The sequence below is a fragment of the Eubalaena glacialis genome, chromosome 3 (assembly GCF_028564815.1).
Source record: "Eubalaena glacialis isolate mEubGla1 chromosome 3, mEubGla1.1.hap2.+ XY, whole genome shotgun sequence".
Classification (NCBI taxonomy): Eukaryota; Metazoa; Chordata; class Mammalia; order Artiodactyla; family Balaenidae; genus Eubalaena; species Eubalaena glacialis.
In genome coordinates, this window is record NC_083718.1 from 34021242 (window position 1) to 34144681 (window position 123440).

General features: G+C 46.0%; 4 protein-coding genes across 7 annotated transcripts; 2 read left to right on the forward strand and 2 right to left on the reverse strand.

Moving 5' to 3' along the window:
- Positions 1 to 2154: 2154 nt before the first annotated feature.
- Positions 2155 to 33963, reverse strand: LOC133087831 (protein kinase C zeta type-like). 3 transcript variants are annotated; one of them, XR_009700450.1, is made up of 4 exons: positions 33885 to 33963; positions 31346 to 31469; positions 9416 to 9634; positions 2390 to 2429 (listed from the first exon to the last, which is right to left on the reverse strand). XR_009700450.1 is itself a non-coding variant. In XM_061185494.1 (2 exons), the coding sequence occupies exons 1-2, from the start codon at positions 7836 to 7838 to the stop codon at positions 2317 to 2319; spliced, it is 447 nt and encodes a 148-aa protein (XP_061041477.1). In that variant the 3' UTR covers positions 2155 to 2316. The 3 variants fall into 3 exon arrangements, 1 of the variants encoding a protein (XP_061041477.1); XR_009700451.1 differs by lacking the exons at positions 31346 to 31469; positions 33885 to 33963 and adding an exon at positions 11774 to 11850; XM_061185494.1 differs by lacking the exons at positions 9416 to 9634; positions 31346 to 31469; positions 33885 to 33963 and adding an exon at positions 7505 to 7838 and having other exon boundaries at positions 2155 to 2429.
- Positions 33964 to 34302: 339 nt separating this feature from the next.
- RBBP5 (RB binding protein 5, histone lysine methyltransferase complex subunit) lies at positions 34303 to 69202 on the forward strand. 2 transcript variants are annotated; one of them, XM_061185497.1, is made up of 14 exons: positions 34303 to 34437; positions 45044 to 45069; positions 45912 to 46084; positions 53674 to 53814; positions 54618 to 54780; positions 55970 to 56079; positions 57146 to 57265; positions 57354 to 57507; positions 57605 to 57676; positions 58314 to 58431; positions 59732 to 59801; positions 60528 to 60757; positions 61497 to 61574; positions 67166 to 69202. In XM_061185497.1, the coding sequence occupies exons 1-14, from the start codon at positions 34419 to 34421 to the stop codon at positions 67192 to 67194; spliced, it is 1503 nt and encodes a 500-aa protein (XP_061041480.1). In that variant the 5' UTR covers positions 34303 to 34418; the 3' UTR covers positions 67195 to 69202. The 2 variants fall into 2 exon arrangements, with proteins under 2 accessions (XP_061041480.1, XP_061041478.1); XM_061185495.1 differs by having other exon boundaries at positions 61497 to 61688; positions 67166 to 69201.
- A 1557-nt stretch (positions 69203 to 70759) lies between these two features.
- TMEM81 (transmembrane protein 81) lies at positions 70760 to 71585 on the forward strand. Its single transcript, XM_061185498.1, has one exon. The coding sequence runs from the start codon at positions 70760 to 70762 to the stop codon at positions 71576 to 71578; it is 819 nt and encodes a 272-aa protein (XP_061041481.1). The 3' UTR covers positions 71579 to 71585.
- An 8146-nt stretch (positions 71586 to 79731) lies between these two features.
- Positions 79732 to 98570, reverse strand: CNTN2 (contactin 2). The gene is made up of 22 exons (XM_061185499.1): positions 98457 to 98570; positions 94067 to 94211; positions 93808 to 93983; positions 93553 to 93648; positions 92963 to 93172; positions 92582 to 92681; positions 91261 to 91436; positions 90704 to 90840; positions 90133 to 90262; positions 88607 to 88757; positions 88358 to 88485; positions 87850 to 88025; positions 87206 to 87326; positions 86547 to 86705; positions 85917 to 86066; positions 83757 to 83827; positions 83206 to 83440; positions 82748 to 82860; positions 81456 to 81642; positions 81002 to 81114; positions 80346 to 80514; positions 79732 to 79938 (listed from the first exon to the last, which is right to left on the reverse strand). Exons 1-22 carry the CDS (start codon positions 98524 to 98526, stop codon positions 79829 to 79831), a joined length of 3123 nt encoding a protein of 1040 aa, XP_061041482.1. The 5' UTR covers positions 98527 to 98570; the 3' UTR covers positions 79732 to 79828.
- Positions 98571 to 123440: the final 24870 nt, after the last annotated feature.

Here is a 123440-nt window from a genome sequence, read left to right on the forward strand (position 1 = left end):
ATGAAGAACAGTATGGAGGTTCCTTAAAAAACTAAAAATAGAACTACCATACGACCCAGCAATCCCACTACTGGGCATATACCCTGAGAAAACCATAATTCAAAAAGAGTCATGTACCAAAATGTTCATTGCAGCTCTATTTACAATAGCCAGGACATGGAAGCAACCTAAGTATCCATCAACAGATGAATGGATAAAGAAGATGTGGCACATATATACAGTGGAATATTAGCCATAAAAAGAAACGAATTTGAGTTATTTGTAGTGAGGTGGATGGACCTAGAGTCTGTCATACAGAGTGAAGTAAGTCAGAAAGAGAAAAACAAATACCGTATGCTAACACATACATATGGAATCTAAGAAAAAAAAAAAGGTCATGAAGAATCTAGGGTAAGACGGGAATAAAGACACAGACCTACTAGAGAATGGACTTGAGGATATGGGGAGGGGGAAGGGTAAGCTGTGACAAAGTGAGAGAGTGGCATGGACATATATACACTACCAAACGTAAAATAGATAGCTAGTGGGAAGCAGCCGCATAGCACAGGGAGATCAGCTCGGTAGTTTGTGACCACCTAGAGGGGTGGGATAGGGAGGGTGGGAGGGAGATGCAAGAGGGAGGAGATATGGGGATATATGTATACGTATAGCTGATTCACTTTGTTATAAAGCAGAAACTAACACACCATTGTAAAGCAATTATACTCCAATAAAGATGTTAAAAATAAATAAATAAAGGTAGCATTTCAAATCAGTGGGAAAATAGACTATTTAACAAAACTGGCTATCCATCTGAGAAAAAAATAGACTCAAATCATCATGCAAAAAAAGTATACCAAAGATCTAAATGTGAAAAAAAGGCTGTAAAGGAACTAGATAATAGCACACATATTATTTACCATGTGCTCGGCACTGTTCTAAATGCTTTACCTATACTCACTAACTTAATCCTCACCACAACCCCATTTTACTGATGAGAAAACTAAGGCACAGAGCGATTAAGGGTCATGCAACTGATACGTGCCAAAACTGGGATGTGAAACTAAGGAGTCCGGCACCAGAACCTCTGCTTCTACAGAGGACCACTGCACTGTGCTGCCTCTAGGAGAAAATGTATGTAACTATGTTCACTTACAGTTGGGGGGGTCAGGAAGAACTTTCTTGAATATGATCAGGAACCCAGAAGCCATAAGGAAAAAAAGTGATAGAAATTATATAAAGAACATATATAAGAGCCAAAGACACCCAAACCAAAATTAAGACTAATCACTAGTTTAGAGAGAATAATTGCAATATGTAACTGATAAAAAGTTCATATTCCTAATAATATGAAGAAATCAGTCAAAAAAATCTAAAGGCAAATTGGTTAATAAATATTTGAAAAAAGATGTTCATCCACACTAACAGGGAAAACCAAGAAGATATTTCATCTATCAAATTACTAAAAATAAATATTAAAACCCTATTCATAAGTGTGGAGGATGAGCATACCTATGTTGTCGGGAAGTGGATACAGCCGCAAAAGGGCAATTTGGCAGTAAATATTACAAAAAATGTTAATGTATATATCCTTTGCCCCAGAAATGACTTCCAGGGAGTCCCTACCTACAGAAATATTTGCACATGTGTGCAAAGCTATGTAAGTACGAGGGTGTTTATTGCATCATTATTTGTAATACTAAAAAGTTGGAGGCAGTGTTAATGTCTGACAACAGGGGAAGATTAAATTCTGGTGCTCATACCATGGAATGCTATACAGCCACTGAAAGGAATGGTGTAGATTTTTCTGTACTGACAAGGAAAGATGTTTATACTATATCATCAGGTAAAAAAATAATTTATATAAGACTATATTTAGTATGACCCCTTTTTTGGTAAAAATCCCTTCCATTCTTCCATAACCCCAAATTATCTGGAGATCTAGTCCATCTCTCTCTATATATGCATAGAAAAAAGTTTGTAAGGATATATATCAAAATGTTAACAGTGGTTTTCCTAGGGAGAGAACTTCCAACTTTTAGTGTATTGAATTTCTGTTATTGTATTGTTCATCTGCTATGAACATCTATTTTTTTTTTGTAATTTAAGAAAACGAATGAAATGGCTAATTTAGGAGAAAGGAAATATGTATTGGAAAGACATTAGGGGCTCACAAAATCAACAGGAAACTATAAGTTCAGGCTCATAGATAGAATCAGCGGGTTGGAACCAGAGCAACTCTTCATCGTGGCTGCGAAGAACCATCTTCACTCCTGATGCGTCCACAGCCAGGGAGGATTTTCTCAACTGGCCCAGCACAGGCCCCAGGCCTATCTCCTACCTGTACTGGTTCTGAACTGGAAGGCTCTCTCCCCTCCAGATTCCATGGTGGGAGGCAAGCGCCTGGATTTGCCTGCTCACTAAAACCGCATTCAATGGAGAAGTAATTCCTGAAAGGTAATCAAAGAACAGTTAGCAAAGGGACCTAGATTCAGGACAGGCTCCAGGTTGACAGATGTCCACTATAGTTCACCTCTTGGGCTGCTCGACATCCATACCCACTCTTCTGGCACTACTGGGAGGCAAGGTCGTGGAAGGAGATTTATAGATTGGAGCCTGTGCATGGAGGGGAAACAACTGGGTCTCTGGTAAGTTCATTTTTAAATCTCTGGACTTTTTTTCATTGTAAGAAGACCCCCTTAGCTTCTGTTTCCTTTCTTCCGCCTTCCTTGTTTTCTTAGCATGGCTTCACAATGAGATTAATCACAAAGACGCTCAAGCACCTAGCAATGTGCTAAATCAGAGGCCATTTTTTTTTTTTTTAAATCAAAGTGTAGTTGATTTACCATGTTGTGTTAGTTTCTGGTGTACAGCAAAGTGATTCAGTTATACATACATATATATATATATATATATATTCTTTTTCATGTTCTTTTCCATTATAGTTTATTACAAGATATTGAATATAGTTCCCTGTGTTATACACTAGGACCTTGTTGTTTATCTATTTTATATATAGTAGTTTGTATCTGCTCACAGGCTTTCTATGTATGGAATCCAGGAGCTGAGAAGGTAAAAGGATGAGGCGATTGCCAGGCTCAATGTGAAGCCACAGGCTCCGAAAATTAAGGGACCTGCTCCTGGTTCCAAGCTGGCAACGTAGAGAAACAATGCAGAATTAGTCTGAGACATTCTACTGAGCAGGATTTGCTTACAATTTTTAAAAATTATTACTTACTATTTGCTACCTGCAAAAAAGCATATGTAACATCCTTGTAAATTTGTGGACCAGGACATTACCATGGTCTTGAAGGCCCTCTGTGCTCTTCCCCGATGCCAGTCCCCTGCCTCTCTCCCCTACTCAAGGTTACTATTGTGCTTATCATTCTCTTGCTTAAAAAAAATTTTTTTTCCCCAAAAACACATGTACCCTAAACAATACATAATTTGGTTTTGCATGTTCTTGAGCTTTACAAAAATGCTATTGCCTGTATTTAACCTTCTGTAACTTTATTTTCACTCACGTCTCTGATTTTTATCCAAGCTAATTTGTTGTCACTGTAGTATAATACACTTCACTGCAGTGTATTATTCCAATGTGCACATGTACTGCAGTTGAGCCATTTGCTTTTTCGCAGAGAATCAACTTTTGGTTTGGTTGTTTTCCCATTGTATCTCTTGTTTTCTATTTCATTAATTTCTGCTCTTGTCTTAGTTATCTTCTTTGTTCTCCTTTTTAGGATTATTCCATTGTCCATTTTCCCAGCACCTTCTTTTTTTTTTTTTTTTTTAATAAATTTATTTATTTATTTATTTTGGCTCCCTTGGGTCTTTGTTGATATGTGCGGGCTTTCTCTAGTTGCCGCGAGTGGGGGCTACTCTTCATCATGGTGTGCAGGCTTCTCATTGTGGTGGCTTCTCTTGTTGCGGAGCACGGGCTCTAGGCGTGCAGGCTTCAGTAGTTGTGGCACGTGGGCTCAGGCTCAGTAGTTGTGGCTCGCAGGCTTAGTTGCTCCGCGGCATGTGGGATCTTCCCGGACCAGGGCTCAAACCGTGTGCCCTGCACTGGCAGGCGGATTCTTAACCACTGCGCCACCAGGGAAGCCCCTCCCCCCATTTCTTGAGTTGGATGCTTAGCTTATGGATTTTATCTTTCTAATGTAAACATTTTACAATCTTTCAATCTTTCTAATCTTTCAATCTTTCTAATGTAAACATTTACGTTCAGAATTTCCCTTTAAATACAACTACTGCTGCATCCCATAAATTTTAATATGTAACATTTTTTGTTATTATTCAGTTTTAAGTGTTTTCTCGTTGCCATTGTGATTTCTTCTTTGCCCTGAGTTATACATAGGCATGTTTTTAAATTTCTAAGTGTGAGGATAAATTCCTTTACGTTTTTGTGGGCAGACAGCATGGTCTGTATGATGCCAGTTTTTAAAAATTTGTGGGAACTTGCTTTATGACCTAGCTCATGGGGAATTTTTTTTTTTAATGGTTAAGATGATAAATTTATTTTATGTGTATTTCACCGTGATAAAAAAACTGGGGGGAAAAAAAAAGGATTGAAGTTCTGATACACGTTACAACATGCATGAAGTTCAAAAACATCACGCTAAGAAGCCAGTTACAGAAGACCACACATCATATATTCCATTTACATGAAATGTCTACACCAGGTAACTCCGCAGAGATGGCGCAGTTTGGTGGCTGTCGGGCGCTGAGCGGAGGAGCCGTGACGGCTCATGGGCACGAGGTTTTCTTCCTGAACGTGTTTCAGAAACGGCAGAGGTAGTGAACCTACTAAATGCCACTGAATTGTTCAGTTTAAAGTGGTTAAAATAGCACATTTTATGTTAGGTGTACTTTACACCATTTTTTAAAAACCCTATAGAACCGATTAAATTCAGGCTGACAACCTGCACAGAAGGTGCTGGAAGGGACTTTGCTGCCACGAACACAGGCCCGGCCAGACATGCCCAGGCATGACCTCGAGGCTGCATCTCTGCCGTGTGTCCCTGTCTGGCTACCGCCCGTCAGACCCGCCAGCATCTGCATGCGGTCCTGACCCGGGTCAAGGGTGCCATTTGTCCCACCAGCCTGTCCCTTCTCACTCGCCCGGCCTTGGCAGTGAACACCAACGCCCACGCAGGTGCCAGGATCACGCCTGCACCCGGGCCATCGGGGGACCAGCGCAGGGCCGTCCTAACTGCCCAAGGTCATCGTCACGATCGAGCCGGATAAGCAGAGCCCAGGAGAGGACGCCACCCCCACCCTCCGTCCACCCCACACCCCACTGGCCACCGAAAGGCTGCTGGAATGTTCCAACAAAAGCGAGTGGCCCGGAGCTCGGAGCCGCCCCTGGTGAGCATCTCAAGGACCTGCTTGCGAGTGGGGATGGCCCCACATTCTCCGCATTCCGCCGCGGTGATGCAGCCCCTGCCCACGCGTCACCCCACGTCACCCTCCGGCAGAGACCCCGTGACCCCCACGACCCCAGGAGGGCACCCCATCGGCTGTGCCGACCCCCATCACCATCCCCTACATGAGGCCCCAGACAGGGCGGCGTCCACGCGGGGATGAAGCCAGGAGGGCACCGAGTCGGGGACAGAACGGGCAGGCCCGAGCCCCTCGGGGCGGCACTGCCGGGGCCCTGGCCTGAGCTGATGGTCGGGCAGCCGGAGGCCGAGATGCAGAGATGCTTGGGCGACCCCTGCGCCGCGGGCCAGCACGGGCTGCTGGCGACGGCTCTGGGCAGACAGACAGACAGCCTGTCACTGTGGTTGAGAGCCATCAAGGGGGCAAAGAAACGAGCTGGGGGACCCCTCGTACAGAGCACAGTGGAGGGGACCCTCCTTCCAGCAGGAAGGTCTACCTTATTTTATCCTTTTATGTGTCTGAAAAGACAACATGAACTATCAAAAGTGTGCCCCTTCCGTGAGACGTGGGTACCCCGGGGCGGGGGGTCACGGGGAGGGGCACCCCGCGGGGGATGAGGACCCCTGGGAGGCCCACCCGCCTCCGAGTCCCCCACCGACGAGCTCCTCTCTGGCCACCTGGGGCTCCTGTGGGTGGGCTTCTGCTCATGGGGTCTGCTCCCAGCTGGCCGCACTCCCAACCCCCTCAATGTCCTGCCTTGACCCACGTCCTGGCAGGTCCAAGGGCCGCTTGCAGCGAAACCGCACATGCGCACAGGAGCCTGCTGTCCTGGACGGGGCAGGCGGCGGCCAGAAAGTCTTACCCGTGGGACTGACTCCCCCCGCCCCCCCCCCCCCCGCCCACCTTCTCAGGACGGCTTCCAGGCCTCAGAAGCTCCAGGTTCGCCCCCAACCTCTAGCTTTATCTACCACCGTCGGACATCTGCCTCCCAGCCAGGACCCACTGGGACTCCTCACTCTCCCCCCAGCCTTCCCAAACCTGCCCCTCACGTCCACCCCCACAACCACCTGCTGGGGCAGCACCTCCCGCCGGCCCCTGGGCTGCTCCGGCCTCTTCAGACTGCCTGCTCCACTCCCGCCAGGACTCCACGATAGGGATGTCTCCATGGCCTTGCTGACTGCTCCTCCAGGGTCCCCTGTTCTCTTTGGGAGACCCCAGGGCCTGGCCCTCATCACTGGCCACACCCTCCGTGGCCTCAACAACCTCCTCTATGCTAAGGGCTCCCAAATCTTTCTTCAGCCCCGACTGCTCCCGGAAATGCAAGACTCACGCACCCAAGTGCCCACTGAACAGCTTCACTGGGTCTGACAGACCACAGACTGAGTCCGGCCTCTGCTCAAATCTGCTCCCACCCCACACAGGACGCTGCTGGCACCCAGAGGCCGGGCCCAGGGACCTGATCCGGAGCCCACCCTGGGACCCCTGCTGGCAGGAGGCTGAGCCAAGTCCCCCTAACTGAACAAGCGGCCACCATGGTCCAGAGCCCCTCAGCACCAGGCCAGGGCCCGAGGAGGGTCTGGTGATTGGTGTAAAGTTTCTCTATGCCCCATCCAGTGGGGGCCCTGCCCTGAAAGACGAGGCAGGGCACACTGTTCAGGGTCGGGGGCCTCCGGGGCGTGGTCAGAAGCGCTCCTCTGACCCACAGCCCCTGGGACTCTATCTTCAACCAACAGACCTGCTGTGGAGCAGGAACGGATGCCTCCCTGAGGGGCCCACTATGGACTGGGAGGGGCCGATGACCAGGTTGGGGGTGGCTGCAGCTGGGACAGACACACGGGAGCAGTGTCCAGCCATCCCGGCCAGGGCCCTTCCCGCCGGGGGACATCAGGGCTTCTCCTGGGCTTTACCTCATGGCACCACTGACCAAGCCGGTGCCCTGTCTGATGGTGGATACACCCCTAGCCAAGGGCGAGGACACCAGTGAAAACCCCACATGAGGCCACACCAGCTGCCCACTCTGCTTTCAGACTCTTCGCGAGGAGCACCTAAGCCTCGGGCCACCAAGCTCCATCCTCCCCCGCCTTGCAGAGCAGACACGTCAACCCATCACCGTGACACACGTCATGGGAGAGGCGGTACTCACTGTCTTCTCCCGGACAGGGCATGCCTGGCTCCTCGGGGATGCTGGGGAAAACGTGAAGGATGAGCCCTTCGTCCTTGCGCTGACAGGACAGGCGGAAGGCCTCCTCCAGCTCCATCTGGGAGGACACAGTGCAGGGGTCACCTTCACTGTCCACCCACTTGAGGGTGAGCGGGTGGCCCTGGTGGAAGTGGCACATCTCCCGCACCTCCTCACAGAGCTTGTCAAAGGTGGTGGCGGAGTCCAGGCTGGTGATCAGGATGTCCCCGCTGTAGTGCGCCTTCAGGCGGCCGCGGCCTCCGCTCCCGTCCATCTTGCGGCCGGTCCTGCTGGGCATGGTGCGCTCCGCCGGTCGCCGTCAGCGCCGCGCCCCGGACGCTCGGGCCATGGCTTAGGGCCCCAGCGGCCGGGCCGGGGCGCAGGTGGGGCAGACGGCGGAACGCGGAAGGGAGCGCGCGGCTCGGGGACCAAGGAGCACGGGTCCGGCCAACTCCGCGGAACTTGGCAGCAGGCGGGGCGGGGCCTCATGGTGAATTTTTAATAAGAGTTTTATGTGAACATGAAAATAATATTTTCATTACTTTTTTAAAAAAGATATTTAATTTACTTTTTTTTTAAAGGAATTCCTTTATTTTTATTTATTTATTTATTTATTTTTGGCTGTATTGAGTCTTCGTTTCTGTGCGAGGGCTTTCTCTAGTTGCGGCAAGCGGGAGCCACGCTTCATCGCCGTGCGCCGGCCTCTCATTATCGCGGCCTCTCTTGTTGCGGAGCACAGGCTCCAGACGCGCAGGCTCAGTAGTTGTGGCTCACGGGCCTAGTTGCTCCGCGGCATGTGGGATCTTCCCAGACCAGGGCTCGAACCCGTGTCCCCTGCATTGGCAGGCAGATTCTCAACCACTGCGCCACCAGGGAAGCCCTCATTACTTTTTAATGATTCATTGATGGAAGTCCATTTTCCCCTTTGAGACTGTAAACAAGACGAGGGCACTGCTATTCTGTGTTGTTCCGTGTCTGGCACACAACAGGGATTATGCTGAATGATTTCTCCTTGCCCCTCCAAATCTCCTCTTTTACCTCTCCACCCAGCTCTGCGGACCACATCTTTTTTTCTGGGGTTTCCAGTTGGGTTCAGCTATACCAGTGGGAGTTTGGAGGTGGCAGGAGAGAGAGATTGGGGTATTTTTCACCAGAGCTCGCTTCCAGCTGGGCTGGATTGGCAATGGCTGCCTGCTTCCTGAAGGTCACAGCTCCTGTCGGATGGCTCTTGCCTGTAGCTACAGCTCTGGCAGTGTAGCTTCCACTAACCACTCTTCCCTTTACCCCATCAAGCCTAGGAGCTTCCCACTGCTATTAATTAGTCTTAGGACGCTTTGCTGATTTCCCATAACCCTGCTTACATCTTTTAAATAGTCCCTTCATTAAACTTCCTTCAGTTCCTCCTTTTGAGTATGCCATCTCTTTTCTGATAGCATCATGATTGATACAGTAGCATAATGAATATTTGTTGAATGAATTATGTGAAACCATCACACACAAATCTGCACAGAGCAAGAGAGAACTTGGTGTTTGCGTGATGCTCAAGTTGAGTGATGCTGAAGAGTAGAGGGCAAGGGGGCACTGGAGAGAAATAAGACTAGAAAGATTGGCAGGGACCAGATCATGAAGGACCCTGTAGGCCATGAGTTATGTTCCTATAGGTCTAGTTCCCTGAGAAACAGACTCTGAGATCGATATTTATATGCAGGAAGTTATTGGGGAGATCTCTAGACCACTTAGGATCAACACCTTAGGGACGCAAAGGAAGCGAGAACAAGCAGAGGAGAAATCTGAAGTGCAATGAAGCTGCAAAGGAAGTCCGAGCCATTCCATGGGGAGCTGTGGACCTGAAAGAATACTACAAAACTGTCCTACCTTGAGGCTGCAGGGAAGAAGTCCATGGTCTCTGCCACTTTAAATGTCACACAGTACTCAGGAGAGGGCACAGCCCGTGTCCTTGGCCCCAAGGCTGGAGCTGGAGCTGGCAGACCTTGGAGCCTGCGTTCTTCAGCAGAGAGTTATACTTTTTTCTCCTTCACCTTCTGGTGCCAGAACCAATTCTGGATATGCTTCATCATTTAGCATCATGAAGACCTAAAAAGTGGAATGAGAAGCTGGGCAAAAGATCTCTCCTGTTTCCTCTTTTCTTTCCTAAGAGAGGTGATCCCTGGGCAGCAGCTCAGGCTTTTAGAGACAGACTTGGAGTTGGAAAGGCTTTTTAAAGCACCCCGTTTAAGCCCCTCTCTTTCAGCAGAGGACACTGTGATCCAGAGAGGAAAGGTGGGCACACAGCTAGTTAGAGGCCAGGACAAGACTAACACCCATGTCCCTGATCCCCAGGCCAGTTTTCCTTTTTTAATTATTCCCTTTGGCCCTCTGAGCTGAAAGGAGGCTGGCAGATGGGCTCCTTCATCTCTTCCAGCAATGGGGTCTGGCATAGCCTCATGTATGGAACCCCCATCCAATGTCAGGCACTAGAAAGGAGTCTGTGGCAGCTGATGTTATCAATCCCATGAGCCTGGGATGCTAGGATGTGAGAATAGCTTAAGAAGAACAGCTTGCTGAACCAGAAGCTAAGGTGAGGGATGCCGGCCAGGGCAGGTAAGGGGAGAGGCAGCCTGAGGATGTTACCAAGTGCTCACAAAGTGAGGGTTGGGGGATGGGGCACCAGCTGGGCTAGGGTTTCCCTGAGGGGTAACTTTTCCCTCCCCAGACACAGGGGAGGAGGACCTTTGGCTGGACAACACTGCAAGCTGGATCCAGAAGAGCCAACTGCAGCAGGAAGAGAAGGGCCTGGAAGAGCAGAGAATGAGGGCTTTGGGCAGCTAGAGAAGGTATCTGTCTTTGGTGGGCCTGGCGAGCTGAGTGAGGTTGAAGACAATCTCAGAAGGTCAGGCTGGCCCAAGGAGGTGGAAGATTTGTGCCATTTGTGGCTTTCAGTTGTCAGCTGTTGGCTGCAGGTCCTGGACTTCTTGAGCTTGTATTCAGGAGAGCTTGTGTTCAGGAGAGCTCTGTGTGCTGTCTCTGGTGTGTGTGGCCCTAACAGATGTTTCTGAGTAATGCAGAAGAATCTGTAAGTCATAGGCCTGTTCCATGGGCCAAGCCACCGGACGAGAGGGACAAAGGTTTTCATGTCAGCATTTGGATAGAGGAAAAATGTGGCAGAGGTTAGGTGGATGCTTTCCCTGATGCTGGAACCCTGGGGGGAAAGAGATTGGGGTAGACGTGAACCTACAGGTCAAGCCCGTGACTGCCTTTCCTTCTCTCCCTCTTGAACCTGTACTATGTCCAGACTTGCAGGGCCTGACCGTGGGACCTACCATTGTGTCCTTTGAAAACAGGAGCCCTTGATCCTCATGCTCAAGGACAAGGTGGGGGGAGGGAGAGTGACTGGTGTACTGCTGTGATTAAGTGGTGAGTCTGAGTGGTCATTACCTCTCTCCCTTCCCTAGACTGTGAACCTGGTAGGCAGAAAGGGCAGACTGCCAACACGGTGGGAGGACGAGAGCATGGGTGACAGAGCACTGACACTGCAGGGCAGGAGTAGGCAGATGGGCAGGGAAGGTGTGGTGTCTAGCAGGGAGCTCAAGCCGCTCATTCTCAGCAGGCTCAGTGGGACAGTAAGGTGGAGGCTTTCTGAGAGATGCTCATCCCTGTGTCTTATCCCTCCCTGGCCACACACAACAAGGAGCTCGAGCAAGAGGGCTGCACTCAGGCCTAGTGGCCCACGTGCCCCAGCTTGTCCTTAAGTATCTTACTGTCCAGGAAATGTGCAGTTCCTGGTGAGGAGCCCCCGGCTGCCCACCCACATTCTAGAATTGGGAGAATACACCCATCTCCTTGGGGTGAAGTGCTGATTCAGGTGAAAGAGGTCTAGTGTTCGCCACAGTGCTTGGGGCACAGTGGAGTAAACTGCAGCCCTTATTAGTCTCTAATTTATAGGAAGAGCATGGCCTTGGGGCCAGACACAGCTGAATTCAAATTCAGACTCTGCCCCTTAGCCAGGGCAGGTCATTTTTCTTCTTAAAACCTCAGCACCTCATGTGAAAATAGTGATGTCAGTGGCTATGTTTTGCAGAGTTATTGTGAGGTTGTGAGGACTGGTGATATAATATGTGAAGAGTTGTTTGTGTGTGTGTGTGTGTGTGTGTGTGTGTGTGTGTAATATATTTATATATAGAGAAAGATAAAGCGGGAGAGAGATCAAGCGAGCCTGTTGCCGGTCCTGCTCACCTTTTTTACGCTCCTCATCTTTTCTTTCTGCACTCTTTTCCCTCTGTTCTCTTCTCTCACTCCTTCTGCTTCAAGTGATCCTTAAGAAGCCAAAGTAGAAGGAGAAGAAAAATGACAAGGAGAAGGAAGGGTGGTATAGATTGAAAATCTGCACATTTCGATGACTACAGCCAAGGCGGGATTGGCTCCAAGGAGCAGAAGCCACTGTGATGATGGTGGGCCTATTAAAGAAAAAACTATTCAATGACATTTGTTCAAGACTTTATCTTGGACCATCGTGATAGGCATAGGGACCACTGCAGTGGGATTCTTACAGCAGGGGAGAGAGATTAGGCTCAACTCCAAATACAGCATGGGCAAGTGGGAATTTACAGCCAAGGAGCTAAGTGGGGGTCAGTGGATGGAAAATTACTAACAGGAAACAAGGTGGTAATAGGAATTCTGGCTAAGCTTACCTAACAGGATTCCTGCTGAAGACAAGGCCAGGCTGATCAGACATCACCTGGGGGATGGGGGAGGATGAGGAAACTGATCAGATATCGAGGGTGATCAGACATCGAGGGCGGGGATTCTAGTTAAACTAACTTAGCAGGGTTCTTGCTAAAACTAGATTTTACAAGGAAGTGCACAGATGGCCCTAGGAGAAGGTTCAGGAGGCTGACTAATGTTTGGTCAAGCAAAGAATCTTTGTCAGGCCCCATTCAGGTAGATTTGAGGACTATACCTGTTGAGGGATGGCAGGCTTCCTGGGGAAGCCTCTGTCCCTCATTCTGCAGGCTTGGGGCTATCAGTGAGTTCTTCGGGCTAAAGAGAAGTCCCCGTGATGGAGAAAAGGAGCCTCCTCCTCAGCTCTCCCCTTCCCCCCCATCTGATGTCTGCTTCACAGAGAACACGAACACCTGAAAAAGGTGAGCAGGGCTGGAGGAAGCCATTGAGGGCAGCAGAAGAGAAGGGAGGAGGGAGCCGAGGGCAGAATGGAGGGGGAGGTGTGTAAACAGACATCCCTGCTGCCCCATCAATCCTGAGTGGACACCCTGGTGCAAATCTTCTCACTTCGAGGTAACCGAAGGGGAGCTGGAGCTGTAGAAACAGCTGGAAAAGGCCTGCAGGCTAAAGCAGCTACAGCAGCTCAAAGACAATGGTGAGAAGGTGAAGAGGCATCTCGAGGCTGGATACTGAGCTGGACATTGGTTGGGACACTGAAGGCTAGAAGCTTTGTTCAAAAGTGTATCTGTGGTACCTTTCAGTACTTGTGCCCACATTGGGCTCATCTGTAATTTGGATTCTTTTCCATTTATTTTATTTATGTCTTGTGGCTTTTGTTTTCTTAACATCATCTTATTAACAGATTTCCAGGTTTCTATAGCATCTTCACAGTTGAAGTCTTAATGTGACCTCTCCTCCCTTCCCCCTCCCTTTCCCTCTCTTTCCCTCTCTCCATCCCACCCCCATCCCCCTGAACCATCCCTCCCTTCTTTCCTTCCTTCCTTCTTTCTTCTTTTCTCCCATATTAGTGAGTTACTACTACATTCCAGGCCCTGTTCTTGATGCTGGGGATACAATGGAGAACAAGAAAGTCCCTCTTGGGCAGCAGTCCCCAAACTTTTTGGCACCAGGGACGGGTTTCGTGGAGGACAATTTTTGAACGGACGGGGCTGGGGGATGGTTCAGGCGGTAATGCGAGCGATGGCGAGCGATAGGGAGTGGCAGGTGAAGCTTCGCTCGCTTGCCCGCCACTGACCTCCTGCTGTGCGGCCCAGTTCCTAACAGGCCACCGACCAGTCCTGGTCCGTGGCCCGGGGTTTGGGGACCCTTGCTCTTGGGGACTTCCCTGGTGGTCCGGTGGCTAAGACTCCACGCTCCCAGTGCAGGGGGCCTGGGTTCGATCCCTGGTCAGGGAACTAGATCCCACATGCCCCAACTAAGAGTTCGCAGCTCACAACTAAAGACCCCACATGCCACAACTAAAGATCCCACATGCCACAGCTAAAGATCCCGCATGCCGCAACTAAAAGATTCGGCATGCCGCAATGAAGATCCCGCAAGCGGCAACGAAGATCCTGTGTGCCGCAACTAAGACCTGGCACAGCCAAGTAAATAAATAAATAAATATTTTAAAAAAGAAAGTCCGTCTTAGAACTTATTTTCCAATGGCAGTTGATATAAAATAACATATAAAAACACAAGAGAATAAGTTAATACCAGAAAGAAGTAAGTGCATGGAAAACAAGATGGAAGACAATAAAATGAAAGGTGTCATTTTAAATTAGGTGGTAAGGAAATAACTCTATGAGGAATAACTCTGTGACATTTGAGCAGAAAAATGAATAATAAAATTTAATGAACTATACAAAGTTGGAGGGCTACAAAGAGGGCAAGGGAGATTGGATGTTCTAGGCAGTAGGAGCAGCAAAAGCTCTAAATGGGAACAAACTTGGCATGTTTATGAAACAAGAGAGTAAAGGTGGCTGAAGCCCAGAAAGCAAAGGAGAGAGTTTGAGGGTGAGGTAGGAAAAGAAGTTAGGATCAGCTTATGGGCTGTGAAGGCCAGGGTAAGGATTTTAGATTTTATTATTAGTGCAGTGAGAAAACACTGGAGCAGAGGAATAATATATTTAACTTATGTTATGAAAAGGTCACTGCCTGCTGGGTAGACAATGGGTCACAGAGGAGCCATAGAAGAAGCAGAGAGATGAACTGAAGAATTGTAGTGATACAGCAGAGATGGAGCAGAATAGATGGATTCAGGTTAGATTTTGGAGATTGAGTTAATACAATTTGCTTGTAATTTGGATATGGGTGTGCTGAGGAAGGGAGCATTGAGAATGATTCCTAGGTTTTGGCTTGGGCAGCTGAGTCCCTGATGGTGCCATTTACTGAGATGAGGGAGATGGGAAAGGAACAAGTTTGACAAAGAACTCAAGACTTCTGGTTTCCAGTCTGGTTTGTAAGACTTCTGGTTTGTAAGAAGCTTGGAAATTGCCACTCCATCCTAACAACAAGTAAAACACTGAACAGACTGAAAAATAAACAGATCCATCAGAGAAGTGAGGTCACAGAGCAAACCACTGCCCCTAAAATTGGAGAGAGAGATAGGCCAATACAGAGCAGAAACCTGCAGGAGCCAGTGCCAGGGTATGAAAACCTGAACTGTAACTGATGAATTGCTGGAGGCTCAGTGTGGACAAGTCTGAGAGCTAGAAACTCCAGGGGGACCCAGTCGTAGGGGACCCCCACACTTTTATGAGTTTTACCTCCAGTAGTTTGGCCATCCTCTCACAGTAAATATTGAAGAAAAATCCCCTCTTGCTTCCAGCAGGGGTGGGGGAAAAGGAACCATTTTGAACTATGCCAGAACATTCTGTTCTTCTTAACAAGGCTTGCCCTAAAGAAAAGTTATTTTACTGGAGTTTAAACTATTGGGGTTTGTTTTTTAGAGCCCAACCAACCTGGGGGAAGGGAAATACCCAACTCCAGCCCACTCTAGCCATCCTGTGCCACCTAAGGGGTGGCTAGGGGAGGGCTGAGAAGCACTTGCCAATTTCACAGTCCAGCGGCACAGGCTCATTAAAAGACTGACACCTAATCACAGGACTACAGAACAGTTCCTCTCCCCACACCACATCATCACACTACTAAAGGCCTACTTACCATAGTTCCTTTTACCCAGTATATCATGTCTTCATCAGACAAAAATTGAGGGAATTTGTTGCCAGTAGACCTGCCTTTCAAGAAATGTTAAAAAAAAAGTTCTTCAGAGAGAAGGAAAATGATATAGGTCAGACATTCAGACTTATAGTATGAAAAAAAAAGAGCACCAGAGAAGGAATAGTGAAGTTAAATAAAAAGTTTTATTTATCTTATTTTTAATTGATCTCACAAAAACAGTTTCTTCAAAATAATAATAGCAATCATTTATTCAACTATATATTCTTATGTATGTATAAATATATGTATATATAATTTATATGTTTACGTATAATTGAAATAAATGACAGCAATGATATAAGGAATGAGAGGAAGGAATAAGGATTATTTTGCTATTATAAGGTACTTGTATTACCCATGAAGCAGTACAGCTGACCCAAGGGTTAGGGGTGCTGATCCTCCATGCAGTTGAAAATCTGCATATAACTTTACAGTCCGCCCTCCATATGTATGCAGATCTGCATCCATGGATTCAACTACTGTGGATCATGTAGTACTGTAGTATGTATTTATTGAAAAAAATCCACATATAAATGGACCCGTGCAGTCCAAACCCATGTTGTTCAAAGGTCAACTGTATAGTGTTACTTGAAGGTAGACTTAGATTATTTATAAACATATATTGCAAACTCTAGGAAAACCACTAAAAAAACCTTTTTTTAAAGAAATATAACTGATATGATAAAAAAGGAAAGAAAATGGAATCGCTTCTCAGCCTTTTGGCTAAGATCATGTGTAGGAAAGAAAATGGAATAATATAAAATGTTCATTTAAAACCACAAAAGGCAGAAAAAGAGTGGAAGACAAAAATAGGAACAAAGAACAGGGCAACCAATAGAAAACTGTAACAAATTAGGTAGATACTAATCCAACTATACCCATAATCACTTAAATATCAATGATCTAAATATACCAATTAAAAGACAGATATTGTCAAAATGGATCAAAAAAAAAAAAAACCCAACTATATGTTGTCTACAAGAAACCCACTTTAAGTACAAAGACACATATAGTTTAAAGTAAGTGGATAGACAAAGATATACCATGCTAATACTAATCAAAGAGAGCAAGAGTAGCTATTTTAATTTCAGATGAGCAGATTTCAGAGCAAAGGAAGTTATCAAATATAAAGAGGGGCATTCCATAATGACAATAGGGTCAATTCTCCAAGAAGACATAATAAACTTTAATGTGTATCTGCCCAAGAACAGAGTGTAAAAATACACAAGGCAAAACCAGATAGAACTGCAAGGAGAAATAGATGAATCTGCTATTATAGTTGGAGACTTCAACACCCCTCTATCAGAAATGGACAGATCCAACAGGCAGAAAATCAGTAAGAACACAGTTGAACTCAACAGCATATCAATCAACTAGATATAATTGACATCTGTAGACTACTTCATCCAACAACAGCAGAATACATATTCTTCTCAGGCTCACAGGGAACATTCGCCAAGATAGACCACTTTCTGGGCCATAAAACACACCTTAACATATTGAAAAGAATAGAAATCATATGCTTGTTCTTAGACTATGATAGACTTAAACTAGGAATCAATAACAGAAAAGTAGCAGGAAAATCCTCAAATACTTAGAGATTAAACAACACACTTCTAAATAACATATGGGTCAAAGAAGAAACCTCAAGGGAAATTTTAAAATATTTTGAACTGAAAAAATATGATTTTTCAAAATTTGTGGGATACAGCAAAGCAACTGTCATGGTTAATTTTATAATATGTCAGCTTGACTGGGTTAAGGGATGCCCAGAGAGCTGGTGAAACACTATTTCTGGCTGTGTCTGTGAGGGTGTTTCTGGAATAGATTAGCATTTGAATTGGTGAACTGAGTAAAGCAGATGGACCTCCCCAAAGTGGGTGAGCATCATCCAATCTACTGAGGGCCTGAATAGAATAAAAAGGCAGAAGAAGAGTGAATTCATTCTCTGTGTAAGCTGGGATATCCATCTTCTCCTGCCCTCAGACATTGGAGCTCCTGGTTCTTAGGCCTTCAGGCTCAGACCAGGGCTTATGCCATGGCCCCTACCTGGTCCTCAGTCCTTTGGACTCTGGCTGAATTATACCACCAGCTTTCCTGGTTCTCTAGCTTGCAGATGGAAGACTGTGGGACTTCTTGGTCTCCATAATCACGTGAGCCGATTCCTATAATAAACCTCTCTAAAAATATATGTTCTGTTTTTCTGGAGAACCCTGACTAGTACAGCAGTGCTTAGAGGAAAATTCATAGCATTGAATGTATATATCAGAAAAGAAAAAGGATCTAAAACCAGTCATCTAAGCCACCTCAAGAAGCTAGAAAAAGAAGAGCAAATTAAATCCAAAGTAAGCAGAAGGAAAGAAATAATAAAAATATAAAATCAGAAATAAATTACATTTAAAACAGGAAATCAACAAAACCAAAAGCTGGTTCTTTGAAAAAAATCAGTAAAAGTGATAAGCTTCTAGCTAGGCTAACTAAAAAAAGAAGAGAGAAGACACAAATTACTAATATCAGAAATGAAAGAGGGGACATAACTACAGATCACATAGACATTAAAAGGATAATAAAGGAATATTATGAACAACTCTATGCCCACAAATCTGATAACCTTGATGAAATGGACCAATTCCTTGAAATACACACTTTGCCAAAACTCACACAAGAAGAAACAGATAATCTGAAAAGGTCTGTGTCTATTAAAGAAATTGAATCAATAATTAATAACCTTTCAAAATAGCAAGCACCATGCTCATACTGGTTCACTGGTGAATTCTGCTAAACATTTAAGGAAGAAATTATATCATTTTTCTACAATCTTTTCCAGGAGACAGAAGCAGAGGGACTGCTTCCCAACTTATTCTACAGGGCGTTTCCCTAATACCAAAACCAGACAAAGACATTACAAGAAAAGAAGACAACGGATCAATATTTCTCATGAACACAGATGCAAAAATTGTCAACAAAATATTAGCACCAACAATGTCTATAAAGAATTAATTAATTATAGAATTATACCATGATTTAGTGGGATTTATCCCACATATTCAAGGCTCGTTCAACATTTGAAAATCAATTAATGTGCAGTCATCCCTCAGTATCCATGGGGTATTGGTCCTAGGACTTGCCACGGGCACAAAAACCCTCGGTTGCACAAGTCCCATAATCGATCCTCTGTATCCACGGGTTCTGTATCTGTGGATTAAATCAACTGCAAGTTATTTCGTGGATATGGACAAATTGATTCTAAAGTTTATATGGAGAGGCAAAAGACCCAGAACAGCCAACACAATACTGAAGGAAAAGAACCAAGTCAGAGGATTAACACTACCTGACTTCAAGACTTACTATAAATGTACACTAATCAGGACAGTACGATATTAGTGAAAGAACAGATAAATAGACCCACATGAATATTGTCAACTGATCTCCGAAAAGGAGCAAAGGCAATACAATGGAGAAAAGATAGTCTTTTCAACAAATGGTACTGGAACAGCTGGACATCCACATGCAAAAAAATGAATTTAGACTCAGACCTTATACCTTCACAAAAGTTAACTCAAAATGGATCACAGAACTAAATGTAAAATGCAAAATTATAAAACTCCTGGAATATAACATTTTCCTAGGAGAAAATTTAGATGACCCTGGGTATGGTGATGACTTTTAGATACAACACCAAAGCCATGATCCATGAAAAAAAGAAAAGAACTCTTAAAACTCAACCTGAGTAAAAAACGGGCAAGGGATTTCCCTGGTGGTCCAGTGGGTAAGACTCTGTGCTCCCAATGAAGGGGCCCACGTTCGATCCCTCGTCAGGGAACTAGATCCCACACTCATGCCACTACTAAGAAGCCCGCATGCCGCAACTAAAAAAAGATCCTGCATGCCACAACTAAGAAGTCCGCGTGCCGCAACTAAAAGAAGATCCCGCGTGCCGCGACTACGCATGGTGCAGCCAAAATAAATAATAAAATAAAATAATAAATAAAAAATAAATATTTTAAAAAATGGGCAAAAGATCTGAACAGACACCTCACCAAAGAAGATATACATATGGCAGATAAGCATATGAAAAGATGCACCACATCATATGTCATCAGGGAAATGCAAATTAAAACAATAAGAGATACCACTACACACCAGAAAATTGACAACACCAAATGTTGATGAGGATATGAAGCAACAGGAACTCTTATCCATTGCTGGTGGGAATGCAAAATGGTACAGTCATTTGTTTTTTGTGTTTTTTAAAATATTTATTATTTATTTATTTAGGCTGTGCCAGATCTTCGTTGCGGCATGTGGGATCTTTAGTTGCGGCATGTGGACTTCTTAGTTGCAGCATGCATGTGGAATCTAGTTCCCCGACCAGGGATTGAACCCAGGCCCCGTACATTGGGAGCGTGAGGTCTTACCCACTGGACAACCAGGGAAGTCCCAGTGCAGTCCCAGTCACTTTGGAAGACAGTTTGGTGGTTTCTTACAAAACTAAACATATTCTTAGGGTACAGACCAGTAATCATGCTCCTCCGTATTTATCCAAAGGAACTGAGAACTTATGTTCACACAAAAACCTCCACACAGATGTTTATAGAAGATTCATTGACAATTGCCAAAACTTGGAAGCAACCAAGACGTCCTTTAGTAGGTGAGTGGATAAATAAACACTGTCTTGTACATCCAAACAATGGAATACTATTTAGCGCTAAAATGAAATGAGCTATCAAGCCATGAAAAGACATGGAGGGAACCTAAACACATATTACTAGGTAAAAGAAGCCAACGTGAAGAGACTACTCACTGTATGATTCCAACTTTATGACATTCTGGAAAAGGCAAAACAGTGGAGACAGTGCAAAGATCAGTGTTTGCCAGGGGTTGGGGGAAGGGCAGGATGAATGGAGCAAAGAGGATTTTTAAAGCAATGAAGCTATTCTGATACTATAATGATGGATACATGACATTATATATTTGTCAAAATCCATAGAATATACAACACAGGAGTGAACCCTAAGGTAAACTATGGACTTTGAGTGATAATGATGTGTCATTGTGTGTTTACCAATTGTAACAAAAGTACCACTCTGGTGGGGATGTTGATAACAGAGGAGGCTATGCTTGTGTGGGGGCAGGGGGGTATGTGGGAAATTCCTGTACCTTTTGTTCAATATTGCTGTGAACCTAAGAAAACCTAAAAAATTTTTAATACACTTTTTAAAAAGTGTTATTAAAAATTAATAAGATATTCACTTCTGACGTAAAAAGAAAATGGGTTCTGGCCTGGCATGAGGTGGACTTCAGATTCCATTTACAGAGCACTGAGGGTGGAGATATTGGGGAATAAACTTTTCTTCTTCCTCCTATAAAGATTTATTGCCAAACAGAACAGTTGTTCTCTTTTTGGAAGCACCCATAGCTTGAACTCTGACTTCTATAACAAGTTATCTAACTTTCCTTAAAAAAAAAAAAAAAGGCCCTGTTGGACTAGGGGGTAGAGAGGGTAAATGGGGAAAAAACTGCATTGAAAATCCCATCAGGTTTTTGCCTAATGTTCTTAAAGGGCTTTAATTTGAACTTCATCAAGAATATTAGCATCCAGTCCACAAAAGATGATCAAGATAATTAGAATTGGAAAGTCAGAGAATTGAGAAGAAACCAACCTGTTCTTTTCATATGGTTTTTCTTTGTTGCTTTTTCCTTCATGCAATGTTTTCCTGTTTTTGAAGAGGAGTAACTGTGGATTTTCTTAATCAAAGTGATTTTGAATGGCTGGGTTTGGGTTTAGAAATAGTTTTGTAAGTCTTTTCAGTTTGAAATGATACTTCCTTCCCTAACCCCTTCCAACACAAATGGGGTTTGAACATTCTCTGTTGTTAAGGAGTGGAATTAGTTAGGACCCTTGTAATCAACAAAAATGTTTTGGGATAGCACAAGCAAAAGGGTTGTCTTTAGGACTTTTCTGGTGGCCCAGTGGTTAAGACTCCGTGCTTCCAATGCAGGGGACGCGGGTTTGATCCCTGGTCGGGGAACTAAGATCCCACATGCCACGTGGCCAAAAAAAAAAAGGTTGTCTTTTATAAAGGTCCAAGGTCCAGAATGAGAGGAATTTAATGCAACATGTTCTGGAAACAAGTTGGATGCAGAGAGCATTATCTTTGACTTGTTTCTGAACCTCTTCTTTATTATTCAATCTGCAGCCAACTACCATGGTTTAGGAGCCAACGGCCCTGTAATACAAATCTATTCTCGTCAATAGATGTATCAGACTATGGAGGCCAATTAGTTCCTACTTCAAATTCTTAGGAAAGGAGTCTAATTGCGTTCAGTTTGGATCAGGGTCTTACCCATAGAGCAATCAACTGTGGCGGGGAGACAGGGTGCACCACGTGCATGGGGTTCTCTTTCTGCAAACTTGTGGTTGATGAGTAGAGGCAAACTGGACTAGCTGTGTCATTTGTGGGGCCCTGTGCAAAATGAAAATGCAGGGCTCCTTTGTTCAAAGATTAACACTTGCAAGATGGCAACAGCAGGACATTAAACCAAGTGTGGGGCCCTTCTAAGTGTGGGGTCCTATGTGACTGCACAAGTCTCATGCCCTGAAGCTGCTCCACGCTCTGGTCCTGGAGGAAGAGCCTCCAAAAGGAGTTTCTAGACTCCATATGTTGGAACTAGAACCAGTGTTTCCTGTTTTTTGGAAATCGTAACTTTAGATTGACTTATGTTTTCCACCATTTTTCTAGTTCCTTATCGCCTCTTCAGATCCAGTAACTTTATGTGGAATTGCTTGAATGTAAGTTAGTTGTATTTTTAAAAGTCTTTCGTCCTTTCCTTTTATTGTTAGGCAATGATCTTCTGGAAGGTTGTGTAAAATGTGATTCGGGTTAACCACCTTCATGAGAAGAGTTGAAGGAGAAGATAATGTCCTTTTTCTTTCTTTTTTTTTCTTTTCGGCTGTGCTGCCCAGCATGCGGGATCTTAGTTCCCCGACCAGGGATCAAACCCGTGCCCCTGCAGTGGAAGCGCGAGTCTTAACCACTGGACGGCCAGGGAAGTCCCTGTCCTTTTTCTTTTTAACTTTTTATCTTGAATTAATTTTAGACTTACAGAAAAGTTGCAAAGATAGGCTTAAGAGTTTCCATATATCTCTCCTCCATCTTCCCCTAATGTTACCATCTTACATAACTACAGTACAATTATCAGAACCCAAAAAATTACCATTGGTGCAATACTACTAACTAAAGGTCTTTTTTGAATTTTACCAGTTTTTCTACTAATGGCTTTTTCTTTTTCTAGGATCCTCTCCAGGATCCCACATTGCATTTAGTTATTTCTCCTTAGTCTTGTGCAGTCTGTAAAAGCTCCTTAGTCTTTCCCTTTCTTTCATGACTGACTTTTTTGAAGAGTACTGGTCAGTTATTCTGTCAAATGTCCCTCAATTTGAGTTTGTCTGATGTTTTAGAATAGCTAGACTGAATATTACAGGTATGATGTGTGTCCTCAGTGAATTATATCACAGGTTCATGATGTTATGCATCTTATTACTGGTGATATTGACATTTATCACTTAAGGTGGTTTATACTGGGTTTCTCACTGTAAAATTACTATCTTTTCCTTTATAGTTAATAAATATCTGTGGGAGATATTTTGAGACTATGCAAACTCTGTTTCTTCTCAAACTTCTGCCCACTAATTTTAGCACTCATTAAAGGAACTTGTCTGCAACAATTACTAGTGTTTACCTAATGGTGATATTTTCTATAGTTCTTTTTGTCTTTAGGCTTATAGTATCCCATCAAGATGCTGTTTCCCAGAATTCATCTTAGTTCTTTTCCTCCCATCCTTTGTAGTGTAGTTATGTTATTGCTTTACAATAGGTTCATTTGTTAGTATTTTTATTCCATTTGGGTTCTCTCCACATCCTAGTTGGTTTTAGTTGTTTGTTTATTTTTGGGGTATGTGATACACCACTATGGTTCTAAGGGTCAAAGCAATACAAAAATATACACTATCCAAGATGGCGTACTAGGAGGATGCAGAATTCGCGTCTCTTCACAACTAGGGCACCTACCAGGCACTGGTGGGGGACCACGGACACCTAAGGGGACAGGAGGAACCCCCAGCCACCAGGTAAGACGTGGGGCGTGAGGGGAGTGAAGGGGGAGGAGAAGTGGAGGCAGGACAGGACTGGCACCCCTGAGGGGCAGCTGTGGGAGGGGAAGGGATCCCACGCCCGAAGGGGAAAACTGGGGAACAACTGGGAGGGCAGAGGATCAACAGGGAGCATGGCCAGGTTTCCCCTGCCCACTTGGGCCCCCAGGAACCTCTGCTGAGATCCCAGGCCTGATCCTCTGCCCACCAAGGACCCCTCCAGATGCACGGGTCTTGAGGGAGTGGGAGGGGGGGAAGGGGGAGCAAAAGTAAAGGCCGAGCCTCCAGGACCAGCACCCTTGAGGGGTGGCTGGGGGATGGGGAGGTGTTCTGACACCAAGTGGGACCCCCCCACGGTTAGGGGTCCAGCGGCGACGGGGGAGACCCTCGGGGAGATGGCGGGGGAGAGGCACGAAGGAATGGAAGGGAACGCGGCCAGCGCTTTCCCTGTCCACTTAGGCACTGGGGAGCCTGTTGGGCTGCCAGGCCTATTCCCCTGCCCTCAGAGCCTCCCTCTTGCCGCTCAGAACCCAAGCCCCGCCCGTACACCCACACCCAGGGCCCTACCTCTACACTTGGAGACCCCCAACGCGCTGGGCCTAAACCCCACCAACACACCCTCACTCAAGGCCCTACCTCCAAACTCCAGAACTCCTCACTCCAGACGCCCTCCTTTTGACGTGCGGCCTCTCCCCTTCCGCCGCAGGTCCTAAGCAGAAGCACCGCCCCACGCTTGAAGGTCGCCCGGCCTAGGCCCCGCCCCATGCTCAAACGTCACCCCACACACACCTAGGTCCTGCCCCACCATAAACCCCACCCCTGCCTAAATTCCACCCCCGCCTAAACTCCGCCCCCATAGCCAAGGCTTTTATTTTTTTTTTTCTTTTTTCCTCTTTTAGATTGGGGTTCTGTTTTACCTTGTTGATTCATTGTTGTTGATTCTTTTATATTTTTATTTTTCCTAATAAATATTTTTCTAATTTTATTTTATTCTTTATACTTTGTTATTGTTCTCTGCTTTTGGCTTGTTCCACCACCCCCCTTTTTTTCTTTTTTCTGTTGTGGTTTTATTTTACCTTGTTGCAGTTGTTTCAATTATAGTTTTATTTTTCCTAATATATACTTTTTATCTTTCTAATTTAATTTTGTTTTTTATTCTTTGATATTGTACCGCTCCTTTTTTTCTTTCTTTCTTTCTTTTTCTTTTTTCTTTTTTTTTTTTACTGCGCTACAAAGCTTGCAGGATCTTGGTTCCCAGGCTGGAAGGTCAGCCCCGAGCTCCTGTGGTGGGAGCTCCGAGTCCTCCCAGAGGTCCTCATCTCAGCACCAAGACCTAGCTCTATCCAACTGCCTGCAAACTCCAGTGCTGGACGCCTCAGGCCAAACAACCAGTAAGATAGGAATACAGCACCACCCATCAAAAAAAACAAAGAAACGACAAAAAAATATGTTACAGATGAAGGAGCAAGGTAAAAACCCACAAGACTAAATAAATGAAGAGGAAATAGGCAACCTACCTGAAAAAGAATTCAGAGTAATCATAGTAAAGATGATCCAAGATCTCGGAAACAGAATGGAGAAAATACAAGAAACATTTAACAAGGATCTAGAAGAACTAAAGAGCAAACAAACAGTGATGAACAACACAATTACTGAAATTAAAAATACTCTAGAAAGAATCAATAGCAGAATAACTGAGGCAGAAGAATGGATAAGTGACCTGGAAGATAAAATGGTGGAAATAACTGCCAGGGAGCAGAATAAACAAAAAAGGAATGAAAAGAATTGAGGACAGTCTCAGAGATCTCTGGGACAACATTAAATGCCCCAACATTCGAATTATAGCGGTCCAGAAGAAGAAGAGAAAAAGAAAGGGTCTGAGAAAATATTTGAAGACATTATAGTCAAAAACTTCCCTAACATGGGAAAGGAAATAGTCAATCAAGTCCAGGAAGCACAGAGAGTACCATACAGGATAAACCCAAAGAGAAACATGCCGAGACACATATTAATCAAACTATCAAAAATTAAATACAAAAAAAAATATTAAAGGCAGCAAGGGAAAAGCAACAAATAACATACAAGGGAATCCCCATAAGGTTAACAGCTGATTTTTCAGCAGAAACTCTGCAAGCCAGAAGGGAGTGGCAGGACATATTTAAAGTGATGAAAGGGAAAAAAGTACAACCAAGATTACTCTACCCAGCAAGGATCTCATTCAGATTTGACGGAGAAATTAAAACCTTTACAGATAAGCAAAAGTTAAGAGAATTCAGCACCACCAAACCACCTTTACAACAAATGCTAAAGGAACTTCTCTGGGCAGGAAACGTGAGAGAAGGAAAAGACCTACAAAAACAAACTGAAAGCAATTAAGAAAATGGTAATAGGAACATACATATTGATAATTACCTTAAATGTAAATGGATTAAATGCTCCAACCAAAAGACATAGACAGGTTGAATGGATACAAAAACAAGACCCGTACATATGCTGTCTACAAGAGACCCACTTCAGACCTAGGGACACATACAGTCTGAAAGTGAGGGGATGGAAAAAGATATTCCATGCAAATGGAAATCAAAAGAAAGCTGGAGTAGCAATTCTCATATCAGACAAAATAGACTTTAAAATAAAGACTATTACAAGAGACAAAGAAGGACACTACATAACGATCAAGGGATCAATCCAAGAAGAAGATATAACAATTGTAAATATTTATGCACCCAACATAGAAGCACCTCAACACATAAGGCAAATGCTAACAGCCATAAAAGGGGAAATCGACAGTAACACAATCATAGTAGGGGACTTTAACACCCCACTTTCACCAATGGACAGATCATCCAAAATGAAAATAAATAAGAAAACACAAGCTTTAAATGACACATTAGACAAGATGGACTTAATTGATATTTATAGGACATTCCATCCAAAAACAACAGAATACACTTTCTTCTCAAGTGCTCATGGAACATTCTCCAGGATAGACCATATCTTGGGTCACAAATCAAGCCTTGGTAAATTTAAGAAAATCGAAATCATATCACTTATCTTTTCCGACCACAACACTATGAGACTAGATATCAATTACAGTAAAAAAAATGTAAAAAATACAAACACATGGAGGCTAAACAATACACTACTAAATAACCTATAGATCACTGAAGAAATCAAAGAGGAAATGAAAAAATACCTAGAAACAAATGACAATGAAAACACAACGACCCAAAACCTATGGGATGCAGCAAAAGCAGGTCTAAGAGGGAAGTTTATAGCAATACAATCCTACTTCAAGAAACAAGAAAAATCTCAAATAAACAACCTAACCTTACACCTAAAGCAATTAGAGAAAGAAGAACCAAAAAAGCCCAAAGTTAGCAGAAGGAAAGAAATCATAAAGATCAGATCAGAAATAAATGAAAAAGAAATGAAGGAAACAATAGCAAAAATCAATAAAACTAAAAGCTGGTTCTTTGAGAAGATAATTAAAATTGATAAACCATTAGCCAGATGCATCAAGAAAAAAGGGAGAAGACTCAAATGAACAGAATTAGAAATGAAAAAAGAGAAGTAACAACTGACACTGCAGAAATACAAAGGATCATGAGAGATTACTACAAGCAACTATATGCCAATAAAATGGACAACCTGGAAGAAATGGACAAATTCTTAGAAAAGCACAACCTTCTGAGAGTGAACCAGGAAGAAATAGAAAATATAAACAGACCAATCACAAGCACTGACATTGAGACTGTGATTAAAAATCTTCCAGCAAGCAAAGGTCCAGGACCAGATGTCTTCACAGGCGAATTCTATCAAACATTTAGAGAAGAGCTAACACCTATCCTTCTCAAACTCTTCCAAAATATAGCAGAGGAAGGAACACTCCCAAACTCATTCTACGAGGCCACCATCACCCTGATACCAAAACAAGACAAAGATGTCACCGAAAAAGAAAACTACAGGCCAATATCTCTGATGAACATAGATGCAAAAATCCTCAACAAAATACGAGCAAACAGAATCCAACAGCACATTAAAAGGATCATACACCATGATCAAGTGGGGTTTATCCCAGGAATGCAAAGATTTTTCAATATATGCAAATCAATCAATGTGATACACCATATTAACAAATTGAAGGAGAAAAACCATATGGTCATCTCAGTAGATGCAGAAAAAGCTTTTGACAAAATTCAACACCCATTTATGATACAACCTCTCCAGAAAGCAGGCATAGAGGGAACCTACCTCAACATAATAAAGGCCATACATGACAAACCTACAGCAAACATCATTCTCAGTGGTGAAAAACTGAAAGCATTTCCTCTAAGATCAGGAACAAGACAAGGATGTCCACTTTCACCACTATTATTCAGCATAGTTTTGGAAGTTTTAGCCACAGCAATCAGAGAAGAAAAAGAAATAAAAGGAATCCAAATCAGAAAAGAAGAAGTAAAACTGCCACTGTTTGCAGATAACATGATACTATACATAGAGAATCCTAAAGATGCTACCAGAAAACTACTAGAGCTAATCAATAAATTTGGTAGAGTAGCAGGATACAAAATTAATGCACAGAAATCTCTTACATTCCTATACACTAATAATGAAAAATCTGAAAGAGAAATTAAGGAAACACTCCCATTTACCACTGCAACAAAAAGAATAAAATACCTAGGAATAAACCTACCTAAGGAGACAAAAGACCTGTATGCAGAAAACTGTAAGACACTGATGAAAGAAATTAAAGATGATACAAACAGATGGAGAGATATACCATATTCTTGGATTGGAAGAATCAACATTGTGAGAATGACTATACTACCCAAAGCAATCTACAGATTCAATGCAAACCCTATCAAACTACCAATGGCATTTTTCACAGAACTAGAACAAAAAATTTCAAAATTTGTATGGAAACACAAAAGACCCCGAATAGCCAAAGCAATCTTGAGAAAGAAAAATGGAGCTGGAGGAATCAGGCTCCCTGACTTCAGACTATACTACAAAGCTACAGTAATCAAGACAGTATGGTACTGGCACAAAAACAGAAATATAGATCAATGGAACAGGATAGAAAGCCCAGAGATAAATCCACGCACAAATGGTCACCTTATCTTTGATAAAGGAGGCAAGAATACACAGTGGAGAAAAGACAGCCTCTTCAATAAGTGGTGCTGGGAAAACTGGACAGCTACATGTAAAAGAATGAAATTAGAACACTTCCTAACACCATACACAAAAATAAACTCAACATGAATTAAAGACCTAAATGTAAGGCCAGACACTATAAAACTCTTAGAGGAAAACGTAGGCAGAACACTCTATGACATAAATCACAGCAAGATCCTTTTTTGACCCACCTCCTAGAGAAATGGAAAGAAAAACAAAAATGAACAAATGGGACCTAATGAAACTTAAAAGCCTTTGCACAGCAAAGGAAACCATACAAAAGACAAAAAGAGAACCCTCAGAATGGGAGAAAATATTTGCAAACGAGGCAACTGACACAGGATTAATCTCCAAAATATACAAGCAGCTCATGCAGCTCGATATCAAAAAAACAAAAAACCCAATCCCAAAATGGGCAGAAGACCTAAATAGACATTTCTCCAAAGAAGATATACAGATTGCCAACAAACACATGACAAGATGCTCAACATCACTAATCATTACAGAAATGCAAATCAAAACTACAATGAGGTATCACCTCACACCAGTCAGAATGGCCATCATCAAAAAATCTACAAACAATAAATGTTAGAGAGGGTGTGGAGAAAAGGGAACCCTCTTGCACTGTTGGTGGGAATGTAAATTAATACAGCCACTATGGAGAACAGTATGGAGGTTCCTTAAAAAACTAAAAATAGAACTACCATATGACCCAGCAATCCCACTACTGGGCATATACCCTGAGAAAACCATAATTCAAAAAGAGTCATGCACCCCAATGTTCAACGCAGCACTATTTACAGTAGCCAGGACATGGAAGCAACCTAAGTGTCCATTGACAGATGAATGGATAAAGAAGATGTGGCACATTTATACAATGGAATATTACTCAACCATAAAAAGAAATGAAACTGAGTTATTTGTAGTGAGGTGGACGGACCTACAGTCTGTCACACAGAGTGAAGTAAGTCAGACAGAGAAAAACAAATACCATATGCTAAACATATTTATGGAATCTAAAAAAAAAAAAAGGTTCTGATGAACCTAGGGGCAGGACAGGAATAAAGACACAGACATATAGAATGGACTTGTGGACACGTGGTGGGGGAAGGGTAAACTGGGACGAAGTGAGAGAGTGGCATGGACATATATACACTACCAAATGTAAAATAGATAGCTAGTGGGAAGCAGCTGTGTAGCATAGGGAAATCAGCTTGGTGCTTTGCGAGCACCTAGAGGGGTGGAAGGGGTACGCAAGAAGAAGGGGATATGGGGATATACGTATGCATATAGCTGATTCACTTTGTTATACAGCTGAAACTAACACAACATTGTAAAGCAATTATACTCCAATAAAGATGTTAAAAAATATATACAGTATCACTACCTCCTCATCCCTGTTACCCCATTCTCGTTTACCCCCCCCCTTTTTCCATTCTTTTCACACCTGTTCCCTATAGGTAACCAGTCTCCTTAGTTTCTGATTTATCTTTTCTGTATTTCTTTTGCACATATGGGCAAATGCAGTATGTTTTCTTATATTCCTTTCTTTCTTAGGCCAGCATTGTATAGATAAATCTTTTGTGCTTTGCATTTTTCTTTTAGCAGTATGTCTTGGCAACCACTTTATATCAATTCACAGAGTTCTTCCTTGTTTTTTAAAATAGCTGCTGAGTATGCCATTGTATTATATACCATAAATGTATGAACACTTAGGTTGTTTCAAATATTTTGCAATTACAAACAGTACTGCAATGAATAACCTGTGTATGTGTATTTTTCCATTGTTGGAGGTGTACATTCAAGTGAATAGCACAGATCTTTCTTCCCCTCCAATCCTTCTTTTCTCCAGGGAACCAAGAGCTATGCTGATGTTACTGCCCATATAATGTTTTCTTTCTTAGCTCTACCTTTGAAGTCTGTAATCTCTGGCAATAAGCACAGATTGTGGTCAAATGTACACTTTCTGAGAAAGCCTTCACCCCCTGTCTCAGCCAATAATTTGGGTGGCACCCCCAGCCTTGTACTACAGTAGTGGTTTTCAACCTTGTCTGAACATTAGAATCACCTAGGAGCTTTTAAAATACCATGCCTAGGAATGCTCTAGGTAGATTCTGCAATTAATGCAGGATTTCTGGGTGTGGGACCCAGGCACCTATATTATTTTGAAGCGCCCCAGAAAGTCCAACGTGTGGTTAAAGTTGAGAACCACTGGTTATATCTTTGAAATGCTACAATAATCTCCTGGCCCTCACCATACTGCCTGTGATTTGAGCCAGCTGCGGGAGTGTATCCTAGCTGATTGGGAGGTGCTCCACTCAGAGAATTCCTGATTTTTACCTGGAGAAGAGGTAAACACCTGCTGGCCTAATTTCAGGAGGATCTGTAAAAGTCTTTAATGAAACAGAAGTTCAGCCTAGCTAAAAAAAGTTCTTTCTCACATAGAATCTGAATGACAGGTACAAGTTGCTTCAGGGCGAGAAGGAAGAATATTAAATTTCCCTTTCTCCCCTTCAACACACAAATATGGGTACCTTTCTTTGTAGTTGGTAGTATTAATAAGACTTTGTAGGGAATTCCCTGGTGGTCCAGTGGTTGGGACTTCGCACTTCCACTGCAGGGTGCATGGGTTCGATCCCTGGATGGGGAACTAGGATCCTGCATGTCGCATGGCGCAGCCAAAAAAAAAAAAAAAAAAGACTTTGTAAAGCAAAAGTCGACCAATAACACTGTTTATCATCAAATCAGATGCCACAAGTTATAAGACACATGATTATCTTATCTTAGTGATTCTTAGCACTAAGAAACAAACCCACTGCTAAATATGAGATATAATCAAATGTAAGATATATCCCTATTTCATAGATTTTTTAATGTGGAAAAGTGTACATATTAGAATTGATGAAATACAGTAGATCTTTAGACTAGACTTCTTCTTTGAACTCCATGCTTGTAGGATCACTTGAATTTCTCACAGGCTCCTTAAACCCAACTTGTCCCAGTGGGGTACTCTTCATCTACATTGCCAAAGCTATTCCTTTTACTGCATTCTCTACTTTGGCAAATGGAACCACCAAACTAGAAACATGGGAGTCACACCAGCCTCCTGATCTTCTAATACTTTCCACATGCAAAAGATCTTTCCCATTCAGTCAGTTCTGTCTGGTACCTCTCTCTTGAATGCATTGCCTCGGTCTTCCTCATCTCTACAAGATTACTATAGTAATCTCCTAACTGCTTTCCACCCCTCTAATCAAGCCCTGCTCCACACTGTCCTTGTTTTCTTTCTTTAAGCATCAATCTGATCATATTATTCCTTGCTTAAAAATCAAACAAGATGAATACGCCATCCAAAAAATAGACAGAGGATATGAACCGGTCACCTCACAGAAGAGAAAAATACACACTTATACGTGTGAAAAGCTGATCATCCTTATTAGGAAATAAATGTAACAATGACATTTTTTCACCCACCCAGTTGGCAGTGTTTGAGAGAACTGATAATAACGAATGATTACAAAGGTGTGCAGAAATACTCCTACATACCATCGTTGGTAGTACAATATCTTAGATGCATTTTGGCCATGTTTTGGGTATGTGAAGGAATGCAAACTGCCTGTTAAAAACCAAAATTCAACCGAGTAAGTTTGAAGATCTAATTGGCATTATTAAACTAGATGGGCAGCATCCCATCTTGTAAACAGAAGGGCACTCTGAGGGATGTACAAAATGGAAGCTTTTCATAGGAAGAAGTGTGGGGTAAGGGAGCTATTAGCAAAAGAAAAGAAAGGATTATTTTTAGGTCAACAGACCTTCTTTCTGGGAGGAAGGGAATGGCAAGGGTTTTATCATGCAGATTGCCCCTTCTGGGGGGTGTTGGGTGGTAAGCAGAGGTGGAGAGGGCCCAGGAGACATATTATCTCGTTGGTGCTGAAAATTCCAGACTAGCCAATAAAGATTACATTTCTGGTGAAGGTTGAAACTGCATTTAGATCAGGTATTAGATCTAGATCTGGTATCACGGGCTTTAGCACAAGTGACGCCATTTTGGGCCTGTGGTTTTCTCTTTAACATGTCTAATTTCTCTTAGCCTCAATTACTGCACTTGGTCAAATGGGGCCAGTAGCTACCCTAATGTTCTCAAGGAAGTGAGATGATAATTTTTTTCATAAATTTATTCATTTATCTTTGGCTGCATTGGGTCTTTGTTGCTGCGCATGGGCTTTCTCTAGTTGCAGCGAGCGGGGGCTACTCTTCCTTGCGGTGCGCGGGCTTCTCATTGCAGTGGCTTCTCTTGTTGCGGAGCACGGGCTCTACGTGCGTGGGCTTCAGTAGTTGTGGCACGCAGGCTCAGTAGTTGTGGCACACGGGCTTAGTTGCTCTGCGGCACGTGGGATCTTCCCGGACCAGGGCTTGAACCCGTGTCCCCTGCATTGGCAGGCGGATTCTTAACCACTGTACCACCGGGGAAGTCTGGAAGTGAGATAATTTAGGGGAAAGTAGTAATAGCTAACATTTACTGGGCACTTGCTGTTCTAAGCATTTCATATGTGTTCACTCATTTAACCTTCACAATAACCCTGTAAGCACTACCCCCATTTTACATATAAGAAAACTGAGACACAGAGGATAAAATACTGCCCAAGGGGTGAAGTTAGTACTAAGAGAAGAGCTGGGATTACTGGCTACATAAGAGGCCACGTAGTCTACATAAGAGGCTCTAGCTCCAGGCCTATCTTTTTTGCAGCCAACCTACGCCCATCTTTCCTTTTTGTCATAGCCCACAGCATCCATAGTCAAAACCTGTTTATACAGAATTTGCCCATTCGCTAGTTACATCAACTGGCCTCTAGTTGCTTTGGGTATCTCATCACAGTTCTGTCTGATTGAGTTCCAGGGAACTCAGTCACCTCCCATTCCAATTCACTTCCAGGGTCCTGGTCAACGCTGGGTACACGGTAAATCCTTAGATAAATTCTATCGGACGTTTCTGTGGGATCGATGGCATACCTTTACAAATGTGAAATAATTTTCAGAAGACTGAGACAGATACACGATAACTAGCCTACATACAGGGCGAGTGCCGCCTTGTCGAATACAGCTGCGCTCCACACCCGAGCTCTGGGGCCGACTGTTCCTGCTGTGCTACTTCAGACACTCGGCCGGAACCCTTCCGGCGGCATCTGAGGCAGCCCGCCGGGACAACGCCGCTGAACACACAACACGGGAAGGATTAGTAGTCTAACTATGTGCCTAAACTCTCTAGCTCACTTACATGATCCGAGAGAAAACAGCCCCAAATTCTTGGACTTTTAAAAAAACCTGAGTGACGATAGCATTTTTATCCATCAAAAAATATCATAGTCAAGTGATTCCGAGAGAGTTTTTCCTTCTTTGTGGTTAGGCATATATATGGACAGCCCACTTGAAACGAACAAGGAAGGCGAGGGAAGAAAGCGGAAGCCGTGGGGTCTTCTAAACCAGAAAGTCTCCGGAGCTTGCGCCAGGCTCTTTGCGGCGCCCCCCAGTCAGACGCAGGTTTTGGAAGCGGGCGGGAGAGAAGGTGTCGTTGCTGGAGCTGAGACCGGACGGCCAGAGTCCTCAGGGATGAACCTCGAGTTACTGGGTGAGGAGGACTATGGCTGCTTCTTAGAGAACCTTTTGGTCCTGGAAAGGAGGGAACCCAGGCGGAGGGGACTCAGGCTGCAACATTAGGGACACAGTTCTAGATGCATCTTTGGGCGCCTTGATATGGAGCAGCAACAGGGAGAGGAAGCCTAGCTTCTGCCTGAGCGGAATGCATTGCTTTTCCCGAGGCCACTTTGCAGTTCAATTGTGAAGCGTTAGGGACAGATAGTTTGTGACTTAGTTTCGATTATAAGGATCACAGGTGCTGAAGTAGCCCAGAGCAGGCAGGACCAGAGTTACTGGGGAAGGAATCTGAGGAAGTGAGGCTTGAGGTAAAGCTTTGAACACTTGTTAGGGTTTTGGGTGAAACATGGGGTTTTGAAGAAACATGGGGTGCCTAAGGAGGGGAACGTGTTTATCTTCTAGTACAAGTCCCTCATTGAATAAATTAAAAAAGGCTCAGAGGGTACTGACTTGAAAGCACTAAGCAAGTAAATGGTATAGTTGGCATATAGTTGGCACTGGAATCCAGTTACCTTGACTTTCTATTTAAGGTCTTTATCAGGGACGGTGTGTAAAACACTGAGAGGTGAACTACAAGGCAGTTTCCTTTTGTCACCCACTCTGATTCATTTCCTCCTTACCCTTTACCCAAGTTGTTTATAAACTGTAGGTTCTTCTGGGTTTTCATTATGTAATGTTTAACATCGTAGCCTAAGGATGTCTGAGGTTTTCAAGAACTAAGCGACTTGCTATTTTCAGTGGTTGTGTTTCTCTTTAAAAAAGTTAAATTCAGAAGATATAGTGGCAGTCCTAAAGACTGTACAGCTATTTAAGAAATGGTCTTTGCTTTTAAGGAGCTTTTTGTTAAGTGTGGAGAATATGGTGTTTATGTAAATAGCCATACTATATTGCAGAACGTAGGTCACCCTTTTTTTAAAAATTTACTTTTTATACAGTAGGTTCTTATTAGTTATCTGTTTTATACATATTAGTGTATATATGGCCAGCCTTAAAGAGTCTTTACTAAGGGCTAAGAACATTTGGAAGAGGGAGTGAATATCTTTGGGGCAGGGGAAGAAAGGTAATCAAGAAAGAACAAAAACAAACAAACAAAAAAACCAAACCTGTGGAGGATTTGGAGTTTTGAGTGGATATTTAAGCTTGGTAAAATATTGACAGACTGAAGTATGAAGATATTGGGAGGAGTGTTTATTAGGAATACGTTTGAGCTAAGACATCAGTGAGATGAGTCCTAAAGATATTTTCCAGCTTGGCCAGGTTGTGGGTACTGTGAATAAGGAGAAGGCCAAGAGATGGGGTTGGTACCATCTACTCCTTGGAGGCTTTTGAATACCCAGCTGAAAAGCTGTGCTTTTTAAGGAAAGTAGGGCAGATCCATTGAAGGGTTTTGACCTGGTAAGTAACTCAATCAGAGCTGTGATTTTTTTAAAAAAGATTTATCTGACAACAGTGTGTAGTTGAGTCTGCCAGTTTGGAGGGCTAGAGTAGATGAGGGATAAAGAAGGTCTGAACTAGAAAATGGAAAGAAAAGACGTTGAGAAGGTAGAGTTGACAATTTGAAAATTGACTACATATCATGGTGGTAGTGGTGCTGGTGGTGGTGCTGGTGGTGAGGAAGAGAGTGAAGTGAAAAATGGGAACTATGGTGGTGCTATTCATAAACATTTAAGGACATTTGGAAAAGACAGTTAGCATTGGGTATGTTGAGTGTGGGCCTGTGGTTCAGGAGATGGGTTTGGATTTATGAGAGAGGAGGATTTATTTATCATCTCCTCACAAGGTTTTGACTAGCCCTCCTACAGGTGGGCTAGTCAAAACCTTGTGAGGAGACGATAAGACCCAGGGAGAAAGTGGGAGGGGAAGAAAAGAAAACTGCTGAGGACAGAATCTTGGACAATCATCTATATTTAGGGAATAAGAGGAGGAATAAATGATAATGTATCAACTAACAGTTACATAGTACTTACTATGAGCTAGGCCTATTTTCAAGTGCTTTTCATATATTTATTCATGTAGAGGTAGAAGAGAATGCAGGTTGGTGTGGTGTCTTCCATAGAAGCAGTTGTAGAGCAGTTGAGGCTAAGAGCTGAGAAAGGGCTACTCTACTCAGTTCGTGGACAACTTAGTTCTTGGGCAACTTGGGGCTCCTTAGCAACTTGAACAGAAGCTGGGTTACAGTGATTTTAGGAAGATGTGTGAGATGGACTGGAGGCAAAGGGTTGATCCTTATTTTTAAAAACTTAACTATGGAGAAAAGGTGATAGATAGGCTCATACCTTGAAAGAGAGAGCAGATGGGAAAGATTTTTCTTGTATGATACCGAAGATTCATGTGGGTAAAACTTAGGAAGGAATATTTAGCATTGGAAGGTTAGACAATTTAAAAGAAGGCTGGCTGGATTCAAAAGATATAAATCTCTATGGGAATGACTTGAGTTTTACAGCGAGAAAGTTAATTATTGCAGATATAAAGGAGAAAGGAACAGAAGTGATGTGATTGTGGGAGCATACTAAACCATATCTGGCCAGATAAAGGAAAGGAATGATAATGTGTTCTTAATGTGGACACTCAAATACTTTTACCTCTGCAACCACTTTCTGAGCCCTTGCTGTGTATTAGGCAGTAGGCACTGGAGGTAAAAGTTAAATAAGAGTTTTTCAAACTTACTTTTACTACAGCTCATAGTAAGAAATGTATTTTCTATCACAATCCCTTATATATACACACACATAACTGTTTCTGAAAATGATACTAATTGTTGTTATGCTCAGTGTCCTCTGATATCTTCTGTTCTGATCTATTAAAAAACGTGTATGATATGGCTCACTGAATGATTTATCCATTTGTGGTGGATTGGCTGCTAATGTTTGATAAACACTGAAATGAGATACAGCTTTTGCCCTGGATAAATACATAAAACTAGGAGGATAGGGGCATAAACAAATAACTAGGATATGGAACCACAATAAATAGTGGGAATCCCATTATGGGAATCCAGCTGAAAGAGCAATTAATTCTGCATTGTTGGGGTTGGCGGTAGAATTTGGGGATGACTTTATAGAGGAAGTGTCATTTAACGCAGCAGTAAACATGGAGGAGGATTTTTCCAGAGGGACAAATGGAGAAGGTAATTACCAGTGCAGAGAACAGTAGGGGTAAACATTCTGAGGCATGAACATGTGATATATATTCTGGAAATGGTTAGCAGTTTACAGCTGGTGCTTAGGGTGGATTATGCAAGGTTCTGTCCCAGGTGCTAATGGGGAGTTAGTCAAAGATAAAATGGAAAATACTGGTTGGGGCCAGATTATTGCTTTTTAAAATTATACTTAGGAGTTCAGCATATTGTTTAACAAGGGAGATTTTTGAGCAGGTAAGTGACATGATGAGATTTGGGGCTTAGAAAGTTGGCTGTAGCAGCTTTGTTAAGGATTGATGAGGGAGGCCAGACTGGAGCCAAGGAAATATAGTAATTATGGTAGTGATGGCATCAGATTGGGGTGTGGTAAGATCAGTTATTTAGCCACCTGCAAGTTGCATTTCTCTAAAAAGAAATGCTGCTGATTGTGTCATCACCTGTTAGATTGAGGAAGTGGAATGGAAACTGCTACTCTGGACCTAACTATTACGGTAGGCAGGAATTGGTTGGCAAGTCGAAAATACTTCCACTGGGAGAAAAGGACCACGAAATTTTAGAGTTCATGATAACCAAGTTTTTAAGGAGGTGGATGTTCAGCAATTTAGAGAATAGGTATTATTCCAAGACCTAGAAAGCTAAAAGGCAGTTTGGAGAAAGAGTCCTAACTGGGAAAAAAGGAGGAGGCACCTGAGGGAACTGGTGTGCTTGCACTGGAAGCAGTCTAAACTCAGATTCCAAAAAGGCATGTACAAAAGAAGGGCACGTTGCCGAAGGTGAATACATGAGGGTGGCACTAGCTTTTAAGTATAGTGTCAGGAAAGCTAATGTGACTGAAGGCCAAGATTGTAAAAACGAGGCAACTAGAAAGGGTTTTTAACATTATGTGGAGTGCTAAGAGCAAAGAAGTTTCCTGCTTGGTTGGGCTGGATGGTGTAATACCAAAATTATTCATTCAACACTCAACAAATATCTTTCATGTGCCTACTCTGGGCTTTTATAGTTTATAGGCAAAAGGGAAGTGGAATGCTTAACTTCTTTTTTTTTTAATTTAATTTTATTTATTTTTTTATACAGCAGGTTCTTATTAGTTGTCCATTTTATACATATTAGTGTATACATGTCAATCCCATAGTTGTCCATTTTATACATATTAGTGTATACATGTCAATCCCAATCTCCCAATTCATCACACCACCCCCCTGCCCCGCCCCCCGCCACTTTCCCCCCTTGGTATCCATACGTCTGTTCTCTACATCTGTGTCTCTATTTCTGCCCTGCAAACCGGTTCATCTGTACCATTTTTCTAGGTTCCACATATATGCGTTAATATACAATATTTGTTTTTCTCTTTCTGACTTACTTCACTCTGTATGACAGTCTCTAGGTCCATTCACGTCTCTACAAATGACCCAATTTCATTCCTTTTTATGGCTGAGTAATATTCCATTGTATATATGTACCACATCTTCTTTATCCATTTGTCTGTCGATGGGCATTTAGGTTGCTTCCATGAGGAATGCTTAACTTATTTTTCTTTTGCCTTCTCTGGGGAAAAGGATTTTTGTTTGTTTGTTTGTTTTTGAACAAATAAAGTGATCATTGGTTATTGCCAAGAAGAGTCCTCAGTAGGTAGAGATTTTAGGTGGGTCACTTAGCTCACTTCTCTTGGTCGAATTATATTCCTTGGCCTTGAAGGAACTTGCATGTGAAATAATGTCGGTGATCTTTGAGATTTGGGGAGAGAAAAGACATGCTGAAAGAAAGAAGATGGGCAGAATTTTGACTATTTTCAATAAAGGGCAGATGTGTTTTGCAAATCATAGACTAGTAACCTTGAGGTCAAATTTGGACAAGATTATAGAGGCTTTTTAGTGCAGTTATAGTTAAGAGTAGGGTTTCTTGGTCAGGTTCCAGTTTTGCCAGTTTTTAACTGTCAGCTTGGGGATAACCTTTAATCCTAACTTTCTTTATCTGTGAAATGGCATATGATAGTACTCAATAGTGAATTGAGAGGATCAAAGAGACAGTATGTAGAAGACCTTAGTACGGAGTCTGACACATAAGCATTCACTAAGCGGTAGCTGCTAATGATAAATGCAGGCTTGAGCACTTCAAAGAAATGATAAGCCAGCATGAGATTAAGTCTAGAAAACTCATTAAAGTTCTTTAAATTCATGCTTTTCAAATTAACATATACAATACATATTTATCACAACAGTGGAAACAATACAAATATGCATACAGAAAAAATTACCTTTTTCCTCCTTTTCAAATGGTAGCTGTCTGGAATTTATCTTTTTATACCTTTTCCTTGCTCATATGAGTATAATTAAATACAATTTGTAAGGGCTTTGTTTTTGCTTTTTTACAGAAATAGAACTTTTTATACACATTTTTTGCAACTTGCTTTCTTCACTTAATGCTACGAGATACTATTTCTACACATTAGGAGGTAATAGAACTAATGATTTTTAATGCGTTCATGTAGATACACACTCATGATATCAAATTTTAACTTAACTATAAATGCTTTTTTATTTTTTATTTTTTTTATTTTTTGGCTGTGCCGTGCAGCTTGCGGGATCTTAGTTCTCTGATCAGGGATTGAACCTGTGCCCTCTGCCTGGAAACACGGAGTCTTAACCACTGGACTGCCAGGGAATTCCCTATAAATGCTTTTTTAAAAAAAAGTGTTCTTTTTTTCCCTTGCCTCCTCCATTCTGAAATTTATTTTTATATGTGATATGAGAGAGGAATTGTAACTATTTTTTCTTTCAGATGGATAGTCAGTTGTCCATCCCTGTATATTAAGTAAATTGCCACTAAATTTAAATGTCATCTTTATCATATATCAGAAACCTTACAGTACATTTAGATTTTTTTTTTAAACGTTTGTCTTTAATCTGTCTGGAATTGCTTAAAATTTCTTAGTTTTTGGAGAAAGCCATTAAGCTTTCCCACCCCAGAATGTAGATTGTCTTTTCACTTATTCATATTTTACAGCCTTAACTAAGATTTTATAGTTTTCTTCTTCATACATGGCATGTCTTTCTTACTACATTTTTTGCTTAAATATTTATGTCTGTAGCCATTGTGAATGGAATTTTCCCCTTCATTTTCATTTCTGGATATTAATTGCTAACCTAAAGAAAAGCTGTTAATGTTTGAATGTTTTTCTTGTATCAAACCACCTTGCCTTATTTTCTTATTAATTTGGGTGGTTTTTAAAATTAGAATTTCTGTGTTTTCTAGGTATTCAATGTTAGCAGCAAAAGAAATAGTTTTATGTCTTATAGTCAATGTTTAAACCAATTATTTCATTTTCTTATTCCATTGGCTGGAACCTCCAAGAGGAATATTAACTAATAATGGTGATATATCCCTTTCTAGTTGCTGATACTAATTGAAATGGTTTTAATATTTCACCTTTTAGAATGATAATGTTGTGTTTTTGGTTAATAGTTTTTATCATTTATTGTAGTCTTCTATTAGATGTGGCTGTTATTAGAATGAGCTATTGAGTTCTAGCAAATTTTTTTTTTCAGCATCTACTCATAGGATTGTATGGCTCTTAAACATTCTTGTCCAAGGATATACTGAATACATTAGAGTGCATTGTGCTATTGTTTGTTCCTTTGGAACGAGTTTGGAGTAGGCCTGTTTTTTTTTTCCCCTTGCTATTCCATTATGCTTTCTTACATGATAGAATAATAAACTCCAGATTTTTTGTGTTTAGAATTTGGTTATACTTATATACACTGCTAGAAATTACTTTTCATTTCTGCAGAATCTAGAGGTGAAATACCCTGTACTATTTATGTTCTTGTTTTGTTTGTTTTTTTTTTAAAGAATCAATTTTATTAATTAATTAATTTTTGGTTGCATTGGGTCTTTGTTGCTGCGCGCGGGCTTTCTCTAGTTGCGGAGAGCAGGGGCTACTCTTTGTTGCGGTGCGCGGGCTTCTCATTGCTGTGGCTTCTCTTGTTGCAGAGAACGGGCTCCAGGTGTGCAGGCTTCAGTAGTTGTGGCACACGGGCTCAGTAGTTGTGGCTCATGGGCTCTAGAGCGCAGGCTCAGTAGTTGTGGCACACAGGCATAGTTGCTCCACGGCATGTGGGATCTTCCTGCACCAGGGATCGAACCCATGTCCCCTGCATTGGCAGGCAGATTCTTAACCACTGTGCCACTAGGGAAGTCCCACTATTTATTTTCTTAAGTGAAAGAGGCTCTTGTTTTCTTTTTGTATCATCTTATCAGGTTTTGGTATCAGCTATGTTGGCTTTATAAAACACTAATACATACTTTTTTCTGCTCAGAAATAGCTTGAATAACACAGTAATTATCTGTACCTTGAGATTTAGGAGAAATTGCTCATAAAACCATATGGGCCTGCTGTCCTTTTTTTTATAATTAAACATTTAAAAAAATTTTTAATGGTAGGTCTTTAACAGCCTTTCAATGTGTTCTTTTCTCATTGACCCAGTCAAGGAATTTTCTTCTGTAATCAGTTTTGGAAATGTGTCATTCATGTTTTTTGAATTATCAAGTGTATTATGAAGTTAAATCCGACCAGGGTTTATTTCTCTTTGGCAGCTACATTTGGGCATCTTTTTTCCCCCCTTTCGTGGTCTTTAGAAGCAAGCCTAAGAATCTAATTGTAACAAAATATTAAATGTTAGATGATGGGTGGTTAGATGGTGGGAGGATAGAGAATATAAAAGTGGCCTTGAGCATCTAGGGGAGGTGGCCTTGTGCTACCATAACCCTACTTGACAGCATTCTTGCTCAGGCTCTTCAAACAAAGTGGCTCAGACGAGCTTAGTCTTTTTTATACACACTTTTTCTTTGTGTTCCTTTAAACTCCTTATTATAATCCTGTTAACTAGGATGACCCTCAAAAAAAGGGAAAGAAAAACAACAACACCTAAAACATAAAACAAAAATACAAAATCAGGGGTATCTGTGTTGAAGGGTAATCATACATTAAAATGGTCCCAGGATTCTGGATTCTCTCAGAATCTTTTTGTTGTTGTTGCTTTTTTGGCCACACTGCGCAGCATTCCGGATCTCAGTTCCCTGAACAGGGATTGAACCTGTGCCCTCTTCAGTGGAAGCTCAGAGTCCTAACCACTGGACTGCCAGGGAATTCCTCTCAGAATTTTAAATATGGCTTTCCCATCTCTGAACACAGCAAGTCATACTCTGCTCCTTCCTGAGTACTTCATATTTTTAGGTTGTGGTTTTTTGTTTTGTTTTTAATTTTTTAATGAATACGCCTTTTTTCTCTCAATCATGTGAATATAGATCTATATTATTGCTTTGGAAATATATATAAGATATTTTGTTAATAATACATATTATAATACATATATTACATATAATACATATAATATGTGTAGTATTTAAAAAACAAACCTTAAATATGTTAATGTTTGCATAAGCATATAGAAATATATGGAAGCTTTTACCTTAGTGAGTGGGTTGCAGGGAGGAAACTATCATTTTTTAATTACACATATCTGTATGACCTACATGTATTACTTTAGTAATTTTAAAAAGGTTCTTTCAGAATAACCTATCTTAATCTGGTTTCAGCTTTTCATTTCATTCTTGTCTTTAGTATTTGAATGCAATCAGACACTGAAGTCTGGTGCACATTAGAGAAACCAAAATAATTGCCTTTTGCGGGGAGCAGTTATTCACCTTTATTTTCATCTTTCTTTTAGTTTTCTTAACTTTAGGGCCTGTATTTCTTCTGATTAGTTTTAATGTTTTCACTGTTTTGATTTCTATTAATTTTTATAAAAGACAAAATGTAATAAAACTGGTTTTCAGACTTTTTTTTAAAATCAAGTGTCTTTTTTAAAAAAATTGAAGTACAGTTGATTTACAATATTATGTTAGTTTCAAGTGTATGACATAGTGATTCAATATTTTTGTAGATTATACTCCATTTAAAGTTAGTATAAAGTATTGGCTATATTCCCCATGCTGTACAGTATATCCTTATAGCTTATTTTATACATAGTAGTTTGTACCTCTTAATACTCTATCCCTATATTGCCCCTCCCCCTCCCCTTTCTCCACTGGTAACCATGATTTTGTTCTCTGTATCTGTGAACCTATTTCAGTTTTGTTATATTCTTTCATTTGTTTTATTTTTTAGATTCCACATGTAAGTGGTGACATATAATATTTGTCTTTCTCTGACTTATTTCACTAAGCATAATACCCTCCAGATTGATCCATGTTGTTGCAAATGGCAAAATTTTATTCTTTTTTATGGCTGAGAAATATTTTATTATCTATATAAATATTCATAGCTATATAAATATTCATATATATACACATATTCTGCATCTTCCTTACCCATTCATCTGTTGATAGACACTTAGGTTGCTTCCATATCTTGGCTCTTGTAAATAATGCTGCTATGAACATTAAGGTGCATGTATCTTTTTGAGTTAGTATTTTCATTTTCTTCGAATATATACTCAGGAGTGGAATTGCTGGATCATATGGTAAAAAACTAAAAATAGTGAACTTATTTTTTAGGTGAAATCTTATTTGGATGTCCTAAATGTAAAACAGCTTTCTTGGATCTGTAGTTCTCAGAGTATAGTTTAAATGTCATGCTAATAAAATGTTTAGGTAATAACATAAGTAAATACTGATAAAGATGTAGCTACTGCATTAAACTTCTAAACATTAAACTTCTGACAAGCAGGCAGTATCATGCTATAGCTCAAAATGTTTATCACTAATGTATAAATACCAAATTTAATATAGGAAAAGTATTCAGGGATGTCTGTACCAAAATGTTATTTGCTTAAGAAATTAATACAGAGAATTGTGTGTTTAACCAACTACCAGATTATGTTACAGCCTAAGTGCTATTATTAGGAAGGGAACCCTGTTGGTTGGCTGTTCTTAATAAAGGTTTTAAGAGAGTAGTTGGGATTTAAGATAAGTTGACTGATTTGATTTTTTGAAGTTTGTTACATAAAAATAATCGTAAAAACACCCCATTACATGTTTACATTAATAACATTTTTATGAAAAATAACTTTTCTAAAACAAAACTTATTTAGTGAGAAGAGTGGCATTGTTTTGCATTTTTACAAATCTCTTTAATGTTTGCCTAAATATGAATAGAAGTTGGCTGGATTCTGCGTTCATACTGTTTCAGTATCACAGCTCGTATAGCCTCAGGAGAACTCATCTGTAAACTTGTGGAATAATGAGAGTAAAAAGGCACATACCATCTTGTTGTGATAATGAAAATAGGTATGACCTCATGGAGTCCCTGAAAGGGTGCCAGTTCTTCATCCACACTTTGCAAGCCACTACTGTACACTGTTTGTGAGCCGTAGTTGTGAGCTGTAGGATTCCTGGTATGTTGCACATGTTCCATCAACTCTCTTTCTTTGCTTTGTTGCAGAGTCCTTTGGGCAGAATTATCCAGAGGTAAGAGTATTGTATTGTGATTTTAGAAAACGGTAACTCCCTAGCTTTTATGTTTGAGTGGAAACTACCTTTTCATCTTTATTTTTTTTCTTGACAATAGAAGCATTAAATATGATGATCTTTTGCTATAAAAGGGAACTAAATGTTTAATTTTGAGCAGGGGTGGAAGTAGATAGGCAACGTTGGCTGGAAATTTCAACATAATGTTGTAAATCTTACAGTTCATTTCCCTTTAAATTAAAAAAATACTTTTGATTGAAGCATTTTTCACAAACAGTACTATCACCTTCATGTGAATTTTTTTTCTGTGTGCTTTTATAGTTTTGATAAGTGTTTTTCCATAGTAATAATACGTATGCTATAAGTGTGCTTTACATGTAAAAATATTTTGTAATACTTGGAGTGTGTTTAGTGTAGTCATGATTATTTTAAATGGCTTGATATTAATATAAATTTATTTGACTTTCCTCATGTTACACAGGGGTTTTGTTTTATTTTTCTTGGAATAAATTTCAAGAACTATGATTACTTGATCAATAAGATGACTCTTTTAGTGAATCCTGTTTTATTTTGCCTAATTGCCTTCCGGAGAATTTGTACGAAGTTATAGTAGTAATGTAAGGGATTGGTCACATCTGTTTCTAAAAATTCTCTGTTAGCTTTTATAAATATTTCTCCATTTTGGCTAGTTTAATAGATATGAGAACACACATAGAGATTATTTTGGTATACATCATAATTTAAATTCAAGAGAATTATCATAGATGTTAGAGAAACTTTAAGAAATAATTTGGATACCTGGGTATTATTGTCTATATTCTTATGTTCATTTTAATCTTTAGGAAGCTGATGGAACTTTGGATTGTATCAGCATGGCCCTGACTTGCACCTTTAACAGGTGGGGCACACTGCTTGCAGTTGGCTGTAATGATGGCCGAATTGTCATCTGGGATTTCTTGACAAGAGGCATTGCTAAAATAATTAGTGCGCACATTCATCCAGTCTGTTCCTTATGGTAAGGAATTTTAATGTTAATGTATTAAATATGAATTAAATCGGGGGGATGAACGGTGACTGTGTAGTTTCCAGTCTCATTAGATAATTTTCTTTTTTTAAATTTTTTTAATTTATTAATTTATTTATGGCTGTGTTGGGTCTTCATTGCTGCACGTGGGCTTTCTCTAGTTGTGACGAGCGGGGGCTACTCTTCATTGGGGTATGTGGGCTTCTCATCGCAGTGACTTCTCTCGTTGTGGAGCACGGGCTCTAGGCGTGCAGGCTCAGTAGCTGTGGCGACGGACTTAGTTGCTCCGCGGCATGTGGGATCTTCCCGGACCAGGGCTTAAACCCGTGTCCCCTGAATTGGCAGGCGGATTCTTAACCACTGCGCCACCAGGGAAGCCCTCATTAGATAAATTTTAATATTTAGAGTTTTAAATATACAGCCATTACTAACATAATTTCTCATAGCTTATGGAGACCTTGAATCCATGCTGCTTTCAGCACCTTTGGGGGGAGAAATTCATTGTAATATGGATCTGTATCAGGCTCTGTCTGAGAATATTTCAGTACTGAAATGAGGCATTTACAGATTGCAGCTGTAGTATATTTGTGATATTGACCTTTCATTTAGAATAAAAAAATCTTGGTTAGGAGGGCAGCTTGGAAGTCAAAGTGTCCAGCCTTGCCCATCTTCTTGAATTACAGTAGTTTTAGTGATCACAAACATGCCTGTTCCTTCACTGAATTGTAGTTATTAAGGCTTTCCATCAAATATATTGAGCTGAAATCGGGTATTATATAAATCCCATTGATTTCATTCTTATTCTCAGGGACTGTCCGTTTCAGAAAATTTTATTTTGGGGCAGCACTTCTTTTAAATGAACTTGGGACCAAAAACACCTAATCAGATCTAGATTTATTAAACTAACATATTTCCTTTTGTCGAAATATAAGCAGCAGTGGTATTATAAAGCACTGGAATGGGAGGAGGCCTGAATCCCAGTCTAGGTTTGGCCACTGGATTGGGAGGAGGCCTGAAACCCAGTCTAGCTTTGGCCACTAATGAACTGGCGGCTTTGGCCAAAATGTTTCTCTAATATGCAAAATGAGAGAACTGGCCTGTATGATTTCTTAGGTTCTTTCCAGTTCCTTTGCATTTTGTTTATTTTTTTATTGTTGTGCTCTTGCAATAAAGATTTAAGTAGATACATACATTTTTATCAGCTTTATTAAGAAACATATAATTCACATGCTGTAAAATCCACTCAATTAAAATGTACATTTCATTGTTTTTTATATATTCAGAGTTGTACAGCGATCATCACAATCTAATTTTAGAACTCCTATCACTAAAAATATACATGTATTTTTATTATAAAATAATTCAGAAAATTATGGAAAATACAGCAAAGTAGAAGATAGAAGACTATCTCCCATAGTCTTACCACTCTGATATTACTACTGTAAGTATTTTGATTTGTTCCTGTATATCATTTTTAAAAAGCATAGGACTTCCCTGGTGGCGCAGTGGTTAAGAATCCACCTGCCAATGCAGGGGACATGGGCTCGAGCCCTGGTCCGGGAAGATCCCACATGCCACAGAGCAGCTAAGCCCGTGTGCCACAATTACTGAGCCTGCACTCTAGAGCCCATGAGCCAGAACTCCTGAGCCCACGTGCCACAACTACTGAAGCCTGTGCACTTAGAGCCCGTGCTCCTCAACAAGAGAAGCCACCACAATGAGAAGCCTGCACACCGCAATGAGGAGTAGCCCCCGCTTGCGCAATTAGAGAGAGCCTGCGCGCAGCAACACCCAACACGGCCCAAAATAAAAAATATAAATTAATTAATTAATTTAAAAAATTAAATAAAAAGCATAGTTTGTAAGTGTGCTATGTTTTATTTTATATTTTGCTCTTTTCCTGTCTAACACTGTGACCAGACATTTTCCTGCTTGTGTAGCCTTTAAAAACTTTTTTTTTAACAGCTAAATATCTTCTGATAGATAAACCATAATTTACTTAACCATTTTTGTTTCTCTGCTACATAATGTTCAGTCTTTGCACATAAAGTTTTTCTCTCATACAATCATTTCTTCAGCAAACATTGAACATGAATTATATACCAGATACTGCTTTAGGCATTTACGATTAGGGTTAGGGTTAGGGTTTTGGGGACACAAAAACAAGTAAGGAGAAATTCTTGATTGGTAGGGGGAGGTACATGTGCATACAGCTACATGTACTAAAGCTTTGTAGGTCCTACATAAGAACTATATTTGAGATTTAGTGGAGGCAAAAGTGCAAAGGAGGAAATGATCAATTGTACTGGAGAAGAAGTGTGGTCAGAAAAGCCTTCAAAGATGAGGTAATTTCTAACCTCAGACTTGTAAGATGAGTAGGTGTTTGCCAGTTGTATTCCAAGCAGAAGGTGCTGTACAGGCAAAAGCACATCACCTTGAAACAAGCATGGTAAGATGGGGAACTGCAGGTAGTTCAGATTAGCTGGATTGTGGTATCAGAGATGTGATATGGCAACAGCCAAGGTAAACAGGTCCTCATGGAGCACATTGTGTGCCACACTATGAATTTGAGCTTTATCCTGTAGGTACTGTGAAGCCATTAGAAGATTTTAGGAAGGAAAGTGACACGATGAGCTTTTTATTTTAGAAAGATCTTTAGAACAGCATGTGGGAAAGAGATTGAAGGGGACAGTGAATGAAGCTAGGATTGCAGTGGCCTAGGCTAGAGCTGATGAGGATGGGTGCAGTAGGAATGGAGCTGAATGGTACAGATGTGAGAAATGGTAGAAATAAGAGGTCTTAGGCATTAATTAAATAAGGGGTGTAAGTGAAGTAGAGAAGTTAAGATGATCCTCAGGTTTCCTGCTTGGATGAAGATGTTAAATGTAAGATTTGAGGGTGACAGTGGTGAATTTGAGATCACGGTTGTGTGTCTCCTGTTGTATTTTATTGCAAATAGTTGTTTTGTGAGTATCTTCCCTGGAACATGGTAGGTGCTGTGATACGTGAACCTTGTCTGCCATTTTACTGTAGCATTATACCTGGTATGTAGTAGGCATTCAGGTACTTGTTGGATGGGTGGGGATATCTTAGTGAAGATGCCCAATAGGCATTTGATCTATGTGTTTTCATTAGTGTAGACTTCCAAAAGTATGTTACTGCTAGGTCAAAGGGTTTGAACAATGAGAGATTTTCCCCCTCTCCCCCCAACATTTTAAAACTTTTTATCACAAAACTTGATTATTAAGAACTTTAAAACATTCAAACAATATATGAGTATATAGAGTAAAAAATGAAAGCCCTTTGTCTACTCCTTAAGATAAGTAGTATTAGAGTATATGGAATATATCTTTCATCTGTAAGATATATCTGTATCTCTCTCAGCATGTATAAAAATAAACATACACATATACATGTGTATGTTTTTTAAGAAATGGAGACATACTATATATTTTGTTTCTTAGCTTGCTCTTCCACTTAGTATATAGTGGATGTTTTTCTGTGTTGATATATGTGTGTGTGTGTACATATGATATGTATAGTATTGCTTAGTATATATGCATCATAATTATTTAACTGTTCCCTAATTTTTGGTATATATAAGTATACATGAGAGTTATGATCAGTAGTTATGTGCATTTTGCATTTTTCTTTGATTCAGCCTCATTTAGAATATAACTATGTATTATTTTAATTGTTGTGTAATATTTGAACATGTTAGGGACTAAGAAAATTTCACCAAAGAGAGTTTTGGGTAGGCATGATAGCTGTCTTCAACTATTAAAGAACTGACATGTGCAAGACAGAAAAATTGACCTAAGGAGAAGAAGCAGGACTAGTAGGTAGTGAACGGGATTTATAGGGAAACAAATGTTACCTTAGAATAGAGATGAGCTCCCAAGCAAAGGTGCCTATGGATGGGATGGACTGCCCAGGAAAGAACTTACCAGTGGGACTGGCCCTGCTTCATCTTGCTGTCTCTTCATAGGGATGCTACAGAAGATATTCAGTCACTGGATACGGGCCATAGGTAGAACGAAATGATGTTTAAGACTCTAAGATATTAGACTTAGTAAAGACCTGTCTGTTTTTTGGAAAGAAACAGTATTGTCAGATGTGAGGATGTATGAGTATCCCTAATTCTTGAATTTACGGAATTTGGAATTGAAGAATATATTGTTAGTTTTAATGGGAAAACCCCTCTCAGTTTCACCTCTGATTATAATTTAATTACTAAAAATAGATTTCCCTCTATTATAACAGAAATACAAGCCTGCTATGAAAGAAAAAGTTATTAAAATGCAGAGGGTTTAAAGGAAAAATGGAATTATAGCTAACATTCTGTTTTGTAGTCAGATTGTGGTAAAATGCTTAGGGAAACAGCAGCAGAAGCTGTCCCTTGTTTCTTCCCATTCCCAATATTCCAATAATGTCCCATTCCCAGTGTACTTCCATTCATTTGGTTTGTTTCTCTTGATATTTGTCTTCATATTTCTAAAGTATTTATGCATATTACTTCTTCTTAGTTTGTTAATTTCAAGAACTTATCCGTGACTTTTTATTACAGTATATGTGAGTTTTATCTCACCCTTTTACCCTCCCATCATCTACTGAAATTGGGTGGACCATTGGCTTTTTTGTTATCAACCCTCAAGTTACAGTATCTGTAGGCATCTTCTTTTTTAGGTTCACATTCTCCAGAAAGATCTTGTAATTGACTGGGAGTGTTCTAGAGGTTGTGGGAGAGAGGCACCTGAGTCCTTTGTATGCAGACTTGAGATTAGTCCCTCCACATTCACTTCCTCAGTTTACTCCTGCCTTCCTCTGCTGTGAGTTACAAGTCTGGGAATACATTTATCTTGTCTCTAATATAATTAATGGTTTTTGAGCACTTACTGTATTGTACTGAGAGTTTTATATGTATTAATATTAAGTCTCTCAAGAGTCTGCAGGTAGCTACTATTATTATTTCCATGTTGTAAGTGAGAAAATTGAAGCTCAGAAGGGCTGTATCACTTGCCCAAGACCACACAGCTAGAAGGTTGTAATGTCTAGGCTTGAGCATAAATCTGACTTGAGCCTCTGTTCTTAACCATGGAACTGTGTTGCATCCTCTAAGTTCCTCAGTAGCAACTCCTCTTCATTGCAAAATTTGAATAAAGACTGATTTGGGGTTTCTTTTTCTGTTTGTCTCTTCTGTTTTTCATTTCTCTGTTGTCTTTTTTGCCTTCCTGTGGGTTACTTGAACTATTTTTAGAATTCCATTTTGATTTATCTGTGGTATTTTTTATTTTTTTAAAAAATTTATTTATTTTTGGCTGCACTGGGTCTTTGTTGCTGCTCGCAGGCTTTCTCGAGTTGCGGCGAGCGGGGGCTACTCTTCGTTGCGGAGCACGGGCTCTAGGTGCGTGGGCTTCAGTAGTTGTAGCACGCAGGCTCAGTAGTTGTGGCTCAAGGGCTCCAGAGCACAGGTTCAGTAGTTGTGGCGCACGGGCCCAGCTGCTCTGTGGCATGTGGGATCTTCCCAGACCAGGGCTCGAATCCACGTCCCCTGCATTGGCAGGCGGGCTCTCAACCACTGCTCCACCAGGGAAGCCCCTGTAGTATTTTTTAGTGTATTTCTTTGTATAGCTTTACAATGGTTGCTATGGTATATACATAACTTATCATAGTCTACTGGTGTTGACATTTTACTAGTTTAAGTGAAGTATAGAAACCTTCCCTTTACATCCCTTTACCCTCCCTTGTTTATAGTATAATTGTCTTAAACATTTCCTTTATGTATATTGATACCTATATAAGTTATAATTTTTGCTTCAAACATCAAAACTCTAGAAAAAAGTATTTAATTTTTTAAAACCCTTTTCATTATTCTTTCTTCCTGATGTTCTAAGATTCCTTCTTTTATTGTTTCCTTTCTGCTTAGAGAACTTCCTTGAGCTGTTCTTTTAGGGTAGATCTGCTGGTGACAAATGCCTTGATTGCCCCTTTGTTCTTGAAAGTTAGTTTCTCTGGATGTAGAATTGGGGATGACAGTTCTTTTCTTCCAGCACTTGAAAAACTGTCACTTTCTTTGGACCTTCATGGTTTCTGGTGTGAAATCTGCTGTCATGTGAATTGTTGTTCCCCGTAGGTAACGTGTCATTCCTCTTTCTGCTTTCAAGATTTTTTTCTTTGTCTTTAGTTTTCAGAAGTTTGTGTCTTGGAGTGGATTTCTTTGAGCTCATCCTGTTTGAAGTTTGCTTAGCTTCTTGAGGCTGTGTGTTTTATATCTTTTGCCAAATTTGGGAAATTTTCAAACATTATTTCTTTTTTTTTTCATGTTTATTGGAGTATAATTGCTTCACAATGTTGTGTTAGTTTCTGCTGTACAACAAAGTGAATCAGCTATATGTATACATATATTCCCATATCCTCTCTCAACCATTATTTCTTCAAATACTTTTAAGCCTTACTGTCTTTCTTCTCTCCTTCCAGGACTCTGATGCCATGGATATTAGATATTAGATCTTTTGTTATAGTCCCACAGGTCCCTGAGGCTCTGTTCATTTTTTTCATTCCATTTTTTCTCCTATTGTTCAGATTGGGAATTTTTTATTCTGTCTTCCTCTTTTCCATTGGCTGCTGAAGCCATCTTTTGAGTTTTTTATTTCAGTTTTTATATTTTTCAGTTCTAAAATTCCCATTTGGTTCGTTTCTCTATATTTCTATTTCTTTGCTGAGACTTTTTTTTTTCCATTTGTTTCAAGCATGTTTGTAATTGTTTGTTGAAGCATTTTAATGATGGCTGCATTGACATCCTTGTCGGGTAATACCAACACCTGTGTCATCTGTGTGTTAGTATCTGTTGATTGTCCTTTCCTAGTCCTTTGGCTCTTCTGGAGACTTTTTGTGTGTGTGCCCATTGATGCTAATGGGTTGTTGGCATCTCCGTCACCTGGTCCAGGATATATGAGGCAAAAAGAAAATCTGAGGACCTCACTGCTGTGTCGTTCCTCATATCCTGTAGTCCCTAGACAGTCTGTCTTCTCTTTACCTTTTTATGTTTGTTTTCTATATAATGTTCAAGATGTTTAACTGTACTTAGCAGGAGGAATTAATTCCTTCCTTAATTCTTTTCTTAATTATTTTAAATAACAGATACCTATCTGTACTGGTTCGTTTATACTATGATAGTGCTACTTCTGGGACAACTTCAGAAAGCTCAACTACTCCTCCCCCTCCCCCCAAGGGGAAGAAAACCTGTTTTTTGTTAAATCAACACTTAAGGGCCAGCTGATTTTATACTTTTCTAAAATGTTTGAGTCTCCCTTTTTTCACTGAGCCACTTGTACTGTTATCTTGAACTGTTAAGAGCTTCTATGACTAGATATGAAGATGTCATGAAAACATTCTTTTTTATTGCTTAGTTAGGAAAGCTTGTTGTGGATTTGAGTATATGTTTAAAAAATAAAGAAGAAGAAACGTTGGTGACCCATGCAGTTAGGGCAATAAGTGAGACTCATGCATTTTTATATATAAGGGTGGTATGATATACTTTAACTTAGAATATGTGCTAAGTTACCCTTTTTCCTTCTCAGCTGGAGTCGAGATGGTCATAAGCTCGTGAGTGCTTCCACTGATAACATAGTGTCACAGTGGGATGTCCTTTCAGGCGACTGCGACCAGAGGTTTCGATTCCCTTCACCCATCTTAAAAGTCCAGTATCATCCGCGAGATCAGTATGTTTAATCTGTGCTATTCTCTCCTGGGGTGGGTCTAATTCTGTCTCCAGGCTCATGACAATTTCAGTTTAAGGTTTTAGGATGCAAAAGCCCACATCTCTTCAAACCTCTTCTATATAAAATAATCTTTCCAGATTATCTGGATCTACTGAATAGATTTTAAAGAGACTGTTGTAGTGTATAATTAAAAACTGGCCTATGTTAATTAAGACTTCAGAAATGGGCAAAGGTAGAAATAAGTATAATAACGCTTCTTTACCTGGGGTTTTCCTCCAATTTGAATTTCTTTAGTACGGGAAACAGTTCATTATGAAAACTATATTTAAGAAAAAGAGCTACCCATCATTCTATTACTGAGATATAACTATTTTCATTTCTCTAGGTTTTCTTTTAGTCAAGTTCTCTTTAAGTATAAAGCTTATTGTATAGTGCTTCATAACTCACAAAGCACTTACTAGCTCACAAAGCATTTGTCTATTAGATGTACACAAATATGTATTTTTACATAGTTTTAATTGGTATTTTGCCTTTCACTTTATTTCATACATATTTTACCAGTTTGCTACATCTTCATATTTATTTTTAATAATTACATTTTATCTTGTCATGGTAAGATCTCATAACTTTACTCAGTCATTTCCCTATTATTAGGAATTTAGAGTTTAGGCTTTTTCACTATTTTAAATATGCTTGGGCTGGGAGAGTTGATGAGGTAGTAGATAGGAATTACAGAAAAGAGCAGAGAGTCAGCCTTCTGATATCATAGCAACAGCCAATGTACTATTCATATTTTTAAACAGGAACAAGGTTCTCGTGTGTCCCATGAAATCTGCTCCTGTCATGTTGACCCTTTCAGATTCCAAACATGTTGTTCTGCCCGTAGACGATGACTCCGATTTGAACGTGGTTGCATCTTTTGATAGGCGAGGAGAATATATCTATACAGGAAATGCAAAAGGCAAGGTAAGCCTAGAAGCTTAGAAGCTGGTGAAATAACGCATCAGTCATCCTGTGCATTGGCTCATTTCATGTTTGCTTGTTCTCCTTTCTTTGAAATTTCTTTTATCCCTTGACTAAGCATGCCTCCTGCCTGTGGCAAATATAGCCTATTTTTCTCTCATGCCTTAATAATTTCTGTTCTTTGGATTTAGAGCAGTCAGAGGTTATTTGACCTAGAGAAGGATGGGGGGCCTTTACTGGATGCTAGTAATGAAAGGCCATTACTAAATTATAAAATTTAAAAATCATATCATCAATGGAATACTGCTGATAAAATGTCTGATATCTTGGTCTGCAAATATTGTACACTTTAGGCTAGCTTAATCTATAGTTTTGTGTAGTAAGTTGGGTTAGGTGAGCTTTAGGGTCCTTTTCAAGCTTATTAGAGTTTGAGTTCCATTGCACTTTGATTTTTTTTTTTTTTTTTTGGACTGGGACGTATGGGCTAGTATAGTTTCATGGCGACTTTAGAGAGTGGCAGTTTTTTTTTTTTATTGTGGTAAAATGCACTTAACAAAATTTACCATCTTAACCATTCTTAAGAGTACAGTTCAGTGGTGTAAAGTACATTCACATTGTAGTGCAGTCATCACCATCGTTTATCTCCAGAGCTCTTTTCATCTTGCACTCACCTTGTACTTACTAAATAATAACTTGCTATTTCCTACTCCCTTTCACCCCTTGGAAACCATCATTCTACTTTCTATCTCTATGAATTTGGTTATTCTAGTACCTGTATAAGTGGACTCATCCAGTATTTGGTTTTTTTGTGACGGGCTTACTTCACTTAGCATAATGTCCTTAAGATTCATTCATGTTGTAGCATGTGTCAGAATTTCCTTTCTTTTCAAGTCTGAATAGTATTCCATTGTATGTATGTGTCACATTTTGTTTATCTGTTGATGGATACTTGGGTTGCTTCTACTTTTTGACTCTGGATAATGTTAAACATTATCTTTTAACAATAAGTTAAGACACTGTCCTTTAATTGAAGAGGTCAAAGGCAATAGCAGTTGATCAAGTTGAATACATGGGAATAGAGATATTTATATTAATATTTTCACCCAGTCTTTGCCCAGTTTTAGAAACAGAAGCCAAATCTAATTACTGTAAGTTATCAGAATACTTATTATTTTTCTCTTTTAAACTTTAGATTTTGGTCCTAAAAACAGATTCTCAGGATCTTGTTGCTTCCTTCAGAGTAACAACTGGAACGAGCAATACCACAGCCATTAAGTCAATAGAGTTTGCCCGGAAGGGCAGGTAAGTGAGACCTGTCTTTTTAGAGACAGTTTTAAAAGTGAGTAGAATGCAAAAATACGTTGAGATTCACAGTTTTTGTGTATATTATACTTAATTTTTTTAAAGGTTTACTTAAAAAATAGTTATAGAAACTGTCACTATCTGGTTCTTAAGTTGATAAGATTTACTGCTTTGAGCCAGCAGTCACATCTTATCGGGAGGTTAACAGGCAGTTCCTTTACAGAAAAGATGTCTGAGTGGTCTGTGCATAGAACCAGAATGCCTGGCATGTGGTGAGCACTGGGTAAAGATGAGCTGCTATATTATAATCAGAGTTGATGTCACAGAATTCACGTAGTAACTGAACATGCACTTTACTTACATAAAACCTATTTATTTACCCTTTTAATTTCAGATGTTTTTCTGATAAGTTTGATTACCCAGCTAGAAGTAGATTTATGTATCAACAGAAACAAGAAGGAAATAGGTGTCAGTAAGAGAAGTAACAGTCATCCTATTTTGTATGGGAACCACCATACATACTTAGAGGACATTCATGTTCAAATTCTCTTGAAGCAAGAGACAGTTAGTAAAGTCTGTAAGAAGGTGGTAAAATAACTTGTATTTTAGACAGGTTTCCAACACTCAGTGTTATCACAGTAAAAAATTGGACAATCCAGAATGATATATTTAGTTTGTTAACTCATTAAGAATATATTGTATATAAAGCAGGCCAGAGGAATGAAGTATTTATATATATTTAACTGTAAGCTTCTGAATTCGGGAAACTGGTTTCATTTTAGAGGTTTTGGATTTTAGTCAAATACTGCTGATTAGTTTGTGCGTCTATGGTTCAGGGATTACACAGGAAGGGAAGTAAAGCGTTTTCTCACTTCACGTTATATTTTGACTTGGAAGGTGACAGGTAGATACATAAGTAGTCTAGTCTATTACTTAGATTTTCACTCAGTCTCTCCCTGATTTGTTAGTTGTCTTATGGTACTGTTCTAAGTAACTGGTAGCTATGGAAAATGTTAACAGGAACAGATTCTGACCTCTGGTGTTGATATTTTTATCCTTTCTGTAGTTGCTTTTTAATTAACACAGCAGATCGAATAATCAGAGTTTATGATGGTAGAGAAATCTTAACCTGTGGAAGAGATGGAGAGCCTGAACCCATGCAGAAATTGCAGGACTTGGTGAATAGGTATGTATCACAACCTAGAAGAATATGTGGTAATTCATGGCCTGGGGTCAGGTTCCGGTTCTACTTGGGTACTTTCTTTGTCCTTTAGGACCCCATGGAAGAAATGTTGTTTCTCTGGGGATGGGGAATACATAGTGGCAGGGTCAGCCCGGCAGCATGCCCTGTACATCTGGGAGAAGAGTATTGGCAACCTGGTGAAGATTCTCCATGGGACAAGAGGAGAACTCCTCTTGGATGTAGCTGTGAGTAGGATGAGAGGTTGCTGTTGTTACTTATGTAATACAGAAAATCTTGGATTCATTCTTAGAACTGATTTTTCTTTGCTTCATTAAAATTTAGTGGCATCCTGTTCGACCCATCATAGCATCCATTTCTAGTGGAGTGGTATCTATCTGGGCACAAAATCAAGTAGTAAGTATTTTTCTGGTTTAACTGCTTTGAAGCTAGATACCCTTTCCTTTTATCAAAGAACTTTACAACTAGTAAGCCCAAAATTACCTTTTATACTTTCTTTTCCATATGATTCTTCTAATTAAATAATTCAGTGCATCTAGTTTTGCTTTATTTTAATGGTAAGGTCTTGGTCCAAAGTCAATTTACCAGCTCTGTTTTCAGGGAGAAAATCTAGTGTACTTCCTGGTACGTTTTTCTGTTGCTCATCTGAGATAGAGTTTTCTTGTGCTTTTCTTATTTTCAGCTCAGTTAGCTTCTGTTTTACATCTTGGTTTTATTTTGAACACCGTTAATTATATTTGTAATCAGTGTACTCATAAGAAAACGTAACATTTTACCTCAGAATTACATCTTAAAAAGATTAAAGAAGGCAGTTATTTATGAAAGAACCACAGTTAATAACATGGAATGTTTAAGATAGGAAATGCCTTAAGGTAGTAAAACTGTAGATACCTAATTTTTATTATCTGCCAAATTTGATCTCAGAATTTTGAGTCTCGTTCATGCTCAATCCTTTTATTTATATCATTAATGTCTAGGTTACAGACCGCTGCTTTCTCATACAGTTAAGTAGTATATTTTGTTTGTGGCATAGGAAAATTGGAGTGCATTTGCGCCAGACTTCAAAGAATTGGATGAAAATGTAGAATATGAAGAAAGGGAATCAGAGTTTGATATTGAAGATGAAGATAAGAGTGAACCTGAACAGACAGGTAATATTTCTCAATTGCAGATAGTATTTCCCAAAGGAAAAATGATTGTTTTACTCAGTACTCATTCTTAATTTGTGTTGAAAATTCACTTCAGCACTTAGTCTAATTTTTTTTTCTAAGCTTACACAGTTATGACAGTGTTTTTTGAATATTTATTTGTAAGGCATTGACTCAGGGCTTACATGGGCATTACTAGGGCTCAAGCAGCTCTCTTAACGTTGCACTTTGTATTTCCTGACTAATTGCAGATGATTAAATGAGGATTTGCATGGGGCACCTAACAAAGCCACCCACACGCTGGGTGCTCAGCTGCTGTTTGGGTATTGTCACTCCTTTGTCAGTAAGGTGAAGGTAAAGAGCATGGGCTCTGGAGTCAGACTGCCTTGGGCAGAATACTTATTCTGTAAACCTAAACTTCCTTTTCTGTAAAGTAAGGATAACAATAGTACCTGCCTTTTAGGGTTGTAGGGAAGAAATGAGGTAATTCACGTAAAGGGCTCACTATAGTGTCTAGGCCATAATGAGCATTCAAATGTTCTCTTCTACTATGATTATGATCGTGATCATTGTTATTTTTATCTCTTGGCTTCTGAACTTCTAGATAGGAAGTTACTTGAGAATAAAGATTTCACTTTATAGCCCCATCGTTGTCTAAACACAGGGTTTTGCGTCTGGCAGGGGTTTGTGTGTATGAATGCTTAATGTGCCCAGTTGGCACTGTCAGCTTGAGTAATTAATGCCATGGGTCATTGACCGCTGGGCCACTTGATGGTGTCAGGAATCAGGGAATTGGGATTGAAATTAGTTCTCTCCAGCTTGAAAGTGCTGGTCCTCACTTCTGTGATATTAGATAACTTACATGCCTCCTGTGTCTTAGGAAGACCGTCAGGGCTGCAGTATATTCTGGATTGTATTAGTGTTATTGGACTGTGTTGTACGAAGCCTTCCCAAACTTCCGCAGAAGTTGTTTCTCCTTCCCGTCTCCTTGGCACATTGCACATACCTTTACTGTAGCACTTACTGTATGGAACTGAAATTATCTGTGTGTATCTGTCTCCCCAATTAGACTTCTAAAATTTTTACTGAAGAACCGTTCCCAACTTTCTGGGGGATTGCTCTATTCCCGGTGCCTAGCGTGTGGTGGAAATTCAGCAGATACTTGCAGAACGACTAAGTAAAACGAACTGTTTGGTTTTCCTCCTTTGTTTCTCCTGGATTTCAGTTTATGAAAACCATAAGCTATATGTAAAAAGCAGTTTTCTACTTCTTCTCACACCTCTGCTGTGTTTTTGTCCTGCAGGGGCTGATGCTGCAGAGGATGAGGAAGTGGATGTCACCAGTGTGGACCCTATTGCTGCCTTCTGTAGCAGGTGAGCTGCCGCCGAAGGCTGGGCCTGGGGTGCTCCTCCTCCTCAGTCTCTGGTTGTGCTGCTCAGCTCCCCGGCTCTTCCTTCAGGCGCATCTGCCTTTTACCTCAAAGAGATAATAACTCCTCTGGTGCGCAAGAAATCCCTTCCCTTCTCCCTTGATAGAAAAATCTTAAGAAAGTGAAATAATTTGTTTATGCCATTTATTTTTACTACTGATTTTATTAATCGTGTTGTCTGATTTCCTTTTTAAAAAATTTATTTATTTATTTATGGCTGCATTGGGTCTTTGTTGCTGTGCGTGGGCTTTCTCTAGTGGCGGCGAGCGGGGGCTACTCTTCGTTGCGGTGCGCGGGCTTCTCATTGCAGTGGCTTCTCTTGTTGCGGAGCAGGGGCTCTAGGCGCGCGGGCTTCGGTAGTTGTGGCTCGCGGGCTCTAGAGCGCAGGCTCAGTAGTTGTGGCGCACGGGCTTAGTTGCTCCGTGGCATGTGGGATCTTCCTGGACCAGGGCTCGAACCTGTGTCCCCTGCATTGGTAGGCGGATTCTTAACCACTGTGCCACCAGGGAAGCCCCCGTCTGATTTCTTTTTATTTGTCTTGGCTTTCTTGAAATTTTAGATCCATACCTGTTGCTTATGGTTAGATGATTCTGCCCTAGAGGAAGGGTTCATGGTTTAAGCAACTTTCTCCTCTTTTTTCCTATCCCTTTTCTGATCCTGTTCCAAATAGTGATGAAGAGCTGGAAGATTCAAAGGCTCTATTATATTTACCCATTGCCCCTGAGGTAGAAGACCCAGAAGAAAATCCTTATGGCCCCCCACCGGATGCAGTCCAAACCTCCTTGATGGACGAAGGGGCTAGTTCAGAGAAGAAGAGGCAGTCTTCAACAGATGGGTCCCAGCCACCTAAGAAGAAACCCAAAACAACCAATATTGAACTGCAAGGAGTACCAAATGATGGTAAGAGCCACATTTTCTCTCCCTCGCCTGACAGACGCCACCCTCCAGCACAATCTGGTAATTTCCTGTTTGGGTGATTTTCCCTTAAAGGAATTTTCCCATGAGTCTTTTTTATAGTGCTTTACAACTTTGTAATAATTTCATCTGCTTTCACTTCTCTTTTAAAATGGGGAGATTCTGCTCTCAGTACTTTGCCTAAGATGACATACTTTAACTCTTCTGACATCTGGCTCAGTTTGTTTAAATACCCTACCTCTCCCGCAAGATTCTCATTGGGTAGTAAAGTACTAGTCAGACTTGGACAACCTTAATTCTTCCTACCTACTTTTACAGTCTGACTCTAGAAGCCTTTTTAATTACATGGTTGAGTCTGGATTCTTACCCTGGTCTGTCACGTACCAAAGCCCATTCCCTTTCTGCTCTCACATGCCAGTGTGCACATGTGCATTCCTGTTCTGGCTTGTGTGATAAAGTATCAGTGTGTCTTTGAGCTACCTTTTCCATTTAGAGCTGCTGTGGCTTCGTATGAATCACATAGGCCATGTGGCCAAGGAACTATTTCTCATTTAATGACCACTCTTCTATAGTTTATAATTAATAAACAAAACAAACTTTTCTTCTTGTATTAGTGGACCTGAGACACAAGAGCAGAATTCTTTGCTCATGGATAGGTGGCATGGCACATGGTCAGTTGGGGTGACGTGTGGATTTCTTTCTGTGCCTATCTGTCCTTTTACAGAAGTCCATCCACTACTGGGTGTGAAGGGGGATGGCAAATCCAAGAAGAAGCAAGCAGGCCGGCCTAAAGGATCAAAAGGTAAAGAGAAAGATTCTCCATTTAAACCGAAACTCTACAAAGGGGACAGAGGTTTACCTCTGGAAGGATCAGCGAAGGGTAAAGTGCAGGCGGAGCTCAGCCAGCCCTTGACAGGTAAGGACACATTGGGAGCACTGTCTGGCTTGCTTCGTGGCCTTGCTTTGTACAGCCCCTGACTCCGTTTAACTGCGGCATTGTTTCCTTCCTTCCCTGCTTTTCCCCAGTGGCAGATATTCTCTGAGTTTTAAGCTACTGCCGAGGGCAGGCTAAACCAGATTTGGCTTAATTCAGTGGCTCTTAACCTTGGGTCTATAACCAGGGGATCTCCGTTCCCTTGGTCTTATGCAAAATATTGTGTGAATATTTTTGGGGGGAAGATGCCTGTACATTTCACTGGATTCCTGTAGGAATCTGTGACCTGAAAAAGGGTAAGAACCCCTGGTTTAATTCATTTTTTAATCTTTGTTTGCTCCTAGCTTTTTTGTTTTGTCTCAAATGAAAGATCCAGACAGATTAACCAGAAATATGAGCTTCTTTATACAGCCCCTGACTATTTAACTGTAGCATCTTTTTTCTCTCTCTTCAAATTGTTGAAATCCCAGAGGTGGTGTTTTTCTCTCTTTCCGTGGTCTAGAAGCAATGATGGAGTTGTTAGTAGTACCATCACATTAAGGAAGAAGATGAGGTGTTTTGTTTTTTCAAACAGGAGATTACCAAAAAGACAAACTTTGTAGCTTCTTAACACCTAAGCCTCTTGAAACTTACTGTTTTCTCACTTTTATATATGATTGAGGGATTTTTATTGGAGGATGGATAGCAGTTTCAATTTCCAGTCAAATACTTGTGAATCTAGGCTAAATGATCTTTTGTTTGGAAAATAGTAAGCAAACTCAAGTTCATTTCTGCTCAAATATTGTTGGGTTTTGGAAACTTTTTGTTTTGTTTTATATTTAGGCACTGCTTTAGTTAATACATTACTCTCAGTTTTCTGTGGCTAGGTCAGTAGATTCAGAGGCAGGACTAACAAAATATCAGTGTTTGTGTTTAGGTTTTTTTTCCCCCACTTTAAAATTTTAATTGTGTTAATCCAAATGTGATGATATGCAAAACAGAATTCCTTAAGCCAGTTAATCATTGTGAACATGAATTCTCTTCTACAGAGAAGCTGAAACAGACTCAATTACTCATCATTTTGAGTATTCTCCCTCAAGTTCACTAGATTTAGACTTTCATAGTACAACACCATACCATTGGAGCACTAGCATTTTTTTTCCCAGCGACAATATTTATGGTACTCCACTGATAATCAGTTACCACCTCCACATTCAGTCCACTTAGGGCCATGTCTGTATATTTTTTAAAATAGCCTGGAAGAGTTATATGGGCATTGCCAACAAAGATTGCATGTCAGTAATTGACTAATGTAAATAAAAACCATCCTTCCATAACCCACTTCTTGCATAAGCAGATGCCACTATAGAAGAAACAATTTAAAGTTCAAATAGATTTCCCTGGCCCCAAGAGCTGAAATGCTTCAGGGTGATTTAAAATGTAGGCAAACATATTGAATTAATTGAAATACTCTAAGACATACTTTCCCAGCATCTTCACAATCTATCTGTAATTAATCATTTGCTTTTTAATACTAAGCGTATGGCAAATAAACCATTTGAAGTTTTTAAAAACTAAAATTTTCTCTCTGTAATACAGTGATTTCAACTTTTAATTATAGCTGATATGGTCACTAAAAGTTACTAAATATTTTTGGCATTTCCTAAATTGGGTTTTTGTCAAAGGTACCAGGAAGTACTGTTATATTTTACAGCTTAGAGTATAATAGCAGTGGTATTTTTTAGCTGTGCTTCAAAAACATCTAAATGAGATGTTAGAAAGTTTACTTAGAGAGTTTACTTAGCCGTACAGGAATGGGCCTTTTTATTCCCTAAAGTTTTCAAAATACTGCATTGAAATGTTGATCTATGTGTAAAATACATAGTGTTTGTACATGTCAGCATTTCAGAACTCCTTCTAGCAAGACTGGATATCATTATCAATGGCCTATTAGAAGTTTATTCCCACTCACTCAGCTGACAAGGTTAAAAGAGGTACCGACCTCATTAAAGGCTAGAACTTGTGTCTTGAAACAGCAGGGTGCTTCAGACTGGATTTTTATTTTCTGCATTATTGTTATCAGGGACTTGAGTTGGTCAGCCTTAAATAGAGGCAGCTATTTTAACGGCTTCACCCTTTGAAAGGACTAGAGGAGACTTTTACATAACAAGGCCAGGGTGATGATACGCTTTCTGATAACACACAGACAAAACAACTCTAGATTACTGCAAACATTTTACCAACTTCTCATGATTGTCTGCATCGCCTACTTCCCCGTGTAATCCATACTTCCTTCTTCCCATTTTCTCCTTCTCTTGCCTTGGTTCCTTGGCCTTTTCCTGAATGGAAATGGCCAGATCAAACTCCCGAGTGTGCTGAGGAGCAGGATCATTAAGAAACCTGAAAAAAGGCATTGTGGTCTAGTCCTAACACTTCCTCAGAAGGGCTTTCAGCCACTAGCTGCAGTGTGGTTTGGATCTTTATGAAGGCTGTGAATGTGGGGGAGAGTGCTGAAACTGAGTATCATATAACGCGCCATTAGAAGTCTCAGTTTCAGGACAACCTGTCATATCTTTTGTGTGGGTTTCTTTGGGCGAGGGTGGCGCTTCATCCAATACCATTTTCAGCTTGGAGGGCCCAGAGCAGGCAGAGGCTGGCTGGCTGACACATGCTGTTCATTTTCACATGGCTCCCCCAGGCCTCTGAGGTAATAAAAACTCATATGTCTCATGTTCTTCCACACCTTGGAGAGTTTCAGTAAAAAGCAGCATGCTGTCATTGTGGATTTTCCACCAGATATTAAGAAATGAATCCTGACCCTCAGTGGCTGAGGCTGAACCATCTTCAAAGATTAGTTCAGTCTGATGGGTATATTTGTAGATTCAGTGCTTTGTGGACCTCCCCTCCCCGCAAATGCCTAGAGCCAAATCGTTTGAAGGCAGATTGTAGGTGTAGGCTGTTGCTCAAGTTAGATAAATGCCAACTGTTTGTTAATATCTGCAATTTATCAGTTACTGAAGAAACTGTTCAGTAAGCCCTGATAGGCCTGACAAAGCTGCTATAGTCTGTTGCATGTTGCAACAGGAGATTATGCATTTCAGGTGACAGCTGGAAGACACATAGACCGCCAATAGAAGTAATCTAGCCATCTGGAATCTGGGGCTGTAGAAAATTCTTCCCTGTCATACAGCTCATCAGTATTGAACAGTACCAGTGGACCCACATCCACGAAGACACACTTTCTCTGATGAGTGAGGACCCATCAGTGAAGCTTGAGGGTAACCCTGAGCTGGGGACTTTTCAGAAAGTCCAGATCGACATAGCACCATCTATCAGATTCCCCCTGGTTACCTTATTAGATACTCTCCAGAGGGCAGTCCTCAGGATCGAAACTTGAGATGTGAGCAGAACCACCAGTGTCCCGGTTGCCCTGTGACCGCTCAAAGATTGCCCCAGAAGTAGGGCTCCTTGGCAGTAAACACCATCGGTAGCAAGTGTGACAAAGTTGTAGTCTGTCACATATGTGGTCTAAAGGCCTTGTGGGATGGTGGGCATGAAGGGAATGGTGTGCACCTGGGTCTGTTGAGGGTGGCAAAGGACAAACTGAGCAGAGGTGCCACTTCTGGGGGCCGACAGGCCCTGCGCTGATTTCCCTGCCTTTGGCTGCACCACTGCCCTCCTGGTGCTGGCCCCCCACCCTGGGCCTCTGAACCATATTCTGTTCACTTGCTGAATCTGATTGTTTTAAATGATTGGTAGGGGCTTCCTCCCCCACCTTTTTGAAAAATGATCAGTCTCTCAAAGACTAATTTATGAATTCCTGCTAAAATCATATTTTTAGATGGCTAGCTGGGTATTCTCATTCTGTGTGGTCTTATTAGCTGACTAATGTTTGAAAATTAATATCCAGTGTTTTCTTAGGCCACCCTGGCTTGGCTGCTTTGGGGAGGTACCAATAACAGCTGTTTACCATGAGCTGAATTTTTCTTGATTTTATATTACTGGAGATTTCTGTCATGTTGCGGCTAAATAATACTTGGGGCAGATTTTTAAGTAGCCTGGAGATCTTCTGCTTTGTTGCTGTTTCTGTGTATCTTATCTTGCTCACAGACTTGCTTGCTCTGGTGTTGGTTTGTTGCCTGATGCCTCAACAAGCTTTGTTTTTGGTCTGTTCACAGGAAAGAGAACAATAAAGAAAAAACATTAACTGACCTCAGATAATCAGTATAATAATGTAGCTCATTAGTCATCTTGAGTGCCCATTATTAATGCAAGCCACTTTTTCCTCTCATGAGTTAGGCTTAAAATGTCAATGTTGTCTATTTTTAAACTGTTAAACTAGATTGGTCAGGGTACCTGTGGAAACAGAGAAACTAGCCTTAAAGTGTTAAAGGCCTGTTACTGAGTCCTGTGGAGTAGATTCTTTTATCTCACGATTTTTAAAAAAATCAATTGAAGAGGTTAATTATTACGTTTTATGTTGAAAGATCTGAAAAACCGATGCTTAAATATACTTTTTATCTTACTGAACTATATAAAGTTTAAATTTGATTTTTAACATGTAGCATCCAGGAGAGTTTGTATCTCATAATTTCAGTCTCTTCTCAGGCAAATTGGAATTTATTTTTATTGCCAGTTTTTATCTGTGCTTGAACTTATTTAAAATCAGGTTAAAAGCAAGGTTTATAAATGGGTACTTTTTTTTTTTTTTTTTTTTTTACAACTTGGGCAATTATTTTTAACCATTTTACCTTCAAGTGGCATGTTCTTCCCCATTCCAGATGACACTGGGAGGACTTTCTTCACCTTGTTCTCTTTTTACACTTCCTAGTTAATATTTCACAACAACCCATTTAAGGATGTCCCTCAGAGATTGAACAGCTTCTATGGAGTAATCAGGGAAGTGTTCATTTGATTTTACTATTTAGGATTTTATTTATTGATCAGTTGTTGGCACACAGAAATGCCGACAGTAGTTTTCGTTAACATTTCACCATATTTGGGATTCTGAGGAGCTGAGAGTATCATTTAAGGAACAAGGGTGTTTGGAAAAGGGTTTGTTGCTCACCGTTAATCATTTAGTGGCGAAGTAGTCTAGTGTATATGAAAGATTGAAAGAGGCAGTACCCTAGAATTTCCTTTCCTCTACTTACTGCACCTTTTGGAATATGAAGCATTATATGTTAACACCTTGGAGAATGGTTAGAAGCTTGGAAAATGTGTAGAAGTCTGATCATTTTGCGTTTTTTTCTCCCTTTGGGGCAGTGCTGAGAAAAGTACTGAGGGAGGGGGTGGGGTTTGGATTATTTCTTGCTTCAGTAAAGAGTAATTGGGAGTTGGAGTTGGTTTTAACTTAAAGGGGGGAAGTTCTTAGCCCATGTGTGCTTGTAATGCATCATCCAGCATCTGTATTTGTGTTCTTGAAAGTAACTGGTCTAAGTTGATGCTAAAAGAAATCTTTTTATTTCTCATCTCTTTAGCAGGGGGAGCAATCTCAGAACTGTTATGAAGGCCCTTGAAGTTCTTCGTTCTTCCCTACTTTGCCATCGTGTGGCCTCTGGACACTGTGGTCAGTCATTTGAGATTGACTTTAATTTAAAACAAAGGCCTCTGTCTTCCACCCAGGAGGTGGAAGGAGTGAATTTTATGTTTGAATGAAGAAGTGAATTATGGAAGAAGAATATATGTCCCTTCCCTTTCAAGCATAAGTCCAAATAGGCTCTCAGGAATGAGGATTTGTGAAGACATCAAACAGGAGTTTTGACTCATTTAAACTTTAATGCTTGTTATGTTGCTGGAGAAGAGATTCCTGTTTTGCTCGTCTGTCTTTACTGTACCCAGCATCATTTCGGCTTGTCATTTCCTATCTCCTGCTTGCCTTCCCTCCACAGTGCACGTCCTTGCGTGACTTGTTCTTATCTGAAATTTTGCTGCCTGTATCCTAGAAAAACTTCTGTTGCACATTCTTTCTTCCATTTTTAAACTTACCCACTCACCAGATACCTCCTATATTTCCATATTGTGTTACAAAGATGGGCAGAAAAGAAAGTGCTGGAAAGATTTCAGATTTTCCAAAAGGAAAGAAAGATAAGAAAGGCCCCCTCTTTTTTAACATACTATAACATTTTGCTCAAGAAGTTGAGCTATAAAAGGGTCAGGTTTTTCTTTGTATTCTTTTCATTGTATGTTTCCAGTATTGGTTCGTTCTCATTAATCATGGTTTTTGAAGATAGCTAGTTCATTTGTCTCCAGCAAAGAATCATCAGTAGTTTATATTGCTTTACCTGTACTGGCTTCCAGAGCCAGAAACAAACCGAGGTGTCTCTCAGCAGGCTTCTTTTTTACTGGGGGTGGGGGAATCTATGCAAGGACTAAAATAAAACTGTCCAAAATCAAAGCAACGACAACACAGTTCAAATAAAAAAATCAAAGAACCTTTTTTTTTAATCATTGCTCATGGACATCTGTCCTTCCCATCAGTCATTGCATTTCCCCTCCTTGTATCCACACCCCTTTTCCTTCCTACATGTTTCCAGTCACTTCCTTTCTGTGAAAGGTTGCTTAGCTTTTTTAAAAAAATTTTAATTTTTGCTTTTGCTGTTCTTTGTATAAAAAGTAGCAGATTGGATGGATGTGTACACTAGGTGTTTGAAATTCTCTGAAAATCCAGAGTGAAGAAACCAGGTGTGGAGGGGCCTCTCCAGCCTCTCTTGAGTAGAGCTTTGAGCTGACTGGAAGTGCTTAATCTGGATCATCATTTTCACAGTATTTTCAAAGGAGAGTTAAACACTGTGCTTATTGGGAAATCTCTGTCAGTTGGTGGTTGCTCCGATAGGTAGCCAAACGAGGTGATTACCTTTTGGATTTTAGCATAGAAATCAAAGTAGAACACATCAGCAAGAGCCTCTTCCATTCCGTCTTTAGAACCAAAACATTTAGTAGTTGAAGCAAGAGCTCTCCCTGAGTCAGTGGCAAAATGTCTATATTTTTAGGTGCCACTGCTTTTTCCTCAGATGCTCATTTTGTGAATTTCATTTCCTATTTCATATTAGACCAGTGGTTGAGATTGGTAGGTGGGTCACTAGACATGTTTTTGTTTTGCAGACATTATTTCCATTTTGTTTCTCTCTGTACTGTACAGTGCAGTAGTATGCAAACTGTGTGATACAAGAGGTTTCTGCCTTATTTCCACATGCAGAGTAGCTGGGTGTCGTCTGCCTGAGCATTTGGATGTTCAAGCTCTGTCCGCCTCCTAAACTGGCTACTGAGAAAATCAACTTCAGCCCTGTCAGAGTGTCTCTGGCAGCAGCTCCTAATAATTATTTATGCTTTTGGAATTTTTTTTCAGCTCCTAAAACCTTCTGTCTATTTCAGTTTGATTTTCTCGATTTGTACAATATATGCATATTCTCTTTTTCCCTTTTGTCATCTGCGCACCCCCCCCAGTGTTTTGTTTTCTAATGTTCTGTAGTTTTGTACGAGATGAGACTTAGCCTTGGGTACTTCTTGCTGAAGCTTTAATGCTTTGTAAATAAAATCTGATGTTTATTAAAGAACAGGTGTAGGTGTGTGTTTGTAGACACTGGTCACTTCTGAGAGTCACCAGCCACTTCACTCTGTACAACAGAAAATGCAGCTTACTTTGTTGATGTTAGATCTTCTCCGTGTAGAAATAACAGAGCTGGAAGGGCTAAGGGGTGGCCAGGTAGTCCAGATACCTGCCTTTGGACAAGATTATAAATAAACAATTCAAGCAAAAAGTTAGTGAAAAAAAGATCATGTAGGAATGACCTTTCTTCCAATTCCTTAGCTCAGTAAGTGTGTAACTACTCTGTAGAGGCCGCAGTGCTAGGAGACATTCTGGAGCTTACAAAAACACTTGCCAAGAGGTTCCTGCCTTCCAAGGATCTTTCTTAAAGTGTAAGTACAGATAAATTCCTCTTCATTAGCATTTCTTCTCCCTAGATTAAATAGCCTTGAAATCCATCGAATACTTATTGTCTCCTAAAGAACAAGATGTTTCATAAAGTCTATTTAAGTCTTTGATTTTAATCATCTCCAAATCTGAGTGTCTACTTATTAATCCTGTTATGTGACTGAGACTCTTTTTGACATCATAGCTGTTTCATAGCAACTTTGACCCAAGTGAATGATGAGCTCCTTCCTCGTTCTGTGGGGTGGGGGGACTGGGCTGAGAGGCAGGAAGAATTATGTATCCTCTCCCCCAGAGTATACCTTCGGTACCCTTGGGAAGGAAGAGTGCCTAGAAGTGGGAGAGGAGCTGCATTTAACATCGTCTGTCTTGCTGCTAAGCATTGATTCTAAAAGCCCTTTTGGCCCTTGCCTTCGTGAATTTTCATTTCTATTTAAAATTCCTTACACACTTTACAAAGTGTTTTCATGTACAGTTTGTCACTTTTGATGCTCAAAGTGACCTTCCTGAAATAGGCAAGGAGGTCTTAATTTACAAAGGAGGAAACAAATTCAGGAAGGGTAAATCACTTGCCTCTCAGTCCAGAGTTCTTAATCCTTTTTATAGAAGGTTTAGGAGCATTTTAAGTTAATAATAACTTAATTCAAGTTAATCCTCTCTTTTTTTTTTTAGACTTGGTATTTGATTTCTTATTTGGGCAGATTTAGCTGGTATTTTGAAACCTTTGAATTCAGATTCTACAATTTGGAGCGGAGGGGAAAGGGTGAGGAATGGTACAGCCTTACTATGCATTGAGGTAATTTGGAAATTCACTTCAGCTTCTGAAGTCTTTTCATCTTTGTTTCCCAAGAGGTGGATTTAAATTCATTAAAAGGATGGGAAAAGAATGAAGACTGGTAAGGTGGTGGTTAACAAGCAGTGATAGTAAAGCAGCAACCTTGTGACATTTTTTCTGCCTTGTGGCCTCACCTGTTAATAAGGACTGGACTTTTATTAAGTTGTATTGTTTTATTGACAATGCATGCATCATATCTTTTGACTTTGAAGGCTATCTCATGTCCAAGGAATTAAATTATGTCGTGGAGGATTTAGCTGGAACACCTCGGGTGTTGACTGAGGGTGGTGAAATGCCTACTAAGACATGAAGACTTTGGCCACTAGTTTCATCCTTGGGAACCTGGTGTTGGCCTTCTATCTACCTTTGGTGGTGACTTTACCTAAAACACTGGCCATTCCTGAGAAACTGCAAGAAGCTGTGGGGAAAGTTATTGTCAATGCCACAACCTGTTCTGTCACCTGTGGCCTTGGCTATAAGGAGGAGACCGTCTGTGAGGTGGGCCCTGATGGAGTGAGAAGGAAGTGTAAGTCTCAGCGCTTGGAATGTCTGACCAACTGGATCTGTGGAATGCTCCATTTCACTGTTCTCATAGGGCAGGAATTTAAGCTGAGCTGTCTGAGTTCAGACATCCTGGAGATTGGACAGGAAGCTTTCCGATTCACCTGGAGACTTGCTCGGGGTATCATCTCAACTGATGATGAAGTCTTCAAACCCTTCCGAGCCAGTTCCCACTTTATAAAGTTTCATTCCGCTCAGGAGTATGACTCTGGGACCTACCGGTGTGATGTGCAGCTGTTAAAAAACTTGAGACTTGTCAAGAGGCTCTATTTTGGGCTGAGGGTCCTTCCTCCTAACTTGGTGAACCTGAATTTCCATCAGTCCCTTACTGAGGATCAGAAGTTAGTAGATGAGGGCCTGGAAGTGAATCTGGACAACTATTCCAGACCTCAGCGCCCACCGTGGAAAAAGAAGGTGACCGTAGCTGTGGGAATAGGAATTGCCAGCGGTGTGTTGGTGAGCATCGCCCTGTGCGGTGGGCTGAGGGTGATCCACAGCAGTGCCAGCCTTGAGACCTTACAAACCTTGCTGCCGAAGGGCTGGCTGCTCAGGAAGCCAAACTAGCTTTTCAGAGGAGTGTTCTGGCTGCCTGATTGTGGATTAATTAAGAGGGGGGCTTCCACTACCAAAGGAGTGAGTGGGGGTTGTGATGCGGGGCAACATCGTGGTAGCTGTGGGCAATATTCTCTAACTCTGTGTCCCAGATGGATCTCTTCCAGATCTTCCGTGCCCACTAGGTACCCAGGAAACCTGACTGCAGGTATCTCCCTGCTCCTGGGAAGAGTTCTGTCTTCCAAGTTTACATTTATTTTCTACCCTTTACAACTTGTATCCCTCCCTACCTTGATCTCCCTTCTGAGCAGTATAATCATGTAGAAGGATATAATAGCTTTTCTAGTGAAAGTGTTTTTTTCCTCTTCAATAAAAACCATTCCCAGGTGCTGTATGGAGACCTAACTTTTTCTGCCCTTTAGTTTAAAATTTCTTGCAGTTGTTTAAATTGTCCCATAATCAGTCTGGTTTTGGGTTAAACTCACACCAGTGTTTTTAGAATAGACATTGAACATATTGCTTTGTAGGGGGCATATGCCCATTTGTGGCAGAGCCGAGGGTGTTAGTAATGACTTCTGACTCAGGTATGTAAGAGACAGTCACTAAATGTTAATAAATTATTTGCACCCCTTATACCTCCCAGGTGAAGCCTTTGTGCTCAGTGCTAAGTTGAATTCCTGGTGAAACACTGGATTCTTCAGCTGGTAGATTGCCCCTGAACAGTTCCTAGGCTTGCTCCGTGCTCCTGTCCTTCTAGCTCTTTGAGTGCCCTGAAGCTTGTGTTGCTGGAGGTTTCTTACAGCAGCCAAGGCCCCCTAACGGAGGACTAGTACCTTCCTTCCTCAACAGGAAATCCAATCTTAAGACCTTCAGAAGCCATTCAGACTGTGTCTGAGATAATTGGCTTGGCTTGTGGAACTATCAGGGAAATTGCTCTTGGGCCACCAGCTGAGCTAATTCTATATGAGAGAATTAGCATTTCTTCCCCTCACTTTTTTCTCAGCACAGAGGAAGTAGCAGAAACAAGACTTGGACCAGTGGTTATCTTCTCTGGCCGTGTGTCTGAATCACCCGAATGAGCTTTTGAAAAATAAGATTCCTGAGTCCTAACTTGAGGATGCTAATTCAATTTAAATTATGACCAATGGATCTCTGTTATTTCTTCTATTTTAAATTAAAAAAAAAAAATCCAGCCCGTAGAAAAGTTGAAAGAAAGGTTTGATGACATCCACAGACCCTTTATCTGGATTCACCAATTGCAAACGTTTTGCTCCAGTTCTCTTCCTCTCTAAATACATATTGATTTTATGTGAAGCACTTGAAAGCTAGTCACAGACATTGTGACCTTTTACCCCTAAATCATGTATGCATCTCCTAATAAGGACGTTCACCTGTATAACTACAATGACTTCATCACACTAACAATTTCCTAATCTTACAAATAGTTGATACTTCGTTTCTCCCAATTTCTAAAATCTTAGAGCTTTTAACTTAATGTTTGATCTAGGATCAAATGAAGGTTCACGTATTACATTTGATTATTATTCCTCTTAAGTCTTATTTTACAACAGATCCCCTAATTTTTTTTTTCATGACATTCATATTGAAGAGGCCATTTGTCTTGCATAGTGTCCCACAATTATTTCCTCATGATTAGATTCCTGAGGAATGAATCTTAAACATTTTTGACAAGAGCCCAACGAAAATGATATGTACTTATTGCATGACCTCGGGAGGCACAATATCAGGGTGACCCATGGTTGATGATAAGCTTGATCGTTTGGTTAAGGTGGTGACTGCCAGATCTCTCCAGTGGTGTATCTGTATATGTTTTCCTTTTGTAATCTGTGGGGTGATGCTTTGTGATTATCTCGTTTCTGAAAAACGTTCACAAGCGTTTTAGAATCCATTCATGGTCTTTGCCTTATTATTACATGCTGGGGATTGCAAAATGATGGATTCTTTAAATTCATTTTTGTATTTATTGCCCTGCATCTTTCTGTAAAGAAATGCTATTCTTTTTATTCTTTTGACGTTTCAATGAATTCTCTTTTTTATTCAGTGAATTATATATAATCCATTACTGTTGTCATATTTTTGATGTTCAAATTGTTCGCAGTTTTGGCCAGAAGTCCCTTCAAGCCAACTCTTTTGTCCTTTTGGTGTGGTCCCACTTGACTTTGAGCATGTCCTTGCTATAGCAAGATGCCTCAGATGCACATTTGGACTTTCCTTTCTCCAAACCTGAATCTCCAAGGGAGATTCTCCGAGGGACTCTATTTCTCCAAGGGGCTCTTGTTCCTTTTAGTGTGGGGAGTAGTATTTAGAAACCATGGTCTGGGTGCTAGATGTGCTCATTGCCACTGGGGAGTCACTGCTTCTAGGCTGTTTGAGTGTCCTAGGTATATGTAAATCATGAGTTCAGAAGCATCTTTGTTTTTCAGAAGTTTTGTAGATAATTCTCGTATATAGCGAAGGTTGAGAACCACCGGCTTAGACTCATGCATAGGGAGTCTTTAACTATTGCTCTTATTTTGAAAAGGTCTTAAAATTTCCACACACCCTTTCACCCATTCTTTCTACCTCAGATAGGATGTTATTCAGAAGACCTGTTGTGTTCCTGCTATTGACTGTGTAATGGAGCAAGCTAACTGAGGCTTATCTTTGAAACACATGATTGTGAGGATCAAATGAGATCCTGTGAGTAAAACGTCTCTGTAAACTGTGAAGGACCAGACATGCATGAGTTGGGAAATGTCACTAATGAAGCTCATTACTTTAGACTTGGACACTTCGCTGAAGCAGTCAGGAGAGAGCTTGCTCTGCTTTGAGAGAGAACTGTAAAACATTAATATTACATTGCTGAGGAGGGTTGAGGGGTACGGTGTTTCCCATTTTACAGATGGAAAGACTGAGGCCCAAGAAGAGCTAAATAACTTCTCTAGCATACTGTTGTAAGCCGGTAGTCGAACAGGGGATGGAATATTGTACAGCTCTAGGTTTACAGCCCTCTGTGCATTGGGTTCTTGAATTTTGACTCTGAGGATGTGAGGGGATTGAACAGGGAAGAGAACAAAACCCCCTCAGATGTGTTAGTGCAGACCAAAGCCCAGTTTAGTTCTTTGAATTCTGTGCATGTGGTCTGCCTCTGGAGGATCAAGGAGATGCTGCCTGGACTAAGATTTGGGGTCCAGAGTGGCCAGCGCTCCCGACGAGGCTGTGTTGTGGTAACTACCACTATCTATGTGGCCCCCTCAGGGGCTCGTTGTCAGCCTGGGCTTCTTGTGCTGAACAGGCCCTGGGCACACAGCTCAGCACCGAGTAGTGGGGCCTCTGCTTGCCTTGCTTGCTTTCCCTCTTCCCTGAAAAAAGCTGTCAGGCTCAGTCAGCACGGAGCCCTACCTGCTTTGCACCAAAAGAATTGAACACTTACACAGCTGCGTAAGTGTATCACGCATCTCAGGTGTAATAGAAGTTGTGATAAATGTTGAATGCATGGTAGTGTTGCAGCTGGAAAATGTGACTAGAAATTCAAATTCTTTTGGCTGTTGTGAACAGAGGCTAGAGGCACCTTCTTACCAGGTGGAGGTCACTATGTCTCCGCAGGGAGAAGACTTCCCTTTGGTACTGTTGAGTCAATACAGGTATCTCCCGCTTTCTGAAAGTTCACTTTCCACCACTTTTGTTTTACGAGAAACCTACATTAGTACCTGTTTTCGCTAACTGAAAAGAAGTCTGAAGACGATTTTCACTGTTTCAAAAAAAAGGGAATTGCTTCTTTGCTTTACACCATTTCAGCTTAAGAAAGATTTCATAGGAACACTCTACTTTTGAGGAGCGGGAGAAACCTGTACCTCAAATGTCTTAAAAATCAGGTAAGCTCGGAGCAGGTACCATCAGATGAGCACTGTTTACTGCCCATCCTGTTAGGTAAAGCCAGCCAGCCTAGGAGAATGCCTGCTCTGCTCTGCTGAGGCCTGCCTTAAAGTTGCTTGGCCTAATTTTTCTCCCCTCCCAGGACTGAATGAAGCAATATGGACCATGTGTTGTGACTTCCTTAGAGGTGACTGTGTGAAGGCTGAAGGTGTTGGGTAAAAGCCTAGGGTTAGAGAACAGGACAAGGAGATACTCTTTAGTCTGAGGATAAAAACACCCACAGCTGGTGCCAGCTGCCTCAGCAGGTTGAGAAACCATCTTTATTTAAGAACTGCCCGCTACCAAAGTCAATAAATAACTACCATTATAAGAAGTGTAAGAGAGACAGACAATAGGTCAGTGGGAGCGGGTCCATTTTAACAAAAACTGAGTTAAGTCAGTGGTCCAATGACGCCCCAACCCTTGCCCAGCTGTGAGCTTTTCTAAGCTTTGCAGGCCCTGGAGGGGGTGGGTCAGTCGGAGTCTGGGGGCCAAAGCAGGGTGCACCCCATCTGAGGGCATGAGGCTTCCTAGGGCTCTGGGGAAAGCTATCAGACCCATTTGTTTTTTCCTCTCCAGTTTCCTTTTATTGTCCCGCCTTCCCAAAGCCTATGACCTATATAGCTACCAGGCATCTCTTTCCATGGAGCTCTTTGAAGTTCCTTAAAAGTGCCCATCTAATCCCTCATGCCACTCCAGGAGCCTCTCTGGCAACCTTGCTCATCTCCAGGATGAAGCCCAGGTTAGGTCTGAGCCAGGGAAATAGCTACACCTATGCCTCAAACCCAGGTTTGAGGATACGGCTATCCCTCCGATACAGAGGAGCCCAGTAGGTGGTCGTATTCTGAGATCAGGAAGCACACAGTCCTTTAGCTGGGGAAGAGATGAAGGGAGTGAAACATTCTAGAGCCAGCTCGGGCTCTTGCCCAGAGTAGACTAGCCTGGCTCCTGCGGCTGCCAAGAGGCAGCAGTGTGTGCTGGGAAAAGAATGCCTGGGGTGAGCCTTGCCGCGTAAATGACTGTGACTGCAGTCACTCCCCCCTGCATGCTGCAGGGGCCCCAGCGGGTAGGAGCTCCAAGACTCTTCCTGTGCCGAGCACCTTTTGATTCCAAGAATCCCAGCCCTGAAGGACACTTGCAGCATCCCCTCCAGTCTTCACCTACCCTAGACCCCAAGACAAACAGCTGTCAAAATTTCTCAAAGGTCCCTACAAAAGGAAGAAGCCTCTCAATTACTCAGTCCAGGGTCTCCTTGCAGACGTTTTTTCTGACGTCTCTCCTGTCATTTTATCAAAAAGAGCGCCCCCCCGCCCCACCGCCCATGGCCCTCCTGTTCCCTGCGATCACCTGTATCATTTGATTCCCTGGATGAAAGTAGGTAACCCAACCGCGCTGGGCCCTGAGGCTCCACGTGAAGAGAGCTGCCCTCCCCCCAAGGGTGAGGTATACATCTGGGCTGTTGGAGCAACCAGGGCTGAGTAGCCAGGGCCGGGGCAAAGGGCGCTATAGGCTGAGCCCCAACGTATGCAGAACGGAGACTCTCCCGAGCCCTGAAGCGCTGCCTGTCCCTAGTCCTCAGGCACTTGCTGGCCACTAAGCTGTAGGGTGAAGTACTGGTTTGTGGCTGTTTCCCCTTGGTTGCCTGTCTGGGGCTTGGTGTGTGAGAGGGGAGAGATCCAGGATCGAGTCGTTACCACAGCAGGAGCGAGCCTCAGCCCACGCGGGCAGCGAAGGCGACAGGCCTCTTGGGCAGGAAGGGACTCTGAGAAGCTGTCTGATCTCTTCTTCTGCCTCCACACCAGCTCCTGTGCAGTCACTTCACCAACAGGCTGTTCCCTTTTACATGCCTGCGTGTCTTCAAGCCACCTGCTGTCTTATTCAGTCTTAATCAGCACTCTGCCTGAGTCTTGGCCTGCAGGAACATCCATTTTAGTCCAGCTCTGTGTCCCCCAAACAAGTTCTCCCTGCACGGGGCTTACGTTTTCCTGAGGCTGAGTTATCCTTGTTAGAAAAACCCTTCCTGGGTTTCCCAGAGGGTCTGTCTGCCTCCACAGAACTAAGACTCTTAGTCGTTCTCTCTTGCCTCAAGCAAGCGTAGGGGCTGCAGCCACCAGCTGCACAGGTGAGTTCCTGTGCCGGTCCAGCCCAGCCCTCTCGGCCCAGCATCTAGACACCTGTCCCTTTGCTGCTTCTGCCGCAGCCAAGGCAGTGAGGAAAGAATCAGCTAAACCTTGGAAGAAGGTTTTCTACTTTCAGCATCCCCTTTCTGATAGAGCTGGATACAGGCCAAATCACAGCCATGGGGGACCAGGTTGGATGCTAGACCAAGTTTGGGTCCCTGCAATGGAAGAATGGTCACTCAGCTGAGCCCCCAGCACCTCACATGGGGGTGAAGGATGGGAGCAGGTGAGGAGGGTTTGATTGGAGGGCTCCAAGGAGGCAGTCCTGGGCCAGGGGCAGGGTGGTAGGTTCAGTGGTGGCAGGGAGAAGGCATGTGAGCTTACGTTTTTAAAAAATTGTAGTGGGTAAACACCAACATAAACCTGCCCAGGAAAATAGAGCAGGACTTAAAAAATTTAAAAACCATAACAAAATAGAGCTCTAACTGTAAACTACAGAAACCAGGCTCAGGGGGCCTGTGCCCTACAAGATGCCTGTCCCGCTGCTCCTATATGTGAAGGGCCACCTGTCACAACATAGGCTTTGGAATTTCCTGGTTGTGCCACCACTGCTGCCTGGATTTGGGGAATCCCTGTCCTTGCTTTGGCCTCTTTTCTTGGAGCAAGGGCAAGGGGAGCAGGGGGCTTCAAGCCAGCACTGCATATTGAGGTCCCAGCAGAAGCTAGGCTCAGAAGGCAAAGAAAGACTGGGTCTCCTGTAGTCTGCATACGCCTTGGGTTGGGACCCAGCCATGCCGATCACCCCACCATCACCCACCTGAACCTCTTGAAGCAGAATTTTCATAGCCCACTGCCCTTCTTAACCACCTTCTTAACCAGGTCATAGCCATTCAGCACTGCCCCCTTCCTCTGGATAGACAAAGAGCCTGGGACAGGAAGGTGGGGGAAGAGTGCTATCCCAGCCCCATCACTGACAGGCTGTGTGACCTGAGGAAGGCCCTGCCCCTTCCAACTCCGTTACCTCACCTGTAGAGTGGGGGCTTGGGCCCAGTGAGGTCTAAAGCCTCTTCCAGCTCTGACGTGCTGTGACTGGTAATATACCCAGAGCGCAAGCTAAGATGTCCCATTTATTTACCCCTTCGTCTTCTGGGGGAGTGCAAAAGAGCATCCGAGGCAGCCTGGGGGACGGGTTGCCAGGTGGCCCAGGGCATTCCTGCGAGCAGGTAGGGCCGCATTTATCCTTTGCCTTCTCAGAAGACTCCTGACTCCAGACACACAGAATTACAGCTGCATTCTGCTGGAGGAGGACGGTGGAGGCACTCCTGCCTCCTACCCAAACCCGGGAGGGACCGTGCAGGCTGGGGCTTGGTGCGGTGGGGGACCTGCCCAAGACAAGCCCTTTAGTCACCCAGCCACCTGTAGTGGCTTCTGTCACTCTGGGGTGACAGGGTCGGGTTGGCAGTATTGGCTAAGAGGGCAACGTCACCTGGATTGTGACTGTGCCTCAGGCCAAGTCTGGTGCCCCTTTCCACCAGGAGTCTCAGCTTCTCAACCCTTCTTAGCTCCCACCCAGCAGTCGGGAGCGTCGCCCCCCCAGAGCTGCAGGGGCTCAGGCTCCCGGCCTCAGACACCAGAGCACTGGTTTTCAGCCATCTAGGCAGGCGGCAGGGGCCTCCAGGGAGTTATCCAGGACAATGTCAGGGTCCAGCCGTGCTGTCCTTTAAGAGGAGAAAGTAGGAGAGTCCCTGGCCCCCAGGTTTGGCCCTCTCCTTAGACTGAGAGATGCTGCTGTTTAAGCTTTGTCCCGTTCCTGTCCAGTGTTCCCGGGCTTAGGACTCCGCTCTCTGGAGCAGAGTCCATATGCGGCCCCAGAGTGCTATCTCCGCTGATGCGCAGATACATGTTTAAACCCCCTTCTTCCTGTAGGCCTTCCTTCCATCCAGGCACCCGAGAGGGCCCAGGCATAGGGTTCAGTATCATCATGGAACTTACTGTCTGGTGCCTCTTGATTTAAAGAAAAAAAATCCTCGCATGGGTTCTATCCTGTGGCAGAATATGAAATATCCTACCTCCTACGAAAAGGGCACTGTTTAAAGTAGGTATTTAAAACCAGTCATTCTCAGGCACAGTGTTGGGCCACCTTGGCATTGGGAAGGGACTGGGGCCAGCTGGCTGTGTCCATCGGAGGTGGGTGTCCAGCTGTGGCAGAGAGGGAGGGGTGCCGAGATCAGAGCTCCAGGTAGCCTATGAGGATCAGCGTCGCCACGGAGTGACAAAGGACGGTGCCAGGATGTGGGACTGGACAGCCTGCCGAGTTCTCCACCATCATGCTTGTGCCTGAAACCAGCAGGCGGAAATGGGCTGAGTGAGCTGGGCCTGGGACCTGCACATCCCTGTCCCACCCTCAGGACAGAATCCAGACCTTTCCTAAGGAGATTCACAGAGGGCTGGCTTCAGGACGGGGAGGTGTTCTCAGCCCTCCTTCTGCAGTGTTTTGTAGGACCTCTGCTTTTGTTCCCGTGAAAGGAGTGCACTCACCTCTCAGCCCTCAGGGACGTTTGGGAGTGGGAAGGAGGGGGCAGCAAGGGCAGTTCCAGGGCTACTTCGCACTTGGTTCCTGCCTGCCTGCTTTTTTCCCCCTTGGGGACTGGCTGGGTTGGGGTCTGGCTTGGGTGGGAATGATTCCTGCATCAGGCATCTGGATGGACCCTGATACTCCTGGGGGATAAGGGGAGAGACAGCACCTCCATTCCTCACGATGTGGACTTCTGCCGGGACCCCGTCCCCCCCTGGCCCTGTGGTCCGAATCTGCACCAGGGCATGGCCAATGTCTTCAGGAACTGCAATTTCTATCCAATTCTTGCTGGTGAGGTGGAGCGTGGGAGTCGGGTGTAAGTCGTTCTGGTACAGCATCTGTGGGAAGGGGGTTAGCCAGGCAAGAGTTTCCTTACACCAGGACTGATTCTCCTCTTCCCTAGCCCCAGGAATGGGAGGACCCCATATGGTTCTGGGCCCTCGAGGTCCTGCCTCCTCACCCCTCCTGTTTCCTGTTGACCAGGTCCAGGCTCTTGAACAAGCTTCTCACTGGGACGAGAAAAGCTTGCAAGCAGCTGAACTGGTTTTGCAGACTCCTTAGACCAGAAGGACCCAGACTTCACCCAGTCCATCGCTGCCCCCGTGAAATGAACCCTGCCTTTCCGCAGTCATACCATTTTCTTCTAGTCTCTACTACATGCTCCCTGAAGAACTGCTCGTGAATTTCACGCCTCTCACAATCCCAAACTCTTTGCTTACACCTAACTCAGATCCTTCTGGCTAGAAACTGCAGCTCCCTTGTGTTTGCCGGAAATACAAGTGAGCTCTTCCTCAGCGTTCAATGCCTGGTTGATCCCTTCCTTACCTTATAGCCTGTGACTGCAGACTCATTTCGGAGCGGGACCACAGGGTCCCACTTAATACTAAGACTGGCGCTCGAGAAAGTCCAGGAGATGTTGCCAGGGGGTCGCCGTGGAGCTGCCAGAGGAGGGAGAGAGTCGGGGAGACCTCCTAATGTTTCCCCACCACTCACCCCCTTGCTTTTAGCCAGCCTTTTTCTAGATGTCTGCCCAAAGCAGTTGTACCCAGAACATTCTGTCACCGCTGCCTGAGAAACAAACTCCAACAAAGGTTGGAGAAAAGGGAGGCACTTCAGAGGCCATGAATTCCATTCCCTTATTATTATTAGACGTGCTGCCTCGTTTCTGTCCCGCCCAGGGCTTGTGGGCTGGAGCATTTGTCTTTCGGGGAAAGAGTGATCCTAGAGGCACCCCCTCCAAAATACACCCCTCCACCCCCACCCAGGCTGACGGACTCACGGGGCTTCACGGTCGTGGCATTGGCGGAAGGGCTGGCAGGCCCAGTGCCGGCCCGGTTGTAGGCCCGCACAGTCACGTGGTACTTGGTGTTGTAGTGTAGGCCGGTGACTAGGGCACTGGTGTCTAGCCCTGCTGTCCTCACTCGGTCAGCAGCTGCTTCTTTGTCCCCGGCTTTCCAGTAGCGGATCTGAAGGGGGCAGGGGCACCCTAGGGTCAGCCGTCAAACCCAGGACCTCGGGGCTACCCTGACCCTGGCTCTGGACCTGCATCCTGCTCCTCGCTGGTGCTTGTAACTCAGTCTCAGGTCTCAGAACCTAGACACTAGATCATGAGCTCCAAGAGAGCAGGCACAAGTTGGTGTAAGTTGCTGCTCCCTTCTTGGTGCCCAGCAGAGTGCCCAGTCCAACGAGAGAGCTTAATACGTGGGCTGAACGAGGGAGTGGGGGTGTGGGCACAGACTCAACCTAGCGATGGCCTGCTGAAACCAACCCCATTTAATTAATTCAAGGAATCCCGTGGGGACTCTGTTTAAAGGCTATGAAATGCATATTGTACTTGCAAAGTAGTCCCCCAGCCCGCACTCCAGCAAGCTTACGAGGGCTGCCTAGTAAATGCAAACCCATTGTCATAGACCTCGTAACACCAAGGCCTTCTAGATATTCTTCCAAATCAATGGCAGAGTTTGCAGCTATCTCCTCAGTGGGGCTCGCCTAACCCATCGTGCTAAAGCCCAGAGCTGACTCTCCTGAATGGAATTTACAACATCACTAATATGATGATTCTCCCTTAGACAATGACATTTCCTGCTTGTCCTTCTGTCCCTTCCTCTCGCTTTCTCTCACTCTCCATCCACCCCCACATGTACCCCAGTGTGGAGTCACCAGTGGGCCCAAGTCTTGGGTCAGAAGCTGCCGGGCCCCGAGTTCCTCAGGGACAGGATGAGCGGCTGGTACATAGAGGAGGCCATGCTGTTCTCTGCAGCCCTGAGGATGCCAGGCTAACTGGGCTCTGGCATGAAACGGGCAGGCCATGCCCCTTCCAGAAACCGCTCCTCCTCCCCTGGGCTCCCACAGCGTCCAGGGCCGGCTCGAGCCAAGCAGTAACGTCAAGGCTGTCCACAGGCATCAGCCAGAGGGGCTTAGCTGAGGTTGCGTCCACGGTGCTGCATAGACTGCGTGCTGTGTGCCTGGTTAGTGAATGAGTGAGTCCAGGAGGAGGACTAGCAAGCCATGAGGTGCCCCCGCGCCTTGACTCCCCGACCCCTTCCTCTCCCAGCCCAGGTCAGTGCTCACCTCGTACCCCAGGAGGATACCATTCATGTCCTGCCGCACCGGTTCCCAGGTCACGTTCATCTCTGAGGATGAGACCCCTTTGGCCCAGACCTTGGTAGGGGCCACCCTGGGCTCTGGGGACCGACACAGAATATGGGTTTGGATTCCCAGGCACTCCCTGTGCCCTACAGAGCAGCTGCCAACTGGGACTGCCCTCTCTTAGGATTTTAAAGAGCCCAGGGTGCAGGGTGCAGAGCATCCCCCGGGGCCCACTTCTCTTTCCAGAGAGCCTCCCTCCTCTAGGCCTGAGGGGAGACGAGGTAGCAAGGGCTGGGAAGGAAGCCAGTGGCTTAGAAGCCAGGTGTCCTCTCCACCCCACCTACGGAACCCAGCAGGGGTGTGAGGAGCACTCCCCCACCCTACACCCCGCAGACAAGCTGCTGGGGTGGGGATGCCGCACGGGCCCCGGGGTGGCCCACCTTCCTCAGCCGAGTACACGATTGCGGTGAGGCTCTCAGGCCCATCCCCGCGGTGGTTGTAGCTGCGGATCTTGACCTCAAAGGGCGTGTAAGGCCGGACGCTCTCGTTGCTGTAGACGAAGTACTGGGCATCGGCGCCGGGCACCCGCGCGGTCTTCCAGCTAGTGCTGCCCTGCCTGCGGAAGGACAGCAGGTAGCCGAAGCCGTCTCCGTTCTGGTACTCCCGGGACATGGGCTGAGGGGCAAGAGCGTGGCGTGGGCGAGGGGCTGCGGCCGCGTTTCCCTGCCCGTCCTCCAGCCCCACCCAGCCTTCACCGAGAGGGGTGGCCCCAGGACTGCGGTGGTTCCATCCTGCAGTGGGTACCAGGGGAGGGGAGGGACCTTGTCTGCTCTGGAGTCAGGACCGTGCAGTGGCTCTGTCTGGGTCCTCTCTGCATGCCGCTCAACTCCTGATACGAGTCCCACCAGGTGCAGGTGGGGGTGAGGGTGGGGTAGAACTTGTCCCCCCAGAGAACTGGAGGCATAGTCCTGCCTCTGTCCTTGCAGCTTACCGTCCAGTTGACAATGAGCTCTCCAGGGGCTCCACCACCTCCTCTGAGACCTGAGGGTGCCACCGAGGGGGCTGTCAGGGCCAAGGGACACAGACAGTTAATGGGCAGTGAGGGAACAAAAGCTCTGAGTCTGAGACCAAAAAGCATCCTAGGACAAGGACACCCTTCCAATGGGCCCTGGCTATACGCCAATAAAATGGACAACCTAGAAGAAACAGACAAATTCTTAGAAAAGTACAATCTCCCAAGACTGAACCAGAACCAGGGAGAAATAGAAAATATGAACAGATCAATTACCAGTACTGAAATTGACTCAGTAATTTAAAAACTCCCAATAAACCAAAGTCCAGGACCAGATGGCTTCACAGGTGAGTTCTACCAAACATTTAGAGAAGAGTTAACACCTATCCTTCTGAAACTATTCCAATGGGCCCTGGTTTTGTCCTTCAAGAGTCCCTCTGGACGTGGGCTTTGGAGTCAAGCAGACCTGAGATCAGATTCTACCTCTGCCACTTACTAGCTGTGTTTCTCTGGGCGAGTTACTCTCTGAGCCTCTGATTCCCCTCTCCGTAAGATAAGGATAATGTTTCTCTCAAAGGCTGTAAGAAGAATAAAATTAAACAAGACAGTGGCTAGCATATACATATAGTATACACTCCATAAATGATTATCCTCATCCCTCTTGTTGGTTTAAACTAAGTAGCAGAGACCAACTCCAATTTGCTTTAAATTAAGGGGAATAAATAATTCAGAACTGCAGTTAATCCAAAAAACATTTCTTTTGGGTTACAGGGTGTTTTATTATTATTTTTTTATTTTCATGGCAGATTTAATTTCCTAATTGTCTCTAGTATTCAAAAGGCTGATATTAAAACAAGAATGTATTTAATTAGATCGTGAAGCTTGGCAGGGGGTAACTTGGCCGAGGGTTAAAAATATTTCTGTAGATGATCCAGCAATTGGAGACTTATCACTTGGTTCTGATGATACTTTAGGGCCTTCTCATTTGCAAAGGGCACTTAAACACATTACCCATTTGATCCTGTGAGGTGGGCATTAATATTACCCTTTTCAGAGTGGAAAGATTTGAGGCCCAGAGCAGTTAAGTGACTTGCCTAAAGTCACACAGCTAATAAATGTCACAGTTTGAATTTGAACTCAGCTCTTCTGATTTGAAATCTCATCATCTTTCTTTGCATCATAGCTGTCTTTGTGCTCAACTCCTGGATACTACAGTGAAGGAGACCACTCCTCACCATTTGACTGTCCAAGAAGTTCAATCAAAGAAAGTGCTCCTTCTGGAATTCTTTACTCAGGAGAGGTACCAGTTAAAAATATTGAATGATTCCAGAAAGAGCCTGGAGAGTCAGCATGGGGCACATAGGAAACCATGTTTATGGACACAAAAAGGCAGACCCTCATTACACATCCAGCGGGGCAGGCCTGGGTGGGTGTGGAGGGGAGGCAGGTCCTGATTCCATGCTGCTGGTCTCAGGATCCCAGGGCTCTCGTTCTGGGCCTTCACCTTCACCTCTTCCCTTCCTTCCCCACTCAGGTTCTGACACCTACCTGCCTTTCAGGGAGGGTTGTGGGCAGATTGTCCATTCCTGCTGCTCCCAAAGAAACCATCTAAAGAAGGACTTAGAGCACCAGCTGCTTACTTAGTGCCCTGCACAACACACACGCACACACACACACACACACACACACACACACCCCTTCCTCATTAACTGATTCCTGCAGCTCGTGCACTTCCAGGGAGGATATCTGCCCATCACCCCATGGTCCTGGGTTCAAGTCCAGGCTCTGCCAGCGTGACCCTTCCCTCCTCCAGCCTTTGGTTTTTCCATTTTTTAAAAAATTAAACTTTTTACTTTGAGACAATTGTAGATTCACATGCAGTTGTAAAGTTGGCCTATTTTTTAAATGAGGGGTTTGGACTGGATGGCTTCCAGCCCTGACAGGCTGTGGCCCAAGGCACAGTACGTTGTGCAGTGTTGCGGCCTCGCTCTGACTTGTGTTCCTTTCTCATCTGTTTTGTTAGAGTCCAAAGCCTGGTGAGCAGGGTTGGAACTCCATGTAATTGCTGCTTGCTTGGGGCTCCCTTTAAGGAGGGCTAGGGTGTGTGCCCTGACATTACTTCTCACCCAGGGCTCTGACCTGCTTCCTTGGTCCGGATTTTGCTGGAGGGCCCACTGGGCTCCCCAGTGCCCAGGATGTTGCTGGCTGAGACCCGGAACTCATAGTCCATCCAGGGCGTGAGGCCCAGCACCTGGGCGGTCTCGGCGTTGCCCTCGATGTTGGCGGGATCTGCAAGGCACCAGGGAGTCAGTGGTCTGCACTTCATTTACTGATCTGGATGGAAAGGGGCAGGGACTGGGTATGAATCACTTTTTTATACCCAGCTCTCACGGTGGTACCCGCTATATTAAGAGTTCAATACCTTTTTCAGGAATGATTGGGAAACTCGTAGACCTCCCTGCCTTGGAGCCTTTGTAAGATGTTGTGTGCACCCCACACCCACATGAATGTTTTCATTGCCCCATTAATAGTTCTGCCAATGCTTCAAGGGTGCAGACTGAGTGCCTCCCCCTCCAACTCTCTCCCCATTCTTCTGCCGCCTGTGTGACCATCTTCCCTAATGGCCTGGGAGCTCCCTGCAGGCAGGGGGTCTACACTTGTCCCTCTTCGAAGATCCAGGCTCAGCCTTGAACTCTGACCCCCAGCCCTCCCCGCCCCCCTTACAGCCAGGCCTAATCAGTACTGACCTGGGTGGGGCCTCACACTTACTGGTCCGAACCTGCTTCCACTTCCCTGCAGGTAGAGTGCGAGCTTGCAGGGTGTACTTGGCAATGGGGCTGTGGTTGTCAAAGCCACGGCTCCAGCTGAGCTGGACAGTGGTGTCACCGATGTCTCTCACAACCACGCCTCCTGGGGGACCTGGCGGACCTGCACCAAGAGGTCAGAGCAACAAATTTGAGCCAACCTCCTTCAGGCTCGCTTGGGCTGGTGCAGTACCAAGAGGGAGCAGCAGAGGGCGCAGGAAACACACACCGGGTAGGGAGGGCAAGGAATGGGGGCAGTCGTGAGTGGCGCATGGGGTGTTTTGAGGAGGAAGGATGTGTCCAAGGCTGGAGGGGTCACAGAGGCTCTCACACAGAGATGTGTATAGATTTCCCAGCACGAGGCTTTGAAACTTCTGGCCTCAGCAAGTTCTCCAGTCTTGGGATGTGTTAGGAGTGGATTTTTTACAATTTTAGCTTTGGAGGAAGAATATTTTATTCATTTAGGACCTGCGAAGAACCACGGGATGAGTTCAGCTCAACAGACTTGTTAGGAGCCCTTCCCACAGCTTTCAGGGAGAGGTGGGAGTTAGGGAGCGAAGGTCAGAATAGCCCAGCTGGCCTCTGAGGGTGTCACGGTGGGGGTGGGGTGGGAAACCCCATCACCTCGGACCAGGACTGTGGCCTCCTTAGATGCACTGTCCACCACCGTCTGGGCCATGCATGTGTACTTCCCACCGTGGCGCAGCTGGGCGTTCAGGATGGTCAGATCCCCAACCGTCTCCTTCTGCACACGGGGGACAGGAAGCGGGGCAGGTCAGAGGAAGCAGCCCTGGGCTAGTGCCTGAGTCAGGGCACAGGAGGCAGGGCTCAGAGTGCCCTGCTCTGCTACTTCCCCAGACCCCTTGCACCTCGCTCTTCCTCTCTGTTCCATGGGAGGGATCGGCTACTCTCTACTTGGTACCACTGGGGATTAAACGACATTTTTTTACAGAAGACAGTCAGTGATGGTTCAAGTTAATGATATCATCTGCGCTAGGGGGCAGGATAACAACAGTAGGGGAGTGAGTCTTGTTCGGTGTCTGGAATTCCAGGTTTGACCCTAACCCTCTTCTAAATGCATAGACGTCGGGTGGAATCCGGGGAACTGCCCGTCTAAGGGAGGGTGCTTATGAACCCAGGGATGAGCTTGCCGTCATGGCATTCCCGGGGGAAGGGGGAAAAGCTTTGGGGGTGTTGATGGCTCTCGTGGGTCCCCTGTCTGCCCAGAAGGAGGGAGGAGCCCTGGGTTCTCTGGCCTCAGGCCTTACCACACTGGCCCTTCGGTAGTGACCCCCAGGCTTGTCGAAATCGATGGGGAAGTCGTCCAGGGTCCAGATGAAGGTGAGGTCCATGGTGGGGTCGTGGGAGGCGTGGCACTGCAGGGTCAGGTTATCTCCCGAGTTGATGTCGGCACTCGAGGGGGCTAGAGTGATCTTGGTTGCATCTGCCAAGACAAAGGGCCCCTGAGTGGAAGGGGAGGAAGTAGGCCCAGGCAGGGGCAGCAGGGCAGGGTGAGAGGCTCTGTCTTGAGCCCCAGGAAAGAGAACAGGCAGCGTGGCCAACAGCTGCATCCCAGCAGCCCCACGAGTGCGTGGGAGGGAGGCAGGAGCATATCCTGGATGGCGGTGTTTGGGGGCAGTCCCAAGAGAAACCGAATCCAGGGGTAGCCTCAAAACCAAACTAGGAGGAACATGGGAACACAAGAGCCCAATGGCGAGGAGGGATGGCACCCCATGGTGGCTGAGTCACCAACCTCAGCCAAACCATAGTCCTTACCTCGCACAGACAGGATGCCCGTGCTGTTGGCTTTGCCCATGAAATTCTCAGCAAAGCAGGTATATTTGCCTTCATCTGACCGACTGATGTTTCTTAAGATCAAGGTGCCATCCGGAGTTACAGTCACTCTGCAGCAAGGACAGAGCAGATCTGGCCAACCCAGTGACACACTATAGTCATGGGAAGGGGACTCACCTCCAAGGAGAGTGAGGGTGGGCAGGAATTTCTCAGGTGGGGTGGGGCTTGTACCTGCTGCTGTTGACCAAAATCTCAGTGCCTTTGCTCCAGAGCACCACGGCCTTCGGAGCTGCCCTGGGCTGACAGGGGATAACGATCTCTCCCCCTCGGGCTGCGGGGATCAGACGCCTTACAGGATTCAGCCTAAAGTCAGGGGCAAGTGCTGGAAGGAAGGGGGAGTGCCCCACAGTCATGCAGGGAATCAAACCAGTACTCGTTGTCCTGGAGTCAGATGTCACCTGGCTACATGTTAAACATTTTATGTTCCCTCTATGGCCAATCCACGAGTGACCCCTAGCAGCACCGCTTCCAAAATAGCCAGAATCCAGCCCCTTCTCATCACCCCCACTGCCACCAGATCTCCGCTGGTTGGCCCTCCTGATTTTGCATTTTCTTTCTACAATCTCTTCTCCACCCAGCTGCCAGGAATATCATTTTAAGAACACAAAACAGACACTCAGAAAAAGTCCAACGCCTCCCAAGGGCTCACAAAGGAGTCCCTACCTCTCTGATCACATCCTGCTCCATTCCTTCCCTCACTCATTGTGCTCTATCACCTGGGCCATTTGCTTCTTCTTCTTTTTTTGGTTCCGTGAAGATGCCATGATTTTTCTTGCCTCAGGACCTTTGCACTTACTATACATTTCGCTTGGAAAGCCCCCAGATCTTCACATGGTTGGGTCACATCCCAAATGCAACTTCTTCAGAGAGGTCTTCCCTGACCATCCCCTCTAACTGGCCCACCTTACCCCCAGCACTCTGCGGGAGTTTCTTTATACTGTATTTTTTATGGCTGTCTGAAATTATCTTATTTAATTGTTTGATTTTGTGTTTATTTGCCCCCCTCTCTCCACTGGATTGTAAGATACTTGAAGGCAGAGACCTTATCTTTCGTGTTCACTTCTTAGGAGGTGTTGAAGAGATATTGGTTGAATGAATGAATGAGTCTTAGTTAAGCCTCACTACAATTGGATGAGGTAGGTACCATTCTGTCCATTTTACAGATGAGGAAACAGACTACAAGCTTAAGTCACACATCTAAGGATACTGGACTAGCTGACATTTACTGGGCACCTGTTATGTGATGGGCAGGTTCTTTATGCTTTAGCTCTATCATCTCCTTTAATCCCCACAGCAGCTGTATAAGGGCTGGGCTATTATTGCCCACATTTTATTATTCAAGAAACTGAAACACAAAGAGATTAATAACTTGCCGAAGGTCACACAGGCAAAGGGGCTGCATTAAACCCAAATCTAGCTGATTTGGTTTTCAGGGACTTTTGCCACCTTTTTTTCATGGCGGCAGACATTTACTTTGTCCACGTCAGACGCAGGTCAAGCCAGAGACCCTGTCCCCTGGGAGCTCCATCTAGTGTCTCATCTCCTGTCTTAAATCCCTGAGTTCTACTCAGAAGCTGTTGGAAAACTAAGGAAAATTGCCAGGTGAGTGTGCGCGTTTAGAAATGCTGCAACTCACAACCCCTAACTCCCCCCACCTGGATGTCCCCGGGGACGTCCTCTCTCCCTGGGCCCCTTACCTTGCACAGCCAGCTCGGCACTGGCATAGATGGTGCCGTGCTTGTTCTCCGCCACACACTGGTACATGCCTGAGTCCTCTAGGCTCAGCTTGGAGAATCGCAAGTCCCCGGCCAGCACTTCTACCCGGGCCTGTGCAGAAGATCAGGACCACTGGGTGGGGGCTTATGGGGTGGATGCAGTGGAGAATGGGCTGCCTGGAGGGAGCGCCTGTATGCCCAGTCCTATCCAGGGCCACCTGGAATCCCAGGACGCAGAGATTCCCCAGGCCTCCCCGCACGTCTGCACACGGAAGCCAGAGGGGCGAGTGACACACTCAGGACCACATAGTGCTTTTGTGGCTGAGTTGGGCCTGGACTCAGGTCCCTGGACCCTCCAGACTCTATCCAGTTGACCAGCCTGAGGCCATGTGACTCTGGGATGGAGAGAAGCACCTAGAACTACCCTGTGGCACCCTGATTGGCCCAGAAGGGTTGCCAGTGTGCGGAAGGGGAGGAGATCTGGAGGGTGAGGGAACCAGGTGAGCAGAGGACGGTGTGCTGGGTGTGTGGAAGGAAGCCCCAGGTCTCCTACCTGGGAGGCCAGAGGATCCCCATCCCGAAGCCAGCGCACTGTGGGCCGGGGCTTGCCGGCGGCTGCGCATTCCCAGTGCAGGTTGGAACCGATGTCAGCCTCCATGTCTGAGATCACCTTGAGCCACTCGGGCTGAGCTGCGGGGAGCAAGGGAGAGCAAGGCTGGGGAGGGGCTGGGGAGGAGCTGGGAGGAGCTCCGCGGATTAACTGGACTGGATTTGCAGGGCTGCAGCTCCTGTGCCAGACAGCAGAGGGCGCCAGCCGCATTCCGGGATGGGGGGGGTGGCGGAGAAGCAGGTTCAAGACAATTGGCACTTCGTGCCTGTGCCAGTAACTGTTTTAGCGACTTAAGTCATTCTAATCCTTTCCATGTGCTTTCTGCAACCCTGACTGAAGCTCTGAGCTGACCACAGCACCAGCCTCATCTGGTCCCATACCCACTGCAACCCGTGGGCAGGAAAGTTTCAGCAAGGGGCTGCCTAATCTCCTCCCTGACTTTTGGGTCGGCTTCCTTAAGGACAGGGGAAGGCAGGGGGTGAGCGTGTCCGGCCCTATACCCTGCACGATGATGCGGCCCTGGACGGTGTCGCGGCCCTTGGAGTTCTCCGCCTCACACTCGTAGGTGCCTTCGTCCTCGAAGCCTACGCTGGGGATCTGCAGGGTGGGCTCGGCTGTGGCCCACTGTGGGGACAAGGAGCCATCCACTTTGCGCCACTTGATCCTGGGGACAGGGCTGGCGGGGGAGACAAAGCCAGAGGGGGTGGGCTGAGCTAGGCAGACTCCCTTGTGCCTGCAACTACTCCCCCAACCCAGGCCCCCCTGAGATGCTGAGCAGGTGGGGACGACGGGGAGGAGGGCCGGGAAGAGACAGAGGGAGAGCGGCCAGGAGAGGAGGAGGGGCCTCTCCCAGGGAGGCTCAGAGCATAGGTGGTCTGTTCCCTGAAGCTGACTTGCCCTCCCTGCCTGCCCCCACCCTGCCCTGGCCTCTTCTGGGCCTGCCCTCCTCAGCAGTGGCCTGCAACCTGGTTCTTTATGGGTCCCCTTCCTCCTCTCCCCAACAGGGCCTTGCCTCTACTTTTCAAAGGGGATTTGGTTGTTAGTAATCTGTGTACGAAAATGGACTGAGGTATCAGTGAGTCTTAAAGGGTAACGTATTACCCTTCATGTATTTTAAATATGGATTTTCTGGAAGACCAATAACTTTCCACAAAGCAGGGGGCATCTTGGGTAACCACAGGAGATATGTGAGGGAGGAGGGGACCAATGCACAAATCACATTCTTTCATTCATTCTACAAACATTTATTGAGTACCTGCTATTTGCTTAGCCCTGTTCCAGTGAGTCCTTTTTTTGAGAGAGTAAGAGTTCTATTATACATTTTCTATTTTAAGAGATAACTGTTAGCATCCATAGAATACTAACTAAATACCAGATGCCATTCTAAGCACTGTACATATATTAGTTCATTCAATCCTCATAACAACCCCATGAGGTAGGTACTATTATTATCACCATGTACAAATAGGGAAACTGAGGCACAGAGAGGTTAAGTGGTTTACCCAAGGTCTCCCAGCCAGCAAGTGACAGAGCTAGTATTTGAATGAGGCAGGCTGGGTTGGGGTCCACGCACCATGCTACCTGCCCCCAGCCTGGGGTGTTGTATAAGCTGCCTGAGCCTATCATGCACGTTGCTGGGAAGATGCCTCACCCAGAGAGTTAGTGCCCAGTGAGTGGCGGTTGCTACCCACTGTGGGTCCGGCACTCTGCTAGACCTTGCGAAGGCACCAAGATGGCTGAGAGCTGGCCCTGCCTGCCCTCTCCCTAAGGGGCTCTGAGAGGCTGTGCCCTGGCCTGCCCCCTCCCTCCCCTACCACTCACTTCCCGAAGGCGAAGCACTCCAGGGTGACCTGCTGCCCCACCAGTGCATAGGTCTCTGCTGGGAACCGGGCCTTGATGCTGGGGGCAAAGAGCCTGGTGTCTGGGGAGAGAGGGTTCACATGTCAGATGTAGCTGATCCAGATCAGGTGCTCCTGTGCTTAGGATCTCAGCACAACTCAGAGCCCACACTTTCTTGACTCCCTTTCCCCTTGGGGGCATGCAGCAAGGGTCTGAGGCCATGTAGCAGGAAGACCCTGGGGTCCAGGCCCAGACCCCGTGCCCTTTGAGCTGCTCTTCACAACTTCAAAGGGAAGAACCCCTTTCCCAACGCCCCCTGACCCCTTCAGCTCCCTCCTCCTCGCCTTGCCCGCTGACCCTGACCTTCCGCAGCCAGGTTGAGCTGAGCAAACTTGCTGAAGACGCTCTTGGTGGAGAAATCCATGTGGCTTGTGGCCAGGCAGGAGTAGTTGCCCAAGTCTGAGGCATTGGTCCGGGCAATGTACAGGTTCCCTGTGGTCTGGGACACGAAGTGTCGCCCGTCCGTAGGGATGAAGTTGGGGAACTCGTTGAGGAGCCAGCGGTAGGACAAGCCTAGGAATGGGGAGTTTGAGGAAACCGGGGGTGCTGGGCTAATGGAGCAACTCTGGGTAGGACCTCAACGCGCTGCTGGGGATCTGTAGACCCTGTCCTGAGAGATCCTGTGCTCTGAACTGGGGCTGAGGGGAGACCTAGAGGGAAGATGCGACTTTATCTCTGCCCTCAGGGAGTGCTGTCTGCTGGGGAAACAGCCCCTGCCCTTGGGGACCTCCCAGTCTGATGGGGGGTGGGGCACAGAATCATTTAGAGTTGGGCCCCCGGGGATCAGTGCTTCCAAGGGTCACTCACCACCTCTAATTCCATCCCTCTTCTGCTGAGTGGCCAGAAGCCCCTCCTGTGCCCTCTGTCTAACATGGCCCAGGGGCCTGACTCACCTGGGTAGTGGGCGGGTGGGTTACAGGGCAACATCACACCCCAACCTTCGTGGGTTTTCACTGGGTCTCGCTCCTCCTTGGAGAATTCCTGCAGGACTGGAGGTGGAGACCGTGTGCTCAGGCGCTGTCCTCCAAGCCTGGGGGACCCTCCTCAGCTCAGGCTCCATGGGGAAGTAGTCACCCGCCCTTTCTGGACACTTTTTCCAGCCCTGTCTTCTCTACCCCCAAAGTGTCCCGGCACCCCGTGGGGCTCACAGCCAAAGCGGAGGACAGCCTCCCTGCTGACGACGGTGCCCACTGGGTTGGAGGCCAGGCACTGGTAGACACCGGCGTCCTGGGCTTTGGTGGGGTTCATGATGACCAGGTTGCCCCCAACCAGCTGGTGGCGGGAGCCTGGCTCCAGCTTCATCTCGGTGCCATTCATCTTCCACCTGCAGTGGGGGCGGAGAGGGGCTGATGTGACGAAAAATTGCCCACTGCCCAGGGCCTCCCAGCACCACTGCGGGGGTCTCACCTGTAGGTGGCCGGAGGGCTGGCCCGGGCACGGCATGCCAGTGTCACCTTCTCCTCTGTGGACTCCTCTGGGAATAGCAGACCGAGGGGTTGGTCTTCAAAGACAGGCCCAAAGGTGGTCGGGGATCCCCAGGCTGAGCTCCAAGCTGCAGATGGGGGACACCACCAGAGGTCTCAGGGCCTAGGGGCCAGCTGGAGCCTGGCCTCCAGGGCAGTGCTGTCCAATAGAACTTTCGGCAGTGTTGGAAAGGTTCCATTTTCTACCCTGTCCAGTACAGTAGCCATTTGCCACTAGCCATTGTGCCCCTGAAATATGGATAGTGCAGCTGAGGAACCAGATTTTAAATTTTATTTAATTATAATTAATTAAAATTTGAATTTCAATAGGTTGGGCAGACCCCATCTAGTCAATTAGTTGTCAGTCACCCCTCCTATACTCAGATATTGAGTACCTGCTGTATACTTAGCACTGGGCGAGGCACTGTGTAGCAAAATGAGTAAGACACAGTCCCTCTTCCTCAAGGAGCTTGCGATCCAGGGAAGAAGACAGAAAACTGACAGTAGGCGAGAGCCGTAATAGTGGTTTAGGTTCAAGAGCAGGGACCCTCGGAGTGGAAGCAGTCAGGGGACTCATGGAAGAGCTGACCTGCAGGGTGTGAGATGGGCCTTGAGAGATGCATGGAAGCCACTGGCTGAAAAGGGGGAGAGAGGAGGTGTGGCCCTGGAGCCTAGTGCCCCTTCTGGGGAGGGCGTCCTGAGAGAACGTGCTCTGGCTCTGGGCCTCTATTAGCTGTTACAGGACCCTTCTAAGCCTCAGCGTCTTCACCTGTGAAATGGAAAGAAGATGAACCCCCCTCCCAGGGTCTGTAGCAGGGCTCAGCCTGACACAGGGTGTGTACTCAGCCTCTGTCTCCTGGACCCAAGTGAGGGGGCCGGGTGGGGGTCAGGGAAAGAGGAAGTCTCAATGGTGGGTGGACGACGTACACGTTGCTTTGGAGCATTTTATAAAATTCCACTGTGACATTTCAAGAAAGAGAGGCCCAGAAAAGGGAGCAACTTGCCCACGGTCACAGGGCAAGCCTGTGGCATGCGCAGTTCTAGACCTCGGGTTCCTGCATTTGCTGGGCAGATGGGTATCCCACATGCAAATGGCATTTTCCTGCCTGGCCCCCTCCCGGGCAGATGCCTTGCTCTTCACATCCCCTCGTCCAGGCTCACTGGGGCAGGGTCTGAGAGGCACAGGGCAGTGTTTCACATCTGCCTCTGTTTGCTGACTGGTGTGGCCGGTCATTCTTTGCCTTTGTGGTGTCAGGCAGGAGCCAGGCCACCCCTAATTGGCTCCTAACCCTCCATGAAGCTGATTTCAGGCCCTCCTTGGTGGGTCGTGGGGGGATCCCCATTAACCAATTAGTGCCTGCTCTCCTGGTGCACCCAGCTGTCAGCCTTAGTCCAGGGGTGGGGGTGAGCCCCATGCCACAGCTGAGGCCCAGCCTTGGACCCCTGGGAGTGATGGCAGCTGTTAAGCAGCTCTCAGAATGAGGAAGGAGGCAGGGCTCCCTGAAATGGCATCCCCCATCCCCCCTCCCCACCACCCATCACTATCCCTCATTGCCGCCCCAGGCCTCGGAGATGGCGGCGCATCTTCTCGGCTGGAGAGCCCAGCTTAATCCTAAGTTAATGATGGTGGTGGAGGGTAGGGACCCCTGCCCCAGCTGGGACTGCCGGGAGGGGAGGGAAAGGAGGGGTAGCGGAGGCAGCCAGGCTGCTGGGAACAACCTTGCATAATAGCAGCTTCCAGTAACTCTGTCTGGATGGTGGTGGTGGGGTGGGGGGGGGCGGATGGTGGCTGAGTGGGCCTGGGGCACACTGATAATTTAAGCTTCCGGAAAAAGCATTCTCCCCGGCATTCAGCCATATACACACCCTCACCCCAATATCCACAGACACATGCTTTCCACCTCTCACGTACACACACTTCCTTACATGCACACAGACACCACACATATATACATACATGACTCTAAGCTACTCCAGTAGTCAGATATACACATTTATACACACATCCGTTCCCATGCACATATGGCTACAAATGTCCACATATACTTATTTATATCTACATCTAGGCATTCATAATAACAAAATAGATGCTATTTATTGAGGGCTAACTCTTTACCAAATACCATGCTCCACATTTCTTTCTCATAACCTCTTTACGGTTTGGCTAATGTGAAAACTGAGACTTAGAAAGTTAAATAACTTGCCCCAAGTCACACAGCGAGAAGGAGCAGATCTAGGGTTGTGGACCCTGGCCAGCCTCCCCCCATAGCCAGCGTCCTTAACCACAGGGCTCAGAATTCTTGACTTCAGTTTCCCATCAGGACCATCAGAGATACTCTTGCATCCTGGGGGTACTGAATCATAATCTCTAGGAGTGAGGCCCAGGAATCTAGATTTTAAAAGGGCCTCATGGGCATTCTGAAGAGCAGATAGAGTTGAGAGCCATGGCACTGTGTGTAAGGCCTTCTATACACATTCATCATCCCCCCAAATGTAGCATGCCCTCCATGCAATAACTCACTCACATCTCCACCCTCTCAAACATCCACAGACACACCCTCACTCACCCCGCACCTCCCTCTGAAGCTACACACACATCCACCCACACGTGCACTTTCTCACACACACACAAACACACACACACACACACTCCCAGGGAGAGCCACCCACTCTGTGCTGTCCTTGTTTGGCATCCTCTCTGATTCTCTCCTGATTCCCTATCCTGACAACTCTGCTCCCCCAAACACAGGTATCAGGGCCTCGTGGAGGAAGGAGATTAGGGAGCTGAGACCGTGGAGGGGAAGCCATGCTGCCCTTCTTTGCACTGGGGTGCAGGAATCCAAAGCTGCATCCCCAGGGTAGGTGAGCAAAGACAGCCAAGAGCTGAGGCCCCTTCCTAGGGGGTGGGAACAGCCATGGGATGTTCCACTCCTGCCTCTGCAGTTGTTGGAGGTGGCAGACCAGGTCCCGTCTCCCTTGGCCTTCCTGCCTCTCGGGGTCTATGGACCCCGGAGGCTGCGCATACTGCTTACCTCAGATGATGGGGTCCCAGCACTGACTGACCCTGAGGGTGGGGAACGCGGAGGAGCCCAGGCACCTCTCCTCCACTCTCTCTGGGGTAGGTGTCTCCTGCTCCTTGCAGCCTGGGCTCCCCACCCCAGCAGCTCCTCCAGACCTGGGGGGCCCTGGCACTGGGAGCTAGGCCTGGAGCTGGGGGCCTGGGAGGCTCCCCTATTTCCCAGCAGCCTCACTGACTTGGATGCTGGGTTGGGAGGCGGTTAGGACATAATGAGAACATCTGAAACTATGCCAGTGGAGTCCTTCCCTGGTGAGACGAAGAATTTAAAATGTGCTGGTTTCAGCCTTGCAGGGGCTGTGGGAATGGGGAGGTGGAGCCTGAGGTAGCTAGAACTCCAGAAGGACACCAGAGGATGGGTACTCTTTCTCCCATGGAGATCTTTAAGGAAAAAAGAAACGTCTATTGATCTGGGCTGGGGGTCAGGGCAGAGAGGCCAAGCAGCGGTTCCAGCAGGCCCCTCCGAGCAGCAGCAGGCTGTTGGAAAGTTCCCCCAGCTCAGAAAGGCTGGGGCTCCCATACCGCCTCCCTAGCACACTCTCCAGAATCCAGCCATCCCGGGCCTCTTGGCCTGCACTGCTCGGTTTTCCGTGCCCTCCTTTTCCTTCTGCCAGCCGCCTTCCTCCCCTCTCCCCACTTGAAGCACCCCTGGCATAAGAACTTTTGCTTGGGTCCCTCTTGCCTTTTTCCTGGGCCACGCCCTGCTCTGCCTCATGTCTTCCCAGATCCCGTTCCACATTTGGTCCATTTGCCAGGCTTCATTGTTGTCCTGAGGAACCCTCCCAGAGTTGTGTGGTCAGGGGACCCTAGAGCAGTACTATCCAATAGTACTTTCTGTGATGATGGAAATATTCTATAATCTGTGCTATCCAATACGGCTATGAGGCCTTGAAATGGGGCTAGTACAACTAAGCAACTAATTTTAAATTTAATCTTGCAGCCTTTAGAGGCTGCAACTCTGGGCTGATGTCATGGAGATCTGGTTGTGCCATAGTCTTGCTGTGTGGCCCAGGGCAAGTCCCTCACCCTCTCTGGATCATGCTTTTCTCATCTACAATACGACACTCATTCCCTCTCCTCCTAATCTCAAAGGGAAAGTAAAATCCACAAGCAGGAAAATTCTATAAGGAAATGTCCTCAAACTGAAGTGCCACAGCAGTGCAGTCAATTATTTCTGTAGTCATCACTAACATAATAGCAATGATATAAAGCTATGATCATGCCTGCTAGGCTTTGGAGTCCAGACAAGCCCTCTTACCTGGAGTGGAGACAAGGGCCACAGCGGCCAGCATTAGCAAGTGTGATTTCCTCCTGGTAGGTGTCCCCATGGTGAGCGTTCCAGGCAGAAGTGGGGAGCGGAGGAGAGGAGCCTCAGCCCTGCCCAGGGAGAGTCTGGCTGGAGGCTGAGAAGGACCTAGGGAGGCAGAAAGACAGGGGAGGACTCAGCTGAGGAGCGCCCCTCCCAGCTCCAGGCACATCTGGGTCGGCGATGCTTTTGCCTCAGCCTGGGGAGAGGCTGGAATTGCTCTCACCCTCCCCAGGGCCCCAGGGGAAGGGGCTTGGCCATTACCAAGGAGCTCTTCCCAGGGCCGAGTGCCTCCTGCTGGCCCCCTGGGAGTCTGGCTCTGCCCTGTACCCTCACCCCACCTCCCATGCAGCCAGCAGGGTGTTGCTCAGGGAATGAAAGCAGTGACTAATTGGGAGGCGAGCAGCCACCGCCTGCTCACCCGGTAATAGCTCTCAGTGCAGGGCCAGAAGAGAGCAGGGCCCGTGCCTGGGTTTGGGGAACTAGTAACATCTTCTAGGAATCGGGCCCGCTTTCCCCTGCCCCGCACACAGCTGCCTGTGTGGGGGGTAATAAGCCCCTCTGGGAGCTGCATCAAGTCTCTGGGAACCAGCCTTGTTTTTCTACCAGTGAGGAGGAGTTTCATTGATTCGTCCACACCCTCTCACCTGGGCCCCAGGTAAGGCACTTAGGTACTGTGCATGATGGAGCCATAACCTTGGCCCCCTTAGTAAGGCTTCCCAACCAGATGGGCTAGTGGGCCTGGACAGGCCTTCTGGGCTGAAAGAGTTAACGCAGCTCCTAGAGGAGCCTCCCTCTTGCCGAGATGAGCAGAGATTTGGTTAAATCCTGGAGCCCTGGAGAACCTGCTCCCTGGGGGACACCGAGAGCAAGTCAGAGCCCCCCTCCATCAGTCTGAGAGAGGGGGGTCTCATCCTGGGGGGAGAGCAGGTCCAGCCTTCCACCTACTCCCCATCTCCAGGCTGTCTTGCCCAGTTTGGGGCGGGGGGTGTGTGGAATCTCAGGGGCCTGCTTCTTGGTTACCAGACTGAGTCTGGGTCACTGGGCTCCCAGGCTACTGGGAGCCAGATCACCCTGCTGCATATTCTGCTTCTCTGCCCTGCTACCTGCTTTGCAGAAAACTAAGAGCAGAAGGTGGGGATCTAAGGTTGAGGGAGAGAGCCCGGCTGGGGGCTCTTCCACTAACTGGCTTCAAGACCCATGCCATCTCTGTGCCTCAGTGTCCTCATCTGTAAAATGGGTGCTCTCTAGCGTCTCTTCCAGCTCGGAGACTGTGATGCTCCCAGAGAGTGCAGGGTGGCCGAGGGCCTGGGAATGCTGCCCCTGGATGGGAGTGGGGAGGTGGAGGAGGCAGGCTGCCGATGACCTGAGTCTGCCTCTAGGGCCAGTGCAGAGTCCGAAGACCGGTGCAAGCTCAGGATCTCCCGGCCTCACTGCGGGATCTATTCCCCGGGAAATAGAGGGCTCCCAAATGCCCTTAAACCTCAATGTTGATCACCACCACCCCGTTCCTGCCTTCCCAACAGTCACAGCTGGCACCAAAGGAGCAGGCGGGGGGTGGGGGGAAGAGAGGGGAGAAGTGGGCCCAGGACCCGTCAGGGAGGATATAGGCTGAGAAGCTTGGTGTTCCGGTGCGAGTGGCGGGAGTAGTGTTTAAACAGATGGCACTCCCTCCCCCGCCCCAACTCCAGCCTCATACCTACCTCCCTGTGTCAGGAAGGGGGCCAGGTGCCACCTCTCCACCTGTCCCTCCCTATCCTTGCCACTTTCAGTTCCAGGCTTGAACCCAGAGGTTCAGCACTTCTAGCCCGTCCAACACGCCCCCAGCACCCTCAGCGCAGAATAGGTATCACTTGTGTGTTGTATTTAACTGCTTGAGAACAGCTGTGATTGTATGCCTCCATGTCACATGCTCACACTCACACTCACACAGTGGGCTGACCAGTCTTCAGTGCTGCCCAAGAGCAACCCCAGGGCACACACACACACACACACACACACACCCCTCATACTCCCTCTCACACACATTGTCTCTCACTCACACACTCCCTCCCTCTCTCTCATACACACATACACTCTCACACATGCTCTCAGGTTGCTGGGGTCAGCAGGGTGCTTAGCCATGGAAGAATCTAGAAGCAGGACCCTGGATGGTACACAAATGCAGGAAGCTGTCCTCATGATAGGGAGCCACTGGGGCACTGGGAACCACAACAGGCTTTGGAATCGATGGACAGGAGTTGGTGACCTTGGCTTCATCTCCTAACAGTGTTGGGAGCTTGGACAAGTTATCTCCCCTGGTGGACCTGTTTTCTCATCTGTGAAGTGGAGATCGTAACACTTCCTTTGCAGAGCTGTTCTGAGTGTTGAATGAGGTACGGAGTGCCCTGCAGAGGCAGTCTTGGGGCTGTTTGGACTTGCCTTGGGGTAGCGGTGAGGATAGGGGCGTGGAGAGAAGATGGGGCACCAGGCCCCCTCCCCACTTCAGCCAGAGCAACTCCACTTATACTTGCTTTATCTGCTGGACTGCCCTCCGAGGTTCCCTTTACACAAAGGTTTCCGCAGCTCCGAAGAGTTTGAAAACGCCCGTTTGGCACAGGTGTGCCCCGTCCGGAGTCTGGCACAGAGAAGGTGCTCAGTCATCGTTTGCTTCCTGCCCTTTGTCTGCCTGCCAGTCTTGAGAGCTCAGCGAGGGGGTAGGGTGTGGGCTCGGGGAGACAGGCACTTATCCTGAGTGTGTCCGAGCAAAGCGGAAACAGACTGGCAGGGACCTGTGGCCGGGGCTGGAGACTCCGGGGACGAGCCTGCTGCTGCCCGTCTGCCGTTGCCCACCAGCAGTGCTGGAGAGAGTGGGGTGGGTGTGCGTGTGTGCGTGTGTACGCATGTATGTGATGTTTGTGCGTATCTGTGTGTTCTGTCTCTATGTCCCTGTGTACATGTGTGGTCTAGTCTTGTGTCTCTGTGTATATGCATGTGTCTGTATATGAGTATATCTGGTCTTTGTGTATTGAATATATGCCTCTGTGTGTGTGTGTGTCTGTGCCTTGTGTCCCAGCCCTGCCTTGTTTCCCCGTGATCTACCAGGAGCCCTGCACCCTGGATCATTCACCTCCACCCCACAGTGGTCAGAATTATCTGTTGTCTCTCTTACCATAAGTAATTACCAGACATCATGGGTAATACAATCCCTCTGCTCATCCTAAACTTTGACGTAATCCAGACTTTTATCAGTCACCTCTGGGCTCAAGGGCCCTGGGCACCCCCTGGGGCCTGAGACCTGCAGCCTCAGAGGAGACATGGGTCAGGGAGGGCCTGGTACCAGGAAGCACCTAGGGTTGCCCTCGGGGAGCATTAGAGGCTGATCAACCCAATCAGATGTACATTGAGCCAAGGCCACTGTGTGCTAAGGCCTTGTGTGAACGCACATCCCCACCCCCCCAGAGCTTGGGTCAAAGGTTGGAGCTTATTTCCTCCCTGACACGAGGCAGTTGGTATCCAGTCTTGCCCTGCGTCCATTCCCATTGTGTATTTAACACCACGTGCCAGGCATTGTGCTAAGTGCTGGGGAGGCAGGAATAAAAACACCGCCTTTGCCGAGCTCCCTGCCCAGCTGAGTGCAGCGGGGGATGTGCTCACAAGCTGCATGGGCCAGTTGTCTCCCCATAACATCTGCCCTGTGACACATTCTAGAATACCCAGGATGGAGGAGGCCTTTTTGTCAAGAGCAAGGCCGGAGTGGAGCTATGCCAGGCCTAGAGCTGGCCCTGTGGACCCTGAGCCAGCCAAGCCTGGCCCCGGCCAGCTGCCCTGGTGCAGGGGTGCAGGCACAGGCTGGCACAGGCTGGCACAGGCGGACACAGGCTGTCACCATTCAGGGCCGGTCCTGGGAGAACGTGGGGGGCTCATAATCTGCTTGGGGTTCCGGGAGACCAGGGGGAGCTGGCCGAATTGTTGGGCCCAGGAGACAAAGGACCTGGAGGACAGCTGGGGGATGGAAGGCTGTGAGCTGGACTCCAGGGTTTGCTGGGCTGAGGACCCTTGCACAGAGGCGTCGGAAAATGAAAGACACACTCCGCCCAAGTGCCTTCCCTTGGGGTACTGAGCTCCTGGCCCCAAGCCTGTCTCTCCTTCCCCCTGGACAATGGAGATTCGAGCAGCTTTGGGATGGGTGGTGGTAGGAAAAGAAGGAGTTTGGAGCCCATTTGAGGGCAGAGACTAAGTGACTTGTTATAAGCTGACAGGTATTATAGGAGCCCTTCGGGTCCCCCCCGTGCTCCACCTAGCAGCGCAGCACACTGGCTTAGTGGGGTGGGCTCTTGCGTTGACAGGCCTGACAATTACTAGCCAGTGTAACCTTAGTATAACTAACCAGCGTAACCCCAGTTATTACGTTCATTACTTAACCTCTCTGAGCCTCAGTCTCTATCTGCAAAATGGGGATGAGAGGGGTAGTACCCACCTCCTGGGACCCCTGTGAGGTCAGCACAATTCCTAGCCCACAGTAAGTGCTTGGGAAAGATCAGAGCTCATCACTGAGAACCCTCATGGGCCTCGAGCACGGACCCCAGCACACCAAGGGACACACAAGTGTGTCGACAGACACTGTGCCCGGCTGTGAGTCGGGCTCACTTCCACACAGTCGCGACATCCGGCCAGGCTCACATGTGTCGAGAACGCTGAGAGTCTCCCACAGTCTCCCTGGGCGGGTGCCTTCCTGCTGTACCCCACAGGCGTGGCGGGCCTGGGCCAGCACCGGCGGGCATGCCGTTCCAGACAAGGCACAAGGACACACAGAGACACACCCAGACACCACGTGTTCAGGAGAGCATGGGGCTCGGACACCCACGTGGGCTCCCCCAAACAGGTGCTCCTCCTCAGCCACCCCACCTCCTGCCTGTGGGGTGTACGATGGGAGGGGGACTCTACCTACAAAAGGAATTGCCACCTGGGACGGGACCACTGTCTTTCGGGAAGGTCTGAGCCATGCCCACACCCCATGGAAGGATGGGGTGTCCTCAGTGGCCTGGTGGGCCTGCGTGCCTGGTGGCAGGAGCTGGCAGGAAGAGGACTGGAGCTGAGAGGCCTCGGTGCGGGCGAGGCTGGTGCCCTGAGCTGGAGGAGGTCCTTCGGGCATATTTGGGTGGGATAGGGACCTTCTCAGTCCCCAGGGGGGGACAGGGACTGCTTGGTGACAGGGCAGCCTTGCAGCTGGGTCCCTCCCCAGCCTGCTCTGTGTGCTTCCTCTCTCTTCCCACCCCTCGGTGTTCTCTGCAGGCTCTTTGTATTTGCAGCTGGTTCCCTGAGGCCCCAGCCCTGGCACTGCCGTGCCCTCTGGGGAGAGCTGTGACTCCCAGGCTCATGGGTTTGCCTGAGCTTGCGGCATGGGGCCGGGGAAGTCCGGCCCTTGATCTGCAGCCGGGAGTCTTTGGCCCTTCTGTCCCCACCCTCTCTACTGAAGAGACCCCTCAAAGTGGGGAGTGGGCAGAAGGGGAGAGCCTTGCATTCTCCTGGGAGGACCTGTGGGTGGGCAAGTAGCACCCAGACTCGAGGTTTTCCTACTTGCCTGCCTACTCCGTGTGGGGTCTGGGGGCAGAACGAGTGAGGGCTTTGGGAGGAGGGCCCCTTTTGAGACATCAGGCGTAGGAGCAATTGTTTCAACTTGGTTCAGAAGATCCAAATCGGGAAGAAACTAGTGGAGCAACTTTGCATGTCCCCTCATCTCTGCTGAGAGGTGACTCCCTCTAATTCCTGGACAGGCTGGTTCAGAACCAAGCCTGGTCCATGTGGGTTTGAACTTGCTCCTCCCCTCAGGCTAGTTTCCGCTCTAGGGCCCAGATTAACTGCACCTGTTGGGCTGCACCGCAGGAAGGCCACCCTTCAGCCAGAGCCAGGGTCGGGGAGCATTTTGGTCTATGAGGTCGGCAGACATTCAGAGGATGTGGGCTGGGCTGGAGGAGACCCAGCAGGTTTCATCTGGATGGGTGCCCCAAGTGTTGGGTGGGGCTCATCGGATAAAGATGCTGAGGTGCACTTGGGTCTGCATGTGTTCTGGGATGGAGTGTATTCAGTTTTGGGTGAGAATGTCACACACTTTTGCCTTTGTTTGCATCCTCTCTGGGTAAACAAGGAAACATGGGCTCACTTTGTATCAAGAGAACTCATTAAACCCATGGAAGTACTTCTTTACTCCAGGACAGTTACCACTGGGGCACAGAACCCATGGAAACTCCCATGAATGTTCCAAGTTAGCAAAGTCCTGGGGGGTTTGGTCTAGATTAGGGAGGTCCAGAAGGTTGAGAGGTGGCCAGCATGCAGGAGGGAGAGAAAAGGATGTCTGTCTTCTTATGGATTCCTGAGTCACCTCCCCCTGTACCATTTGCAAGAGGATAACCTGAGGCTGGGAGAAATTAACAGGTCACCTAGCCCAACCTCTACTTCTAGGCAGGACTGTCTCTAAGCTTGGACAGACTCCAGCTCTCCACACCCTCATAGAGTCATTGGAAAGGAGGTTGCCCTACTTCCTCATGGCACGTCTTCCTGGTGAGGAAGTGTCTCCTGCAGTCTAGCTTCAATCCCTCCTGCTTCACTGGCATATCTTTTTCTCTAGTTCTTCTTTCGCTGTGTATCAATCCTCAACCCTGTGGTTCCAACCTCAGGCATAAATGTGTGTAGATAAGCTTTCTCACAAACATTTGGCTGAGGATGTTTCTGGGAGGTGAGGCACAGTGCATTCTCCAAACCACCCCAAAGGTATTGCTTCCCTGATGGCCTTAAAGTCAGAGAGGATACCTTGGGGGCACCTCCTTCTTTGTACTTACTCCTGAGGAGCAAGTCTGGTCAGTCGGTCAGAGACAATGTGTGCAACCATCCCGTTGAGCACACTTCTTCAGAGGCCCATCCCACACGTGTCTCTATTTGAACAACTGCTGGCAGAGAAGGTGCTGGAATGGAGTTGCATAAGGAGTGAAATCTGGCAGGGGGAACGGTGCGGGGTAGGTGGAGGAGTGCATTTGACCAGGAAGGGAATGTGAGGACAGAGCTTGGCCGGGTGGGGCATAGAAGACGGGTGGGGAATAAGAGAGAGAGAGCAGGGGACACCTTTGCTAGGGCAGTGTGCCCCTCCTTCCCTCACGGCTCACGGTGAGCCCCAGAAGGACAGGTGGATCTTGGGTGACTTTGATGCCATGGGCTCTGCGGCCCCTCCCTGTCTGTCTCACCTCCCACCTCCCTCTTGCTGGCTGGTGACTCCTGATAGATCTCATGGGAAATTAGGAAGAACTTTGACCTTGTGGTCAAAGCCTTACTTGAGTGGTCCTGCAGCCCGGCTAGAAGGGGTTAACTGTGGGGCACCCTGGGGAAGGGCTTGGATGCTGCTGTGTCTAAGGGCAGAACTCCCTCCCCCCGAGGACAGGAGTCAGGGCACCATCTCCCTGCTCCACCTCCAGCCTCTCCCACAGGTGGCCCACCCTTTGCTGCCCTTGATCTCCAGTGGCTCTGAGTGCAGCTGGGAGGCGGGGACTCAGAGGCTAAGTGGAGGTAGGGGCTCTCTGGCCAAGAGGTTGGGAGAGGAGCCTGAGACTGCTGCCCAGAATGAGGTCAGATCACTGACCTCCTGGGTTATTTGGGCTCTTCCTCCTCCTGCTTCCCTTTGAGTAGAAGAGAAAGGATGCCAGCTGGACTGGGAAGGGAGTTTGGGGCCTTGGGGAGTCAGGCTGAAAGGAAAGGGTGATAAGAGTCTGACCAGTTGCAGGCTGGACATGAAGTGGGGGAAGTTAAGGGCAGGAAACCTGGGGGCTAAAAAAACCTGCCCTTCTCCAGGGCAGGGGCCATGGGTACTCACAGCTCACTCCATCCTGGTCTGTCTAGATTCCCAAACCTCCAAACAACCTTGACTGACAACTTTTCCTCCTGGGACACAGGCTCAGCCCCCAGTGCTCTGTGGCTGAAGGGTCCCTGGCTTTGTGCCTGTGTAGGGTCAGGACTCTCTCCTTCCACAGGCACTGTCTCAGCTTACCCGTTTCCTTGCCTCCCAGACCTGGGAATCCCTCCTGGAGAAGGTGATGGGATTCATCTCTGGACACTGGCTGGGGCTGCTTCCCCCACCCCTGGCTATTATGTAAGCCCCACGGTGCTGGACAGAAGGATTGCCCTCTCTTTCTAGACCCCCTAAACGGTGCCCCTCCCTCTTCTAGCCTAGCCCCTTTCCCCACTGGAAAGCCAAACTTCTGCAAATCCTTTCTTCCCACCAGTGAGGATGAGGGGGAGGGATTCGAGGAGAAGATAAGGTTGGGGAGGGGGGAGGGGATGTGACTTGCCTCAGTTTCTCCTCCCTATGTCCCCGCTCCAGGACAGGGCTTTGCCCAAACTTGTGCTCCAGTCTCTCCTTGTCTCCCACAGCCTTCCCCTCTGTCGAACAGAAGCAAGACTTTGCAAAGAGGTCACCCTGCACAGGCAGACCCAGGAGGACCTCAAGTCTGGGCAGTCAGGCTCAATTCCATCCAGGGATATCTGGGGGCAGGTCAGGGTCTGGGACTTGGCCTCATGGATGGTCAAGCCCTGGACCAGGCGTGCGGGGCAGGCCCATAGCCTCTGCCCTCTCCGGAGGCAGTTGTTGCTACCAGCCTGTGGCTTGAATTCCTGTACACGCTGCTGGGGTCCAGCTTCCGGGCCAGGCTTGGCCTGCTAGGGCCCTCAAGGATGCCACCCACGTAGGGCGGAGGGGATCTCCAGTCCTGGTGGCCCCTGTGGGGCTGGGGTGAGAAGTCAGACTGGCCCCTGCCAGCCAGCTGGGGTTCCTGCCCTGTCCCTGCCCCCTCCCAAGTTGCCAGGAAACTGAACACGGAGCCCCTGCCCACAGCAGCGCCCTGGGAAGCCCCAGGACTGGAGGAGACAAAAGCGGTTGGCACCTACCTGGGGTGAAAGAAGGGTGTTGGCTGGGGTAGGTGGACGCTGCTCATGCCGGGGAGCCAGAGCCAGCCCAGCCGCCAGCCCCCTGGGCCGCCCTCCTCTCCTCCCAGCTCGCCTCAGCCTCAGCTGATCCCTGCTGTCCTGGCGCGGCAGCGGCGGCAGTGGCGGTGGCGGGTGAGGGCGCGCGTGTGTGTGTGTGTGCGCGCTGGAGCCACTGCAGCATCTCTGCATCAAGATGTGCTCCTCCCTCTCCCAGGCTCCGCTCACTGGCTGGCTCCCGTCCTCAGCCAACGCTCGCTCGGGGCCCTGGAGACGGCTTCCTTCTGCCCCCCTCCCACCCCCTTCCCGTCCCCACCCTCCTGGCTTTACCTCATTTGCTGTCATTTAAGGGCTAGGGAGCGAGCCAGGGCGCCCGCGTCTTCCATAATGCATGGGCAGCTCAGCTCCTGGCTCTGTCTGGCCTGCCTGCCCCCACCTTCCCTGCCCAGCCCAGAACGGAAGGGCTGGAGAGGGGTGCGGTGAGGAGGCAAAAGAAAGTGGCTCCTATCCTCAAACCCTAGAGACCTATGGAGGCAAACTCCTTGTTTCCTCCAGAAATCCCCTATTAGAGGAAGGACTGCAAATCAGAAATCCCCAGTTAGTGGTGCAAAGCAAGTGGGGTGGAGGGCTGCCTCCGTTGCCCACCTTACGTGTTTATTTTTATTGTTTCCCTTGCTTATAAAAGTAACACGGGCTCTTGGTCAAAATATCCAAACATTAGAGGAAATTTAAAAATAGATAGTGAAAGTACCTTAACAAATTTAAATCACATGCCTCCAGGTTTATTATTTTCATGAATATAATTTCATGGGTTATTAGTATTATTTTATGCAAATGATCACACAATACATCATGATTTGCAAAATATTTTAAAATTATATGATAGATCTTGGGCACCTTTTCACATCAGTGCATATGGATCCAAGCCCATTTTCAATCAGCCAGCAGTGTGTTGTCACGAAAAGCTCACTAGATTGGGGGTCTGAATGTCTGAAAGGTAGTCTGGGCTCTCCTAGTGACTGGCTGTGTGTTCTAGGGTAAGTGCTCTGTCCTCTCTGAGCCTCACTGGTAACCCGAAGGGGTTAAAGATGGCCAAGGCCCCTGCCAGCTCTGAGATTATAGGTGCTCACCTAGGTGAGTGACACATCTCTCCTGCTCTGCTCCTGTCATGTGGCAGGTGTGCCCAGGAAGGCTGGGGCCTGGAGGAGGAGGAACAAGCCATCTGTGGTGGCAGTGGGCCCCGTCAGGCTGTCACTGTCCTCTCACCCCCCTCTGGTCCACCTGCTGTCCAGCTCGCACAGACAAGACTGGTGAGTGGTCCAGATGCTAGAAACAGCTGGCAGGGCCAGGCCAGCGTCAGAGTTTTCAATAAGCATACCTGTCAAGCCTGGAACATGGCTCCATGTTTTCCTGAGTGGAGGTGGTCACAGGGGCTTGGGACAGACTTGGGCCCACAGAGAAGGGCCTGGAAAGGGAGAAGGAGATGTGGTGTGGAGGAGGGTCTGCTGCGCAGCCTCCAAGGCCTGAATGCCTGCCCAGGTCCCATATGTTCTCCCCTCCGGTCCTCCTGCCGCCCCTCCATAGAGCTTTCCCAAATCGGGAGACAGTCTTCATTGTTCCTGATGGAGACTGTGTGAGCCACGTCTCTTGGATAACTTGGACTGCTGCTGTGCAAGTCCCTTCCAGGATGTCCTTCCTTTTTCTGCCTCTGCCCACATTGTCCTTGTCTGTTTGTCTGTCTGTCTTCCTGGGGCTGGCACGTTGACCCCGAGCTCCTGAAGTGAGCCCTGCCCTCTGACCCCACCCAGGTCAGCCCAGGCTCTGAGGAGAGGGCTTCGAGTTCTCTCCAAGCAGAAACGGCTGCCCAGAGGGGATGGCTCAGCTGCTGCCCTGGGACTGACGGATCAGCCATTGGCTGACTCAGGGGCCAAGGGTCTGGAAATGCATGCAAGGAGGATTGCTTTAGATTGACACTGCTGTCTTTGTGACTGTTTTAGGACAGCTGCTGCCCTTGTGGTGGGAGCTGGGTCCTTGGGGAGGCCACAGTTCCCGTCCCAATGACACAGGTGGCTGGGGTCTCTAAGATGCTCTCAGATCCCTCTGCAACCTGCCTGCCCTGCCCTGCCCTGCCCTGCCCTGCCCTGCCCTGCCCAGGTGGGCTCCAGCAGCCACAGTAAGTGAAAACAAGAGTGCTAACTAAGCCTAGGACTGGATTTGGGGAAACATTTCCCAAAGTTTCATCTCAGATGGATCTGGGGGGTTTGGGAGGCGCCTCACTGCTGGCCTCTACGGTGCATCTGTTTCTGACAAGAGAGTGAGCTGAGCATTTGGGGGTCCAGGCTGAGTTTTGCTTGTGGGTCCATTAGTTCGATAATGACAAAAATATTTTATAATGGTATTATTAATTATTGTGTAAATTATTAATAATAACTTGAGTGTCTCCAACGTGCCAGGAACTGTACTAAGTGCTTTACCTGAATTATCCACCCAAGGGGGTATGTGTTGTTATTATTATGCTCACTTTACAGATGAGGCTCAGAGAGATTAAGGAACCTGCTCAAAGTAAACAAGTGGAGAAGCAGAGACTGCTGGTCTGGCTCCAGGCGCCCATCACCTGCCCTTCTCAGGTGGGCAAAGCAGGGGACAGGACAGTTCACTCTTTTTTGGTGCCTGTCAGATCCCAGAATCCTCAGCACGGTTGACTGTAAGGGGCCCCTCTCCTTTCTGTAGCTAATCAGTGTGTCTCCCTGTTGTCTAGAGCGGGACACCTCATCTCCAAGTTGAGTTTCCACAGACGTCCAGATGGGGCAGAGAAGGGCCATCCGAAGATGATCAGGCAGCTAATCTAACGGGTCACTGATCTGTCTGTAAGCATGTGGTGATCCCAGAGTGGGGGGTCACAGAAGGCATCCTGAGGGCCACCCAACCATGCCCAGACCATCTGCTCCTTCCTCCAGAGGCCCTACCAGTGGATCTCCAGTGGTCAAGGAGGGGCCTCGGGCCAGCCCCAGGGGACCAGTGGAGAGGAGCTGAGACCTTGCCAGGCCCCAGGGCCCTGACGGTGTTGATCTCCTCCCTCGTCAGTGACAAGCCTCACATAGCCTTTCCTGGCCCCTCCCCCCCGCCAGCCTCTTTACCTCTGGTTTCAGGCTTCAGACCTTTTCTAGAGCTCCCAGGAGTGTTTATGTGTTTATGGAGCCGTGTCTCTGCCTAGAACAGTGGGGGATTCGAGAGCCACAGGATGTGGTCTGCCTTCAGTGTGCCTGTAACCTTTCTGGAAGCAGTCTGACGGTGGTAACAGGACGGTCCGTCCACAGCTTTGGGGAAGAGTGACAGGCAGGTTGGGCAAAGCTCTGAAACCGGACCAGCTTGACACATAGTCGTGCTACTTCTGGGCTGCGTGGCCCTGGGCAAGCCACTTACCTCCTCAGAGCCCCAGGTTCCCCATTCGGAAAATGGGGATTAAGACACAAACCTCGCTGAGTTGGTGTGAGCGTTGAATTAAGCACATAGTAGGTGCTCAATAAACGTCACTACTTCCCTTTGGACCCTTTTAGGATTCAGCTTCGCCATCTGTAACGAGGGTGGGCACCTACGAGGCTGAGCCCTTCTCCACTTTGAGGGTTGGGTGGCTCTGGATTCACATTCACGAGAGCTGGACTCTGTCACTACCAGCTGGATGACAATGGCAGGTCACTGAAGGACACTTAATTGCTCTGGGAATCCAGTTCCTCATCAGTAAAATGGGAATAATCCTATTCCTACTTAGAATAGTTGTAAGGACATGTGGATAAAACATGATTTTAAAAGCAGTTTTTGTATGAACAAGTGCCATGCAAAATACTGGTTATAATTCCCTCGACTGTGCAGTCTCTGAAGGCAGAGCTTATCTCACTAATGTCTCCTCCCCCCCCCCGCCAGCCCCTGGCTTAACATAGTGACTGGTGCCTAGTAGAGACTCAAATAACTATTTGTTGACTGGTGAATGAACGGTGGAGAATAACCTCTGTGACAGTTCAGATGGGGGGAGAGAGGGAGCTAGGAGGTGGGTGAAGGTTTCCATCAGTGGGGCTGGGGTGGGGTGCATCTTGAATTGGGCCTGGATGGACAGAGCGGAGGTGGAATGCATTCCTGCCATGGGGGTGTTGGCGACTGGAAAGAGTATGATTTGTGCAGGTCTAGGAGGAGCCAAGTTGAACTGAGTGGGGGGCTGGAAATCTCACTACTCCATCCACATTTGCCTTCCTAATTTTGCTTGAGGGCCTGAAGGGGTCTGCGGCCCGGAGGGGCCTCATTATTCTCTTAGCCATTTCAACTCAGGGCTCTCGGAGCTTCTTTTCAGGCTTATAATAGACAATGCTAATGTCATTATTAATATTTAATAGTAATGATGCTAATAATGCCCTGCATTTATGTGGTCTCTCCAAAGAGCTCAAAGAACCCTGAGATCTTTTTTTATGAACAATTTGGCCAGTGTGGGAGGTGGGAGGGTGGGAGGGCAGGGGCAGCAGAGAAAGGACTGAGTCATAGGGAAACTGAAGCCCGGAAATGTTGGGCCAAGGTCACAGAGTGGTGGAGGTGGAGCTCGGACTAGGATTGGGTGCTTGGGTTCCCTGCCTCTCCAGGACATCTGGGTCTGAGGAGGACATCCTTGGTGGGGGAATCTTCTGGCAAAGCCAAATTGTGACCCTGGATGTGGCGGGGCTGCTGAGCAGGGACCTCTGAGTGCTCTTGTCAAAGCCTGTCCTGGGTGGCTAATGTGCAGCCTGGGAACACGGGAGCCGGAAGGGGCAGGTGAGGACACGAGGAGTCCTTGGCCAGATTCTGCAGGCCTCCCTGAGCCTCAGGCCAGGCCCCTGTTCTCCAGTATCCCTGGATGGCTGACGTATAAGCTCCCGGAAGCAGCTTCAGTCAGCCCACGGCAGGCACAGACCCTCTCTCTACTCAGCCTTCTGGTGCTGACGTTGTCAGGGCCAAAAACATACCCCGAATATATAGTTACAAAAAAGCTAGCACATTGGAATTTCAGGGCTGCTGTGTAGCACTGTCCAGGGAACTGCATTTATATACGAACGGTGGGTGGTGCTCCTTGAAGGAGACAGTGCAGAGCGGAGTGGACGGCAATGGGCTTTGGCATCTGACAGCTGTTGATTCCAACCCCACCCACTCTATTGATCGGCTGGCGACCTTAGGCTTCCCTAAGTCTCAGTTTCCTCGTCTGTAAAATGGAGATGAGATTACCTGCCTCAAAGGGCTGTGTGGATCACACAAGGTGAGGTACACATGTTGGACAGCAGTGGAGGGGGCAGTGGGAATCTCGAGGTCCTGGCACCCTTGGAGGGAGTGTCCAGTGTGGGCAACGCCAGCGGTGGCATCCTGATCAGGCTGTTCCTGAGATGTGACCTCCATGTGTCTCTGCTGGCTAACCTCCCTCAGTTTCTGCCCGTTTCTGAGTTGGCTTCTATAGCCTCCTCTGACTCTGTGAACCATCTGATAACCTTCTGGTGAATTTCCTTTTTGCTTATGACGGCCAAAGTCTGCTTCTGCTGCCTGCAGCCAAGAACCTTGACTGATTCTGGACTTAAAGTTCCTAGCACAGGGCCTGGAACAAGAGAAGTGCCCAGTCAATGATAGCCAGAAGTTGTTAGAAAATTGTTGTATCCACCCACCCAACCACATCCGTCCTTTCATCCATCCATCCGTTTCACAAGCAAATATCGAGTACCTCTTGTACCAAGCACCGTACTGAGTGCTGGGGACACTGAGGAGAATAAGACATAGTATGAACCCTTGAGCTCACAGTGTAATGGTGAGATGACACAAAAAATAATCAGAATACATTCCGGCGAGTGCTGCAATCCAGGCTTGCACAAAGTATCATGGAGGGGTACCTGCCTTGGCCTAGTGAGGCTTGGGAACAGAGAAGACATTTTAACTGAGTCCTGAAGGAAGACTCTGAGCTCACCAGATAGGTCAGCTGTATGAGGCATGGGCTGGGAGGGGCAAGGAGGGCGTGGTTCCGGAAGAAGCAACGTTTTGTGCACAGGCGGTAGCACGGCAGAGCAGTGAGCGAGTTTGGGGCGGGAGTTGGTCAGCATGTCTGGAGTTGAAGGAACAAGGAACAGGTGAGGCTGGAGGAGTAGACTGCGGTCAGTCCTCGAGGAGCCTTATGAGCCCTGCAGGGGCTTTATCTGAGAACAGTGGAGGCAGTCAGAGGGGTCTGAGCCGGCAAGAGACAGGCTGAGACGTATGCTTTGGGAAGTTCACTTTGGGGTGGTGGGGAGGGTGGAATGCCTAGAGCAGACGCAGACCTGGAGGTGGGGACCCGGGCTAGTCAGGCACTGTCAGAGGAGAAGTGACAGGGATCTGGAAGGATCCTTGGGCTCAGACCTGCATCGGCCAGCCAGAAGTCTTCACTTGGGTGCCCATGGGCCTCTCACATCTCTAGGTGGGACGAACCCCCTGTCCCCAACCCCGTGATGGTCCGTTTTGTGTGTCAACTTGGCTAGGCTACAGTACCAAGTTGTCTAATCAAACACTAATCTAGGTGTTGCTGAGAAGGTATTTTGTAGATGTGGTTAACATCCACCATCAGTTGACTTTAAGTAAAGAGGTTACCCTCCATAATGTGCGAGGGCTTCATCCAGTCAGTTGAAGGGCCTGAAAAGCACAACTGAAGTTTTCCTGAGGAAGAAGAAATTCTGCCTTCAAACTGCAGCATCAGCTCTTACCAGAGTTTCCAGCCTGCCAGCTTGCCTACAGAAAACAGACTTGCCAGCCCCCGCAATTATGTAAGTCAATCCCTTGAAATAAATCATATGTGTGTGTGTGTGTATGTGTGTGTGTATGTGTGTATATATGTACATACACATGCACCTGTGCACACACATCTTACTTGTTTTGTCTCTTGGGAGAACCCTGGTTGATACATCCCTCTTTGCCCTGTCCACCTGCTTCTCCTCCTGGGTTCCCTGTCCCATGAATGGCACCCCCCAGACCTTCACATCCTCTGTGACTTCTCCCTCCCTCACCCTCACTCCTGTGTCTTGCCAACCACTCAGTCCTCCCACTTTGCCTCCCAAGGGCCTCTCCTATACATGTCCCGCCCCACCCTGCCTCCCTCCCACAGTCTTAGCTCTGACCCTCACCTGTTTTCACCTGAATTCTTACCATCTGTCCTCCCAGGCTTTCTGTTTCCAGTCTTGCCCCCTCCCATTCACCCTCCAGACTGCAGTCAGAGGGAGCTTCCTAAAATGCAAATCAGATCATGCCACTTTCCTGCTAAAAATTCTTCAGCTTCCCTTGCCTCCAGGTTGATGGCAGGCTCCTTCCTGTGACACACGGGCTATTGTCATCTGGCCCCTCTTTAGCTCAGCCCTTGTCTTGCATATCCCCAGCTCACTCAAGGCATATTGACCTGCCTGCCCTTTTTGGAAGGGGCTGGACTCTCTCATTTCACTCTTCTAGTGTTGTTCCTTGTTTGAAATGGTTATCTTTCTCCCTTAGGTATACCTGGCTAAGTCCTCCTTGCTCTCAAGGATTGGCCCAGAGGTCCCACTTCCAGGAAGCCTAATCTGCCCCCGACTCTCTTGGGCACTAGGTGGCCCTCTTCAGTGTCCTTGTCACTTCATAGGCAACCCTCTCACTAATCTGTATGGGGATGGGGTGTCTCACCCTGTGTCTTATACCTTTGCACCCTCAGCATAGTATCTGGTGCTCAATATATATTTGTTAAATGGCTTGATTAGTGGGTCATCCATTCTACTCTGTGGTTCAGGATGGGGCAGAGGAGACCATGCTGGGCCACATTTGGCTACCTCCCTCCCCAACCTGGTGTTGTGATCCCTCTGAGATCCTTGAGTCCAAGTGCTAAGTGTGTGTTTCAAAGTTTCAAATAGTTGGAAAAAAAAAAGAAAAAAGTTTTGTGACACTTGACAAAAGAATATGAAATTCAAATTTCAACGTTCATAAATAAAGATTTATTGGAACGCAGTCACACTTGTTCATTTGTGTATTTCTGGCCACTTTCATGCTGCACTGGTGGTGGAATAGTTGCCACAGAGGCTATATGGTCTGCAAAGCTGAAATTATTTACTAACTGGCCCTTTACAGAAAATGTTTGCCAATGCCTAGTTTGAGCCATCCCTTTGTCACCTAGAGCCTGGGAATCAGAAACGTGGGAGGTGTCAGTCACTGATGCTCAGGTGTCAGTTTTCTTTCTTGCCTTAGCTCAGTGGTTCTCAACCAGGGGACATTTGGAGATGTCTGGAGATGTTTTTCATTATCACGATGGGTGTGTGTGTTGGGGGGGGTGTGGAATGTGTGTTAGGCATCTAGGGGGTAGAGATCAGGGATGCTGCTCAATAGCCTATTAAACATTGGGCAGCCACACAACTAAGAATTACCTAGCCCTAAACGTCAGCAGTGCCGAGGTTGGGAAACCCTGTGCAGAAGCTCAGGACAGGGCAGGCCAGATTCCTGGTAGGTCTTCTGGATTGAGGGCCCAACCAGAACTTCCACTGCCCTGGAACTGAGCAGTCCAAGGACACAGTCCTTGTATAGGGAAGGGGGCAGTGGGCAGGCCAGCTTTCTTCTTGCCCCCTGAGTCTCCTGTACCTGTTAGGGGCCTGGATGGGCCTCCAATGAAAGAATAGCCTCTTCCCCTATAGCCCCCTAAGGAACAGGACAGGTGCCTACCTGCTTGGGCAAGTGAACTTGGTTTCAGAAGGGGAGATGGTTATCGAGGCTGCCAGCTGAGGTCACAGGGAGGGGTGCCAGGACCAGGGATGTAGAGGAACTGGAGGTGTTCCCAGGGGACCAGGTGATCAGGGTGTCCAAATTGGCAGAAGGAACGTGAGGCAGGGGGAGCCCCAGGGAAGGGGCTGGCACTGCTCCCACCCAGCCTTCTGGAGAGTGAGAAGAACAGATGCTGTGACTGTCAGATGAGATGCTCCTGGCACTTGGGGAAATTGCAAAATTAACAAAAGGACAGTTGCTTTCAGGGAACACAAGCAGCAGCGCAGTGTGTACAGCTGGGCTGGCCTCTGGGGACTCCCTTTCCTTGGAAGGGCACAGAGCAGGGGTCCTCCTGCCTGGCTTCTGGGCTGCTTGTGGATTGGGATTAGGGAGAGGGAGGGCTGAGGCCGAGCGTCAGGCCTGGGGGTAGAACAGGGTCAGGTCAGATTCAGGGCCAGGGTACATGTGGCTTGGAGTCTGGTAAGTGGCAGGGCTGTTTGGAGGTCATCTCATCTATCCTCCTGTCTCTGGGTCCAGCCTCAGCAGACGGTGTCTTGCCGGCTGAGGATCCAAACAGAGGGGCCCTCAGCAGGAATGAGAATCCACCAGCTGTTACTTGCAAAGCCCCCAGAAGCAGCAGCCAGCACTCTCTGGGAGCTTCATGGACAAAGAGGCATGTGCCTGAGGGTCTGCAGGGAGCCTGCACTTTCTCCTGGTAGAGAGTGGGGGCAGCAGGAGTGGCCGGAGCTGGTGTGGCCTCATCCTGGATGCTTACCTGGGACAGGGAGGGGATTGTGACTAAAACCATGTGGCTGGGAGTAACTGAGGAAGGGTCAGACTAGAGCAGGTTCGCTGCGTCCGGCTTAGAGGCAGGCGGATTGGACTCCACGCTTCTAAACCTATTAAAAGAACAGGAAAAGAGAAGGACGATAAGCAATTTCCTAAGTGGGGATGCTTTTAATTGCAATGTGGAGCTAATTTAGACCCAAAGAAAACTCCTTCTTTTTTAAAAAATTGAAGTATAGCTGATTTACAATATTGTGTCAGTTTCAAGTGTACAATATTGTGTTAGTTTCAGATATATATATATATTCCAGAGTATTTTCCATTATAGCTTATTATAAGATATTGAATGTAGTTCCCTGTGCTATACAGTAAATCCTTGTTGTTTATCTATTTTATATATAGCTGTGTGTATGTTAATCCCATTAAAAGAGTCTGTTTCTCTTTTGTAAATAGCTTCATTTGTATTATTTTTTAGCTTCCACATATAAGTGATATCACGTCATATTTGTCTTTCTCTGACTTCACTTAGTATGATATTCTCTAGGTCCATCCATCCCCAAAAAACTTTCTAACACTGGGATGTCAGACAAGTGACAGGGGAGCGGTGGAATCTCTCTCAGGTGTCAGGGACCTGCCTGCCTGCTCTGGTGACCAGACCTGGCTAAATGTCCCTGGACAGGTGGTCCTGGGACACAGCTTTGTCCTTGCCTGGCAGACCCTCTGCTTCCTTGTTCCTGGAGCTGCAGCAGCTGAAGTATAGATGGGAGACTGGGGGTGGGGCATCTGGGGACTCCGACGCTCTGGAGGCCCCTGGGCATTGGCCAGCGAGCCCCCGAGAGGAGGCAGTTGCCCCGTCCGTCCATCGGGGAAGTGAACTGGCCATCAACCGATGGCCAGTCATGACTGGGAGGCGAGCAGGGCCAGAGGGCAAGGGGCAGCAGACAGATGCAAGGGGTCATGCTCCTCATTTGCTGGAGTGCCATCCCTTTCCTTGTCAAAAATCTCTCCGGGGGGCCAGCCAGCTGACAGATGCGCCCCGGAAGAAGGGGGGCTGCCGGCCTCCTCCCCATTGGCCAGCCGTCCCTGGCTTCTTCCCCCTTCCCTGACTGTTTCCCTGGAGCCTGCTACATTGTTAGCTGGCACCCCAGGGGACGGACTTCAGATGGAGGGAAGCGGGTGTGTATTTTGTTCTGTGGCGGGGAGGGGGGGGTCTCTGAACCAAGAACCTATTTGGCTAATGAAGTCGTAATTACTCCCGGCCTCACTAATAGGATGAAAGCCGGGGGCTCCGTTAAAAGCCACTGATGGACCCGCGAGAGTGTGCCTGACAGCTCTGAAGAGGGGCTGGACAATCAGAAATGGAAAGGGGTGGATGTCGGGGGGGACTGGGGGTGGGAGGAAAGGGGTGAAGAGGCTCTGCCCTGGTCTGGGGCCTACCTGCTCCTGGGAATGAAAGTTATACCTACGTATTCCTCAGTTTAGGATAAGACGAGTTTCCTGAGAATTATCATATTGTCTCTTCTGCCCCCAACTTTCCCAAACTCAGCACAGCTCCCCGCTGTCTGCTTTGGTGGGAGATAGAGGGCCAGGGGGAGTCTAGGGCAGCTGAAAATCCCAAACTATTTCTACCTGTCTTTAGAATGAGTCTATTTATGTTTGTGTATATATATATATATATATATATATATATATATATATATATATTTTTTTTTTTCCCCCTCGAAAAACCTTCAGCCTTTTCAAATGCAGTCTGGTTGGCCATAATTTGAAATGTGAGCCTGCTTTCCCCAAGGAGGCCTTAGCTAATGTGGAAGGCAAGGGCAGGGCATTCACCGGGGTGGGGGGGGGGTGGCAGAGCCAAATTTGGACTTAGCGTTTGATGTGGGGAACCCATGGGATGAGGGGATGGAACCAGGACTCACACCAGCCCTCACATTCTGTGGGTCCAAGCCACATGCATATAACCGAGAGGGGCTGGGGTGACTCCAAGGACCCTGCCAACTAAAGACTGCCCCAGTGGCTCCTGTGCACACCCAGTCCGGCCCATATTCTATCCCCTGCAGTTAGCCTGTGGCCTTGACTACCTCAGCCACACCAGGGCACAGCCCTGCGGAAAACTTGGGAAGGACACCCATGTGGTTCAGGAAGAAGGACTTTTTGTTTTTTGTTTCCCATGGAGGTTGTTGCTGGGCCTTGGGAGGGAGAAGGATGGCAGATTTTAGCTTCTCTGGACCTAAGAGCTGATTGCATCAATGATGGTCTTTGCCAAACTCCCCTTCCTTGGGGAGAGGTGTGTCAGTGTTGAGCAGGAAGGAGCCCTGAGTCTTATACCTGTGGCCTAGAAGAGGTGGTTTCTCCTGTGCTGAGCTTGGGCATTGGGTTCCTAAATCTCAGGGGAAATGACCCCAGGGAGGTAACTATATCCAACTGCATCTGGACCAGGGCTGTGAGAGCTCATGGAGGGGACATTGGCTGAGTTCTGTCCTGTGGTCATTCTCCCTTGGGACAAACCCAGGCCTTCCAGACATCTAGCCTCATCCTCTTTTGCCACATGGGTTGTCTGGTGGGTAGAGGGTTGTGCTGTGTCCTAACATCCAGGCTGGAGCTAGAAGGGGCAGGAGGGAGGGAGGTGAAAGATGGACAGTCCTTTCCGATAAATGAGAGTGGGTTCCTAGGCATTCAAGGGAGACAAGAGCACTTAGGGGACTCTGGGAAAATTAATTAATGGGGTTGTAGAATGAACCTCTAGCTCTCAATACTCATCACGGGCCCTTATATCCAACCACTTGGAACGTGGTAAACTTGCTTTTAGGAAGACAAAAACTGCCTGCTCCCATCCCCTTTCACCCCACCCTCCCCACCCCCTCACCCCCAACCCAGTTGATGCCCCACAATCTAAACCACTAGCTGGGCAGTAAATACAGTAATGCAGACAGCTTGAATACAAGGAGGGCCTGCTTACCCTGCGGGGACCATTGGGTCCTAAAGATCAGTGGATCACCCACTGTGCATGAGGTACCACAAAGGTACAGAGTCATGAGTTGCTGGTCCTGCCCTCCAGAGGCCTGTAGACTGACCAGGCATAGGGGGGACAAGTTGGGCACTTATGTTGAAGGCCAAGGGGAAGGGGAGGCAGGAAGTTCAAGAGAAGCTCCTTGGAGAGAGACAGACCTGTGGGCCACGGTACTTTTGAAAGGAGGGGTTTGAGCCTGGCTGGAAGGATGGGAAGGACTTTTGAAGGAAGGAGTCAAGGTCAGGGTGAACATTCTAGAAGGCAGGAGAAGGGGATTCATTCATTTATCTAAATTTAACAAATTATTATATAGTGCTTACTATGCATCAGGCATTTTTCATATTTTAACTAATTTGACCCTTACAACAACCTAAAAGGTAGCTACAATTATAACCCCTGTTTTATAGATGAAGAAACTGAGGAAAGCAAGGTTAGGAAACTTGCCCAAGGTCACACAACTAGGACCTTACTGCCCTGTCTGCCGAGCCCTGGCTCTTTCTTGGTACTCAAGGCCGACTTGCAGAAGGATGAGCGCCTATGGCTTCCCTGCCCCTCATCACATGACCAGCGGCTGCACGGCAGCCCAACCCTCTCCTGAGCTCTCCTGGGCTCTCTTGGGGTGGAGTCAGGAGCCCACATGTCCTGCTACAGCAGCGCAGAGCAGGAAGGGATAAACCGTTGCCGGGTCCTGTGAAGAGCTGGCAGGGGCTGCTCTGGCACGAAGCCTTTGAAGCACGTCGCCAGGGCTAATTCTTCACAATGATGCCCATTCATACCCAAGTGTAGCAGTGAAAGCTGAGGTTTCAGAGTCAGAAGGACCTGACAGCTGGTTCTGGCTTTGTCACCTACCTTGGGCAAGTTATTCAGCCATGTGGAGCCACAGTTTCCTCATGAGTAACAGGATATAAAGCTACCTGCCTCAGAGGGCTGGTGTGAGGTTGAGAGAACATTTGCATAAAGTGCGCAGCCCTCTGCTTTGCACAGTTGGCCGGCGTCAACATTATTAGTTACTCTTCTCCTAAGTCACTTAATGTAAATGCATGGTGACCCAAATACCAGCTGGTGCCCTCTTGCCTCTTTGACATCTACATATAAATGGCTTAGTTACCTGCCAATTCCATGGTCTGTGGAAGTCAAAGTCTCTCCCATAATTTTTGCTAATTCCTGAGGTCTTGTGCTCTGACCTCTACATTCTCCTGTGGTCTCTGCTTCATCCTGCGTCAATTTGGATGTAGAATTCACCAACTTTGCTAGTTTTTATAAAACGTCTACTCACACGAAGCTAATTCATCAATTGGGTAGATTTGAGTGACAATTTGGGGGCACCAGGTAGGGCCACATCCCAGAGTGCCCAGCCTTCTCATTATGGCCCTCTAGTCTAGGGGTCCTCAAACTTCAGTCTGCCTCAGAATCACCTAGAGCATTTGTTAAAACACAGATTTCAGAGTTTCTGAGACAGTAGATCAGGGTGGGGCCCAAGAATCTGCATTTTAATAAATTCCCAGGTGATTCTGATGCTACTGGTCTAGGGACCATACTTGGAAACCACTACTCTAATCTTCCTTCTGCCTGTCTCTGCGCCTCAGCTGCCTTTTGCCCTGGATTGCTCCAGAGTTCTCAAATCTCTCCCCTCTGTTATGCAGGATTCTCTTGCTGCTATCTGCAAACTCCCTACCCAGACCAATCCTGGACCCTCCATTTAATAGGATTCAGCCCTGTTAGAGGGCAACTGTGATTTTAAATATATACTAAGTAATTTTGTTTGTCTGTTTCAGAGTGAACTACTCCCCTGTCCTCCAGCCACAGCCCGCCCTCTGCTGTGGTCTCACTTGCGCCTGAGGGGTCAGAGTTCCTGTTTAGGGTGGGTAAGATGAGTTCCCTCGGAGCCTGAGCCAGGACTGAGAGTCTGTTTGTGGACCCTGCCAGACTGTTCCCTGTCTACACAAAGCTGTGCTTCTCTATCGTGGGGTCTGGGGCTAATCAGCAGCAAGTTCTGGGGAGGGGGGTGGGAGTGGGGGTGGGGAGCTGAGCCGCAGCTGTGGCTCCAAATTGCTCTGAGGCCCACTGCCTGGTCCGTGCTCCAGCAGGAACCAACATCAAACAAATGGGCTCTGATGCATTAAGTGGGGAGAGGGTGGCTGAAATGGGCCCTCCCCCGCCCGCATCCATCTAATATGGTGTTGAGCGGTAGAGGCTGCCTTGATGAGAGGAACCATAACGAATCCTCAGATTCCATCCCTTTGGGGGCAGCTGGGCAAGAGCGGGTATAGCCTTCACTCTTAATAAAGACTGGAAGATGACTTGTCCCCTCCCACTGGGTCAGTTAATCCAGCTCCACGCTGGAGATTAGCATTTCTAATGGGCTGGGAGGCGCAGCCTTCAGAAGACAGGGATGAGGGATGACAGATATTCTGGGGGTTCCCAGGGCTCTGAAGGGAGGTGGGCCTCTCTTTGTTTGGCCTCAGTTAAATTGAGGTCGATGTTCTTCGAATAAGATGGTCGCTTCATCTCTCCACTTCTGTCCCCTTGAGAGGGGGCTCCTGCTGTAAAAATGGGCCAGTGGACCCCCCAAATGTCATATCCAAGTCCAAAATCCAAATATCCAAAGAGGATGACACAAAAGTCTCGAATTCACCTGGCCACTTCTTTCCTTCAAAGCCACAAGCTGTCTCTGTCATTCATTCATCCACTTATTCACTCATATTCTTTCATTTTGTCCTTGCTCTGTGCCAGACTGGCCTGTGGATACAGAGGTGAAAAAATGGTCTCTTACACTTAGGATGGTCACAATTTAGTGAAAGAAACAGACAATAAATGTCGTATGACAAGCCCCAGTGAGAGATATAAAATAGGTGTTCTGGGGGCATAGCGAGGGGATCTCAACCAGACCATGCTGATGTGTGTGTGTGTGTGTGTGTGTGTGTGTGTGTGTGTACGTGTGTACTTGTGAGGTCATATCAGGATCAGGGAGGACTTCCTGAGACAGTGTCACCTGCACTTCCTGTTAAAGATGTGTGACCCAGCACAGAGGCCACAGCCTGCCTTCCAGGAGCCCAGAGAGATGATCTGTAAGGAGAAAGGTGATTAGAGAGGTATGAGAGCCTGGAATCAGGACTTACAAGGCTTGGTTGTGAGCATCAACTCCAGGGATTATGAATTACCCAGAGGGAGGGGGGTCTGGAAGGTTGAGAGGAGAATATTCCAAGCGGACTCACCTTTGGGCCATAATTCATTTGTTGAACCTACAGTTGTTGAGCCCGCTGTCCTGGACACTATCACATTGCTTTTGTTACCTGACTGTCGCCCGTGACAGTCTGAATTTCCTGAGGACTGGAACTCTATCCTACTTACTTTATGTCATTAACTGGCCCAGAGTAGGTTATTAATAGGTGCTTTTTGAGCTCAATTGAATTTCCGAAGTTGAGAAGTCTGAGAAATCATTGCATGTCAGGGGA

What these genes read in the sequence shown, in the direction of transcription:
- LOC133087831 (XM_061185494.1), bottom strand. Translation starts at nt 7,838, where the DNA reads ATGCCCAGCAGGACCGGCCGCAAGATGGACGGGAGCGGAGGCCGCGGC. An exon ending in GCCCTGTCCGGGAGAAGACA is followed by an intron (nt 2,430 to 7,504) that starts GTGAGTACCGCC and finishes ATTACCTTTCAG; the next exon opens with GAATTACTTCTCCATTGAAT.
- RBBP5 (XM_061185495.1), top strand. An exon ending in TTGGGCAGAATTATCCAGAG is followed by an intron (nt 45,070 to 45,911) that starts GTAAGAGTATTG and finishes TTTAATCTTTAG; the next exon opens with GAAGCTGATGGAACTTTGGA. An exon ending in GCAAGGAGTACCAAATGATG is followed by an intron (nt 60,758 to 61,496) that starts GTAAGAGCCACA and finishes GTCCTTTTACAG; the next exon opens with AAGTCCATCCACTACTGGGT.
- TMEM81 (XM_061185498.1), top strand. Translation starts at nt 70,760, where the DNA reads ATGAAGACTTTGGCCACTAGTTTCATCCTTGGGAACCTGGTGTTGGCC.
- CNTN2 (XM_061185499.1), bottom strand. Translation starts at nt 98,526, where the DNA reads ATGGGGACACCTACCAGGAGGAAATCACACTTGCTAATGCTGGCCGCT. An exon ending in GTGGAAGCAGGTTCGGACCA is followed by an intron (nt 86,067 to 86,546) that starts GTAAGTGTGAGG and finishes GGTGCCTTGCAG; the next exon opens with ATCCCGCCAACATCGAGGGC. An exon ending in CCACATCGTGAGGAATGGAG is followed by an intron (nt 79,939 to 80,345) that starts GTGCTGTCTCTC and finishes TGCTGGTTTCAG; the next exon opens with GCACAAGCATGATGGTGGAG.